Source organism: Ovis aries, chromosome 7 (assembly GCF_016772045.2).
Source record: "Ovis aries strain OAR_USU_Benz2616 breed Rambouillet chromosome 7, ARS-UI_Ramb_v3.0, whole genome shotgun sequence".
NCBI lineage: Eukaryota > Metazoa > Chordata > Mammalia > Artiodactyla > Bovidae > Ovis > Ovis aries.
This window is the reverse complement of record NC_056060.1, coordinates 2,040,752-2,184,930: the sequence shown is the minus strand read 5'-3', so window position 1 is coordinate 2,184,930 and position 144,179 is coordinate 2,040,752. Positions and strand designations below refer to the sequence as shown.

The window sequence follows — 144,179 nt, the reverse complement described above, 5'->3', positions numbered from 1 at the left end:
ACTTTTGTATTCCAGTCCCCTATAATGAAAAGGACATCTTTTTTGGGTGTCAGTTCTATAAGGTCTTGTAGGTCTTCAAAGAACCGTTCTACTTCAGCTTCTTCAGCGTGACTGGTTGGGGCATAGACTTGGATTATTGTGATATTGACTGGTTTGTCCTCTGAGAGCCTGGTGCATGCCCCCAATTCCGCTATAGAGTTCCAGGGCCCGCAAGGGCTCCATTCCTGCGTCACCACCGCGTCCTCCTTGGAGCTAGGCCTGCCGGTCCCGTCCATGTCATGCTTTTAATCACTTGATCATTCCCAGGGCCTCTTTTTAGCCCCTTATCTGTTATTTTTTTGTTCACTTTTTGCTATTTCAAAAAAGTTAGATAAATAGAATCATATGGTATGTAAGTTTGGGGGACTGGCTTTTTTTCACTCAGCCTAATTCTCTGGAGATTCATCCAGGTTGTTACGCTTATCAATAATTCATTTCTTTTTATTCCAAGAGTACTATTCCATGATACGGGTATACGCAGTTTGTTTAGCCAGCCCTTTGAAAGGCATCTGGGTTGTTTTCACTTTGGGGGAATTATGAATCAAGCTGCCGTAAACATTCAGGCTTAGGTGTTTACATGAACAGAACTTTGCATTTCTGAAGAGATGTGCAATTGCTGGGTCATACGTCAGTTGCATGTTCAATTTTTTAGGAAACTGCGAAACTGTTTTCCACAGGGACTGAACCTTTTCACCCTCCAGCAGTGTAAGAGTGATGCGGTATTTCCTCACCCCCATCAGCATTTGGTGTTGGCACTACTCTTATTTTAGTTATTCTGATAGGTGTATAGTGGTATCCCATTGTGGTTTTCATTTGCATTTCTCTAGTGGCTAATGATGTTGAATAATCTTCAGATCTTATTTTCTATCTGCGTATTCTCTATGTTGAAATTCTTTTCATGCCTTTTACCATTTTCTATTTGGATAGCTTGATTTTTTTACTATTGTATTTTTAAACACTGAGATATAAGTAATATATCATAAAACTCATCCTTTTAAGATGTACAATTTAGTAGTTTTAAGTATATTCAGAAGAGTGTATAACCATGACACTTTATGTAATTCCAGGACATGGTAATCACCCATGTTTATTAGCAATCACTTTCCATTCTCTCCTTCCTCACCCCTGGCAACTTCTAATCTACTTTCTATTTCTCTGCATTTGACTATGTGGGATATTTAATATAAATAAAATCATATAATATATAACTTTACGTGACTGATTTGGGCATAAGGTGCTCAAGGTTCATCCATATTGTCGATGTATCAGTGTTCCATTGCTTTTTTATTGCTGTACAATATTAAACTGTATGGATATATCATATTTTGCTTGGCTAGTCATCAACTTATGGACGTTGAAGTCATTTCTACTTTTTGGTGAATGTGAATAATGCTGCCATGTACATTTGTTTTGTGAACACATATTTTCAATTCTTTGGCTATACACCTAGGTGTAGGTGGATGAGTACCATGCAGGTTCTATATTTAACACTGTGTTACATTCCCGATAGCCATTTATGAGCAAGTAGGAAATACGAAGATTAAGGAAGAGGCTCTGCCATCGCAGACAAGCTATTTCACTGTGGGCAACTAATCATCCCCGAGCCGAGCTACCAATTCTGACCTCGCATCGCATCATTGCCGAGGAGCCGCATGTGAAGTGATATAAGTGACGGTCACTCAAGTGTCCTACACAGACAGTGAGCAAGCGGCTATTTTTCACACTCTTCCCAGGAGCTGCTACCACACTTTTTAAATGTCCCTTGGAGCTAGTCCTCCTCCACAAGAACGCACATCAAATGCTCTCTCATTATCACATCTGACAAAGCAGATCCTAGCTGTTAATGACAAATTAGAGCATACCAGTTACCCTTCTCTCTAAGAGAGCGGTGCCCCTCAGCTCTGCAGGGAACACTTGTTTTTCCGCAAGCTAGCTTTGGGATTTGGAGGAGTGAGCTGGGGAGGCGGATTCTGCAGAGGCCTGAGGAAGTACCCTTGCTTGCTCCCCTCTCCCAGATATCCAGAATCTTAGGCACAAGCAGACCAGGGAGAGGAGGGCGCAGGAGGAGGCCTAGGGCCTCTGAGAAAAGACGTGATTGTCTCCTGTCTTCTCCTGGCCCTGAGAGAGGCACTAGGGAGGAGCCTAAGGAGACTTGGGAGCAGGGGACTTGGGGCCCTGCAGCAGCCACCCGGGCAGCAGCGGGGCCCCCGGTGCCTCAGCTGAGCCACGCCACAGGCCACCCTGAGGGACAGCGTGCACACAGGGTGCTCCTCACGGAAGCCTCCGCCCTTGAACCTTCCCACACCGCGGCTACCATTTTTCAAAAGGGGCTGGGTCAGCCACAAACAAAGGTTCTTGTATGAGGGCAATAGGGGTGGTGAAAGCTCCAGAAAACAGATCCCAAGGAAAATGCCTAAAGGAATAGAGGTAGTTCTGCCTGGAAGAGCAAAAGGCAGAGGAACAGGACGCGAAAGGCTGTTGCATGGAAGGAAAGAGCCCACTTAGTCTCTGTAGCACTGAGAACTCAGCTAGGACCAAAGGGTGGGTGGAAAGTAAAAGTGGTGGGCTCAAAAAGGTTCCAACTAGTTATTAAAGCTGCCCAACTTGAAGGACTCACAAATTAATGCATTCTTAAAATGCTTTATTCCATGAGGCTTTCGCATAGCCACATGGGTCTCTCAGCAAAATAGCTGACTGTCTATTAATGGCACTGTGTACTGTGAGAGGGAATAGACTGATTGCGTATTGCCTCTACGTAGCTATGCTCAGAGGTAAGCCTAAGGGACACACTCACGATAAAAGAAAAGAAGACCCTATTTGCTACTCTAATGTTCTATGGGCTTTTCTCCAGGGCTGCTGGGGTCCCAAGGACTCGAGGGTTGGAAGCCTGCTGTACAATCCCATTTCTCACCGACCTAGGTCCTCCTTTCCTGTGACCACTGATGCGGCTGGACAGAGTCATACCGAAGTGTTTAAAAGACTCTAGAAGGAAAGGATTATCACTAAAGAGTTTTGACCTTGAAAATCAGATGAATGAAGTAAAGGCTCTAAGAATAATTACCGACTTAATGAATTTGCAGCCCAGGAAGACCGATCCCTGAGACCTTCCTCCTGTTTTCCTGTGCAGTCAGGGGCTCGGGGAACCAGTTAGTCTCGGTCTTTCTTTCCTTTCCCCATCCAGATTCAGTCCTGTTGTGTTCCCTGGGAGCCTTGTTCCCTGAAACGCACTAAGTTTATGGCCAGCAAATGTCGAAGCTTCTCCGTGCAGAATAATGGGAGAATTCAGGCATTGCGGCTGGGGGAGAAGTACTTCTGGCCAAAAGTGAGTTCCTCAAAGCCCAGGATAGAGGTGGTTATCTAGTTCAGAGATGTTAAAATATTTTTGTTCTAAAAAAAGAGAGACTCGGGATTTCCCTGGTGGCCTACTTGTTAGGAACTGGTGCTTTCGCTGGGGAGGCCTGAGTTCAATCCCTGGTCAGGGAACCATCCCACATGCTGTGCAGGGTGGCCAAAATGCAAAAAAATTAAAATAAAAAATTTGGAAAAGAGTCTCTTAATAGAGTATTTCCATCATGCAATTTCTAAGTTAACAGTAAAGTTTTTCATCCTAAGTTTAAACACTTTCAAAGGTTATAATTTGAAACATTTCTAACATAAAAGTTGAATTTCTTTCATGAATGTATGCAATCAAGTCTAAACACCATGGCAACTGATAATCCATAATTTCATTTTTTAAAACAATGTTTTAACTTGCAGAAATTTGATGTTTTTTTCATGAACTTAAATTTTTATTTCAGTTCCAAGTGTTGTAATTAATAAGATTTTTATAAGACTTTATTGATCACCCTATCACATTTATCTGCAGTAAAAAATGTATCTAAATTTAAAAACTTTTATGTTCTGTGATCATAAAACTGTAAGCATGAAAACAAGCTGGTTGTATGATAGCAATTCACTACTAAAACTATATTAATATATTTATTATTAAACACAAAAGTTTAAATTAGTATGAAAATACACCCTAATAAGATGATGAATTTTTTCAATTAGTTCAAGCATCTGTAGATGAATATTACTTAATGCTAAAATGAGACACAGGTTCTCATCAGTTCTATTTCTTTTGTATGTTTTTAAGCTGTAAACTGTAGGAACTGAAAATGTTTTATGATAGTAATGTAATTTAACTCTTTGAACTCCTTCCATGTTATATGCCAAAATTCATATGATGATCTACTATCAAAACATATTTTTAATCTTCTTTCACCTGACAACTTGATTAGGTCCTTCTGCATTTTTTTAATAAGCAACGAATTGGAAAGCTCCCTGACTTGCAAAGGGATTTGTTCTCATCATTAATATCTAATTCACTTTCTCAATTTCTGGGAAGGAAGATCTTTGCTAAGATTTATCAAATGATTGTTAATTATGTTGTAATACTTTCACCTAAACCCACCTTTTAAAATCCCATGTCTTTAGAAATGAAAGGAATAATAGATATTAATTTCATTACACTTTTGCCAAAACAATGTGTGTTGATAAAATATTTTTTGTCATATTTCTTGCCTTAACCATATTATCATTACCTTAGAGTCACAGATTTGGCCCATTAACAGAACTTGTCCATCACAAACATCATTGGCAGAGCCAGTCTTCACTGTCAAGCCTATTAGTCAAATCAGATACACTCTCTGTAGAAAAAAACTTTGAATTCATTTTTCAATTCAGATAGTTATTTTGAGGATTATTATAAAAAATGAATGAGAATTAAAGTCTATATTGTGAAACTGACCACTGAAACCAATCATAATTAAAATGATATGGACCTAATATAATTAATTATTCCATGTTTAAATAAATTATAAAAACAAAATTATCCATACACTTTCTTCAATCAAGTAAGAATGATGAAAGGCATGACATGTCTCTAGTAAAACTGAATGAGGCTATTGAATGCTGCTGCCTGACTTTGGAGGATAAATAAGAACTTGTGAAAAAATGGGAAGTGCCACAAATAATAGAAAGGTTTAGGCTTCTAATCAGTCTAGCAGCACACTAATATTTTTGATGATGTTATGAAAAACATATTAAACATTTTACAAGATAGGATATGATGAGAATTGACTTGACTATAATTGAAACAAATTATATATATATATATGTATATATATGTAGTTGAAACAAGTATTTTATGCTATGATTTGATACCACAGGTTTTGACAGTTTTATTAACTAATGCACATCAAGGCTGAAAGAGATCATATGAAAATTTTTTAATCCTTGAATTTTACTCATTTTATCTTGTAAAAATTGAGTATTTTCAAAAGGCATCCTGATTACATTTAAAATAATCAGCAGTGCAAACTTATACTGCTGTAGCTGTTATAGGCTACTTTCTTCCCAGGTAAGAAATATCCTAGGGATGAGTATGGAGACCAGTGGGGGGAAAGCGCTTAAAATCACATGAACAAGCCATTTGGGGTATTCAGTGTTTCCTACTGATTTTTTCTTTGCTTCCCTCTCTTAGGACTCTCCCTTAAGGGCGAGGCATTTTTTGACAAGAGTCAGGAGAAGAAAGCATTAAATAAAAATTGTCATTATTTCCATCACTGCATTTTACCAGGTATCTGAATTCAGAAGGTAAAGCGTCTGCCTGCAGTGCGGGAGACCCGGGGTTCAATCCCTGGGTTGGGAAGATCCCCTGGAGAAGGAAATGGCAACCCACTCCAGTACTCTTGCCTGGAAAATTCCATGGACTGAGAGGCTCCTCAGAGCCTGGTAGGCTACAGTCCATGGGGTCGCAAAGAGTCGGACATGACTGAGCAACTTCACTTCACTTCTTCACTTCACTGAATTCTGAAATCCCATGAATCCAAACACCTCATTTCTGTTTTCTAATCTATCACTTTGAATGTGGATAAGAAGGGAAAGCCCAAAGCACAATGGATTTATGATTAATCATTAAAGGAACCTTCCTCTTTGCCACATCTGCGGTTTTTGCGTCATATTAAGGACAATGTATTGTATTAAGAACTGGGATGTGTGAGACCTATATCTTTTTAAAAATAATGTGGAGAGGACTATTATAAACAGGCTCATTCTCAGCAGAACAATCTTAGGAAAGAGTCCAGTATGCATAGAGGATCTAGAAATGAGTTTCCTTAAAACTATCTATGAGCACAGACTCCTGGGAAAGACTTCACATGCCCTGAGGTACACATACCCTGGTTTGAAGACCATGCATTTTTCAAACCTACATGTAGTCTAACCTGACCCAGGCCACGGTGTTTTAGCCTGGGACTCTCAGTCACTGGGGGAGGGTAACTCAAAAGTTGAGAAGAGGGCCTGGAGATGAGGAGGGAGCTGCAGGAGCCCTGTCTGGGGACCAGTAACGAGAAGCCTCTGTTTTCAGTCTGGTCTTCACAACCATCAAACAAAGATCTTAGAAGGTCCTCTGACCATTTGCGGGTGCAAATCAGCATCTATGAAATTAGAAGACTCCTGTTGCAAACTCACATGCCAACAAAATGAGACAGGGGAGGTAAATGAACAAAGCAGACAGGGTACGAGAACCCAGCAGAGTGAGGACTGGATGTGCGAGGGGTCATGCCTCATCAGAGATGGAGGCTGCTGCTCAGCTCTCATTTTTCAAGGGAAGCCCCAAACCTGAATTTTCATGTGAAATCTTCCAATTTGTAAATGGTGGAAATTAAATCAACAATTTTATAAAACACATTTTGCAGGCAAAACAAGTCTGCCAGTTATATCTAGTCCGTGGTTTTTGGTTAGCAAGCTCTGCCCAAAGTCCACAAGGTAATATTTTTACCTCTAGAGAGAGGACTAAGCAGTCTTTAATCAGAGTTTGGGTCTCCTGCTCTGACTCTGGCTAGTGCTCCAGTTTCTTAGCTATACTTCAGCAGTTTATTCAGTTCGGTTCAGACACTCAGTCGTGTCCAACTCTTTGGGCCCCATGGACGGCAGCATGCCAGGCTTCCCTGTCCATCACCAACTCCTGGAGCTTACTGAAATTCATGTCCATCGAGTCGGTGATGCCATCCAACCATCTCATCTTCTGTCGTCCCCTAATTCTCCTGCCTTCAATCTTTCCCAGCATCGGGGTCTCTTTCAATGAGTCGCATCAGGTGGCCAAAGTATTGAGTTTCAGTTTCAGCATCAGTCCTTCCAATGAATATTCAGGACTGATTTCTTTTAGGATGGACTGGTTGGATCTCCTTGCAGTCCAAGGGGCTCTCAAGAGACTTCTCTTAACACCACAGTTCAAAAACATCAATTATTCGGTGCTAGCTTTCTTTATAGTCCAACTCTCACATCCATACATGACTACTGGAAAAACCATAGCTTTATTAATCCTGAGCTGATTTTCACAACATGGATCCTGCAAATTTACGTTGAAATGCATGGTCAATTATCTAGTGTTTCAAGCTTCATAGGGAACTAGGGAGTTGTCATCATCAAACCCAAGCCATTGAGTTGGATGGAACTTTAAACATCATTTATTCTAGCATCCCTGTTTTGATAGCTTTCAATAGCAGTTTCTAAATATTCCTTTCAAAGTCAATAGCACTTGGGTTAAGAAACAGTATCATAGTTCCTGGATGCTCTCCTCTTCTGCCTTCAGTCTCTGGAGCTCCAAGGATTGCAAAACTTCTTCAATCAAAGAAATAACTATGAGTCTACTGTCAGCCGTGCTCACTTTCAGCCCCCGGCCTACAATTACCCTGAGGCTTTAACTTCAGATGGTGCGCTGGTTTTCAAATGTGTCCACAAATTTTTGGATACTCCTCCCTTCAGGAGCTAGAGCTTAATTCCCTCTCCGTGACTGTGAGCTATACTTAGTGACTCGCTTCTAATGAATAGAGTATGATGGTGACTTCTGAGAACAGGTCACAGGCATATGGCTTGCTCCCAGCTCTCTCTTAAATTACTCACTGTGGGGAAAGCCAGAGGTCATGAGCACACTTGAGTGGCCCTGTGGAGAAGCCCATGAGTGGGAGAACGGCATTCTCCTGCCAACACCCATGTGAGTGAGCCACACTGGGAGCTGACTCTCCAGCCCTGGTTAAGCCTTCAGATAATTGCAGCCTGCTGACCTCTTGACTGCAAACCCAGAAGAAATGCTGTGCCATAGCCACTAGCTCAGCTACTCCTGACCCCTGACCAATGAAATCCAGGAGACAATAAACTTCTGTTGTTCCAAGGTATCAAGTGCGGTTGTTAAGTTAGGTGGCAAAAGAATAAGATAGAGGGGCATAAAGCAACCCAGATGACCACCCCCTGGCCTGGCCTCATCATGTTTTCTGTTCTGAGTTTAACAAGAGCAAGAAGGCAAGACGTAACCCCTCACAGCTGTGATACACATACAAGTGATGGGAGCCTCCTGAGTGAGGAAAATGGTAACTGTAAAATGAAAGGTAACTGTATTTGAAGAACACTTCTCTTACATTGGGTTTCACCAGAACAGGGGCTAAGGAGGAAGTAGTAACCTCGGGTGGGATTACCAAAACAGTGTAGCCCCATTTAAAAATTTTCTTCCAAGTTGAGCAAATTCCGATTCTCTGGTAGGCAGTTGAAATTTTTTCTAGTAGGCAATTCTGCCCTAAAGCTCCTTTCTCTTAATAAGATTAAACGTTAAGATAAAATAAGAATCTTAACCAAAATCTGAGATATGCATTAATTTCAAAAGTAACTCCCCAATTTAAAATCCCTCCTGACACAAACAGAGGTGTCAAGAACCAAGATTCCCCAGACAGCATCTGATCCCCTTTCTCCAAAGCCTGAACTCCCAGCTTGGGGCAATGCTACCGCTGGCTCCTCTCCTCATCCCAGTGAGCTCTGGCTCTCTAGTAGATCTAGTAGATCTCTAAGATCTACTCCTTAGCCCCTGTTCTGGTGAAACCCAAATAGCTAAACCCTACCAGTCAATTTAACAACTTGTTTTAATACGTAAACCCAAATGAACTTTCACAGATAATAGATGAGGAGGGACCAGCTGGCATTTCTCATACACAGGGAGAGAATAAATTCCCTGAATCGTTGGGTTTCAGCATTCCAGGACACATCCAGAAGGTTCTGGTGATGCTTATCTTATCATTTGCTAGATTACGGGTAGCTGGGTACATGTGAATTCACGACTTAAAATTCTATCTCAAAATTCTACCCACTTACAAGACTTTTCTTATACATTTATACATTTTTGTGTGTATGTGCAAATATTCCATGAAGAAGCAAGGTTGGGTATCTTTTGGTACAGGTAAAAAACACCACAGAGTAAGTCTTTATGGCAAGGGCAAAAAAGAATGTTTTGAGGTGTGAGAGAGTGCACGGAAAGAGAAAAACAAAAGTACAGAAATAAAAGGGTCTTGGTTTAATCCTCCTTTGTATCCATAGGCAGCGCTACAAATACCATCCCAATAAGCCGTTGCCTAGGCCCTCATCTCATAAAACCCTCAGAAGGGAAAATGCATGAAAGGCAGAGCTGATTCTATCTCTTTCGATATCTGCCCTTGGATCTACTTTTGGGTCTCTGAGAGCACACGAATTAACATGAGACAGTGAAAGTATTCCAAAGTAGGCCTTTCCAATGATGAGCCAAGCCAGTTACCATACAGCTTGCATATTTATTGAACAAATACTACTAAAATAGCTAAAATACATTGGGTACTTGTCGTGAGTGCATCAGTAAAGATCACATTGTTACAAAAGCCTGCATATTCAGCAGTACACAACTGCAACTCTACGTAAATGCCACAGATGCAGAATACTGTTTTCTTGCTCTATTTACACAGCGGAAATACCTACTCTAACAAAGGAGGTAGGGGGCAAATGCACAGGAAACTCAGGCCAATGGGGAGCGAGGAGAGAAGGAAGAAGTGCAGCGCATGCGTCAGTCGACGTGTAACAGTCAGAAGCGGAACAGTTCAGAACAAAGCCTGCCCTGTCAAAGGAAGAGCTAAAAGACAGTTATATAAAAATCAAGGTGGGCTTTCAGACTGGCTAACACAACAACATTCCATGAGTTGATGGTATTGTCTGATTGTATTTTTGTTTATCCATTTCATTGGGAGCAAGGACAAAAATGTAAAATCTACACCTTGCTTATCAGGACTGTTGAAAAAGAGTGCTCTGCCTTTAAAAAAAAAATTTTTTTTTTTTGGTAAAGACATTTTCTTCAACCTAATTTTTGGGAAAGGTGTAACTTTCATGTTCCTACTGAAATGCTAATTTTTTTTTCCCCCAGAGGGCATTTATAAAAAGAAAAAAAAAATTTGCCCCTTTCCCCCTGAATATTTTTTCAAACGGAAGAACCAAAAGAGACACCTAAAAACGCCTGTCAAATTATTGCTGTTCGTTCACTAAGTGAGGCAGGCGAGGCTAACGGAAGGAAGGGGTCTGGTAAGGAAATTACAGTTTTGTGATTGCTCCCGCTACAGTGACTGCGCGTCCGGGAGTGCCAGCCCGGGAGACGGGCGCCTCCCGCTCTGCGGCGGCACTCGCTCAACCTACAGCGCTGAAGAAGAAAGCCACACTGAAGACACAGGACAAGTCAATCCAGTCTAGAGAACGACATTCAGGGAGACAGAGTACCAACACCTTCTTAGAACATGAAAATAAAAACTAACTCCATCAGAGCTACCTCGCCAAGGAGCATGTTGAAAGTCCAAAATAGCACCATTCATCAGTGTCTCGGGCCCTGTGGCAGCATCTCGGTCACTTACCACAAGGAAACAATGAGTTTCAAACTACTGCTATACATCAAAAGAGTACATGGATAAAATATAGAGATATACAGACAGTTGATGAACATAAACTACTAGGCTTGTTACATCTAAATGAAAAAAAAAAAAAGGGGGGGGACTCTCAGCCTCTGCAAGAGCAGTCAGGAGCTGTGTGAGTGAAAAGGCAGAAGTGGACCGGTTGTGTGAGAGCGGAGAGAGTTTGAGTTGTGGAAGACGTCGTCGTAGCGAACCAGGCCTGAAGGCCCACCTGTAGGGGTTGTAAACGTGGATTCACAGTGTGAAATTCGGAGCGTTTTCACTTGAGTCAGAATGATTAAAAACTGGTTTGATGATACCTATTTGTCCACTGTACAATCTCTAAAGCAAGGCTCAGAGTCCCATAGTTTCTTCTTATACTTGATGATTTACACAGAAAAAAATCCCATATATGATACCATGACCTCATCAATACCCATACACCATATGTAATACAAATGGAGGTGATTAAAAAGAGTGGAGGTAACTGGTTCCTGGGGAGTGGAGTGCATGGCTGCCAAGTGGAGTCAGGGAGGCAGCCCCGATCTCGCCATCCTTCTTGCGGTTCACCTCCTTCGGGACAGGAAGTCTTCCCTGAAGAGCACACAGACAGACAGACACAGAAAGAATCACACTGAGTCATGCTTTGAAAACCATTTGAACATTTTTGCTTCTTCCTCCCAACTTTTATCCTTGAAGTCCCAACAGTTTGCAGAGTTTACATATTAAACACAGTTCACCTGAATGTAAATATTAGGTCTGTGAGGGCATGAAGTAATTAAACACTAGCTACCTTGGCTGCAGTAGAATCAAGTGCTTTTCTAAGGGCTGAGCCCAGCCATGTGGGAGGCAGCATTCCCCAAAGTCAGGATTCTACAGACAGTCTCTGAGATCAAATATGGCCTGACAGAAGGCTGGGTGAGAAGTGTTCCTAGAGTGTTAATGCTTTGGGGTGTGTTTTTTTTTTTTTTAAGAGTTGAATGGCTGTGGTGGAAAGGGATAATTGTTTTATAATACATAGTAAAAATATTTAAAGCATATCACAACTGCAACAAATATAATTTATGAACATTTTATTCTAGAAGCAAGTGGCCCAGGCCCTACAGGCCTTACAGTGAGGACCAAAAGTGGGCGCTAAAGACAGGCGAGTGTTTGGGAGGGAAATCATGTGGGCGGGGGCTGGGGAGGCGACAAGAGGGAAACCAGGGCCAGAGAGCGGGAGACTCAGCTAGTTGGGACTGACGGCAGCTCTTCTAGTCTATCCTCACAATCCTGATGGGCGAGGATTTGTGTATCTGACTAGGAGAATCCAAATACACTGTGACTGAGGACCCACTGAGCGCCCACAGGGAGGAGATCCCCACCACAATCAAACAGCAGGAGGACAGGACAAGGGGGCCCATCTACCCAAGCGATGACACAAAATAAAGGTCTTATCAAAACCAGATGTTATGCCCCACTCAGGAATGAAAACAGTGAACGTATGGCAAGAGTCTCTTTTAGCCTAACGATTAAGTACAGGAATTTTCTAGAGGAAAAAAAAAAAAAATCCATTATGGTTTTAAAAGATCTGTTGGGATTTTTTGTTGTTGTTGTTTTCTTTTTGTTAAGGCCACATGTTCTAAAAGGATAGTTATAATAAGCCAATTTGACTGGACATAGGTACTTGGGTTAAAGTGATAATCATGCTTTGTAATTTACAAATTACCATATTTGAATCTTTTTAAGAAACTCGACATTCAAAAAACTAAGACCATGGCATTCGGTCCCATCACTTCATGGCAAATAGATGGGGAAACAATGGAAACAGTGACAGAATTTATTTTCTTGGGCTTCAAAATCACTGCAGACGGTAACTGCAGCCTTCAAATTAAAAGACACTTGCTCTTTGGAAGAAAAGCTATGACCAATGTAGACAGCATATTAAAAATCAGAGATATTACTTTGCTGATAAAGGTCCATCTAATCAAAGCTATGGTTTTTCCAGTAGTCATGTATGGATGTGAGAGTTGGACCATAAAGAAAGCTGAGCACCAAAGAATTGATGCCTTTGAACTGTGGTGTTGGAAAAGACTCTTGAGAGTCCCTTGGACTGCAAGGAGATCAAATCAGTCAATCCTAAAGGACATCAGTCCTGAAAATTCATTGGAAGGACTGATTATGAAGCTGAAGCTCCAATACTTTGGCCACCTGATTCAAAGAACTGACCATTGGAAAGACCCCGATGCTGGGAAAGATCGAAGGCAGGAGAAGAAGACGACGACAGAGGGTGAGATGGTTGGACGGTATCACCAACTCAATGAGTTTGAGAAAGCTCCAGGAGTTGGTGATGAACAGGGAAGCCTGGCAAGGTTCAGTCCCTGGGGTTGCAAAGAGTTGGACATGACTGAGCGGCTGAACTGAAGAATTCAGAAATCAGAGACACCCAAACAACTTGAAACCAAATTGTTCAGTTCACTCAGCAACCGCAGAGGGAACTAAATGTAACAGAGAATTCAGCTTTACGAAGTTTTATTTACCGTACAGAGTTCTCATATTAAACATCTGTTTTATATAAACTTTTAAAAAAAAATCTCAGAGTTTTAGAGCATGTAACATTTTCAGAATGTATATAAAATCCACTCTGTATGTACTTTAATGCTCCAGTCTTAGTCTGTGATTTAGAGGTTGTTTTGGTATCATTAAATGCCAAAAGGGCCAAACCAGAAAATTAAAATTTTATTCATCATTTACATGTCCTAAAGGATCCAGAAAAATATCCAAAAGCATTATATCAAGCAATTCCTTTCTTTTGTGAAAATAATTTCAATTTTGAAATTTTGGCATGCAATCCCACTATTTAAAAAAGAAATCCACTGAAACCCGATGTCTTTAAAATAATGTTTGCTTCTCTTCTTGTGTCAGCCAGTCAGCATCACAGTTCTGGATATGACAAACAAGTTTTAGACAGATGAAGAATTCAATGCTAACTGTCATAGGCCTAGAAAAGGAAATCAGAAGTTCCTAACACGCTTCACTTAACATCACGGCTGGCCTTAAAACTGCCTACTTCAGACTTGCTCCCAAGTGGATGCACAGAACATCAGTCGGTCTTCATATGTGTCAGCCCTACTACTCTCATATTTCCATGAAAAAACAAAAATCAAAATGGATGGGAGATGGGTGGGAGCTGGGTGGAATATGGGTAATTTGGAAAGAAGTTCTTCCAGGAAAACAAAATTCGAAGGAGATTCTATTTGAATTTACCATTTTTTAGTATTTATTTTCTCTCTTTCAAGACCCCCAAATATTCAGATGTATCCTGCCTTCATTATTCACATTCTGCATGCCTACTACGGACTGAACATTCTATTAGATTTTAAGGCAACAGAGACAAAAGCAGTCCCTCCAGCCTGTCCTAAAATTAACATGCTATATGGGAGCCACCCAAGTGACTGGGGGACAGCAGAGCAGTGGTGACAAGCCTTGCAGGGAGTTCTGATATGAGACACCCTGGGGAGCTTCTGGGGAGCTAACATTCTGTGCATCCTCCCTTTGGAGGCTGGAATTCACTAGATTTCAGTCCCTACCTCCTATTCATTCATAAAAAGAAAGAGAGAGAGAAAGAAAGAAAAAAAGATATCTTTGTACCCATTGAAGGAATTTCAAGCTTCTGCAACAAGAGAAGGAGGTATTTCAAAGAGGAGACAGGAAGATGTCTTATTTCTACAGGTTAGACCTTGGGAGAATTTTATGCAAAAATTGTCCTATTTTCCTCCATCATCCTTCATATAATAGTCCCTACAGGACTGAGGAACTTGAATAAACCAAAAGGCTGGAGAAGGAGATACAGATACGTGTCCAGGGGCCCCCCCTAGACTGTGCTCCTGGGTGGCTCTCCCTGCTGATGACTGTTAGTACATGAGTCCCCCCAGTTACTCAATAATGTGTTTTGGGCCAAGTAAGCCAGGGTTGTTTTTCTTATGATTATGCAAAGATGTACTTTTCCAGAAGGCAACAGCTAGAAAAAGGACAAATATATTATGCTTAAAATACTATTCATATATTTAGAGAGGAAAGAACTCAAAATAACAGAAGACCTGGATTCCAGGTTCCACCAGCCCCCTGGAGCATACCTCAATGCAGACAAGGCCCAGGACTCAGATGCCCTTTCAAGAGGAAAGGGAGGGATGCTGACCTCACTGAAGAATTTGGCCAGTCTTGCTTGTCTGGTTGATGCTACCAGTATTAAAGACAAGAACTCTGGACTCCTGAATGGGGCAAAAACTAATGAAAAAGCCATACTCCCCCTCTTCCCTTCCACGATCACATCTTACCCTCAGCTACTCAGGGAAATTATGCCCTGAAGTGGTCCAGCAAAGAATGTCTAGACTACTGCAGCCCTGGTGGTGCAGTGGTGGGGTGTGAGTGTGTTTTAAATAAAGCTCCTGTAGTTTTGCTCACTTCCACTCCAACTCTACAAGATCAGAAAAAGTCTAGCCCAGGCAGGGACCAAATCATTTAGTTCACATACTTTCTTGCCAATGATTTCGACTTTGACCTTCAGAAATTCTCTGAAAGATTAAAAGTGATTTAGGACTGTTTTCTTTCAATGCAAACTGCCAGTCAACATAATCTTTTTAACTAATGTCTGCCTGTCAGTAAAAGGTAGGGAACTGCTGAAACCATTAAGGGCAAGTAAGATAGTTTGGGCTTCCCTGGTGGCTCAGACGGTAAAGCATCTGCCTGCAATACAGGAGACCTGGGTTCGATCCCTGGGTCAGGAAGATCCCCTGGAGAAGGAAATGGCAACCCACTCCAGTATTCTTGCCTGGAAAATTCCATGGACTGGTAAGCTACAGTCCATGGGGTCTCAAAGAGTTGGACACGACTGAGTGACTTGACTTCAAGATAGTTTACCAAAGTTGAAATGACAGTAATAGTTGGGGAGTCCTTTCCATTGGTCAATTATACTTAACAAATTTTTAAATGGAAATTGTATTTTCACTGGTTTCTGTTTTTTTTAATTGCAGAATCAACAGGTCAGTGGTAAAAAATAGAGTCCTCCTTGCTTAAGGTCAAATTGAAATTTACCCTCACAAGCAAAGTTCAAAGGTATCTACAGTAAAAATTGGTAAATGTTTTTGTTGTTGTTTTGAAATGCTGCTGAAATCTAAAATGTAAATTTTACAAATTTTCTTACGGCAGAGAACTGTCACACTGTAAATGTCTGAGCAATGAAAGCACGTTTATAGAAAATACTTTGGGGTCTAAAACTTAGAAGAAAAAATATAGCAGCTTTTTAATATTCTTTCTGTTTTGTTTCATGGGTAATTTTATCAGATAGTCAGTTATTATTACCAAAAAAAATTATCATCATCTATACTTTTAAGAGACCTTTTAGTTAGATATATTCATATTTGGATTTATCTACATCGGAATGGAACAAACAAATTAAAAAACCTGTAAAATGTATATTTGACAAATTGGTTCCACTGTTCTTAAATGAAAATTTGCTTTGGACTTCAGGCATCAAGAAAGAAAGCTAATATGAACTGTAAGAATCACAGGATATCAGGATATTTTCTTTTTTGTACTACATGTTATTTCCAAGATGATAATAGGTTATGGATTATGGTATCAGGTTAATGGATTATTATAGTAGACAGTAACGAGTATTAAAATGAGGAATAGCTGTTTTTGTTTGTTTCTATATTAATAAAAAAAAAAAAAAACACCATAACAAAATGTCAGCTGGAGATCTTACCTTAGGAAGCCTTCCCTCCATTTCCTTGTCTGGAAATGGTTCTTGACAGACCCAGACAGAAAGCTCTGGGTAATAAACCTAGAGAGACATAAAAGCATACACATTCAGATTAAAAAGAGGAGCCACTCTGAAACCTCTTGGGATCAGCTTAATGAGCTCAATTGTCCTCAGTGGTCACTTATTTCCCAGTTGCAACTTAGAAAGCTGGGGAAGCCCATTCTCTCTTTCAGTCAATGTGCATATTCCACACTCCGAGGAGAATTTTAGCTCAGTGTCTTCCAAGACTAAGTTCAAGAGAGCAGAGATATCAATCGGTGTTATCTTTAGCACGCAAAGTGGTAGCATCACGGCCTGACTGGCTAAGCAAACGAAGGCACTGGGAGGCCCGATTTTCAAAGCAACCTGTGATTAGCATACTTGCAGAACTCCATGTTTATGAGATAAATGTGTCATGTACTCGCGCAACACTGTTAAGGGTTATCGTGATTCATTTATTAGAAGGCTCAATGATGCATAAAGCATAGGGACGAGAGGAAGCTGCAGCCTGCCTCCTCCCCAGAGCCACAGGTCTGCCCAGCTGCTTGAAAGTAGCAAGGGTCTGACACGGACAGGGCGAGGGATGGCGGCGGCGTCATGCATGATTCAGAGACTAGCTGATAAACGGGGAGTGGTGCAGGGGTGGATGAGATGGAGCGATTGAGTCCAACTGAGTAACTCTTTCCTCAATACTAAAAAGGGTTATTATCATAAGAAGGCTGCTGGCCAGCTGTTCTCTATCTCTGGTAAAGACAGGAGGAGGGAGATAAGGAAGCACTTTTACAAGTACAGATTTAGGTCAGCTGTATGGAAGAACTTGGCATAAGAACTGTTAAATTACTGAAAGAATTTAGAGAGGAAAACTGTGAAATCTTCCTTAAGAAATTTAGAAACTGAATCCAATCACCATCTGTCAGGGCTAATTTACATTTGATACAGCCCTTCTTTAAGGGAGGGGAGAAAATTAGATGAGATCCCCTGCAGATCTGGTTCTATAAATGCAGTAAATAAGCTTTACATTTAATAAATGACATTCAGAATCTCAATTCATTAATCAGTTATCAAATACTTATGTATCTTTTTTTGGTTTGTTTTTGAAAGCACTAGATGTGGTAGCCTAATCACTGGGTTCACTGCAACGGTATCAATGGCCCAATGTCAGTCCATCTGGTCTGAGGCATGAAATGTGGATGGCTGTGCGGGTTCTGTGGGACAGTCTAACAGAAACTATCTTTGCTCAACTCCAGTAGCATTTATGGCACATGCCACTGAACAAAGGAATTTTGTGTACATTACCTAATTTATCCTGATTTTATAAGTTGTGAATAGGTCTTATCATTACAGAGAAAAGGAAATTGCAACTCAGAACGGTCACACAGTGTACAGGATAAGGCTCAAACTCAAGCCAGATTCCCAGTTCTAAAGCGGGATTTCAGTTATTGGCACCTTAACTGCTACTGCTGCTGCTAAGTCGCTTCAGTCGTGTCTGACTCTGTGCGACCCCAGAGACGGCAGCCCACCAGGTCCCCCATCCCTGGGATTCTCCAGGCAAGAACACTAGAGTGGGTTGCCATTTCCTTCTCCAGTGCATGACAGTGAAGAGTGAAAGTGAAGTCGCTCAGTCGTGTCCGACTCTTAGCGACCCCATGGACTGCAGCCTACCAGGCTCCTCCATCCATGGCATTTTCCAGGCAAGAGTACTGGAGTGGGTTGCCATTGCCTTCTCCAAAAGATGCCCTCAAATTATTCCAGAATGCAAACTGCCTACAACCTTTCAAAATTACACCAGCCCACAGCCACCATACACATTTAGGTCTTAAATATTGGAAAGCTCATCCTGCAAGAAATGGGCTTGTTTGCTGACTTTGGATTGGGCCTGCTTTCTGGGCCATGTGGTTCCCCCAGTCTCAAACTCCTTCCTCTTGCTCAGCTTTCCCCTCCTCTGCTCAGCTCCTTCTAGTAAAATTCCACCATCTGCCTCATTTGGGACAAACAGCCACTGCGACATTCTCTTTAACCAGGAATGGGTGAAGAAAACAAAACTGCAATCTTAGATACACTCGCTTTGCTTTGAGGCTTAAAAGAAAGTCACAGTATACAAAATCCCACTCTGGGAAATTTTAGATCTCAGATTGGGATCCACTGTAAGTTCACTTAATATAAACAGATACAAGATGATGACATCTCTATATTACTGCTTTTAAAGGCATGCTTTAAGTATAATTAAAAACATGACAGGTATTAGCAAGAAAAAATATTTCACTGTAAACCAAAAATAGTGATAGAAATACATATATAAGCTTAGTAGGTATATGGATGCAATGAAAAGCAAAATCAATTAAATGTTATATATGTGTTCTTCTGCTTTTTTCTGATATACTATTTTAACAAAATGACACTACATTAGCATTTAACTTCTAGGTCCAAAAAATCAATACTAAAGCAACCCAGGCTGGATTTGTAGGGGAAAATAGCTTGCCTCTCAGAAAGTCTTATACTTAGTCCCAATACTTATAATTTTTTCTAAGAACTTTCTTTTTTAAAAGCAAAACAGCCAAAGATATTTGCCAATGAACTTAGGAACATGAGTATCTGTTAGCAACTCATGAGGAAGCAAACTTCCTTCCATACCTCAAATTTGCTCTTGTGCAACACATCAATTTAGTTATAAGGTGACCAAAGGCATTTCTAATTAGGCTTTTTTTTTTTTTTTTTTTTTAGTGTGTGAATCATAAAGTAATCATTGTCGGTGTTAGGAAAGACAAATGTAATTTTGGCTTTGTGATAAATTCATATAGTCTTCTTCAGAGTCAGAATTTAACCCCAAAATGGCAGAGACAGAAGAATCTCATTGACATTATTAACACCTGCCTGGCTGGTCTCCTAAGAACTCAGCAAATCTGGACACAGAAACCTTAAAGGGAATAAACTTTTATTTTTTGTTTGGGGAAAGGATGGTAGATCATTGGAATCCATGCTACCTACATTACAGCTTCATTCTTTCCTATATATGTGGTGTTTTGAAGACTCTAATCTGAATGACTTTTTTGAACATTCTTTGGCATTTCCTTTCTTTGGGATTGCAGTGAAAACTGACTTTTTCCAGTCCTGTGGCCACTGCTGAGTTTTCCAAATTTGCTGGCATATTGAGTGCAGCACTTCACAGCAATATCTTTTAGGATTTGAAATAGCTCAACTGGTATTCCATCACCTCAACGAGCTTTGTTCATAGTGATGCTTCCTAAGGCTCACTTGACTTCACATTCCAGGATGTCTGGCTCTAGGTGAGTGATCACACCATCGTGATTATCTGGGTTGACAAGATCTTTTTTGTATAGTTCTTCTGTATTCTTGCCACCTCTTCGTAATATCTTCTGCTTCTGTCAGCTCCATACCATTTGTGTTCATTACTGAGCCCACCTTTGCGTGAAAGAGATACTTGGTATTTCTAATTTTCTTGAAGAGATCTCTAGTCTTTCCCATTCTGTTGTTTCCCTCTAATTATTTGCGTTGATTGCTGAGGAAGGCTTTCTTATCTCTTCTTGCTATTCTATGGACTTCTGCATTCAAATACATATATCTTTCCTTTTCTCCTTTGCTCTTCGCTTCTCTTCTTTTCACAGCTATTTATAAGTTCTCCTCAGACAGTCATTTTGCTTTTTTGCAATTCTTTTTCACGGGGATGGTCTTGATCCCTGTCTCCTGTACAATGTCACAACCCTCTGTCCATAGTTCATCAGGCACTCTATCAAATCTAGTCCCTTAAGTCTACTTCCCACTTCCACTGTATAATCATAAGGGATTTGATTTAGGTCATACCTGAATGGTTTAGTGGTTTTCCCTACTTTTTTCAACTTAAGTCTGAATTTGGCAATAAGCAGTTCATGATCTGAGCCACAGTCAGCTCCTGGTCTTATTTTTGCTGACTGTATAGAGCTCCATCTTTGGCTGCAAAGAATATAATCAATCTGATTTCGGTGTTGACCATCTGGTGATGTCCATGTGTAGACTCTTCTCTTGTTTTGTTGGAAGACGGTGTTTGCTATGACCAGTGCATTCTCTTGGCAGAACTCATATTAGCCTTTGCCCTGCTTCATTCTGTACTCCAAGGGCAAATTTGCCTGTTACTCTAGGTGTTTCTAGACCCTATAATGAAAAGGACATCTATTGGGGGTGTTAGTTCTAGAAGTTCTTGTAGGTCTTCATAGAACTGTTCAATTTCAGCTTCTTCAGCATTAATGGTCAGGGCATAGACTTGGATTACTATGATATTCAATGGTTTGCCTTGGAAACAAACAGAGATCATTCCGTCGTTTTTGAGACTGCATCCAAGTACTGCATTTTGAATTCTTTTGTTGACTATGATGGCTACTCCATTTCTTCTAAAGGATTCCTGCCCACAGTAGTAGATATAATGGTCATCTGAGTTAAATTCACCCATTCCAGTCCATTTTAGTTCGCTGATTCCTAGAATGTTGACATTCACTCTTGCCATCTCCTGTTTGACCACTTCCAATTTGCCTTGATTCATGGACCTAACATTCAGGTTCCTATGCAATATTGCTCTTACAGCATCAGACCTTGCTTCTATCACCAAAATTCCAATTATTCCAATAATTCCAATATTCTATCACCAATATCATTTCAATCCCAAACAAAGGAAATGCCAAAGACTGCTCAAACTACCACACAATTGCACTCATCTCACATGCTAGTAAAGTAATGCTCAAAATTCTCCAAGCCAGGCTTCAGAAATATGTCAACTGTGAACTTCCAGATGTTCAAGCTGGATTTAGAAATGGCAGAGGAACCAGAGATCAAATTGCCAACATCTGCTGGATCATCAAAAAGCAAGAGAGTTCCAGAAAAACATCTATTTATGCTTTATTGACTATGCCAAAGCCGTTGATCACAATAAACTGTGGAAAATTCTGAAAGAGATGGGAATACCAGACCACCTGACCTGCCTCTTGAGAAACCTATATGTAGGTCAGGAAGCAACAGTTAGAACTGGACATGGAACAACAGACTGGTTCCAAATAGGAAAAGGAGTACGTCAAGGCTGTATATTGTCACCCTGCTTATTTAACTTATATGCAGAGTACATCATGAGAAACGCTGGGCTGAATGAAGCACAAGCTGGAATCATTGCTGGGAGAAATATCAATAACCTCAGATATGCAGATGATAGCACCCTTATGGCTGAAAGTGAAGAAGAACTAAAGAGCCTCTTGATGAAAGTGAAAGAAGAGAGTGAAAAAATTGGCTTAAAGCTCAACATTCAGAAAACGAAGATCATGGCATCTGGTCCCATCACTTCAGTGGAAATAGATGGGGAAACAGTGGAAACATTGTCAGACTTTATTTTTCGGGGCTCCAAAATCACTGCAGATGGTGACTGCAGCCATGAAATTAAAAGACATGTACTTTTTGGAAGAAAAGTTATGACCAACCTAGATAGCATATTAAAAAGCAGAGACATTATTTTGCCGACAAAGGACGTCTAGTCAAGGCTATGGTTTTTCCAGTAGTCAGGTATGGATGTGAGAGTTGGACTATAAAGAAAGCTGAGCACTGAAGAATTGATGCTTTTGAACTGTGGTGTTGGAGAAGACTCTTGAGAGTCCCCTGGACTGCAAGGAGATCCAACCAGTCCATTCTAAAGGAGATCAGTTCTGGGTGTTCACTGGAAGGACTCATGCTGAAGCTGAAACTCCAATACTTTGGCCACCTGATGAGAAGAGCCGACTCTTTTGAAAAGACCCTGATGCTGGGAAAGATTGAGGGCAGGAGGAGAAGGGGACGACAGAGGATGAGATGGTTCATTGGCATCACTGACTCAATGGACATTTGGGTAAACTCTGGGAGTTGGTGATGGCCAGGGAGGCCTGGGGTGCTGCAGGCCATGGGGTTGCAAAGAGTTGGACATGACTGAGTGACTGAACTGAACTGAGCCGAATATGAATGACTTAGAAAAAATATCAATGATAGACATCATCTTTACTATCAAATAACTCAGAATACCTCTGTCCATGCAGGCATTCATCAGGAGTTTTTGAAATACTTGCTGTGTGCTAGACAGTTAGACTCTGGATACCACCAAAAGAGAGACAGGGTTCCTGTCACCTAGGGGCTCACATCAAGGGTCAGGGGAGGGAGACAGTGGGGTGCTGGATCCTCTAAAAGACCATTTAAACATGGTAGGGGCTGAATTGTGTTCCCCCTAATGCCTGTATGTGAGCTCCTGGCCCCTAATACTTCAAACTGGATCTAGAGATAGGGTATATAAAGAGGCAATTAAGTTAAAATAAGTTCATATGGGTGGACCCTAATCCATGCGACTGGTGTATTTATAAGAGGAGGAAATTAGGACACACACGCACACACGGAAGACACTTGAGGAACTGGGAGATAGATGGCCATCTACAAACCAAGGGGAGAGGCCTCAGGAGAAGCCACACTGACTGCAGACCTCAAGACTCCAGAACTGTGGAAAGTAAACTTCTGTTGTTTAAGTCATCTAGTCTGTGGTACTCTGTTTTGACAGCTCTAGGAAATGAGTCAGTTCAGTTCAGTTGCTCAGTGGTGTCCGACTCTTTGTGACCCCATGGACTGCAGCATGCCAAGCTTCCCTGTCCATCACCAATTCCCAGAGATTGCTCAAACTCAAGTCCATCAAGTCAGTGATGCCATCCAACCATCTCATCCTCTGCCGTCCCCTTCTCCTTCTGCCTTCAATCTTTCCCAGCAGAAAGACTGACTCTCTTCCAGTGAGTCAGTTCTTTGCATTAGGTGGCCAAAGTATTGGAGCTTTAGCTTCAGCATCAGTCCTTCCAATAAATATTCAGGACTGATTTCCTTTAGGATTGACTGGCTTGATCTCCTTGTACATGACTTTCAAAAGTCTTCTTCAGCACCACAGTTCAAAAGCATCAATTCTTCAGCGCTCAGCTTTCTTTATGGTCCAACTCTCACATCCATACTTGACTACTGGACAAACCATAGCTTTGACTAGAAATAAATAGTGTGCTTTAGATGCAATTTTTTTTTTAAGTATAGGTTATATCAAATGTAATAGTTCTCAGAATAACTATCAATAGATTTAAAAAACAAAACGAACATTTAGGAAGACATCCAGTAGTGCTGTCAACAGAGGAAATGAGGGTGGCAGTGAGCAGATCTACAAGGGTATATAAAGGCTTCCAGATGCAAGCCAAGGAAGATAGAAGGTTGAGGGGCTTTCAAGTGCTGATAACAAGTAGGTCAGAAAAAAGGATAAGCTGATCTATCTTTTTGGAGGTCACCTGTTCTTGCTGGACGCCAAAGCTGCTCATTCTTCTTGGTATATGTCAAATGATGCTCTGTAAGTGGACACATGGCTTAAATTGTTTCCCATATATTCACTTTTCTGGATTGAAGTTTGTGTTCTTCATAAACACCTATTAAGCCAACTTCCTTTTTTAAGCTTCACCAAATTTTCTCTTGGTGGTGGTGGTGTGAGCATCTCAGAAATGCAAGCACATGGGAATATCTTTATTTCTTAATAAACCAAAGTTTCGGGCTTCCCTGGTGGCTCAGTGGTAAAGAATCCGCCTGCCAATTCAGGAGATGTGGGTTCAATCCCTGGGTCAGGAAGATCCCCTGGAGAAGGAAATGGAAACCCACTCCAGCATTCTTGTCTCAGAAATCCCATGGACAGAGGAGCTTGGTGAGCTACAGTCCATGGGGTAGAAAAGAGTTAGACACGACTTAGCAACTAAAGAATAACAACACAGTCCATATACAGAATCAACCTAATTGACATGCTTCCTATCACTTCTACTATACTGCATGAAAATTTTGAATTATATCTATTTATTACCTGTTTCTAAATCCATATTTCCCTCTACTCACTTACCATCTTTATCAGTATTTCTTTGGGGAGACTGTTAGATGAGAACAATCTTCAAAGGCAGGATCATGGCTTTGTCTGGAGCCTAAATGCACCACACACATGTATGGTGCTTACTTTAGTGAACACACCTTCTCAGAAAACTGTGATGAAGATGCCGCACGGCTTGGTTGTTAACAACCATAATTATAACATTATTTTCTACCCTTTGTGGGGTTCTATGTGCTTAAACAATGGCCCTTTTATGATTTATCAAAGATAGGTGCCCACCCCCTGCAATTAGAAGAGTAAACCAGAGCAGCAGATGTACAACCTGCATAATTAATTCTTTGAGCAGCAAGGGAGTATATTTTATAATCTCTCTGCCAATTACTCTGTGTGTGAGTGTGAGTGTGTGTGTGTGTGTGCATGCGTGCGTGTGTACATCTTTTATTCTGCCTAATTGGCTGGGAGGTTATGAAACCCAGTACTGTAAGAGAATTTATGTGCACACACATGGACTTCATTTCTGCAAATACCCTTTGAAGTGGCCCTATTAAGAATCTCCCTCAAAAGCTGGTCTGCTCCCAGGTGTGACTGGTCATGTGAGAGGGCAGAATGTAAACTGAAACCATAAATGAGTTACAAGGATCATTTTCTCTGAACAGTATTACATCAAGGATTAGATGGTGCCAAAAGATGATGCGCTGAGCTGTCTCTCTAGAGACCAAGTCTTAGAGCTCTGCCTAACCCTGTGAATGCTGCTTGGAGATGGCGTGCACAGCAGGGGAAAGGCACTGCAACTAGAGGCCAAAAAGGAAAACGGTGGGTCATTCACACACTGGACATCATCTCTGCACATTCTAGAAAGTAAAATACATGTGATAGTTGGTCCCTCAGTTGGCAAACATTCTGGTTCGAGAACTAAGTGAGAAGTGCAGGGATCTAATTTAAGTGTGCGTGTGTGCATCACACACAGGCTGGCTGTGGTACCCAATGGATAATCGCAGAGAAAGCATTACGAACACTTGACTATTGCACTCAACCACAAATGCCCTCCTGCTAGAAAGGAAGGGATGACCTTTTAGGACACTGCTGCACTACAATACCTGCTGACACTCTTGGTTTTTCCATGGCCTGATAAGTTCTTAACCTGTAGAAATGGGGGTCGGGGAGACAACTGTGGTTCACAGCACACAAGCTGATTAAGCCCATCGAATTAACTTTGCTTTGGGTGCAGATGTTTACTATGAGCTCAGAAACTGTCCACATTTTACTCATATTATGCAGCAGATTATGTTACTGCCCGTGATGACATGTCAGGCAGGCAAAGGATTCATTTCTTTCCTTTGTGAGCTGGGGTGTTTGAAACAAGCGGTGTTCAGAGTTTAACAGTAGAATCCTCTAGATTCACTCTGCCTGTTGTGAAGCCATCTTGAGAGGCCGCTGATGAATATGTGGGAGCCTGACAGCTGTGGAATTTCATTTCTAGATTTCAACGAGGCAGAGAAAGGAAAAGGAAGTCTCCTCGCTGGCAACAAAATGAAAGTGTTTACAAGTGAAATTAATCATCAGCACAAAGAGCTTTCGCAGTCACTCTGTACCACAATATAATGTTCTGCCTGTTTGGCTGCTGAGTTTTTTAAAATTTGATTTCTAAGAATAAAAACAAAGACTTAAAGAGGAGCAAGGAATCAAGTCAGAAGCAAGCCACAGAAGGTTAACATTACCCAACTTTGCTTTGTCACCGCTCTTTGAAACTGTTCATGATGTGAGTTTGGGGCTTTGGATGGTGTGTGCTTCAAGGCAGGGTGCAGCAGCAGCTGGTGAACCCAGCACGCTGAACTGGAGGTCAGTTGCAAACATTTTGTGCTGTGCAAACTCCTCTCATCCCAGCCTCATTCCTTTCCAATAGGAAAATGCTTAGCACAAAGCAATCCACCTAAAGGCTCCATAAATCCAAAAAAGGGAGTTACTGATCGAGGAATTCTCAGATTTCTGCCAAGGCACCCTCCCCTGTGCTGGAGGTCAGCCTGGTATGCTAAGCAGAGCCAAACTGTGGACTGGACTCAAGGAATTAAGTTCAACACTTCAAATCTAGACTTTTAATGGGCAATTTTTCTTTTCAGTGATGAAGACAAAACAAAGTACAAACAGCTGATAACAGCCCAAAGTAAACCAGGAGAAAAAGCACAAGAAGAAAGCTTGGAAACAAATCTCATACAGGATATCTAAGAAGAGATTTTCTGAACAAAGGAAAAAAATAAAGCAGCTTTTTAAAACTCTGGTTTGAGATTAAGCAGTTTGTGAGTGAACAATAAGAAAGTACAGGCCACAAAAATAAGACATTTGCTCTTTTCAGCGGGATAAAAAATACTGGCCTTTGTTAACTAGCAAGGAAAAAAAAAAAAGAAAGAAAGAAAAGGCCCCTCAGGCATTTAAGCACAGCATAAGCTTTTCCTTGCCCCATGACCTCAACAAATATGTTAATAAAATCTTTTACCTCCCTGGAGTGGAACCAGAGTAAATATTTACTTAACACATCTGAGTTCTAAGTCTGGACCACCTTATTCCCTTATATAAATTGGTTTTCATTTGCAACCAAGAAATTAGAAACACCACATTTTGCAATGTTTCTCCTGCTTTTATGGTAGGAGAAGGAAGGAAGGATGAAAGGGAAGGAAGGGAGGGAGGAGAGGAAGAAAGCAAGAAGGAGGCAGAAAGAAAGAGAGCAAAAGACGGAAAGACAGGATGAACACTGTAAGGAAGAAAAGAAAACCGTATTGGGCCTGAGTGCACCAAACTGCACTTGAGAATTTTTGAACGGTATTCTCTGCTACAAATGAGTCATGCTGTTGATACCCTTTCCAATACTAGACATCTGGAATTAGCAGGACCTTTTCCAAGCACATTCCAAGGTTAATAAGAAACATCTAGACTTGCTTTTATTAGCCAGTTTGAGTAATTTTAGGTATACTGAATTTCACCTTCGTATAACTATAAGAAGTCTGATTTCTACTCACCAAGAATGGTAATTTTTCTTTCTTCTTGTTCTAAAGTTACTGTGCTATTCACTAAAATCTATGAAAGTTTTCACCAACAAGGTGAAAGAAAAAGTCCTCGAAACTCAAGGGTTTTTTTTTCCCTAAAGCCCTAAATTAAAAGCTAGTGAAATAAATATTTATCTGGACATATGGATTTGGGGTTTTTCTTGATCTGGGTGAATAATGAGATAGCCAGTTGCTTTTGATGAGCTTATGAACAATTTCAAAGCATTCCTATCGCTGACATATGCAAGACTGACTTTTCCAGAAAGTTTGCATTTTCTCCCAAAGCGCTCATTCCAAAAGAATTTATTCACTCTTTCCACCAATGCACCGTCTTCTGCTGGCAGCTGCAGACTGCTCAGCATTTAGCAAAAGTCATTTCACAGTTCAGTGCTTGTCAGGTACTGTCTTGGTCATTTGAAGACTAGATAACTCTCAACAGCAAACAGATCACCAAATTCGGAGGGCAAGTGGTTTCTATTATGGAGAGGATGTAATTAAACTTGGTTTAAATCAGACGCTAGTTGATTACCTGTTAAGAAGTTTGGCTTTAAAGAGGGGAACACAGCCAGACCTGTATCTGCACGTCCTAAGTGCTGGGGCACTGTGCAGCTTCTGGGGAACTGCCCTGTATGGAAACTGGCAAAAAACTGAAAGCACAGAGGAGCAGAAGGTCAGGATGGATGTGCCCCTGCACAGCACCTGGACTCTCAGCCCACTGAGTGCGGTCTGACTCAGAAGGCGGCTTCTCCCTGACAAAGGCCAGTCCGGCAGGGCCACAGGAAGCAGAGACGACCAAAGGCAGTGGCCGTCGACCCAAATGGACGCGGTGTCTCAGGACCGGGAGTCATCAGTAAATACCTGGAGAGTCATGAAGATGACTGCAAAAGGAATGCCAAATTAGGAGGCTAAATTCTCTGGGAAAGGGATCACTTATATTCTAATTAGCATGAAAAAGACAGCATTGGAAACTCAGAACTTCATTCTAAATCCTGACTGCACTCTGAGACAAGAGAAGACACTGATATTGACATCTTTGGGGCTTTTCCCTTCGGTTCTTCTTCCATGGTAAACCAATCAGCAAAACTATACTTCCCCAAAGGAAGGGAACTGTGAGCAAGACATGAGAGTTGTTGGAACCCACACTGGCAGAGTATCTAACTTTGGAGAGCCACAGTTTTCTGTGGGAAATGCACACTGGAGTTCATTATAATTTCTTTTTTTAAATTTTAGGCACGTTTTCTAGGCACACCCTTCAATCCTCAGAGTGCCGCTGAAAGGATGAAATGCATCAGCACATGTAAGGCATGGCAACAGGGTCAGCACAGATGGACTAAGTGGGCCTCGGTCAGCTGTCACACCATCAGCCTCACCGTCCCGCAGAGGAGGACGCTCCGCAGCCAGAGAGCTTGCCCAAGGTCACAGAGCCGAGAAATGGAGAAGACGGGATGCACACCCAGCCTCTCTTCTCCGAGAACACGGTCTGTCCGCAGCAGTCTTGTCTGCTATTTCCCCGGAGCCAGCTGCAGTGGCGCCATGAGGCCCTGAGAGCGGGGCCTGCTCTCAGTCCCTCAGTAGGTGCTGAGCGTCTCTACGCGGTGCCCTTTTGACGGAATTTAGTTGGGTTGCTGACACCTACTATCAAGAGAAGTTTTCTCAAAAATATTTGTTTCTCTGCTAGCTGTATTTTCGTGTGTGTGTGTGTGTGATTGAGAAATAGCTGCCCTTCAAAAATAACAGAGTGAAGTAAGCCAGAAAGAAAAACACCAATAAGGTATACTAACGCATAAATATGGAATTTAGAAAGATGGTAACGATGACCCTATATGCGAGACAGCAAGAGACACAGATGTATAGAACAGTCTTTTGGACTCTGTGGGAGAGGGCGAGGGTGGGATGATTTGGGAGAATGGCATTGAAACATGTATAATATCAGATGTGAAACAGATCACCAGTCCATGCATGAGGCAGGGTGCTCACGGCTGGTGCACTGGGATGACCCTGAGGGATGGGGTGCAGAGGGAGGTGGGAGGGGGGTTCAGGATGGGGACACATGTACACCCATGGCTGATTCATGTGAATATGTGGCAAAACCACCACAAGAGTGTAAAGTAATTAGCCTCCAATTAAAATAAGTTAATTTTAAAAAATAACTTGCCTAAGACACTCAGCACTGTTGGAAGGCACACAGGGCATGCTCACCAGTGTCCATTTGTTGCTACAGTCACTGGGGAAAGACAGCTTTCAGAGCAGCAACTCTCACTTGGCTACCTTAAGACTGTGGATCTAATTAAACCCAAGCAACACTGATCACCATAGTTTTGTCTTTTTTCAATTTTCCCTGGAAGGAAATGTTCACCACAATACAAATATCTAGCAAACACTGCAGCTAATTATAAAGGGTATTTGCTGAGAAGCCAAACTGTTTTAATATGACCCCTAAATAAACCCTCAAACAACTTCTCTGATGACCTGGCAATGGACAATCTAATTCAGAATATCTTTCTTTCAACAAATACCATTAGAAATCATGTTCACTGTAACTCTGCTTTTCAAAAATTCAATTTCAAAACAAACCGTTTAATCAAAGGAGAATTAAACTCTTGATCAATAATACGCAGCTATGTAAACCATACACAACATATAAGTATAAAGTGATCCTAGTTGAAGAGGAAGCAAATAAATACTTATTAGAATAGAGAGGCATGTATAAACTATTAAGAATGGTAATTCAGAAAGAAAAATCTAACCTGATTCTAGTTGGGAACTTTTAATTAACAAAGTCTAAGAAATGCAATCAGTTCTAATGACAAAAATGGAAACACAGAGATGAGGGAACAAGCCAGCCATCAGTTATTACTATCATGAAGGTAACAAATAGCACATAACAAGAAAAGTGGTTTGTGATCCTCAAACCACATGTAGAATACCGTATTCATTCAGTCAAAGACATGACGAACCTCTGGTTTTGTCTAAACAACACAAGAACATTGATCAACTGGGGAAAAATTCACATTATCAGATGAATTGTTTCTATGATGCCAAAAACCACATTTAATTGAATTTTTGATTGAATTGATTGTGACAGTGTAGACAGTTAATCCTGCATAATAAAATTAAAGTTTAAAAAGCAGTCCTCATGAAAAAAAAAAGAAAAAGGAACAGGCTTAATAAAGATGAAATGAAAAGATGTAGAGATTTGATTCCCAGACCTTGATAACAAGATCAGAATAATTTAAGATTCTATTATCAAGATGTGCACAAAACATACAAGGGCCAGAGGCATTCCATGATGTATAATTAGAACCAAGTCTCCACAGGGCACTGTGAAATGGAACTTCAGTTATACAGCTTTTTTATAGGGTCCAGAGCATTCAGGCTTTGGAAACAATCAAATCTAGGTAATAAAGGATCAAAATTACAAAGATGAGAAGGGCTCCAAGATGTGGGCAGAATTTTTGCTGTATTAACTAAATTGGTTGAGTATACATATTAATTATCCAATCAATAAATCAAAAAATATTTACTAAATACTGATTTTCTATGAAATATTGAATATTTAGTAAGTAGCTTTCAACTCCAGAGAATGAACATCTTAGGAAAGACAATTCCCCATTAGTTTGGACTGCAAGTGCTAAAACAGCAAAGAAAACACATTAAAAAAAAAAAAAAAAGGTTTCTTTAGAGCTAAGCCACCAAATCTTGGGATATCTATTCAGGAAAGGTGAGAGTTAATTAACGACTTCACCTTTTCAAATTCTAATTCTCATAACCATGCTACCTCAGAAAGTCCATGAGATTGCATGTTTCAAATAGTAGGTCCATTCTCTGCCCAGTATTCCTTCTTTCAGTCAGTGTTAACTGAGTCCCCACAACACAGCAGGCACTAGGCTAAATGCTCAAACATGCCAAACCCACATGGCACCACGGTACACAGAAGCTCAGCAACTGCCTGGCAAATGTGCACGACGGCAGACTTTCCCAGCATGGTCTCAATAAGCCTTTTGGTAACTTTCACTATGATGACTTAACGAAGGGCAAGAAATAGTCCTTCTTGGGAAAGTCCTTAATAACAATCCCTTACTTGGGTCATGTTTTTAAGTATCTTAGTCAGTAAGTTTAATTCATCTAACCACAGAATCCAGTTTTTCCTTGACAGTTTCGAATGTTGGCTGCCAAACACACAGTATCTTCTCCTAATTTCTACTGTATCTGACACTGACTTCATTCAATAAAAGAGACCACAAAATGCCTGGATCCATTTTAACCATAACAACTTTTGTAAATTCCCCCTGTTCGGTCAGTGGACTGCAGTACTTTTCCCAGCTGGAATTGTATCAAACACAATTCAGACAGGAAAGCTGCTACCTGCCCTAGTAATCAAAGGACAGCGGTGTGTGATGGTGATCTGAGTAAGGGCTGGAGGGGAGAAGGGACAAGAGCTAGAACTGGGCAACCACACCAAAACTTTGTACACATTATCAATCTCCCTCTTATTTTAATTACGTATTGGTAGAGGTCCCTGGCTCATATTTTCACTGGCAACAACTATTCAGCTATTCTTCCTTTCTTTCCAATCAATGTCTCTGATTCCCAATTTCAGCATAAAAGGGGCAAACAGACCTTCCTTTCATTGACCGCATTCTCTTAAGTATCTTTCCCTTCTCCTTTTCAAACAGGCATGATGCTTGTATTTTAGTCTATGAGAGTTAGGATGAATACTGAACAAGCATAGTTAAAATCAAGGGTTTAAAAATACCTCCAGCTACATAAATCTAGGGCTTCCCTGGTGGCTCAGACAGTAAACAATCTGCCTGCAATGCAGGAGACCTGGGTTTGATTCCTGGGTTGGGAAGATCTCCCAGAGAAGGGCATGGCAACCCACTTCACTATTCTCACCTGGAGAATTCCATGGACAAGGAAGCCTGGCAGACTACAGTCCATGGGGTGGCAAAGAGCTGGACATGACTGAGCGACTTCTTAGGCACAATGCTTAGATCGGAAACCATTCCGAGGTAACAACAGGCCATTGTTTTACTTGTAAAGAATTCATTACCTTGTGAAACCAGAGCAGATGATGCTCTACCATCATGACTGACTGAGTCAGATTGCTGAGAGGCAAACTGTGGACCGCTGGCAATACAACATCGATGACCTGAAGCACAGTGACATCCCCCAGCCAGAATTCCGGATGGACATGTGACTCCACCCTAAAGCTGAGAGTCCTCTTCCAGCAGACCACATCAAACTAAATTTCTGGACACTCTGAGGGCCTCTTCTGTCTAAACAGTGCAGAAGGCAGCGCAGAACTGAGGAGCTGGTTTTGTACCATGTTTATATTTCACTTAACTCTCCCCTCTTACCTCCCTAACACTGAGGCTTCTTTGTTCAGTGAGATGGTTTTCAGCAACAAATTCATCGCCTGTGTGTAGTGATTTAATTTCCTGGATCCTACATTTTATAATCAGAACTGTCACGCCCCTGCAAAGTGTTGGGGCTACTACGAGTTGTAAATCTCAAGGTGAGCCACCTGGTTCTGCCCAGAAGTAATAGATCTCCATGTATTCCTGAGCTCCCACTAGTTCATTTATTTCACAGACATTTATTGGTTACTAAGGATGTGCCAGTTCCCACAGGTATTGGAGCTGTGGTTAGACTGGCTCATGGAGGTGTAATCTATTTCAAGGTCCATGAAGGTTAGGGGTTCCTTTCACTTTGTAGGAAAAGAATACCAGTCAATTTCACTACTGTTCCAGAGTTCCCTCTCAACTGTTCCCAAACTGAATTCATCATCCTGATACAGGAAAAGGGGAAAAAGAGGCATTACAGCTTCAACTGCACCATAAGAAGAGGTCTGATGTTCACTTACTAGTGGTCAGTGTTTGTGCTTCAAGTTTACAGTCTTGGAGGGTAGAAAGGCATGCAGAAAGAAGCCAGGCACAAGTAGAATGTTGTGTGTGTGTTTAGTGTACAAGGGAGCAGATCATTCCTGCTAGATGTCCTGGGGAGAGTTTCATGGAGGTGTTGTTATTTAAATTCAGTCTGGAAGAAGAGCTTTATTTGTCCGGAGGAGCATTCTTTCTAGGACTGAGTAAGCAAAGGCACAGAGGGGAGGGCCTCCTGGGGCATGTTCAGAATAACAAGTAGCCTGGTCCTTCTAAGAAAATAAATGCTATAGTAGCTAGAAATAAAACACGAGTTCACATAGTTCTGGAATGGCTCCTCAGCCACAGATATTCAGTTTATGAAGGTTTAAAACACCGAAGTTGAAAAAAATATTTAAAAGTATGATGTGGGAGTAGGCACAAGGAATTTAAGGAAACAGCGCTTATGTATGTCACTTACTGTCTAGGGGATGAGTCCAACCGCACCTGAAGGGTCCAGAAGAACTGGTAAAATCATTCATATTGAAAATCTTGCAGCTGATGCCTTCTGAGTCTGTCCTGTCTCCAGAAGAGATTCCAGAAAAATCCGTCTTGGTCTTGGCTTTCCCCAACTTCTGGGTATCATGTTATGAGATTCCCTTATGATGGTCACTAGACTATTGTCTAAATTAGTATCGGTCCGTAGGCCTCAAATTGTAAACAATTTTATTATGATGATGTAAGCGTCGGCTTGAATTCTGAATACGTACGTCTGGCTAATCAGGAAGAAGTAGAGAGAACCAGCTGGGTTTGTGTGGTTGCGACTGATTAGCACATGGCTAGCCGCAAAAGAAGGGAAGAATGGGGTCTGCTCTCACAGCTGGCACAGAAGCAGCACCCTCTCTGGCCAAGTGGACACTAAGGAACCCTCTGGCATTTACCAGGGGAAGTGCAGCCACTTGCTCCCAAGAAAGAGGCTAAGTGTGCTCCCTTCCCTATTCCTTCCAACTATCCTTCTCACCACTCTACCACAGCCCAAGGACAGCGAGAGGCAGCAGTAAATAAGCTGTCTGTGAATGAACATGTGTGCTTTTTTCCTTGGGCACAATCAAAATGCAAAGAGCCTGAGACAGGCTGGAACCTGAGTGGGAGCCTGGGGCCATCTCCAAGATGCCTGCGCGGTGGCTGCCCCTAGCTCAGCACGTGGAGTTCTTGACCTCTAGGTCTAGTGTGTGAGGTCTGTCTTTGAGAGAACAGAGGCCTGAAATAGGGAGGAGGACATTCACTAATGCAGTAAACATGTATTATGCTCACTCCTGTAAGCATACCTTTCTAATAAATGTATTTCTTTTATCAGAAATATGCTTTTCTCTCATCTAAATCTACCCATTCTTCATTCACCCAATAGTTACTAAGCATAGATCCTAAGCCCTGAAAACGTCAAGAAGGCACAGTACCTGCTCTCAAGGACCTTCTAGGTTTCAAATTCTGTGCCGACTCCAATCAGTTGTTAATGTAACAAGACAGTGAAGATTTGGAAATATCATATTCAGGATGAATAATAATAATGTGTGTTAAGCCACTGATTCGCAATGTCTGACCCAAGTGGAGGAGGAGGCAGCGATAGCACACAAACCATGTATCTGTCATCTCTGGGTATAGGTGAATTTCTACCTCCTTAAAAGAAAGCATTCACCTCCAATCCCCAGTCTCCAGCGATACCACTCCTCTGCATCTTACAATTTGGCACTAGATTATATCACAATTAACTAAGTCCATCATGCATATTAGTCTCCCTGACACAAGTAAAATATAAATCTACATTCCATAATGCAACAAACTTAGCACAAAGAAAATACTAAAAAAAAAAAAAAATGCTTGTTCAGTTGACATAGGAATAGATGTACAATCCTACTGCTAACTCTTCTCAGGTTCTTCAGCGCTTCTATACATGGCGACTTTGTTTTCTTGGGATCATTTACATGATAGCACAGAATGAGATCATACTGGAAATAAGTAAAGGCTTTAAAGTTCCAGTACTAGGAGCAAAGTTTCTCCTGGATCCCAGAGGGGATTTTTAGGACTCTAGGAAAAAGTTGCTGTCAGTTTTGAGTACCACAGCTGGATCAAACCTAGAGGGCTAGAATCACAGCAGGTTGTTCAGAGGATGGCTTTAAATGTTGGTAAAGGTGAGCAACTGCAAGACACTCTTTTTTGACAAGTGGTTTTATGGCTTAATCATAATTTTTTTCTTCTGCTAATAAATAATGGAAGATAATTTGCTGTGGAAGCTAACATTACATTCACTTCAACTTCCTAGCTCTTTAGAAGAATAGAAGGATCAAAATTACTTCTAGTCCAGCAAAACTAAACAAGATTAAGTCATTAAGGATGGATTTTTTAAAAGTTCAGCTTAACAGATATTAGCATGTATGGACCACATATTTACTGAGCTTCTAACATATATTTAATATTTCATTAAACACTGCATATGAAATTTTTAAACTTTCTGGAAGTCTATAATCTAGCTGGTCAGTGAAATGAATGTGATCCAACTAACAAATAATGCAGGAGAGTATAATCTAGTGTTACACCAGGTTAATACCATGTCATTGCTACTAATAACTGAATTGATATTTAGAATTTAGTTGAGAGCCATGCAATGTTTAAATCCCAAACCATTAGAGCTGCTAATACTGTCATGCACTAACAGATCAATTTCAGGATCACTGCTGTTTTTTAAACCACTGAGATGAGAGATTCTTGAAGCTGTCCATAGGTGCAAAACATGTCCTGAAATACTCATTTCAGATAGATTTAGATCCAAGAAATAGGATTTTTAGGAACCATAATTTCTACAGATGTGGACTGAGACTTACGGTTAATTTTCCAGTATAAAGCAAAGGAGTGGTTTAAAGCCAGAATTTTTAAAATCTATCTTTATCACCTAAGATGATACAGTCCAGCTACATCCATTACATTTTCCTTTGGTATATTCAAATTGGATTCACTGGTAAGATTTCCTTATTGCTAGTCTTTTTCCCATATAACAAAGGAATTATTCAGAGAATTCAGGCAAATCCCTTCCACTCCTGCCTCACTCCAGCAACATTTTGAATAAACCAAGATGAATCAGACAAAATCAAGTTATTTCGTGTTAAGCGTAATTATGCAGATAATTATCTCAACCCTCCACTTCACTTGGGTTGTGAGGATAAGGTCCTAAAAGACTTACCAGCCAGAAACAGCACTTGAAAACATACGCTCAGAGCAGGGAAGCCACAGTGCCTCTCCAAGGCTCCCAGTCAATCTAGAGTAAGTGGGCACAATGTACGAAACTCATCATCTGGAGCTTATTCATTTGGATTAGTAAAGTGTTCATATTTCAGAAGGATAGTTTCCTAAAGTACTCATCTTAGACTGTGTGTGTGCTCAGTCATGGCTGACTCTTGGCGACCCCATGGACTCTAGACAGCCAGGTTCCTCTGTCCATGGAATTTTCCAGGCAAGAATACTGGAGTGGGTTGCCATTTCCTACTTCACGGGATCTTCCTGACCCAAGGATTGAACCCGTGTCTCCTGCATCTCCTGCACTGGCAGGCAGATTCTTTACCACTGCACCACCCGGGAAAACCATTCATCTTAGGGTTTAAAATAAAGAGAATTCTCTCAGTGTATTTATGAAGATCTGGTTTACATGTCAGTTTTAAGAACTGCATCAGTTTCAAATAGCACAAATAAAAAAATAGAATGATATTTTAAATGCCTGTTTATTCCAAGATTTCTGCTCAAATACCTTCTTCTGCCTGACCTATCTATTTAGCTCAAGAGGAAGAGGGCCTGGGGCTAAACCCAGATAGACCATCCCTACCGTCCTAATTCCCCAAACAATTCTCAATTCTCCCCTCACAATGCACTAGAAGCGCTGGTAAAAGAGAAGACAGTACCATCTACAGTTACTCTCCTAGGTACTTTTCAGCATCCCCACAGTCAAAAAATCACTGAGTAACTTGTAAATTTACATTCCAAAACCCAACGGCACAGCTACCAACAGTACCTCATCCCTTTGCAATCTTTCTCTTTTTCTTTAAACAAGAAAACCTTATGTTACTGAAGAGATTATTGAAAGAGTCTCCTTGTAAGTTCATGAATGCCCCTTCACAGACTGTACAGAAAGCAAAGCTCTAAGAACAGCACAATGGAGTCAACTCATCATTTTGAAAAGCTCAGCATCAGACTTAGAGAGAATCTAAAATTGTTCCAATTCCTAGGTCTCTGTTAAAACATAATAAGCCCAAGCTTGTGCCACTGTGAATCCATGGCACATTCATACTAGGAGGCAAGTTTAGAGCACAAAGGGTAGTCACGTTGAAAATCAGGACTTAACTTTGACACTGAATTCAATTTATTTTTTCAAACTATTCAGTAAGACCATCTGCTTATTTTTGAAATATTTTCTTCTCAGTGATGTATCCAAAGCAAGTACCTTTAAAATAAAACGACTAAGCAAATCCCAAGGACCGATATTAAATATAATCTTAGAAATTAAATTTAACAAAAAGCCAAATATAAATTAAAGAAATGCTGAGGATTTCTGTAGACTCACAATATCTTGTTAATTGCAAAGACATGTCGGGGATGGAGTGCTAGAAAAAGTTATGCTTACTAGAAAATCAAAAATGCTGGGGGATGTTATTAAAAAGAACACTCTAGAAAATGAAGATAAGGCAAACCACACTCAAAATTAAAACCTGTAACAGTACTCCTAAAATGCACAACCCCAGATGCACTGTATCCTATGTAAATAATGCCCCCGGGAATTGTGCCCAAAGGGTCCCCTATATGGAATACAATGTGATTAGCGCCTCATAGATTAACAACGCAGTTGTATTTTTTTGTAATGCAAAAAGTTATCACTGTGAAACACCATTTTAGGGTATGTCAAATGTCTAAATATTGAACCATTCTGTTTTGGATCCTAGAGCCTACTAGTTAATTTCTTACTCTGGAATGAGTTGATTATAAATTTGTATTTGGAATAAGCCCTTTACTAAACAGGTCAAAAACACTGAAATTAGACCCTTTTTAGTGTTTTAAAATATGGAAATCCAGGTTTCTATATAAATGGAAAGATATGTTTTACAGCAAACATATAAAAGTTTATATATGTTCTAGAGGTGACCAGGTGTTAAGTTCACTGCTTCCCCAGCGCTAGTTTCTATCATATAAGAGGTTAAGTCTTTAAGTAAGCCAGTTACACAGGTCAGCAAAGTAATTCTTGTTTTAATCAAGTAGAGAAAATAACTTCATTTTTCCAAAAAGGAGAAAAGGAGGTATAAAACACCTCTAATTTCAGTTTAAAAAAAAAGACAATCAAAAAAAATTTTTTTTTAATGAAAAGACTTTGAAGAGCTCAGAACTCCTGGAATAAGAAAATTGCTAGAAAGTTACTTGGAATCACCCACAGACAATAACTGTCGGTGGTTTCATTTCAGGCAATGGGCTTGTGCCAAAAGGGACTGACATCTTGATGAAAGGATCACCAAAAAGTCGTGAGAATTTTTCCATGACTAAAATTCCTTCCAAGAGCAACAAACTGATTTCTCATTCTGTCACCATAAATAGACGACAACTGTAAGAAATTGACAACATGTAACAATAATTCGAATTTGCTCTTCTGCATTCGAACTGTTCCAACTTTCAGTCTTGGCTTTGGCAACATGCTTTCCTTCCACAAAGCTTACTCCGCTCACTACTATGGAAACATGATATTTATTCTTTGAGCTTGAGCTATAGGACTAATTTTGGCAGAATCAGTGGTCAGATTGATGTTCAACCAAACTGGTCACCTGACATTACAACACACGTGAATCTTCACACCCTCTTTATTCCAGGGGAAGGTTCTGGGATAAAGAGCTACAGGACCAGGTGTCCTGGCCAATCACAGCAAAAGATAACAAAATAAAAACACTTTGCAGTAGGTTATTTTATTACCATCCTAGAACCCTATGACAATAGCTAGTTAGGAATTTAATATCGATTTAGAAACCATTTGCACAAAACCTACTGATTACTTTTGTTTATCCCTTTTGCCTTCTACCTTAATTTGGTCATTATCAACCTATGCCCAAGCAAAATCTATTTTATTTGATGCTTTGACACCCACCTGTTGAAATGATAAGTGAGGCACACATACAAAATAAACAGCTTACCTATTAACAGAAGGCAAACAAAATTCATGTAACTGCTTCTGACTCACTTTTCTCCTTGGAAGCTCATACTTGGATTGCTCTCAAAGAAAACATCAAGTATATCGGATTCAATTTTGATTCATTAAATTCCTCCCTCTTTTAAAAGAAAAAACAAAAACTAAATTTGGAAACCGCACACTCTAAGCAGCAAAGAGGTGTTTTAAAGAGCTTAAACGTCTGCAGTAGGACATGCTGTACTTAACAAGTTTCATGACATCTCTGTTCTTTTTTTCAGTTCAACTTCATTTCCATAGAGGAAATGTTTCAAAAAAGATTAATACATGTATTCAACTGTTTTTAATGTGTATTTCATCTATTTCTTTAACCCATCATCGAACACTAAGCTGCCTCCTCTGTTGGTCATAATGCTTGTCAGAAATAGTTACGCCTTCATTTAGAGGATAACACGCTTATCTTCTAAAACTGAGCAGATGTCCCTCATAAATGAAGTTATAAATCAATGACAACAATAAAACAGTAATTATATTCGGGAGACAATAGAGTGTATTAACATAGAAGTCCATGGTCTACATATATACCGCTTTAGCATATACTATAGCTGTTGGATTAGCTGGACACAGACTCCTACTTTTGGGATAAGTTCTGGCTCTCTCTACGAGAAGACCCGTGGCTTTGTTTGAGCCCCATTGCTTGCCACCTCTTCCACGCATGTCACAATTTATCACTCTTCTTAAAGAACAGAACAGTTTCTGTTGTTCAAGTTAAAAAATTTTCACTTCTGAAAGGAATTTCAGTTTTCTATTCAAAATGATTGAAAATCAAAAGATCTTATTCCTAATTCATCACATCCAATAAATTGCTGTACTGCAGAAGCTCGCCAGGCTGGATAGGAACCTCTGAAAGGTCATATAGGGTAGAAACAATGAAGGGCTCAGAGGAGATGAAGGTGGGTGGTTGGTATTTTTATGGAATAAAGACTGGTAAGAAGTAATTGAGAGTCTCCTCTGATGACCAATTCTTACCATTTTGAGAATCCTTAACAGTCTTGGCCTTGCACCCTCCCTCTCTTCGGTCGAAGGAGACCAACCAACCTGCAAAATATGTTTAAATACAGTAGACAAATTGCCTTACCATAGGTCAGCAAATGAGAAATGCTTGTTTAGAGGTTACAGACAAATAATCATTTTCTGTGGTTAAGCTCAGTTACATGCAAATTATTGTAACCACTGGAGCTTCTGAAAGAGCTTTTCAAACGGTCTGCAGGCTTAAACAGGGGACAAAGGAATCCCTGGTACCTGGCTTTGCAGAGTCCTGGGCTATTCTTAGTGTTGGGTTCATCTTTAAATTGCAGGAGTTTAAAAGGCTTAATAACTTAAAAGTAGAACCAAGTGATAAAAATAGATTGTTTTCTGGCCGCTCTTTGTTCCCAGACATACTACTGGCAGTATATTTGCAATCAAGACAGCAGAATACGAATCAGCCTTCCACCGTGTAGTGTAATGCCTCAGAGTGGATATTTTTGGAAATGGCACTGCATTACATAACCTTCCGTGTTTAAAAAAAAAAAAAAACTACACTAAGGGGGAAAAGTCAGGAATATACACCATTATGCCCTTCTCCCTAAACCAAATAAACATTAATATACGTGCTGCGGTGATTTTCCTCCCAACCGTTGTGTCACAATACAGTTCTTTTGTTAACATAAGTTATGACAAAAATTAAGATGAATGGAGAAACAAAGTTCTCTAACAGGGTATTATGAGCTCTTCGAGTTTTCCTATAATGGTATTACAGACACACAGAAATGCAAATCAGATCATTATCATCATCAAGCAAAAAGCAGTCACTTATTTTTAAGCCATCCCTCCCCCAAAGTTCAGCTGCTTCCTAAGAAAATGCAGGGGGAAAGTGTTGCAAGATCGAATGCCTGAAAAGACCCTTGGAGGCGCAGCAGCTTTGAAAGAGTAATAAAGACTAAGGATGAGGAACACAAATCCACTTTATAAAAGGGGAGGGGGGTGTGCATGCACCAAAGTGCATTTAATGCAAAGAAACAAAACAGTTCCTAACAATGCTTTATTAGCAAGAAGAACAGAAATTAATCACACCAACAAGCGAAAAACCCCACCCCTTCCCAACAGATTTCTCCCTCTTAACTTGTGCATTAGGGGAAAAAAAAAAAAAAAACCACCCAAGTCAAATTCCAGCCTTAATGCAGCGGGACCAAAATGCCAGAATTTCTCTAAGTACAGGCTTCCGTTCTTTAAAATTTAGAGGGAAGAAGCATGAACTCTGCAGGGTTGGAGTTCAGCAAAGAGCAACGGCAAGAAATCGACACAAAAGAGAAAGCAGCGCTCCCGGCCGGGGATGGGAATGGCATATACTTACAGACAAAAGCCCCGTTCCCTGTTCACTCTCTCCTCTCTACACCTGAAACACAAATGTGGATGAAAAAGGGTATCATGCTAGAAAGACAGCTGGGGAAGGGGGGTGGGGGGGGGGGGGGGGGGGAGGGAAAAGGGGTGGAGGAAAAGGAGGGAGGAGGGGGAAGGGAAACAAAACCCAAACCGGCTTCACTTCCAAGAAGTGCAGCCTTGGAAAAAGGAGGGGGAAGGTCTCCCTGCCTCGCGCTCTCTCTCCAAGAGTGTGTGTCTCTTTCTCTAAGAGTCAGTTTCTCTCTCTCTCTCTCGGCTGCTAGTGTGCTAGTGAACAATGAGCTAATTCTGATGGGCTGGCGCCACGCCAGCACCCCAGCCTCGCTGCCACTGTGCGGCCGCGGCGGAGCCAGACTGCTTACTCGGCAGGAATCGGCGACTCGGGGCCCGGTCGGCGAGCGGCCAACGCGCGCGCGCCCCGGCCCCCCGCACCCGGGAGCCCCGAGCGCCGCGCCGCCCCCCTGCGCCCGCCGGGCCCGGGGACAAAGGGGCCCGCGGCTCCGCGCCGCCCGGCCCCGCCCCCGGAGCGCGGCGCGCACACACCCGGCCCGGCCTCTCCCCCTTGGCGGGCTTCTCCGCCTCGACGTGCGGTTGCTTTTCAGACAAATAAGGAGGCGGAGGAGGCGGTTTGGGGGCGCGCCAGGCGTGAAGGCGGCCAGGGCGCTGCACAGCCCGGCGGCTGGCCAGGGCCCCGGGGAGAGGCGGCGCGGCCCGTACTGTAATAATAAACCTGCAGCAGAGGGCATCTGAGGGGAAGAGGACGGCGACCGGCGGCAGCCGCCTTCCCTTTTATGTGCCTGTCCGGAGCAGAGCAGAAAATGGAGCCCGCGGCGGCGCGGAGCCGCACCGACACACAAAGAGCCGGCCTTGCCCGCGTTTGCGCACGGCCCGGGTCGGCCCCGCCGGGTACGCGCGCCCCGCTCCCGGCAGCGAAGGAGCCCGCAGCCCGAGCACCCCCGTGGCCCTGTGGCTGCGCGCTCTCGCGCACACACACAGGCGCACACACACACAGGCACACACACACACACACACACACACACACACGCGTGCGTGCACAGACAGCAAGAGGCTGAGATCTGGTATGATCAGCACAAGACCCTCCCCCAAGATTTAGTAAGTTCCCAGCACAAGACACCCTCCCAGAAGATTTAGTAGGTTCTCACTCTCAGCCCCACGGAAATCGTACTTTTGAAAACTAGAGATTGCATTTTAAAAGAGGTTCTTTGCATTTCTGATTTTTTAAAAACCTCATCTTTCTTACTTAAAATATGACTGTCTTTTTTTACAGTAGTTTAAAAGCTCAAAATTTTGCTACAAATTCGAACAAACTGATTTAGACCAAACAGGATATAATTTTATGGTAATTGTCAGATGTTAGAGGGCAGGGCTATTTCCTAATTAAATTGCTTTGCCAAGAGAAAAGATATGAAGGATCATAACGTCTTTTAAATTTGCCATCAACATTTTACTTCTGATCACTGAAAGCAATGTTTTCCATTATAACAATCAAAAGAAAGGGCGGAAGGACTTACAAAAACTAAGTTCTTAAACATTTCACTACAAAAGTAGCAGCAAATACTGATTAGACTGCTAGTGGGTGTAATGTTTAAGGGGCCCACTTGGAGCCTTCCCTGAATCAATCTAAAACATCACAGATATTTTCCTAAGGACAACAAGAAAGCTTACCTTGGAAACATAACTAGGAACAAAGGGAAAAAACATGTCTCAGTGAATGTCCCTAATGCCTCCAGGGCCAGTGTTCACCTGCCCGGAAAATGATGGATGGCAGGTCTGGGGAGAAAATGGGGCAGTGGGATAGGGCAGAAGCCTGGGGGCTGCCTCTGTAGGTCTGAAAGGGCACCCCAACACTGAGATCTTAGGTAACCTCAGAGTCAGATTTGAAACCCAAGAGGGCACTGCCACATGGACCAAAAATCTATCCCAGGACAATATGTTCAAAAGTTATTTCTACAAGAAAGCATTTCTACAAACACACCCACACACACATTGACTGTTTTTTTAATTTTTTTAATTGGAGGCTAATTACTCTACACTATTGTGGTGGTTTTGCCGTACATTGACATGAATCAGCCATGGGTGTACACGTGTTCCCCATCCTGAACCCCCCTCCCACCTCCCTCCCCATCCCATCCCTCAGGGTCATCCCAGTGCACCAGCCCTGAGCGCCCTGCCTCATGCACCAAACCTGGACTGGCAATCTGTTTCACATATGATAATATACATGTTTCAGTGCTATTCTCTCAAATCATTCCCCCCCCACCTTCTCCCACAGAACCCAAAAGTCTGTTCTTTACATCTGTGTCTCTTGCTGTCTTGCATATAGGATCACTGTTACCATCTTTCTAAATTCCATATATATGCGTTAGTATACTGTATTGGTGTTTTTCTTTCTGACTTACTTCACTCGGTATAATAGGCTCCAGTTTCATCCACCTCATTAGAGCTGATTCAAATGCATTCTTTTTGATAGCTGAGTAATATTCCATTGTGTATATGTACCACAGCTTTCTTATCCATTCATCTGCTGATGGACATCTAGGTTGCTTCCATGTCCTGGCTATTATAAACAGTGCTGCGATGAACATTGGGGTACACGTGTCTCTTTCAATTCTGGTTTCCTTGGACACACATTGACTTTAGTGTTTATGCAAAACTTACCTAAGATGACGTTCTTTCAAAACACAGGGAAATTTGGAAATTCTAATATGCTAATTTTTCTTCATGTCTAATCACAGACACCTAGGTGACACGGATTTTTTAGGAAATAAAAACAATGGGTCAGAATCATATTCTACTTGCTGGGTTCCAAAAAACCATTGCAAACCAACTATAGGAAACATTCTTGAGTCCTCTGAGTGTAGGAGACTACAGTAACCACTAGGGACATGCATAGGGGCACCCACCATGTCACCTCACCCAAGAAATGTAGCAACAGCCGTCTCACTTGCTCCTGGCTATCGTGCTCTGCACCGCTCCCGTCTATCCTGTGGGTGACATGGTAGATCTGCTCTCCTGAAATACTTTTTAATCCCTGCTCCATTATAGCACAGAGACCATACATTCTTGCTCTTCTATTAAAGTTTGCCACAATGTGACCGCAATCTAACATTCTAGTTTTACCACCCATTTCTTTCCCAGTCATGGTTTATCAGTCCTTTGCTTCTGTATGGTTCATTACTTAGGGCATATATTCATCCCGCCACCACTAACAGTTAGGAAACAAATTCATACAAACACTGACACACCAAAATGCCTCAACTTCAGGGATATTTTGATATCTGGAGCCAGATGACTCTTCGATGAGGCCAAGGGAACCTATGAGGAGGAGATACGGGGCCATACAGTTCACTGGGAAGAGAGCATGAACTAAGACAATTGATCTATCCGTTCAGTCCAGTTCAGCTCCTCAGCAGTGACCGACTCTGCAGCCCCATAGACTGCAGCACGCCAGGCTTCCCTGTCCATTCATCAACTCCCGGAACTTACTGAAACTCATGTCCGTTCAGTCAGTGATGCCATCCAACCATCTCATCTTCTGTCACCCTCTTCTCCTCCCGCCTTCAATCTTTCCCAGGATCAGAGTCTTTTCCAATGAGTCACTCCTTCCTAATAGGTGGTCAAATATTGGAGTTTCAGCTTCAGCATCAGTCCTTTCAATGAATATTCAGGACTGATTTCCTTTAGGATGGACTGGTTGGATCTCCTTGCTGTCCAAGGGACTCTCAAGAGTCTTCTCCAACACCACAGTTCAAAAGAATCAATACTTCAGTGCTCAGCTTTCTTTATAGTCAAACTCTCACACCCATACATGACTACTGGAAAAACCATAGCTTTGACTAGGCTGACTAGGCAAAGTAATATCTCTGCTTTTTAATATGCTGTCTAGGTTGGGCATAGCTTTTCTTCCAAGGAGCAAGTGACTTTTAATTTCACAGCTGCAGTCACCATCTGCAGTGATTTTGGCGCCCCCCAAAATAAAATCTGTCACTGTTTCCATTATTTCCGTATCTATTTCCCATGAAGTGATTGGACCAGATGCCATGATCTTAGTTTTCTGAATGTTGAGATTTAAGCCAACTTTTTCACTCTCCTCTTTCACTTTCATCAAGAGGCTCTTGAATTCTTTGCTTTCTGCCATAAGGATGGTGTCATCTGTGTATCTGAGGTTATTGATATTTCTCCCAGCAATATTGATTCCAGCTTGTGCTTCATCCAGCCCAGCATTTTGCATGATATACTCTGCATATCAGAGAAGGCAATGGCACCCCACTCCAGTACTCTTGCCTGAAAAATCCCATGGATGGAGGAGCCAGGTAGACTGCAGTCCATGGGGTCGCTAAGAGTCAGACATGACACTCTACATATAAGTTAAATAAGCAGGGTGACAACATACAAGCTTGACGTACTCCTTTTCCTATTTGGAACCAGTCTGTTGTTCCAGCTCTGGTTCTAACTGTTGCTTCTTTACCTGCATACAGATTTCTCAGGAGGCAGGTCAAGTGGTCCAGTATTGCAATCTCTTCAAGAATTTTACACAGTTTATTGTGATTCACACAGTCAAAGGCTTTGGCATAGTCAGTAAAGCAGAAGTAGATGCTTTTCTGGAACTCTCTTGCCTTTTCGATGATCCAGCAGATGTTGGCACTTTGATCTCTGGTTCTTATGCCTTTTCTAAATCTAGCTTGAAGATCTGGAAGTTCACAGGTCACATACTGTTGAAGCCTGGCTTGGATAATTTTGAGAATTACTATGCTAGCATGTGAGATGAGTGCGTTGTGCAGTAGTTTGAACATTCTTGGCATTGCCTTTCTTTGGGATTGGAATGAAAACTGTTTTTCCAAATTTGCTGGCATATTGAGTGCAGCACTTTCACAGCACCGTCTTTTAGGATTTCAAATAGCTCAACGGGATTTCCATCACCTCCACTGGCTCTGCTCATAGTGATGCTTCCTAAGGCCCACTTGACTTCACATTCCAGGAGGTCTGGCTCTAGGTGAGTGATGACACGATCATGGTTATCTGGGTCATGAAGACCTTTTTTCTGTAGTTTTTCTGTATATTCTTGCCACCTCTTCTTAATATCTTCTGCTTCTGTTAGGTCCATAACATTTCTGTCCTTTATTGTACTCATCTTTGCATGAAATGTTCCCTTGGTATCTCTAATTTTCTTAAAGAGATCTCTAGTCTTTCCCGTTCTATTGTTTTCCTCTATTTCTTTGCATTGATCGCTGAGGAAGGCTTTCTTATCTCTCCTTGCTATTCTTTGGAACTCTGCATTCAGATGCTTATATCTTTCCTTTTCTCCTTTGCCTTTAGTTTCTCTTCTTTTCTCAGCTGTTTGTAAGGCCTCCCCAGACACCGTTTTGCCTTTTTTCATTTCTTTTTCTTGGGGGTGGTCTTGATCCCTGCCTGCTGCACAAATCACGAATCTCTGTCCATAGTTCTTCAGGCTCTCTGGCTATCAGATCTTATCCCTTGAATCTATCTGTCACTTCCACTGTATAATCATAAGGGATTTGATTTAGGTCATAACTTAATGGTCTAGCGGTTTTCCTTACTTTCCTCGATTTAAGTCTGAATTTGGCAATAAGAAGCTCATGGTCTGAGCCACAGTCAGCTCCCAGTCTTGTTTTGGCTGACTGTATAGAGCTTCTCCATCTTTGGCTGCAAAGAATATAATCAATCTGATTTCGGTATTGACCATCTGATGATGTCCATGTGTAGAGTCTTCTTTTGTGTTGTTGGAAGAGGGTGTTTGCTAAGACCAGTGCGTTCTCTTGGAAAAATTCTGTTAACCTTTGGCTTGCTTTGTTTTGTACTCCAAGGCCAAATTTGCCTGTTACTCCAGGTTTCTGTTGACTTCCTTCTTTTGCATTCCAGTCCGCTGTAATGTACAGGACATCATTTTTGGATGTTAGTTCTAGAAGTTCTTGTAGGTCTTCATAGAACTGTTCAACTTCAGCTTCTTCAGTATTACTGGTTGGGGCATAGACTTGGATCACCATCATATTGAATGGTTTGCCTTGGAAAAGAACAGAGATCATTCTGTCGTTTTTGAGATTGCATCCAAGTACTGCATTTCAGACTCTATTGTTGATCATGATGGCTACTCCATTTCTTCTAAGGGATCTTGCCCACAGTAGTAGATATAATGGTCATCTGAGTTAAATTCACCCATTCCAGTCCATTTTAGCTCACTGATTCCTAAAATGTCAATATTCACTCTTGCCACCTCCTGTATGACCACTTCCAATTTGCCTTGATTCATGGACCTAACATTCCGGGTTCCTGTTCAATATTGCTCTATGCAATATTTGATCAATGACTGTTGACAATCACTGGCAGAAGAATCCTGCATAAGAACCTGACTGCTATATTGTATTTCTAATATGTATGCAAAAGAAGAGCCCATCGGAGGACTTGGTCAGAGGAGAAGATGTACTTTATATATAGGCTTTCCTTCAATCTCTCTTAGATATATGGTTCTTGAATGTATCTTCATGTATTCAAATGTGTATTCCTGCAGGAAAACTATTTTTAAGCCTGCCATTGCTTTATGTAATAAGTTAGGTGAGTTTGAATTCTAAGTGAAAAGCTGTGTATAAAAGTGGTTACAGCCAAGCATATATGACCCTGGATAAATTGTTTAACCCTTTAGTCTGAGTTTCTTCATCTCTAAGTTCTGTTCAGTTCAGTCGCTCAGTCATGTCCGACTCTTTGCGACCCCATGAATCGCAGCACACCAGGCCTCCCTGTCCATCACCAACTCCTGGAGTTCACTCAGACTCACATCCATCGAGTCAGTGATGCCATCCAGCCATCTCATCCTCTGTCGTCCCCTTCTCCTCCTGCCCCCAAACCCTCCCAGCATCAGAGTCTTTTCTAATGAGTCAACTCTTCGCATGAGATGGCCAAAATACTGGAGTTTCAGCTTCAGTATCATTCCCTTCAAAGAAATCCCAGGGCTGATCTCCTTCAGAATGGACTGGTTGGATCTCCTTGCAGTCCGATGGACTCTCAAGAGTCTTCTCCAACACCACAGTTCAAAAGCATCAATTCTTTGGTGCTCAGCCTTCTTCACAGTCCAACTCTCACATCCATACATGACCACAGGAAAAACCATGGCCTTGACTAGACGGACCTTAGTCGGCAAAGTAATGTCTCTGCTTTTGAATATGCTATCTAGGTTGGTCATAACTGTTCTTCCAAGGAGTAAGCGTCTTTTAATTTCATGGCTGCAGTCACCATCTGCAGTGATTTTGGAGCCCAAGAAGATAAAGTCTGACACTGTTTCCACTGTTTCCCCATCTATTTCCTATGAAGTGGTGGGACCAGATGCCATGATCTTCGTTTTCTGAATGTTGAGCTTTAAGTTGAGGTTTACATTCTAAACCCAGTGTGCTGTATCGAGTAGAACTGCATACCATGTTTAGCATTTAGTTAGCATTACATACACAGTAGCTTTATAGACTATAATAGAAGTATTATAGGTAACCTTATAAAATAAAACCTACATGACATATGGTGATTTGTCCCACCTCTCCTTCTGGCCTGTCTCTAGTTCCTCTCTGCTCAACCCAAATGATGCCCCCCAGTGAGTACTGCATGAGTCCAGTGAGTACTGCATGACTCTTTAGTCTTTTCACTTGTGGTTCCTGCTGCCACAGTGCCTCTTCCCTCTTTTTTAGTGTGTTAACTCTTGCTCATTTTTCACAAATTTGGGTTGTGTATCTCCTCCTTTAGGAAATCTTCTTTGAAGCCCTGGTTTAATTTAGAAAGGAACCTTCATGCTCAATGTGCACCCTATGCAAAACCCTATTAATCCTTCTTATACTGCTCTGTAACTTTTACTTTATTTTTCTGTCTTCACCACTAGGCTGCAAATTCCATGAAGGGACAGACTAAAGACAATTTTGATTACCTGCCTCACACCCATTGTCTCTTTCCTCTCCCACATTGTTAATGAAATCCTGATTTTGTCCTGGTCCCCATTCTTCTCCCATACAGCCCATGATTCCAGGGAGTCCAGTCGCTCAGAGTCCAGGGAAGGTGACCCTAAGGAGTAGATACTAATTATTTTAGCCAATCAGTGTATTGAATTGCCTGGATATAATAATGCTCACCCAGATGTGAGCATGTGACCATCAGACTGAAGGGAAAGAATTAGATTGCATGTTAGAACTAACAAATTTGAATTCCATGCTTAAAGTAATATAGAACCATTGAAGAAATTTAATCTAAAATTGACATGACCAGGTTTTGTCTCTTAGTTCAATTCAGTTCAGAAGTGTCCAACTCTTTGTGGCCCCATGGACTGCAGCACACCAGGCTTCCCTGTCTATCACCAACACCCAGAGCCCATCAAGCCAGCGATGCCGTCCAACCATCTCACCCTCTGTCATCCCCTTCTCCTCCTGTCTTCAATCTTTTCCAGCACCAAGGTCTTTTCCAATAAGTCAGTTCTTGCATATGGTGGCCAAAGTATTGGAGCTTCAGCTTCAGCATCTGATTTCCTTTAGGATCGGATCTCCTTAAAGTCCAAGGGACTCTCAAGAGTCTTTTCCAACACCACAATTCAAAAGCATCTGTTTTTCAGTGCTCAGCTTTCTTTATGGGCCAACTCTCACATCCATAGCTTTGACTATATAGACCTTTGTTGGTTTAAAGTATTACAGCAGTTTGGAGGATAAATTTTAGTAGGGAGAAAGGGCAGAATTGAGGAAATAAGATAAATTAGGGGATTTAGTATTCCAGGTGACTATTTATAAATATCCCCAATTAAGAGACCATGGGAAAGGATATGAGGGCAGAAGTCAAATTACATTCCAGGGCAGAATCGCACAACTCATGAGGGGTTTAACAGAGTAATGAGGATTAGCTGGAGAAAAGAATGCAAGATGATTCCAGGTTTCTAGCTCTATGACTGCTTAGATGACAATGGTTCCTCCTGAAATAGGAAATGCAGGAAGAGTGGATCTGGGAAGAGAAGGAAGTGAAATGAGCTCATCTCTGTACCTGTTGAGCGTAGAACTCATACATTCAATATCCCAACAGTAAGCTTTGAATAATTTTCCTATCATGACCTCCCTTTTCCTCATGCAGTCTTCCTATGATGTGCTATGTCCTATGATGGTGTAACCTCCAAAATTCAGGTATTGAAGTCCTGACCCCTCGTATCTCATAATGTGACTATATTTGGTGGCAGGGTCTTTAAAGAGATGATGAAGGTGAAATGGGGCTTCCCTGGTTGCTCAGTGGTATAGAATCTGCCTGCCAACCCATGAGACGCAGGAGACATGGCTTCAACCCCTGGGTTGGGAAGACACGAAATGGCAACCCACTCCAGTATTCTTGCCTGGGAAATCTCGTGGACAGAGGAGCCTGGTGGACTACAGTCCATGGGGTTGCAAAAAGTCAGTCATGACTTAATGCCTGAGCATGTATGATAAAATGCCTCGCGAGAGTAGGCCCTAATCCAGTGTGACTTGCGTCCTTATAAGAAGGAAATTAAGACCCTGTGAACCAGTGAACTAGCTCAGTAGTGTCCAGCTCTTTGTGACCCCATGGACTGTGGCCTATCAGGCTCTTCCATCCATGGAATTTCCCAGGCAAGAGTACTGGAGTGGGTTGCCATTTCCTTCTCCAGGGGATCTTCCCGACCCAGGGATCGAACCCAGGTTTCCCGCCTTGCAGGGGGACGCTTTACTGTCTGAGCCACCAGGGAAGCCCTCAGACCCAGCTGCACACGCAAAATAAAGTCCATGTACAGATGCTGGGAGAAGACTCTCCATCTGTGAGTCAAGGAGATCGTCTTGAAAGAAACCAACTCTGCTGACACCTTGATCGCCAGATTTGTGAGAAAGTAACCTGCTGTTGTTTAAGCCACTCTGTCTGTGGTATTTTGTTATTGCAGCCCTTACAGACTAATACACCCGCATGATACCGAGCAACCAAGAGAGTAAAGGATTTGTAAGGTTTCTATTTGTTATCAGTTTCAGGATATTGTAAAATATCAGTAGAAAATCCAAGAAGAAGCGTAGGCCTAATGAATAACATGTCTACTAAGGGCAAGGCTTTGTCCAAACCCAGAGAGTTACACTAAATATGTATCTGAAAGTTGCAGCTGTGAGGCTCATCTGAAATCACGGGCTTGTGGTTCTTGGAACAGCATTCCCAAACACATAAGGGAACCAACTCACAATCAACACTGTCCACTGGCAAGTTTCCAGCTGTATTTACACAGCTGCTGAAGGCAGCACAGATGAGGATCCTGCGCTCCACCACTGACAAACCCACACTGAAAGCAAGTTCAGAAAAGCGCCTTCATATCTGAGAATCCAGTAAGTCTCAGGAAGGAACACAAGAGAAGAGCTGAGCCATCGATGCTGGGGACATTGGCAATGAAAGGAAGAAAAATAGATTTACATTTAGGGAAATGTGAAATCTGAATGTAAAAGTAGATATGGGAAAACTTCTAATTTACATCACTCTATCAAACATAATGATGAACATAGCATTTGAGAGATAAAAGGCAAATGCAAGAGATGAATAACTTTTGAAGATCATGGTTTTCTCAATGTTGTATGTTGTCCAACATCTGGAAATAATTGAAAATCCCTGGAAAAGCTGTTATCCCTCCTGTAGGTGAAGAACAAGCTGGCTGTTGTAGAAACAAGAGAGATAAATGGAAGGCATGTCTCAAAGGAAGATTTATTCAGATTATCCTGCTATGCAAAACAGACCCATATAAAATGTATTTTAAAATTAGCCTTCTGCTTGCCTTAAAACTTATCTGAATGGTGGTGTAAAACCTTAAAAATAATATGAGTGGTAAATGCTGTTCCAAAACAAGTATAGGGAATTTATTTTAAAGATCCCAGTGTACATGTGTGTGTGTTAGCTAATTCACCTTAACAAAGAAGAATGTTGTTTTTTTATTTTTCCATGGGAAATTGTGAATTTTAACATTGATTAGAGTAATCAATGGATACTCTCTCTAACACTGGGAAAACGCAGAAAAGTGCTCTAAAAAGCTGACAGAACATATACTATCATATGAAGGTAGCACTCATCTTATTTAAGACATGGAGTAACAAGAAAATGTCTCCAGACTTAAATATCCCTTGCTATTGTACCATGGTTAAAACAAAATTCTATACATACTAAATCTAGTTTTGAAATTAAGTGCCTTGATAGCTAAACCAAGTTCTGTCATTTCATGGTGGGATGGTCACCCTCAGACTTCAGGATTCAACAGCACCTGAGATACCCAGGGCTGTAGTTTGGGGCACCTTCCTCGCCTCATCACCTTCTCACCTGACCACGCATGGAGAGTGGAGATGGAAGGACGAGGCTGACCAAAGAGAGACACAGCCGACTGGAAGCCCGAAGACTTTTTGTCTTTAGTATGAGGTTCTTCTTTTTAAAAAATTGGAGTGATTTCCTTCCTCTCCTTGTGGAGATACTCAAGAGGGTAAACTCCTGCCACAACTTTCAGACATCAGATGTTGCGGTGCCCTGGAATACCTGGGGATACACATGCAAAGTAGGATGGAAGTGTTTGAACTTAAAAATAACACTTTCACATATTTTGTTGTTCTTTATTATCTCGTGAAAATCTTCCAAAATATATCTTATAAGGTTCAAGAAACAGATTGTATTGTTCCTATTTAACATGAGAAAGAAGGCAAAGATATTGGAAGAAGTCACTTAGTAGCACTGGACTATCTAAATCATGACTAGACTGCATTACTTTTCACCGAAAAGCCTCCATTACTCAGAGACTAGCACTTGGAAGCAAGCATTCCCCAGGGGAAGGAAGTCAGCTTACAGAGACTTTGTGTCAGCTCTGGAACATCAGTGTCCTCACTTCACAGATGAAAAACTGAGGTGGAGAGAAAGTCAGCCAACTCCTTAACGTACTGTAAAGAGTAGAGCTGGGATTTGAACTCAAGAAGTCTGACTCTAGAGTTCTGTCTCTTAATCATCATGCTCTTGTACTTTCTCTGCTGGGCGCAGAGGCCTAGAAATTTCCAGACTCAACGGACACTGGTTAGTCCTTCACTTATTGACTCTCCTTAATTTCTTAGCCCTACTTTCTGGCTTCTTTGATCTTTACACCAACTCATCTTCTTTCTTCTACCCTGTAAATTCTGGCAATTTACAGAAACGAGATGGTTCCACAGGCAGGATAACTTGTAAAAAAGACACTTAAACTGGCCCTAAAACAGTCTGAGATTCTCTGAAATGATTAACTTATTATTTTGCAAATGGTTTTAAATGACATCATGTGCCAGTTACTCCACCAAACACTGGTAATAACATATTGTCAGAAAACAGAACTGAAAAACTAAGGTTCTCTTCCCCAGCTCTCCACCCATACCACACACATATATTCATTTACATACCTATTGTTGTAAAAGTACACAGATTTCATAAGCTCAGGTTCATCTTGGTTTTGGTACCGTGTATTTTTGTTCTTTCATTCTAAATTAAACACCTTGTTAGAGTTGAAAAACATGTTCTAATCATTTTTAAAAAGTGTAAAGTTTTATTTTTGTTGATTCTGGAAGGCATCATAATAAAACAGTGAGAATTTGACTATGTGATTGGGAAATCCCGTGAGACTCTCCTGAGACTTCTGTGAATGTGCATATTAGGAAGCTGAAATATAAAGAGTCCAAGAAAAACTGTGAGGTCTTCATTTGCATCCTTGCCTCATTTTGCACCAAATGATCAGAGCCTTAAAGCATCCAGCTGTAATCCCTTAACCATGCCCTGAAGGGCTGAAAGGGTTAAACACTCAGTAGAGAGAATTCTTAGGTTTTGACAATCAAGATCACAAGTGCAGAGGGTTGTGCAAGGTGGTTCTCCATCGTGTAACTTCAGTTGCCTCCTACACACGGAATCCCCCTAGACGGACATCTGAAAGCCTCTCTGCCTGGGTCTCCCCCTCTTCCCTTGTCTAGGAGGCACTCTTAACTCTTGGCCTCTCCTGCTCCTCCTCCTTTGTCCCCCTTGGAGTTCTGGTGCTCCCTCCTCACAACCTCAAGTTCAGATGATCAGTCTACTGACTTCTCCTCCAAGGCATCCTTCCCAGTGGGAGAGAAGAGCTGAAGGTCCAGGAAACGGGTGGGGAAGGGCTTTTTGCCTCAAAGAGTTGGACAAGGGAAGAAAATTTCTTTCTGTCACAAATCATACAAATGGTAATTCTTCATTGATTGCTAAGTTCAGAAACTTCTTTGTTCCTTCTGTCAACAAATTTACTTTTTAAAGTTTTGTCGTTTAAAATGTCCTGAATTCTTTTTGTCAAATTTTCATGAGTTTCAATAAACTTCAAACTTCTCCCCTACCCCAGGGATTCCAGGACATACATGAACAAAGTCTAAACTGATGATATATAAATGGAATCCATGCAGTCAGGAATTTTGATGCTTCAACTTGAGTTAGGCTTAAAATATATGAATATAAAATAAATGAGAACATATGATTAAACTTTAGTTAGGCTAAAAATATATGAATATATTTTTATAAGACAAGTTAATGAGATAAACAAAAGTTAAGCTTTTAAAACTCTAGTTTTATATTTCAAAGATTGGCTTCACCGTATTTTCAGTAATTTTCACAAAATGTGCTGCTAATTATAGAAAAATTATTAAAGCAGTCCCTGAAAGGTTTATGCTTAGGAGTAGTTCTGTCCTGAGTAGCTTTACAAGGTAAAAAGTAGCAGAAACCTCTGTCTCCAAGACAGATCTTTGCTCCTTTGTCTAAGTGTCCATGGCACATCCCTACCTGAATGACTTATAGGCATCATAAACTCACCTTATCCAAAACTGAAGTTATTGTCTTGGAAGTATGGGACCATCTTCTGTTCTGTTTATGCAAATGGTCACACTTCCAGAAATCCGTCTTCTAAACAGTCCCCAATTTGGGTGTTAATCCCATATTTTAAATATGATCTTTCAAGCCTCAAGCATTACCCTCTGTGTGAAGTTTGCCTGATGGCCCCAGTTACTCCTCATGGCACCCTTCATTTGATTCAATAAATATTTATTGAGTATCTGCTCAATATGAGCAAGGTAAAGGGCTAAGCACGGGAGATAGAGCCGTGAACAGGATAGACCAGGAACTGTCTTATGGAATTTAATTCTACAATTACAATTACATATTCAAAATATAAATAAAAAATTAGTAAGCAAGGCATTTTTAAAGAATTAAAAAATGATGTGGTAAAGATTGACTGGGGACAAAGTTGACACTTGAGCTAAGACCTGAATAATGAAATAGAGCCAGCAATTGAAAGACATGGAGAATACACATTCCTATGGGGGATGGGGAGGGCAGTGCGAAGGTACTGAGGCATAGATCAGTGGGTGTGTTCAAGGAGAGGAAAAGTGTGATTGAGATAACTAGAGGGTAGTGCGGTAGAGGAAAGAGTAATAAAGATGAGACCAGAAAGGCAGGATTTTTCTAATTTAGTAAATGGCACCCCACTCCAGTACTTTTGCCTGGAAAATCCCATGGATGGAGGAGCCTGGTGGGCTGCAGTCCATGCGGTTGCTAAGAGTCAGACATGACTGAGCGACTTCACTTTCACTTTTCACTTTCATGCACTGGAGAAGGAAATGGCAATCCACTCCAGTGCTCTTGCCTGGAGAGTCCCAGGGACGGGGGAGCCTGGTGGGCTGGTGTCTCTGGGGTCGCACAGAGTCGGACACGACTGGAGTGACTTGGCAGCAGCAGCAGCAGCAGCAAGTTGTATTGTAAGACCACCATGTCTGCTTGTCTTATCACCAGACTGGGGATTATTACTTTTGATTTTTGAATCCCTGATGTCTGGCATAAAGCCATTAAAAAGTAGGTAAAATATCTGCTTAATGTATAAATACAAAATAGCACACGTTTTCTTCAAAAATAGAGTTTTAAGTGGTCAACTGGTACAACAAAATGAAGTTTTACTAAATGTTTAATAAATTATCAATATTCAACTTCAAATATGCACAGGACCTGTGGAGAGTTACAAAAGCAAACTAGTTTCTTTCTTTAGGCTGTAAAGGCAGCTCTTAGCTTTATAATTCATTTGAGGTGTTAAAATTACTATTCTTACTCCTTAACCATATCAAGCTCAAGTTTGATATAGTGCCGAAGTTGAAATAAAGTTGATATTAATTTGCCTAGACTTCAGGAAGGAAAAATAATGAATTATTCCCAATTATCCCCTCTCCCTGGGCAAGCAACAGAAAAAAGTCCTACTGTGTGACTTGAATGAGTACTTTCAAAGTATTCTCCAAAACTCATGCCTGGCAACTTTTTCTTCTGCCAAGAAAGAAATATTTAATATAGAAAAATCTGTTTTTACCTAAAGAACAAAAGTATTTAAATTTATTTTTCTTATCCAAGTTAATGTTAAAAAATGTGTTTCCTATAGCTATTAGCGAGCTTCTCTTGTGGCTCACATGGTAAAGAATCCACCTGCAATGCGGAAGACCTGGGTTTGATCCCTGGGTTGGGAAGATCCCCTGGAGAAGGGAACGGCTACCCACTCCAGTATTTTGGCCTGGAGAATTCCATGGACAGAGGAGCCTGGAAGGCTGCAGTCCATGGGGTCGCAAAGAGTCAGACATGACTGAGCGTTAGAAGGTATAGCTATTAGGAGAGTAGGACTAATTCATTTAGAAATCATGAAATGATGCAGAATCTGCTTAAATAGTAGGTAAAGACAGATAAATGATTGAATGAAAGAAGCGGCTATTAAGCTCTATGTTTTGAGAGGTACTGTGTTAGGTACATTCTCCTGCATAATTCCCCTTAAACTTCACAAAACTCTTTGAGTCAGGCATTTTTAACTCATTTTAACAGATCTAGGATTACTGAGTAAATAATTTGCTGGGATCACACATAGTTACTACATGACAGACACAGCATTTGAAAGCAGGACTGTCTGACTAGAGGCTTCACACTCTTTTATGTGTATATGTAATACATACATATTTAAAGCAATTGGACATGTCAGAGGCAGGATTTTACTGTGCCATCAATATTTAATATTTCCCTATCCTTCTTTATGAATCAAAATTATGTCAAAATATCTAAAAACGTTCTTCATGACCAGTTTTAGCTAAAAAATTAAAGCAAAAGAATCATGATTACAGAATGATTTAAAAATAAATTATCAGCTGTTAAAATTGTTTAATTTATAGGTTGTTATAAATGCCACTATAAAATACCGTAATTAGAATAAGTTTTAGAGGCCTGGCAGCTCAGTTAGTAAAAAATCCACCGGCAATGCAGGAGACCCTGGTTCAATTCCTGGGTTGGGAAGATCCCCTGGAGAAGGGACAGGCTGCCCACTCCAGTATTCTGGCCTGGAGAATTCCATGGGGTCACAAAGAGTCAGAAGAGACTGAGCGACTTTCACTTCGCTTCCCTTCAGGAATTCCATGACCTATAACACAAGGGATTTGGACTGGAAACTACTCCAAATCCCTTCCAGTTCCAACACTCTAAGGTCCTTGGGCTTTAAAGCTTAAAATGTAACTATTATATGAAAATCTATAAGTGGAGTCTTCTGTTTAAATGAAATACTTTCTTTGCCTTCTGTGATGATTTGTAAAATTATTATCTCAATCACACTATTTGGTCATTTCCTCATTTCTGCATTTCTGATATGCAATCAGAGATGACAGGATGGAGGGTTTTTTATTTTTTAATTTTTCAGTAGTTTGAAATACTATTCCTTTGTCATTTTTGTCAGTGCTTATTTCACTGAATTTTAGAAATGATTCTGAGATGTCTATCATTAATATGCAAAGCTTTATTTAGAAGGGCAATCTCTCCCTAAGAAATATTCTTAGTTCTGAAAGTCTGGAAGTTCAGCGGCCATAAGCAAATCATCATTCGGTTTGGGAGCACTTCTTTATGTACTTGGTGAGCATACTTAGTCTGGTCCCACAGAGAGAGCTGCAAAACCAAGTCATCTCATCCCGTTTCTCACTAAAGACTGACATGGATGCCCCTGGCTCTTCACGGAAATTATAATCACACCCTCTGAACAGGGGCTTGCTATGATTCCCAAGAAGAACCTAACTGGAATAACTTCTGACTCAGAACTTGAAAGATGTTACTTTCCTAAAATGTCCCTTTTCATGAATCTTTCTTGTTACATGTTATTAATCATTGAGGTAGGACACAGACGATGTTGAGTTTCATTACATGGCAGTCTTGGATTAGGTAATGTTACCTTGTCACTAATGGTTCCTGCTGCTTATTTTCTCTTCAATAGCAGAGTGATGATATTCAGATGATCTATTTTAGGTTCCATGTTTATCTGTATTCAACTGAAGTCAACATGGTGTTGCTAATTCCAGAATTTTACCACACAGAAGCACATTTTCTTTCAGCTACCATTTATGTTTATACATCATCCGTATGTCTCTGGTTATGGGACCCAACAGACAGTAGTGTGTGCAAGGTACAGTGCAAATAACTTTCATTTGATTCTCGGAGCCTTTATTTTTTAAAAAAATAAGAAACTATTATATGCCCAACACTGTACTGTATTCTTGGGTTAAAGATGAATCCTTTGCTCAAGGAAGGTGCAGCCTAGGGGAAGACTGTTGTAAACATACATAAAAACTCTAGCAAATATCTAATTCTCTAAAATAAATATAAATAGTATTTTAAAGTAACTAAAGGACCACAAGGAGATCAAACCAGTCAATTGTAAAGGAAACCAGTCCTGAATATTCATTGGAAGGACTGATGCTGAAGCTGGAGCTGCAATACCTTGGCCACCTGATGCGAAGAACTGACTCATTAGAAAAGTCCCTGTTAGTGGGAAAGATTGAAGACAGAAGGAGAAGGGGATGACAGAGGATGAGATGGTTGGATGGCATCACTGATTCAATAGACATGAGTCTGAGTAAGCTCCGGGAGTTGGTGATGGACAAGGAAGCCTGGCATGCTGCAGTCCACGGGGTTGCAAAGAGTCGGACACGAGTGAGCAACTGAACTGAACTGAACTGAACTGAAATTAGTCTTTGACCATTGCCAAAAAACAAAAGCAATAATGATATAGTGCTTTTACTTTATACCAACCAAGAAGTGGGAGCTAAAGTATTAGTCAAAATCACTTTGCTCAAGAAATTTGGAGATGCTTATTTATTCCACTGAGAATATTTAACCACAAGGATTTATCTTTAGTGAAATTTGCTGGGGAACGGTGAGAATTTATCTTTCCCAGTTGCCTCTGTGTAGCTTGTGATCAAATTCTCATCCAAAGATATCTCTGCTCTCTGCCAAGAAGACCCCATAACCAAAGATAAGGTAACAATGATCTAAAGTTTTTCCTCTATCACAGTATTTCTTTGTTCCAAAATACAGTGCTTTCTATCGAGTGCCTAATATTCTTCTCTGAGTCCAAATTTGGCTTGTGTCATCGCAGAGTTCTACCTGTTCTGTCCCCAGAGCCCCACATAGCACAAACAACCCTAAGTGTTTGCTTAGATCAAGAAACACAAAGCCACCCTCCTGGACCAGGCAGGCCCTCCATCCCTGGTTGCAGGAGAAAGATAATGAGAAGCCCCTTGTGCTTTTTTCTACTCTGATATTCTGGCAGTTTATAAACCAGCTGGCAAATTCTGGATTCAGTATATATTCTGAGAATTTAGACTAACGCCTCAAGATGAAGAATTCTGAAAAGATCATTCAACTAGTCAATATTTACTCTCTTGCATTATGAACCCAGCATTGTGCTAGATGCTGTGAATAGAGAATAAAGAGAAGGAAAGAGAGAAATAAAGGGGAGGAGGGAGAGAGGAGGAAAAAGCACAATATGTAAGGTAAGCATATTAATGGTTCCTCAAAGACGTCTGTGTCCTCTCCCTACAACCTCTGAATATGTGACCTTACAGGGCAAAAGGGATTTTGCAGGCATAATTAAAGTTACAGACCTAAAAAGGGAAGATGATTTTATATTATCCAGTTGTGTCCACCTAATCACATAGGCCTTTAAAAGCAGAGAAACTCTTTTAGCTGCAACAAGGTATCACAGAAGGGGAAATTCAGAGAGATTCAAACTATGAGAAGGAGTCAGTCCCTGCTGTGGGTCTGAAGATGGGGGGCAGCAATTAAACAGGAAAGCAGCTAGCCTGAAGGAACTTCGAGGAGCTCCTCACTGATAGCCAGAGAGGAAACAGCAACCTCTGCATTCTCAAGGAACTGAATTCTGCCAGCCACCTGAATGAGCTTGGAAACTGATTCACCTCCAAAGGCTCCAGAAAAATCATATTCCTGCTGGCACCCTGATTTCTGTCTTACAATATTTAAAGCAGAGGAATCAGCCAAGCTATGGTGACCTGGACTTTTAACCTGCAGAACTACAGGATTTTTTAAAAATGGGTATTGTTTTAACGGCTAAATGTGTGGCAATTTGTTATGGCAGCAATAGGAAACTGATACAAATAATAAATGGTACTTGGCCGCAAAGAATCTAATGGAGAAGAAAGTGAGTGCACTGTAAGGTTGTGATGCTTCGATTTTAATGGAAGAGGTCAGTGGGGGTGAGAAATCATCCTGAGGAATGAGACCAATCGTTTTGAAGCATCTCACTGATACAACTATTTAGAATAATGCCTCATTTTGAGGGCATTTTATGAGATACTCTAAATTGACCAAGGATTTGGGAGCAGTGAGCTGTGACCATCAATCTCTCTTACTTTGGGCTGCTCTAAAGGAAGCATAAGGCATCTGATTACCACATATAAATAGTTTTCAAAGCTGAACAAGTAACCCTAACACAGAATCTTTCTAGATTGCAACTTGTCTTAAAATTGTTAAGATAGCAGCCATGTTCATGTTCTGTGTGTCTGCTAATTGCTTTTTTTGTATACAGGCTTCCTTTCAGTTTTCTGGAGTGTGCATTAGGGAATGTTTATTTTTAATAATCCATAGAACGCATTGAGAGCATAAATGAGAAAAAACTTTTTATTCACCAATAATATCAAGACCCATCTTGTGGGAGGTGAAAGAAAGGGTAGGCTGAAGCTTTGTAATATGCTTTAGAAACTGATATAAAGGATATTTCAAAATGCTCTTTCAGTTATTAACAGCAATGGCAGACAAGCAACAATCTGAGGGGAAATATTGGTAATGCATATCACAGAGAAAAGACTAATTTCTTTAATGTATGAAAAGAGTTGCCCTAAGTCAATACAAGACCAGCAACTCAAAAGAATACTTAGTATATTTTAAAAGAAGTCACAGAAAAGGAAATACTATGCTTTTTAAACTTATAAAAGTACACTCAATATCACTTATCATAAGGAACACTAAAATGAAAGCCACAAATAATTTATAATTTATACCCATTGGACAGAGAAGTTCAAAACAGTTAATGATATACTATATCTGTGAGTATGAGGTGAGACAATGTCCAATATTGCCAGCTGACTAGTTGAAACACTTTAGGGACAATCAGTTCATATTTATGAACATTAAAAATGCATATATCCTTGGATCCAGTATATATTCTTCTTACAATTTTTCCTATAGATAAATTTGTATACGTGAAAATGATTTATGTAAAAGGACAATATCTGAAACATGCTGTGATAGCAAATGTTTGGAAACAACTTATATTTCTACTAAGAGTGGGGGTAGTTTAAAGAAATCATGGAAAAATCATATAATACTATTCATCTGTTAAAAAGAATAAACAAAGTTGGAACAACCATTTAGGAAAACTGTTGGGTAATGCTTACTAATGCTAGACACAGGCCTATCTTATGACCCAGTCTGTTCCCAGGTGTTTCCCCCATAACCATCAAAAGACACTTGTAAATCTGTTCCTAAGCAGCTTTATTCAAAATAGCTGCAAATGGAAACTATCCAAATGTCCATCAACAGGTGAATCCATTAACATAATGAAATAACACTCAGCAATGAAAGCAATAACTGATATGCTCAACAACATGGAAAATCTCCCTGATATGGCGAGGGCAAGAAGGAGAATATAGATATGGTCTTGTTTATATAAAGTTTCAGAACAGGCAGGATGAACTGTAGCGACAGAACTGCGGGTTGACTCTGAGGGTGTGAAACTGACATAAATGCTCTTTGTCATCATCTGAATGGTGGTCACGTGGGTGTACACAAATACAAGACTCTTCATGCTGTATACTGAAGACAGGCGCACTGTATACAGTTTCTAACTTATGTTCTAACTCAGTAAAAAATAAAGAAAAAAGTACAAGAGGAAGCGTATGGAAACGGATGAGAATGGGCAGGAGGAAGACAGCGGCTCTATGTGTATCCATGTATATAATCTGCAAACCAGATTGTTCAATCAAAGCATTTCTCAGCTAGAGTTCCTTATCTGAAACACAGCACACAGAAAATTGTTTGTAATTATTTCTTCAATTCTCCCTAGGATGGTACATAATACCCTTCCTGATGCCTAAGGAGAAAAGTTAATTTACTACACACAACCGATGCCTTAGAGAGGTTAATTCTCTCCAGAAAATTTGGCTGAGAATATTTATGTATGCTATATTGTGTGTTTAAGTGTATATTTTACACAAGAAACTAACTGATTATCTCTGAGGGGGAGGTGGGCAGCCCACTTTTAGTTTTATGACCTGTTGTACAATTTGAATTGTATACTATATCATGTAAACACACACATTTCTCTTTAAAGGAGAGAGTAGAAATGTAAGAGAGGGGGGGACACTCAGGAGTAAATGCAACCATGCTTCACCATAGTTGCATGTTAACCAAGATATGTATGCTAGTGGTACTTAGCAACAAAAAATGTTTTAGGCTCAGCTTTTAAGTTCAAATGCTGATCGTATTGCTCTGAGTAATCTGAAAAAAGAAAAAGAAAACATACTGAGGGAAAGCTGTGTGATTTTAAGACTGCCCAAGTTCCAAAACTGTCAGGGGCGTAGTTAGAGTATGGCAAGACTCCAGAAATATCTGCCAGCTGGTTGGGTCACCTTGTTCCATCTAGTCCAACTGATGCCTGATTCGCTGTGTAATGTCTGACATGAAATACTTTGATGACTGAGACAAATTAAGGGAGGTACAAAAATATGATTGCTTTGCTGGGAATTTTAAAGGGTCAGTTCACTTCACTTCAGTCGCTCATTCGTGTCCGACTCTTTGCAAATGGACTGAAGACGCAAGGCTTCCCTGTCCATCACCAACTCCTGGGCCTTACTCAAACTCGTGTCCATAGAGTCGGTGATGCCAGCCGACCATCTCATTCCTTCTCCTCCCATCTTCAGTCCTTCCCAGCATCAGGGTCTTTTCCAATGAGTCAGTTCTCAACATTAGGTGGCTAAAGTAGAGGAGTTTCAGCTTCAACATCAGTCCTTCCAATGAACACTCAGGACTGATCTCCTTTAGGATTGACTGGTTGCATCTCCTTGCAGTCCATGGGACTCTCAAGAGTCTTCTCCATCACCACAGTTCAAAAGCATCAATTCTTCAGTGCTCAGCTTTCTTTATAGTCCAACTCTCACATCCATACATGACTACTGGAAAAACCATAGCTTTGACTAGACAGACCTTTGTTGGGAAAGTAATATCTCTGCTTTTTAATATGTTGCCTAGGTTGGTCATAACTTCCCTTCCAAGGAGCAAACATCTTTTAATTTAATGGCTGCAATCATCATCTGCAGTGATTTTGGAGCCCAAGAAAATAGTCGGTCACTGTTTCCATTGTTTCCCCATCTATTAGCCATGAAGGGATGGGACCCGATGCCATGCTCTTAGTTTTCTGAATGTTGAGTTTTAAGCCAACTTTTTCACTCTCCTCTTTAATTTTCATCAAGAGACTCTAGTTCTTCTTCACTTTCTGTCATAAGGGTGGTGTTATCTGCATATCTGAGGTTACTGATATTTCTCTTGGCAATCTTGATTCCAGCTTGGGCTTCTTCCAGCCAGCATTTCTCATGATGTGCTCTGCATAGAAGTTAAATAAGCAGGATGACAATATACAGCCTTGACGTACTCCTTTCCCTAATTGGAACCAGTCTGTTGTTCCATGTCCAGTTCTAACTGTTGCTTCTTTACCTGCATACAGATTTCTCAGGAGGCAGGTCAAGTGGTCTGGTATTCCCATCTCTTTCAGAATTTTCCACAGTTTATTGTGATCCACACAGTCAAAGGCTTTGGCATAGTCAGTAAAGCAGAAGTAGATGCTTTTCTGGAACTCTCTTGCTTTTTCGATGATCCAACAGATGTTGGCACTTCGATCTCTGGTTCCTCTGCCTTTTTAAAATCCAGCGTGAACATCTGGAAGTTCATGGTTCACATACTGTTGAAGCCTGCCTTGGAGAATTTTGAGATTTACTATGCTAGTGTGAGATGAGTGCAGTTGCGCAGTAGTATGAACATTCGTTGGCGTTGCCTTTCTTTGGGATTGGAATGAAAACAGACCTTTTCCAGTCCTGTGGCCACTGCTGAGTTTTCCAAATTTGCTGGCATATTGAGGGCAGCACTTTCACAGCATTGTCTTTTAGGATTTGAAATAGTTCAACGGGATCTCTGTCACCTCCACTAGCTTTGTTCATAGTGATGCTTCCTAAGGCCCACTTGACTTCACATTCCAGGATGTCTGGCTCTAGGTGAGTGATAACAGCATTGTGGTTGCCTGGGTCATGAAGATCTTCTTTGTATAGTTCTTCTGTGTATTCTTACCACCTCTTCTTAATATCTTCTGCTTCTGTTAGGTCCCTACTATTTCTGTCCTTTATTGAGCCCATCTTTGCATGAAATGTTTCCTTGGTATCTCTAATTTTCTTGAAGACATCTCTAGACTTTTCCATTCTATTGTTTTCCATTTTCTTTGTATTGATCGCTGAGAAAGGCTTTCTTATCTCTCCTTGCTATTCTTTGGAACTCTGTGTTCAGATGGGTATATCTTTCCTTTTCTCCTTTGCCTTTAGTTTCTCTTCTTTTCTCAGCTATTTGTAAGGTCTCCTCAGACATCATTTTGCCTTTTTGCATTTTTTCTTGGGGATGGTCTTGATCCCTGCCTCCTGCCCAATGTCACGAACCTCTGTCCATAGTTCTTGAGTCACTCTATCAGATCTTATCCCTTGAATCTATCTGTCACTTCCACTGTATAATCATAAGGGATTTGATTTAGGTCATAACTGAATGGTCTAGCGGTTTTCCCTACTTTCTTCAATTTAAGTCTGAATTTGGCAATAAGGAGTTCATGGTCTGAGCCACAGTCAGCTCCCGGTCTTGTTTTTGCCGGCTGTGTAGAGCTTCTCCATCTTCGGCTGCAAAGATTATAATCAATCTGATTTCAGTGTTGACCATCTGGTGATGTCCATGTGTAGTCTTCTCTTGTGTTCTTAGAAGAGGGTGTTTGCTATGACCAGTGTGTTCTCTTGGCAAAACTCTGTTAACCTTTGCCCTACTTCATTCTGTACTCCAAGGCCAAATTTGCCTGTTACTTAAGGTATCTCTTGACTTCCTACTTTTGTATTCCAGTCCCCTATAACGAAAAGAACATCTTTTTTGGATGTTAGTTCTGGAAGGTCTTGTAGGTCTTCCTAGAACCATTCAACTTCAGCTTCTTCAGCATTACTGGTTGGGGCACAGACTTGGATTACTGTGATATTCAGTGGTTTGCCTTGGAAAGAAACAGAGATCATTCTGTCTAGAGACTACATCCAAGTACTGCATTTCAGATTCTTTTGTTGACTATGACGGCTACTCCATTTCCTCTAAGGAGTTCTTGCCCACAGTAGTAGATATAATGGTTATCTGAGTTAAGTTCACCCATTCCAGTCCATTTTAGTTCTCTGATTCCTAAAATATCAATGTTCACTCTTGCCATCTCCTATTTGACCACTTCCAATTTGCCTTGATTCATGGACCTAACATTCCAGGTTCCTATGCAATATTGCTCTTTGCACATCGGACTTTACTTCCATCACCAGTCACACCCACAACTGGGTGTTGTTTTTGCTTTGGCTCCATCTCTTCATTCTTTCTGGAATTAATTCTCCACTGATCTTCAGTAGCATATTGGGCACCTACTGTCCTGGGGAGTTCATCTTTCAGTGTCCTATCTTTTTGCCTTTTCACACTGTTCATGGGATTCTCAAGGCAAAAATACTGAAGTGGTTTTCCATCCCTTTTCCAGTGGATCACGTTTTGTCAGAACCTTCCACCATAATTTTAAAGGTTAGACAGCAAAACATTAAAACAGCTTCTCTGTTTTGCCCATGAATAAAGCAAGGTAAAGAAAGCCAAAGAAACTGAAGCTTGATGGCAGAAACTATTGGATTAAGCAAAGACCAACTTAGCATGTGTGCAAACACACACACATACAAGCACCAGAAACCAGAGTGGTCTGGGTGAGCAGAGGCAAGGGGCTTGCTAGTCTCTAGCCAGCCTATTGGGCAGTCTGTATGCCAAGAAAATTGCACCAGAATTTCCAGATAGAGTTGCAGTAAGTATTATGAAATTTACTGATCACATCGATGCATGTGCCAAGTGCTTCATGTGTACTATATTGTTAAACCCTCAAGTATCCCATTGAAGTGAATAATACTGTTATCCTCGGGTTACACATGAGGAAACAGGCTCAGTGAGCTAAGTAGCCTGCTTAGCAGTTAGTGAGTGTACCACCCACTTCCTTTCCTCTGAACCATGTCCTGTTTGTACATTACATGGTCCATTGTCAGTCAGTGGGAAAAATGCCATACATAAAGAATTACACATGCAGCTTCATAAAGAGTGCAAATCCTTATTTAATTGTGACTTAGCTTTCCCTCAGAACCATTATGTTTCTTAATTTACTAATGCATTTGACCTCATTTCTTCAAATGGGCACACATTTCTCAGAAATGCTTTACAAATTTTTTTTCTTTGTTTGCTTGTTTGTTTTTTTTTGCTGTGACGCTCACCCTAAGGAAGTGATAGAGATTTCTTGAGAAAACTGTCGAGTAGCATATTCTTTAGCATCCTGCAAAGCCCTCCTATGGGGTCCCTTCAAATAAAGTCCAGTATCTAAGGGTTAATTCATGCAAAATATCTTCAGAGCTACTCCAGTAGGTACTTCAGCTACCAGTGTTTGAGAAATTTCTTTGATTACCTGGGATAAATTCACAAGGACATTTCATTCAGTATTAAAGTGTGTCTTACCCTTTTAAATATCCTAGAATGCCAAAGGGAACATCGATCACACTTTCTTGAAACTCCTTGATTTATAATTCTTCACTATATAACATATATATGCCCAGAAGACAGTAAGTGAATTCACGAAAATGAAAATATCATTCTATTTTCTTTCTCATGTTTTATGTAGAATAATCTGTTCACTTGATCATAAAGTGGTTGAAGCACTAAGGTAAGTTTATGGTTTCATTTTGGCAACATCTCAGCCAACCCATGGGCAAGAACAAGAGTCAGATATAACCAAGGCCTAGAAGCAGGAACTAGACGGTTCTGGGGAACCAGATTTCTTCCTGTAGTTCTGGAAGCCAAATGGTTTGCATCCATATGGTATCTCTCAGCATCTGCTTTGTGCTCTGCTGCTGTTGAGAGGTTTGCTCTGCCTGGCTCAGGCCATTTTAGCTACTATCTTTTAGTCCTATCCTGTTGTCCTGGAAAAACCATCTAGTTAGATGAGTTTGAGCCAGTTATCCACTGTAATCCCTTACATTGTAGGCAAGTGTGTGGAATCACATGGTACACTCCCTCTCAGCAGGGCTGTGGAGATGGAAAGGAGAGGGTCTGGGGCAGATTTGCTAAGAAGAGGGTTATGGAAGTGGTGAGGACGTAACTGTGGAGAAAACAGTTGGAATTTGTATTATAGCTGCCATATGGGAAGCAATATTCTTCCAGAATCTGGCTAGTAAGAAATTATTCAGAGAGCATCTCCATCATATTTAGATATTGCCTTTCCTGAGTCAATCAATTTCTAAAAGCTCTTTAGATGAAGGGATAGACTTTGGAAAGGGAATCCAAACAGACCCAGCATTGTGCTCTAGCAGAGAGGACAAAAGTGAATATACCTAGTTGGTTTTGTTATAAACAGGGACTGGAGACTCTCTCTTGACTGAATGGTGATTTTTGCCTCAGAAGCTCTGTTCTGGGGCATATTCATAAAGTCTGAGGCTGAAGCTTTTCCTGAATGTTTTGGAAATTAGAGATGGAAAACTTAAGTGGATAGTGCTGGCTGCAATTCAATGCAAGCTAGTGCAACACAGAGGGGGAAAATGTTGTTTAAAACCACAAATGAATGTGGCAACTTCTGCCTTTCCATGGAGAAGCTAGGCGTGGAAGTAGGGAGTAATTCATATATATAAAGGACTAAATCTCTTTCACTTTTCCTTTTGCAGAAAGAGGTGGAGGAGGCAAGGGTGAGGCTTAGAATTAGATGCCCTGTGTGGTTTTAGCAGAATACATTAGTGGGTCTTCGTACACACAGAGAGAGTCTATGTACTGAGTACAGAGTCGAGAGATTCAACAGAGCTAACGTGAATTAATTTTTATAAGAAAATGGAAGACATTTAAAGTTTTTACTCCTGAGAGAGAAGGGGTAGATAAGAAAACAGAGGAAACCGTGGAGGGGAGCCCTGGAACATAGGAAAGAGTCCAGAGGGCTCTTCATATTAGGGGTTTCCAATATGCTAAGTTGTTTGGCTGCATTGTAAATTTCATCCACTGTTGCAAGCCTCAGTCAAGTCGGCTACATGGAAAATATTTTAATGAGCGTTTTTGTTTGTGAATATTTATTTGATAGGATAGCTTGGTTGGTAAAGAAACTGTCTGCAATGCAGGAGACCCCAGTTTGATTCCTGGCTTGGGAAGCTCCCCTGGAGAAGGGATAGGCTACCCACTCCAGTATTCTTTGGCTTCCCTTGTGGTTCAGCTGGTAAAGAATCCGCTTGTAATGCAAGACACCTGGGTTTGATCCCAGGATTGGGAAGATCCCCTGGAGAAGGGAAAGGCTACCCCTCCAGTATTCTGGCCTAGAGAATTCCATGAACTGCATAGTCCATGGAGTCACGAAGAGTTGGATATGAATAAGCAAATTTCACATTATTTTGCAAAGAAGTCCCCACCAGTGTATACTTCTTCCCTCATTCTCTTTTTACAATGTGACATTGATGCATATCCATCAAGAAATGGAGTCTATGCTCCTCCTCCTTGAGCCTGATGGATGGCTCATAAGTGCCTCACCCAGTAGAACGTGACAGAAGGAATGCTACTTGAATTCTGAAGCTAGGTCCAGAATGGCAATATGGCTTCCATCTGGCTCTTGCTTTCTCTCAGGAGGCCTCCCATGGAACCATATCATCGTTTTGTGAGAAAGTTCATGCATCATGGAAAGGTCATGTGTGTGCGTATTCTGAGCAACGGTCTCAACTAAGTAACAAGCAAGCATCAACCCCTAAAAATGTGGGCACACGAGCCTGATGATTCCTGTTATTAATTTTCCCATTTTCAAGGGCAGAGTCCAGACACTGGGTAGCAGAGGCAAGCCATTGCCACCATGTCCTAACTGACTCAAAGAAACTATCAGTTCAGTCGCTCAGTCGTGTCTGACTCTTTGCAACCCCATGAATCGCAGCATACCAGGCTCCCTGTCCATCACCAACTCTCAGAATTCACCCAAACTCATGTCCATCGAGTCAATGATGCCATCCAGCCATCTCATCCTCTGTCGTCCCCTTCTCTTCCTGCCTCCAATCCCTCCCAGCATCAGGGTCTTTTCCAATGAGTCAACTCTTCACATGAGGTGGCCAAAGTATTGAAGTTTCAGCCTCAGCATTATTCCTTCCAATGAACACCCAGGGCTGGTCTCCTTTAGGATGGACTGGTTGGATCTCCTTGCAGTCTGAGGGACTCTCAAGAGTCTTCTCCAACACCACAGTTCAAAAGCATCAATTCTTCAGCGCTCAGCTTTCTTCACAGTCCAACTCTCACATCCATACATGACCACTGGAAAAACCATAGCCTTGACTAGACAGACCTTTGTTGGCAGAGTAATGTCTCTGCTTTTGAATATGCTATCTAGGTTGGTCATAACTTTCCTTCCAAGGAGTAAGCGTCTTTTGATTTCATGGCTGCAATCACCATCTGCCATGATTCTGGAGCCCAAAAAAATAAAGTCTGACACTGTTTCCACTGTTTCCCCATCTATTTCCCATGAAGTGATAGGACCAGATGCCATGATCTTAGTTTTCTGAATGTTGAGCTTTAAGCCAACTTTTTCACTCTCCTCTTTCACTTTCATCAAGAGGCTTTTTAGTTCTTCTTCACTTTCTGCCAAAAGGGTGGTGTCATCTGCATATCTGAGGTTATTGATGTTTCTCCTGGCAATCTTGATTCCAGCTTGTGCTTCTTCCAGCCCAGCATTTCTCATGTTTTCTGCATATAAGTTAAATAAGCAGGGTGACAAAATACAGCCTTGACGTACTCCAAACTTTGGGAAATAGTTAATGATTATTATTATTTTAAGCCATTAATTTTGGGGGAATTTGCTATGCTGCAATAGATAAATAAAACAGCCTCACTTCCAGGGTCTCCAGAAAAAAAATTAAAGAACTTTTTAATGGAATTTGTACTAATTCCTCTTAAGCTTAAAGAATTGGGTCATATCTGTTTTCATGGCACTTGTTAGAACCCAAGTACTATTCTTTGAACTTTAAGAGTTCTGTAGCCTGAAAGACTAAGGCTACCAGTGCAAGGAAGGATGAGAGGTGCTCTGGTCTGAATGTTTGAGTGCCCACAAAATCCATAAGTTGAAATCCTAACCCTTCAAGATGATGATATTAGGAGCTGAGGCTTTGGGGAGGTGCTTAAGTCATGAAGGTGCAGTCCTCCAGAATGGAATTCACATCTTATAAGCAAGGCTTCAGAGACCCCTGGCCCCTTCCACTGTCTGACAGTGACAAGTCTGCTTTCCAGAAGAGGGTCTTCACACAATCATGCTGGCAGCCTGCCCTCACATTTCAGAACTGCGAGGGATACATTCCTGCTGTTTATAAGTCCATGGTATTTTGTTATCACAGCCAGAGAAGATCAAGACAGGGGAGGTGTTGCTTTATATTTTAGGCATAAAAAGGTGAATCTCAAGAATAGCCAAGGAGAAGACAAGTGACTTCATACACTAAGGAACTGATTCCATATTATTAAATTCTGCACTCTTATTTCCAGGGCTATCCCTCAATTTCCATAAGGAGAGGACAGAAAATTCTAGAGGATATGGAATTGTCAGCTTATGAATGTGACTAGTGAGTTTTAAAATTGAACTCATTCAAAATGTCCTAACCTATAGTGATTTATTAGCTACCAGGCTCGAAGGGCATTAATTCACCTCTGCCTGTGCTGGAGAATGGCAATCCTTACAGATGTGATCATATTCTCTGCCAATCTTGGAACATATTCATAACTTGGAGAATGTGTTTCAAATTAGATTCTCTTACATTTTGCATGATTAATTTCATGTATACTTAACTATATGAAACTTTTGACTCTTCTGTAAAAGAGAGCTGAAAATAAATTTTCTGGGCATCTGAGAGTTCTTCTAAATTATCTCTAAAAATAATACTTTGATGAGTAAAGCAGAGAAAACCCACAAATTTCCTGTCATATACACAATAAATGGAAAATTCAAGTACGTGGGTGTAGGAAAACAAAGGACCATATTTTTTTAATAGATACATTTTTTCAGGCTTTGTATGAACTTGTGTTAGAAAGGCCTAATTATTCTGCAATATTAGCAGGAGACAACTCCCAAACTATAGGTGACACTTTCAGTAGAGTTACCAACTATGTAATTGGTTACAATATCTCCATTTTAAATCTATGCTGACTGCTCCCATGAGAGATGGAGTAGGGAAGATACACTAACTTTGGGTTCCTATGTAAATTCTTATCTTATTGCTTTGTAATTTGAAATTTTAATTTTCTTAAAAGGTAGAAAAATCTTTCTAATCTCAGTTCAGTTCAGTTTAGTCGCTCAGTCGTGTCCAACTCTTTGTGACCCCATGAATCGCAGCACGCCAGGCCTCCCTGTCTGTCACCAACTCCCGCAGTTCACTCAGACTCATGTCCATCAAGTCAGTGATGCCATCCAGCCATCTCATCCTCTGTTGTCCCCTTCTCCTCCTGCCCCCAATCCCTCCCAGCATCAGAGGCTTTTCCAATGAGTCAACTCTTCGCATGAAGTGGCCAAAGTACTGGAGTTTCAGCTTCAGCATCATTCCTTCCAATGAATATTCAGGACTTATTTTCTTTAGGATGGACTGGTTGGATCTCCTTGTAGTCCAAGGGACTCTCAAGAGTCTTCTCCAACACCACAGTTCAAAAGCATCAATTCTTCGGCACTCAGCCTTCTTCACAGTCCACCTCTCAGATCCATACATGGCTACTGGAAAAACCATCGCCTTGACTAGACGGACCTTAGTTGGCAAAGTAATATCTCTGCTTTTGAATACGCTATCTAGGTTGGTCATAACTTTTCTTCCAAGGAGGAAGCGTCTTTTAATTTCATGGCTGCAGTCACCATCTGCAGTGATTTTGGAGCCCAAAATAATGAAGTCTGACACTGTTTCCACTGTTTCCCCATCTATTATTACCTCATATATATTCTATATGTTGGGAAAACTATACGATAGGAGATTATCTGACCCAAATATTCAATGCAATTGGTCATTATTATCCTAACCCTGTCAGCTAGGTGGATGCAAAATAAAAGATTTTAGTGAAGATGTCTACTGAGGCCATTTAAGGCCAGATATTTGGCTATATGTAGGCTTTACTAGCTTTGGTCTGTTATGATGCAGCATTTCTCATCTATATCCAGAAGAAGAATGATGTCCTGCATCGCTAATGGTCTTTGAAAAAAAGGGTTTGCATGGCCAAATAAGTTGAGGAAATTTTAGTTTAAACATTTTTTTTTTTAAATGTTCTTTCTTGCAGAACTTCTTGGCCTTTGATATGTTAATGTGTAGTTGACTCTTCAAGAACAATAGAATGTGAAGCATTTCCAAACCTTATTCAGTTGCAAATTATCTATAAAGACCACAGGGCTCGGTTTAAGAACTATCAGGGCAAAGGATACTCAATGATGCTGCTGCTGCTAAGTCCCTTCAGTCGTGTCCGACTCTGTGCGAGCCCACAGATGGCAGCCCACCAGGCTCCCCCATCCCTGGGATTCTCCAGGCAAGAACATTGGGGTGGGTTGCCATTTCCTTCTCCAACTCAATGATGGGAATTAAACAAAAAGTTACACTTTTCAAGGTGCGGGAATGACCACTAATTCCACTTCTTTTTATAAAGAAATACAATGATACTACCTGAGAACAAAATTACTTTCCACAAACTCAGGCGGGGTGTGTCTGGAAAGAGGGAAACTGTCCCAGCCGAAGGAAGCCTTTTATTCTCAAGACTCCCTTGGTGCTATCATCAAGTGTGGAGCTGTGGAGTCACTGAGTAGCTCGCCTAGACAGAACATCAGATATATATATGAAACTGAAGGCCAGAAGCTGAATCTTATCTTCCTGGAGAGAAATAAGAGCAAGTGTTCCTAGCAATAATCCTGTTTCATTTCTTCCTTTAATACAGATTCTTTAGACCACAGAATGTCCATCATGATTTTCTTCATTAACAAGAAGCATGATTTTGTTAAAGATGAGATGTTGCACTCAGATATAACTCATTTCTATCTTAAAGTGACTAATCATTACTCCAAGCTTTGGAAGCTATTGTTGGTAAAAAAATAGGTGCATGGTGACTCCAGAATTTATACATAAAAAGTGGCTTGAAGTGGTGAGTTGGTGGAAGGAAGAAGGAGGACTTGAGGCTGTGCCTGTCCTGCACATTCTATTAGATGGGGGGAAATGTGGATTATCAACAGCAATGAGTGGGAATGGAGAGGGTGAGAGGCAACAAGGGGCAGGACTGAGATCTAAGCACTCTCACGTCTTCCTGAGCCCCCTTTGCTCTTACATGTAAGCTTTACATGTAGACTACAAGACGGAGACGGTAAGGCAGGGGAAAGGAGATACAGAGGGAAGATGATGGCAAGAGCTAGAAAAACAAATGGAGGTTTCCACTTTTCCATCAAGGTGTTCAGAAACTGGAAAGAGCTTTAAAGGCCGCTTGTCCAATTTCCTCTATAAGAGCCTCTATCTTTCACTGACGGTTCTTCGGTTTCTGGTCGTTTGCTTCCAGTGACAGGGTGCTTACACAGTTCTCAAAGAAGCTTATTTAATTTGCAAACAACTCTAATTACTAGAGGGTCCGTTCTCACATTTGTTAAAATATCTGTCCTCAGTGTTGGTTCTAGTTCTAGAACATTCTGAACAAGAACATTTCCTTCCTGGCCTACTAAACTATATAGAAAAAGTCTTCAACAGGACTCTTCTAAATGTTTACAGACAGTTAGCATGAACTCACTGCTTCTTTTTCTGCTGTAAATATCACTAACCCTGTCACATGTTCCTCAGATATGATAATTTGAGACACTCCCCCATTCTTGTTACTCGCCCCCAGATATGTGTCTGGTATCCTCTTAAAATTTGGTATGAGGCATATGCAATCAACATACAACATGTAATTAATGCTGTTGTCCCTGAAGATAGCACTTTTGGGGAATTAGGATCTTTGGAGATTTTGTAATGTTAATCTCCTTACAGGGAAAAAAATGATTAGACATTTTTATATTGGAGTGGACCACATGGAACCGGTGGCAGCCAGTGGACCTGCTGCCTCAGAACTCACCTCCAGCTCATAGTCTGAACCCTGCTGGACAGCCCCTCACTGTGCTTCTGCCCTAGTCCCAATCTGTAGTGTTCTCTGCTCAAGGTTCTACATCCACTCCTCATCTGACAATGGTACTCCCCAGCAATCCCAGTGCAAGAACATTCTGAAGCTACTTGCACATCAACACAAATACCCAATAGTTTGTGTGTGTTATGTATGTTTATGTGTATCTGTGAGAGACAGAGAAAAAGAGAACTATTTTTTATTATTAACATGAAACAATTTGCTTTAGACCCAGGTATAAAGAAACTACTTGTTTCTCTGAACCAATATATTTTTTTTAATGGATTGACAATAAGAAATTCACATTTACCTGATATCTTAGAGTCCATTTTGCAGTCCAGGTTTTATGACTATATAAGCTTTCATGGCCTGCATGAATGCTGACTTACTTAGCTACCACCCTGACAGTCTCTCTTAGATGGTTTTAGCAAAGTAGATAACAACTTAGATTCTACTCTAATAGGGCCCTTGTGAGAAAAGAGCAAAGCAAGTTTTCTTCTCTCCAAGGTACTTTGCTTATATGAATAATATGTACATAACTTGAAAAGGAAAGTGGTTAGATGTCACAAAACCAGTAGAAAAAAATATTTTGGTAACTTTTCAGCATCTGAAAATAAGAGAAAGGAAAAAGAAAAGAGCAAGAAGGGAGAGGAGAAAGCAAGAAGAAATTATTTGAATAAAACGAACAAAGAAAATTCATTTCTGCTGGTGATGCAACTGGAACTTATTTTCATGTGTGTCATTTGTAATACAGTTGGCAGCTGGCTAAATTGGCACATATTAAAGCCCCATTAGGATTTGAAAATTCTTCTGTGATGATGTTTCTTATTATTTGTTGGTTCTTTCTGATTTTTAGTTTTCCTAGCTCTTTGCAGTTAAACATCACTGTACAAAGGATACAAATGGGCCTTTGCAAGGGAAAGGGAATGTATCAGTTCAGTTCAGTTCAGTTGCTCAGTCGTGTCTGACTCTGTGACCCCATGAATCGCAGCACGCCAGGCCTCCCTGTCCATCACCAACTCCCGCAGTTCACTCAGACTCATGTCCATCAAGTCAGTGATGCCATCCAGCCATCTCATCCTCAGTCATCCCCTTCTCCTCCTGCCCCCAATCCCTCCCAGCATCAGAGTCTTTTCCAATGAGTCAACTCTTCGCATGAGGTGGCCAGAGTACTGGAGTTTCAGTTTTAGCATCATTCCTTCCAAAGAAATCCCAGGGTTGATCTCCTTCAGAATGGACTGGTTGGATCTCCTTGCAGTCCAAGGGACTCTCAAGAGTCTTCTCCAACACCACAGTTCAAAAGCATCAATTCTTCGGTGCTCAGCCTTCTTCACAGTCCACCTCTCAGATCCATACATGACTACTGGAAAAACCATAGCCTTGACTAGACAGACCTTAGTCAGCAAAGTAATGTCTCTGCTATTGAATATGCTATCTAGGTTGGTCATAACTTTTCTTCCAAGGAGGAAGCGTCTTTTAATTTCATGGCTGCAGTCACCATCTGCAGTGATTTTGGAGCCCAAGAAGATAAAGTCTGACACTGTTTCCACTGTTTCCCCATCTATTTCCCATGAAGTGATGGTACTGCTTAAAGGCATATCAAATAACAAGGATCCCCATAAGCCACTCAGTTAAGTGCATGCAAGAATTCAAATGAAATATGGGCATTTCCCAACAGAATTACCTTTTTTTCATTTTGAAATGTGTTAGGTGTTAGCAGCCCTCCTCACTCTCTTGCATAATGCTATACACCCAATATTATCAAGGAAAGTTGATAAGTGAATACTTATCATAATAAATTTCTGAATTCAGTGATATCTATAGCATCCATCTTTAACAGAAAACAGATTAGTAAGTGTTTCATTCAAAATTCAATATAAAAATTTGATATAAAGAATTGCCTTGCCTTAAAACAGTTATAAGGTATACATATCTTTGGGCCAAGTAATATTATAATGACATATAAAGAGATATTGATATTCCACCATATTATGTCTCTATTTTGCAGTGAAAGAGAAAACCCTGCTCTCTTTTAATCTTCCCACTTTGTATGAATAGACGGGAAAGCACAGATGGATCATTATTAAATGAATAAACACAGATAAATAAAATGAGTATGTCAGCAGTCAGGGAGTGGACTGGCCACCTCATGGCTATATTCTATTCAAGACTGCTGATTCCTGTAGGAAACATCAAGGTGATTTTGCTGATGCTGCTTCACAAAGAAGCCCTGCACAGCGGAATGCAGGGGAAACTTGGCTTTCATTTGGTAAATTCAAGCTGTGTGGACAATCAGTCTGAATTATTCTGAACCATTTCTCTTGACATCAAAGTTTTTCCACAGTTGCTTGAATCATCCTTTTGATTTGGCTTCACCTGTCCTTTACAGTCTAGGATTTAAAAAAATGTTTTTCTAAACTGAATAGGAGGTTAAGTTTCTGTTACTATTATTGTTAATATTCAAGTCAAAGAATTTATATTTAACCTTGAAATCCAGTAATATATATTTTTGTTTAAAAAATGACTCATCTGTTAAACTATACTAAGACCTCTGAGAGTAGATTGCTTTGGTAAAATGTAGCTAATTCTCCCAGGAGTAGCTAATTAAATGGCTTAAAAATACATAAATGACAGCTACAACGGATGCTTTAAAATCAACTGAAAACAGAATGCTTGCAAATACTTATTAAAAGTCAAGTATAACTAAGCAGTTATCTAAGAGGAATGTGCTTTCATTATTCTCATTTGGAGACAGAACTGAGGTAGAGCCGTGGTTTTGAACAGAGAAGTCTGAACGACAACCACAATTGTCACAAACTTAAAACTGTACACATGTATTATCGTAAGAGTTCTGAAAGTCAAAAGTCCAAACTGACTTTTGCTGAGCTAAAAACCAAGATATCAGCAGGCCTGCATTCCTTCTGGAGGTTCTCAGGGAGAATCTTGTGTCCTTGCCTTTTCCAGCTTCCAGAAGTCAACTGCATTTCTTGGCTAAGGGCCCATCTTCAAAGCCACTGTACAGCATCGTCAAATCCCTCTCTCCCTTTCTTTTTCTCTCTCGTCCTTGCTCCCCACCGCTTTCTCTTTTCCGCTCACATCTGGCTTCTGTTCTCACACCTCCTTCTCCTATCCTTCCACCTCCCTCTTCCATTGTTTTTAAGGACCCTTGTGATTACATTGGGCCACTGGAAAACCCAGGTTAGTCTCCGTAACTTAAAATCTTTCCTGTAATCAGATGTGTGAAGTGCCTTCATCACACAAGTTCTGGGGGTGCGATGTAGACATCTCTGAGGGACACTCGTTCTGTCCACCACAACCACTGTATTCACTGGCATCCCAGAGTCCCTGAGTCAAGAAAGCTGAGCCAAGACAAGATCCAGGGCTTAACATAATAATTATTTTTTTGTCATATTGTGAGACAGTGCATATAAGGACAGTCACAGCAAAGGAAAATATTTTGAAAAAAGTGTCTACTCAACCAACTGTGGCATCACAGTCTGGCCCAGGAAATATTTGGGGAATTAATGAATCACTACTGATAGATGACTCGTTTGACTAAATCAGTCAAATACTCAGAATATAATGACTACATATTAACTGCCTAATACTTTGATGTGACCTGGAAGTACAACAAAGGGGTTTCTGGCATTTCCCCCCTCTCTCAAGAAGCTTAAAATCCCATTGCAGAAATCAAGACTACGGTGAGGTACCATCTCACACCAGTCCCTGGTCATCATCAAAAGTTTACAGATAAATGGTGGATATGGAGAAAAGAGAACCTTCCTACACTGTTGGGGAGAAGGTAAACTATGCAGCCACTATGGTAAACAGTATGGAGGTTCCTCAAAAAACTAAAAATTAGTTGCCATATGACCCAGAAATCCCACTCCTGGGCATATATTCAGACAAAGCTACAATTCACAAAGATACACGCATCCCTGTGTTCATAGCAGCACTATTCACAATAGACAAAACATGGAAACAACCTAAATGTCCACCAACAAAAGAATGGATAAAGAAGATATTTTATATGCATGTAAAACGGAACACTACTCAACCATAAAAATGAATGAAATTATGCCATTTTCAGCAATATGGATGGAAAGAAATGATCAGACTAAGTGAAGTAAGTCAGAAAGAGAAAGGAAAATACCATATGATATCACTTGCATGTGGAGCCTAAAGCATGGCACAAGTGAACCCCGCCATCAAACAGAAACAGACTCACGGATGCGGAGAGCAGACTGCTGGTTGCCACGGGGAGAGGGAACGGGAGAGGGGAGGCCTGAGAGTTTGGGTTCAGCAGGTGCCCACTGTTACATACAGAATGGAGAAACAGCAAGGTCCTACAGTGGAGCACAAGGAACAATATTCAGCATTCTATGATAAACCATAATGGAAAAGAATATTAATAAAGAATGTATATATATGTGTTCTATAACATTGTAAATCACCTATATTTCAATTTTAAAAAACCACATTCCACAGACAACTTTACTTTGTATGATACCTTTCAAAACACTACCAAACTGATAAATAAGAACTAAATTGCATTTAGGGGGTTGCTGTTCCTGCTGTAAAACTGGACAATAATTTTAAAAACTGAAGAATCAGTGGGATCCATACTGCTAGGAAAAAACAGAAGAGTCTAAGGAATGACAGTGTTTACCAAGGAGACAAGAAAACACAGTAGTGTCTGCAAAAATAAATAAAAGAAAGTAGACACTCACTAATGGTATTAATAAATACACATGGACTGTGGGACAGATTAGGAAAGAAAACTGAGATTCAAAAATTCACCCCTTCAACAAACAATTATTTTTTGAGCATTTATTATGAGCCAGGCACTAGGCAGATGCCAGAGAAAAAATACTGAAATGCTCATCATCTGAAGCTAACACAACGCTGAAAATGGATTAATATTTCAATTAAAAAAAATGGTTAAAAAAGCTCAGAGCTTGTATTTATACTGTGACATTTTATTTTCTTGTAATTGCAATTTTTAATTACAGCTTAAAATTAGGTGGAGCAATACTGATCCAATTGTTATCCTATGAAAAGTGTTAGTGCTTTTAGGATCAAGCTTATATATAAACTAGAATTTAGAAAAGAAAAGACAACTTGAGAAGGAGTCCAGACTTTACAAGCACCGTGTTCTGGATGGGCTGTCTTCCCTTGAATTTATGAAGTTTGTCACTTAAATATACGCACTTTCAGATACTAAATATAAAGCTGATAATTGTACTGGCGCTCTTAGAGTCTCTGCAGTGAAACTGGGGAGGCCAGTAGCAGGGCTGCTGGTTGCAGTGTTTCCGATGTCAAATGAGTCCAAAACTGTGCCATCTTTATGTTCAAATGAAATGAGACTGCTAAATAAGATAATTGGAATGCTAGAGCTGGGAGCAGCCTGAGTGATTCAGAATAGCCTTCCAAATGCAAAGGCCCTGATGAGGAGAGGACTTTCATCCTCTTTAGAAAAAGTGATTTGTTTTAGGAAAAAAAAGAGCATAATAGCAAGAGGCAGGTTTTATACAATTCAAGAGAACACATTTATGGGAGACGGGAAGTAATAGGTAAAAGGAGCACTAAGAAAAGTGTATAAAGTTCAGAAAGTAAAAACTGAAAAGAAAAGCTACCAAGGCTGCCAGGAACAGAGAAAGCATTCATTTCGTCACTGCTCTACCATGCTATTATTTGGAATGTTATATTAAGCACAGATTACTGGGAACTAATTAAATAATAAGTTTTCCCCCTAAATTTAGGGACCTAACTTAGATATTTTGACCTGAAGAATATAATGATATGGTTATTTGAAAAGATTATTTCTCTTGGTACTATTAGATTTTGAAAGACAGGTAAACTCCTATTTACGTAAGACCATAGAGAAATGGGAAATGAAGTTATTTAAGCTCCCAATTTTCTAAAACTGAAATTCAGAAATCTTTGGAAATGGATTTTAAATGTTTACACCTTGGTCAGTAGAGAATACCATAGCTGTTTTAACATTTCCCGGGCGGTTTGGCATTATCTAATGTTAAGTCCCACGTGAGATTGACAGATGCTGACGATCTCTCACTCTGAGATGATCGACTCTGCCATACAATTATTTTAAAATTCTTCTCTTTTGCTTTCTCCCTCTGCTCTAGTCTTACTCTTTTTAGTGCCTAAGTTTCCTACATGCTTCCACTCGGCTACTGTATTAATACTGTATATGCAAATAGTTACATGAAATTCTGAGATGAGGTCCATATCTCCATTGAAGAATTAAAAAACAATAATACTTGGGCCTGATACCACTTATTTCTGATATGTTGGTGCAAAGTTATAGCCACATTTCTGGTTCCATAAACTGTGAACCAGGAAAAGTGTTATTTTCTTGGGAAATGATTTGCAAATAAAACGTTTCCAAGACCAAGCAAAAAGTATACTTCTCTAAAGGTAGATATAATGAAATTCAGTGAAAGAATTTTGTCATTTTCTTAGAACCTGTTGGACTTTTATATGTAATAGAACAAAATTTAAAAAGTAGTAAGCATGCAGAGAAACCACTGGGATTTTCATTTTTTAAAGCATTCTATTAGAGTGGAAGTCCAGTGGTTTAGACAATATTTGCTGTAAGTCGTGACTGTTGATCAGGAATTCATACTAAAATCACCAATAGAGCAGGTTTCCTGGACATACAATCTCTGCAGACACAGGCCCCCATGCTTAGAAAGGCCCACACTTGGCTTCATCCTCTGCTGTTGCCATCTTGAAGCTCTTCATCATTATACCTTTAGACCTGGGATTATAAGTGAAGTCCTATGGAACAATGGCACATGTGCCTGTGTATCTCCTGTCATCTGTTGCTTCCTCACTTGCCTATAGTGTTTGCAATGCTCCTCGAGCACAGAATTTGGGTGGAGTTCATGGGAGTTCACTGAGACTGTGAATATTATTGGGGAGGTATATTTTTAAAAATCTTTTCCCAACCCATAAAACCTTTCCTCAAAGGGAGAAGAGGGAAAAAAACCTTTTTTATTCAGTAAGAATTCAACCAAAATGTGATGCGAATCACAGAAGACAGAGAGAAACCTCACCCTTTTTCGTAGCCAAGTGAGAGACAATTCTTCCCTGGTAGCTCAGTCCCTACAGAATCCACCTGCAATGCAACAGACCCTGCTTCGATTCCTGGGTCAGGAAGATCCCCTGGAGAAGGAATAGGCTATCCACTCCAGTATTCTTGGGCTTCCCTGGTGGCTCAGATGGTAAAGAATCTGCCTGCAATGCAGGAGACCTGGGTTCAATCTCTGGGTCGGGAAGATCCCCTAGAGGAGGACATGGCAACCCAGTCCAGTATTCACCTGGAGAATCCCCATGGACAGAGGAGCCTGGTGGGCTACGGTCCACAGGATTGCAAAGGGTGGGACAGAACTGAGCAGACTAAGAACAGCAAAAGAGAAAATTACAAGATAAACAAAAGCTAGTCCTCAAGTAATAGGAGTTGTCAGCACTATTTGTCATATATAGCTCATCTTAAACTCACCTGAAAATTGGGGTGAACTTGACATTAAATACTTGGTTTCATCCAAAGAAAAAATAAATTTTTCATATCTTTACCACAGGAGGTAGTTTTGGAGAGGAAGCTGAAGTTGGGCAGCCTATCCTCCCATAGAAACTGGGAGCTAGGGGACTATTTCTTGAAGATTACATTTCAAATGAATATGTTCAAGTCTTTGAGAAAGACAGTCCTTGAGTTATAGCGCTGGCAAAAGGATTACTTAGCTTCTAAAATATTTATATACATTTCAAAGGGACAAAAGAAAGAACTTGCAATGGCAAGTTTTCTAAAGTAAATGCTTTCAGAAAAGAGAGGGGAGAAGTCTCTTCCTGCATTTTCAACAGGGAGAACTAAGCTTCTTAGTTTTTATTTGTTTTTGCTCTTACAACATGACTGAGTGTGTTTGTATGTGTGTGTGTATCAAGGGAGAGGGGTTCTGAGAGCCCCAAGAGACTATACTTTCTGTTCAAGCCAAAAATTGCAGAAAGTAAGTAATGGAGATCACGGAATCATATAATTTCCTTTCTTACTTGTGTTACTTTCCGGTGTTCGCCAAACACTCAGGCATAAAGCAATGACATAACAGGAAAGAGAGTTAAAGCCATTCGTGAGTCCATTTCCTTTCTGTCTATCTTTGCTTACTGAGAAGAAAGTGGAAGGTTCCAGTGTTGATAGAATGTCTACATAACAAAACCTGAAAGAATCTCTGAGCTAGTCTGTGAAGTTCTCCACTCTTCTGGTAAGAAAAAGTACATATGATGTATATGCTATGGAGTTGAGTTAAGTTAGACACCCTTATATTTGTATTTAAAACTGGCATTGGTACGATATAGACAATAAAATTCATTCGAATGATTTCAAATTTTATAATTTAAAAAATAACAACCTTAAGTAGCAGGTAAAAACTATCATGGTAACTAAAGAGAGAAAGAGACATGGGAAAAAAGGAAAAAGTTTTATAGTATTTTACTACTTTTAAGGGCATTTCTCCCTGCCTTTTTTTTTTTTTTTTAGAAAGCAAACTCTTTTTATTTGAATTGTTTTTTTAATATAAATCTATTTATTCTAATTGGAGGCTAATTACAATATTGTATTGGTTTTGCCATACAGCAACATGAATCCCTGCTTTTTGAAAAAGGGACTCTACATTTTTCTCTGTGGGGAATCCTGCAAATTATGCAGCTATCCCTGATCACTGATGGAGTTTTAAAAAACAAATTTCTCAGATCTATGAAGTCACAATCTAGAGACAGAGACCACCAGCATCTACATTTAAAATTTTTTTTAATGTAAAGAAGAGGATTCTGATGAGTACCTCTGGCTAAGAAGCACTATTATAGGTTGTTAGGAGAAGACAGTGCTGCCTAGAGTGGTCAGTTCAGTTCAGTTCAGTCGCTCAGTCGTGTCCGACTCTTTGCAACCCCATGAATCGCAGCACGCCAGGCCTCCCTGTCCATCACCAACTCCTGGAGTTCACTCAGACTCACGTCCATCGAGTCAGTGATGCCATCCAGCCATCTCATCCTCGGTCGGCCCCTTCTCCTGCCTCCAATCTCTCCCAGCATCAGAGTCTTTTCCAATGAGTCAACTCTTCGCATGAGGTGGCCAAAGTACTGGAGTTTCAGTTTTAGCATCATTCCTTCCAAAGAAATCCCACGGCTGATCTCCTTCAGAATGGACTGGTTGGGACTCCTTGCAGTCCAAGGGACTCTCAAGAGTCTTCTCCAACACCATAGTTCAAAAGCATCAATTCTTCGGCGCTCAGCCTTCTTCACAGTCCAACTCTCACATCCATACATGACCACAGGAAAAACCATAGCCTTGACTAGACGGACCTTAGTCGGCAAAGTAATGTCTCTGCTTTTGAATATGCTATCTAGGTGGGTCATAACTTTTCTTCAAAGGAGTAAGCATCTTTTAATTTCATGGCTGCAGTCACCATCTGCAGTGATTCTGGAGCCCAAAAAAATAAAGTCTGACACTGTTTCCACTGTTTCCCATCTATTTCCCATGAAGTGATGGGACCAGATGCCATGATCTTTGTTTTCTGAATGTTGAGCTTTAAGCCAACTTTTTCACTCTCCTATTTTCACTTTCATCAAGAGGCGTTTTAGTTCCTCTTCACTTTCTGCCATAAGGGTGGTGTCATCTGCATATCTGAGGTTATTGATATTTCTCCCCGCAATCTTGATTCCAGCTTGTGTTTCTTCCAGTCCAGCGTTTTTCATGATGTACTCTGCATAGAAGTTAAATAAGCAGGGTGACAATATACAGCCTTGACGTACTCCTTTTCCTTATTTGGAACCAGTCTGTTGTTCCATGTCCTAGAGTGGTCAGGAAAGGTTTAATGAAAAAGAATGGCATAGAGCCTTAAAGGAAAACTAAAATTTGGCTGAGCATGAGTTTAAGTGGGATGGTATGAAGACAAAGAATCTAATGAATAAAAACATTAATATGTGTCAACATTAAATGTGTCAAATACAGTGGTGGAAGGGACGGTAAGGAGACGATTTGTTTTGGACAAAAGAAACAGGTGAGTCATTACGTAGTCGAAGAGTTTTAGTGTGAGGTCTAGTGTTGAAACATTAGAGAGAGCAGAACATGTCTAAGAAATGGAGCCGGTGCCTCATGTAGGAGAGGATGTTGAAATGAGAAGTGAGGAGCAGGAAAGACACAGTAAGCATGATATCGCAGAGCTCCAGGTGAGAGATGACAGGGGACAACATCAGCAAGTACTTTAAAAAATAAAATTTAACAAATATAAAAAATAATACACCAATGGTGTGAAAAATATCAGCTAAGGTGCAGCCAACTACTTGAACACTAGCCAAAGCAAACTGGCATGTCTTCAGCATGTGTTAGAGGACAAAAATTATTTTGAAACAAATTTTTAATTAGAGTCAATTTTATATCTAAAATATATAAAGTGTATATGAAAAAATAATTTCAAATCTTTTTTCTCTGAAAATGCAAAACATCCTGCAGAATATTTAGTGGACTGCAAGGGACTGTGGGCTCCTTAGATGGCCATTTGAGCAAAACTGGACCAGCCTGCACAACGGCCCTAAGAATGAAGTTGAAATCACAGAAGCAAGAAATACTATGATGGAAGATTAACAGGATTTGTTGACTGATTACAAATGACTATGAAACAGTGGAATCAAAAACTGGGAGAATGATGTGTCAAAGAAAAAAGTTAAAAGATTTCAGAAGTAAATCAGGTTTTAGGGAAGGTGAATTTAATATAACTGTGGAGCAAGTCCACGGAAATTATTAAGTGCCATTCTTACCAGTCATATAGTCAGAGGTCAGAAGAAGAAATTGTGACTTTGGTAAAGTCCAATAGTAGGGGTTTTATTTAATCTGGATAGGAAATGAAGTTATAGAAATAGGTGAACCCTCCAAAGGAAAAGCCTTAAACAGAGGATCTTAGCAAAAACTGACAGAGGTGGTTACCAAAGGCAGAGAAGACTAATTCAGAGAGGTATTAGGAAATCCAGATTGATATAGAGCCATAGCAACCAAGTGAATATTTTGTCTAAAATACACATTCACTAGACAGCTAATTGCTGTGTCTAAACGCTGTACACGTCTTTACAGTGATCTTCTTTCCTGATGCTTTTATCTGCTTCCTTTTAATGACATACTCATTTTGATAATATTCTAATGTTTGGGGTTCTCCCTTTATAGGAGAGATGTGGTTTATCTTTCATTGCTCAGAGCATTTATGTCGATGCTCTTATGATGAGAAAGACAAGGTCGCATTTTAAATGCTTATTAATATTTAGTATTGTCACAAAGCAAGAATATTCAGCATTATTAATAGCCCTATCACCTAAAAATCCCTTGGAAATATTATCAGTTATATTTCTTGATACAATTTCTTCAATGTCATTTTATGTTATGTCCCTCGTAGATATTAATGTTAACATTTGGAAGGGGAAGATTAAAAAAATAATACATAGACACAAAAGATAAAACGTTAACAAGTTTTAACGTTAACGATAATCTTAACAAGTCTTTCTCAGTGACACACAAACACACTTGATAAAATAAAAGATCCCTTGTTCTTGAATAAGATGAATAAAGATTATACAAATATGACTTCTCCATAGATGATAAATATAATGCAACCCCAGTGAAATTAGTAATCCCTCCCCTTCCACCCCGGAACTAACAAGTTGGTTCCAAACTTGCTATGAAACCCCTTCTGAAGTGATCAGGAAAGGCTTAGTGAAGAAGAATTTGAGATGAAATGAGATAAGAAAAATAAGACAAATGAAGGAGGAACTACGTCACTAGATATTCAAACTGAAATCTCTAGAATTCAAACAATGGGGCACTGGCACGTGAATCCTCGGTTAGAGCCACAGAACAAGACAAAAAATCTAGAAAAAGATGTCTTGCGGAAATTTAGTATATGTTGAAGGTTGTTTCTTAACGCATTAAGGGAATATAGAATTTAATAAATGATTTGGAACACCTGGATAGTCTGTTGGAAAAAGATATCTTAACTCACATATACAAGAATAAACTGCAAATAGACCAGTGATCTAAATGTTAAAAATAAAATAAAACTATAAAAACACTAGAAGAAAACACCAGTAAATTCCTTCAAGGCCAGAATGTAAGGAAACATTTCTAACTATGACTCAAAATCCAGGTGTAATAAAAGATACGATTAACAATTTGAAGAACATTGTTGTTGCTGTTTAGTGGCTGACACTTTTGCTACCCCATGGACCGTAATCTTCCAGGCTCCTCTGTCCTTGGAGTTTTCTAGGCAAGAATACTGGAGTGGGTTGCCATCTCCTTCTCCAGTGGATCTTCCTGACCCGGGGATCGATCCCACACCTCCTGCATTGGCAAGTGCGTTCTTTACTGCTGAGCCACTGCGGAAGCCTCTTGAGCTACATTAAACAACAGTAAAATAATGAAATCTGTTGTGTATTGGAAGAAATCTGTTACATATATGAAATCTGTTGTTCATAGGAAACAGTTGAAGTTATAGAGGATGGGATAAGATTTCACTGGTTACATGACCTAATATAGTTTTTAATTTTGAGCCATATTAATGTTTTATTTAATAACGAAGTTAAATAACAAAGGATAAGAGGATTCAGACTCCAATTCAAACAGAAATAAATGAACTCAGCTATATGAAATAAATAACATAACCATACAGAAGGGAATAAAAAAGAATCAAGTAACTTTTTAAATGTGAGCTCCCTGACTGACACATTCAGAAGGACACAGTATCCCTTATATAGCACTCCTGATGATAAATGCGACTTAAAAAAAACCCAAAAAACTGTAAAGTTCCTTATTGGGAAAGTTGATGAAATTAAAATATGAACTGTGCACAGATAAATATTAAATTTCATGTGATAACTGTACTGTGTTTATGTAAGACTTTTTTTATATACACTTAAGTGAGGCCTCTCAGGTGGCATTACTGGTAAAGAATCCACCTGCCAGTGCAGGAGACTTATGAGATATGGGTTCAACCCCTGGGTAGGGAAGATCCCCTGGAGGAGGGCAACCCACTCCAGTATACTTGCCTGGAGAATCTCATGGACAGAGGAGTCTGGTGAGCTACAGTCCACAGGGTCATGAAGAGTCAGACACAACTGAAGCAACTTAGCACGCATACACACATACACAAGTATTTGGAGATAAAGTATCACAGTACAGTACGGTACAGTTCAGTTGCTCAGTTGTGTCCGACTCTTTGCGACCCCATGAATCGCAGCACGCCAGGCCTCCCTGTCCATCACCATCTCCTGGAGTTCACTCAAACTCATGTACATAGAGTCAGTGATGCCATCCAGCCATCTCATCCTCTGTCGTCCCCTTCTCCTCCTGCCCCCAATCCCTCCCAGCATCAGAGTCTTTTCCAATGAGTCAACTCTTCGCATGAGGTGGCCAAAGTACTGGAGTTTCAACCTCAGCATCAGTCCTTCCAATGAACACCTAGGACTGATCTCCTTTAGGATGGACTGGTTGGATCTCCTTGCAGTCCGATGGACTCTCAAGAGTCTTCTCCAACACCATAGTTCAAAAGCATCAATTCTTCGGTGCTCAGCCTTCTTCACAGTCCCACTCTCACATCCAAACATGACCACAGGAAAAACCATAGCCTTGACTAGACGGACCTTAGTCAGCAAAGTAATGTTTCTGCTTTTGAATATGCTATCTAGCTTGGTCATAACTTTTCTTCCAAAGAGTAAGCGTCTTTTAATTTCATGGCTGCAGTCACCATCTGCAGTGATTTTGGAGCCCCCCAAAAATAAAGTCTGACACTGTTTCCACTGTTTCCCATTTATTTCCCATGAAGTGATGGGACTGGATGCCATGATCTTCGTTTTCTGAATGTTGAGCTTTAAGCCAACTTTTTCACTCTCCTCTTTCACTTTCATCAAGAGGCTTTTTAGCTCCTCTTCACTTTCTGCCATAAGGGTGGTGTCATCTGCATATCTGAGGTTATTGATACTTCTCCCAGCAATCTTGATTCCAGCTTGTGTTTCTTCCAGTCCAGTGTTTCTCATGATGTACTCTGCATAGAAGTTAAATAAGCAGGGTGACAATATGCAGCCTTGTCGTACTCTTTTCCTTATTTGGAACCAGTCTGTTGTTCCATGTCCAGTTTTAACTGTTGCTTCCTGACCTGCATATAGGTTTCTCAAGAGGCAGGTCAGGTGGTCTGTATTCCCATCTCTTGAGGAATTTTCCACAGTTTATTGTGATCCACACAGTCAAAGGCTTTGACATAGTCAATAAAGTAGAAATAGATGTTTTTCTGGAACTCTCTTGCTTTTTCGATGATCCAGCGAATGTTGGCAATTTGATCTCTGGTTCCTCTGCCTTTTCTAAAACCAGCTGGAACATCTGGAAGTTCATTGTTCACATATTGCTGAAGTCTACCTTAAAGAATATTGAGCATTAGTTTACTAGCATGTGAGACGAGTGCAATTGTGTGGTAGTTTGAGCATTCTTTGGCATTGCCTTTCTTTGGGATTGGAATGAAAACTGACCTTTTCCAGTCCTGTGGCCACTGCTGAGTTTTCCAAATTTGCTGGCATATTGAGTGCAGCACTTTCACAGCATCATCTTTCAGGATTTGAAATAGCTCAACTGGAATTCCACCCAGGATGTCTGGCTCTAGGTGAATGACGACACCATCATGATTATCTTGGTCTTGAAGATCTTTTTTGTACAGTTCTTCTGTGTATTCCTCCCACCTCTTTTTAATATATTCTGCTTCTGTTTGGTCCATGCCATTTCTGTCCTTTATCGAGCCCATCTTTGCATGAAATGTTCCCTCGGTATCTCTAATTTTCTTGAAGAGATCTCTAGTCTTTCCCATTCTGTTGTTTTCCTCTATTTCTTGGCGTTGATCACTGAGGAAGGCTTTCTTATCTCTCCGTGCTATTCTTTGGAACTCTCCATTCAGATGCTTATATCTTTCCTTTTCTCCTTGACTTTTCACTTTTCTTTCCACAGCTTCTTGTAAGGCCTCCCCAGATAGCCATTTTGCTTTTCTGCATTTCTTTTCCATGGGGATGGTCTTGATCTGTCTCCTGTACAATGTCATGAACCTCCATCCATAGTTCATCAGGCACTCTATCTATCAGATCTAGTCCCTTAAATCTATTTCTCACTTCCAATGTATAATCATAAGGGATTTGATTTAGGTCATACCTGAATGGTCTAGAAGTTTTCCCTACTTTCTTCAATTTGAGTCTGAATTTGGCAATAAGGAGTTCATGATATGAGCCACAGTCAGCTCCCGGTCTTGTTTTTGCTGACTGTATAGAGCTTCTCCATCTTCGGCTGCAAAGAGTATAATCAATCAGATTTCAGTGTTGACCATCTGGTGATGTCCATGTGTAGGGTCTGCTCTTGTGTTGTTGGAAGAAGGTGGTTGCTATGACCAGTGAGTTCTCTCGGCAAAACTCTATTAGCCTTTGCCCTGCTTCATTCTGTATTCCAAGGACAAATTTTCCTGTTACCCCACATATTTCTTGGCTTCCTACTTTTGCATTCCAGTCCCCTATAATGGAAAGGACATCTTTTGGCATGTTAGTTCTAAAAGGTCTTGTAGATCTTCATAGAACCGTTCAGCGTCAGCTTCTTCAGCATTACTGGATGGAGCGTAGACTTGGATTACTGTGATATTGAATTGTTTGCCTTGGAGTTGAACAGAGATCATTTTCTCATTTTTGAGACTGCACCCAAGTACTGCATTTAGGAGAAACACTGAACTGGAAGAAACACAAGCTGGAATCAAGATTGCTGGGAGAAATATCAATAACCTCAGATATGCAGATGACACCACCCTTATGGCAGAAAGTGAAGAGGAACTAAAAAGCCTCTTGATGAAAGTGAAAGAGGAGAGTGAAAAAGTTGGCTTAAAGCTCAACATTCAGAAAATGAAGATCATGGCATCCAGTCCCATTACTTCATGGGAAATAGATGGGGAAATAGTGGAAACAGTGTCAGACTTTATTTTTTTGGGCTCCAGAATCACTGCAGATGGTGACTGCAGCCATGGAATTAAAAGACGTTTACTCTTTGGAAAGAAAGTTATGACCAAGCTAGATAGCATATTCAAAAGCAGAGACATTACTTTGCCGACTAAGGTCCATCTAGTCAAGGCTATGGTTTTTCCTGTGGTCATGTTTGGATGTGAGAGTGGGACTGTGAAGAAGGCTGAGCACTGAAGAATTGATGCTTTTGAACTGTGGTGTTGGAGAAGACTCTTGAGAGTCCCTTGGACTGCAAGGAGATCCAACCAGTCCATTCTGAAGGAGATCAACCCTGGAATTTCTTTGGAAGGAATGATGCTGAAGCTGACACTCCAGTACTTTGGCCACCTCATGCGAAGAGTTGACTCATTGGAAAAGACTCTGATGCTGGGAGGGATTGGGGGCAGTAGGAGAAAGGGACGACAGAGGATGAGATGGCTGGATGACATCATGGACTCAATGGACGTGAGTTTGAGTGAACTCCGGGAGATGGTGATGAACAGGGAGGCCTGGTGTGCTGCGATTCATGGGGTCGCAGAGAGTTGGACACGACTGAGCGACTGAACTGAACTGAACTGAACTGAACTGCATTTAGGACTCTTCTGTTGACCATTATGGCTACTCCATTTCTTCTGAGGGATTCCCGCCCACAGTAGTAGATATAATGGTCATCTGAGTTAAATTCACCCATTCCAGTCCACTTTAGTTCACTGATTCCTACAATGTCGATGTTCACCCTTGCCATCTCCTGTTTTACCACTTCCATTTGCCTTAATTCATGGACCTGACATTCCGGGTTCCTGTGCAATATTGCTCTTTACAGCATCTGACCTTTCTTCTATCACCAGTCACATCCACAACTGGGTATTGCTTTTGCTTTGGCTCCATCCCTTCATTCTTTCTGGAGTTATTTCTCCACTGATCTCCTGTAGCATATTGGGCACCTACCAACCTGGGGATTCCTCTTTCAGTATCCTATCATTTTGCCTTTTCGTACTGTTCATGGGGTTCTCAAGGCAAGAATACTGAAGTTGGTGGTATCACAAGGCTTGTAATTAGCTCTCAAATGCTTTAACAAATAAATGAATTAATGACTGAATGAATAAATAAATGTGTGTCTATTATAGAGAGAGCAGAAAAAAAGACATTAAGAAAATAAGACAAAATGTTAATAATTGGTAAGCCTAAGAGAAAACTATGAATATTATTATCTTATTATTGCCTCTCATCTGAAAGTTTGAAACTTCAAAATAAAAAGCTGTGGTAGAGAGAACATACATATACCCATATGTTAGGGGCAGGAATAGCTGCCTGTATCTAGTCCTGTCCCACCACCTGCACCTCTGGGTCAAAGAGCATATAGGCTCAGCTTTCACTGTGGATGGGTAGTACTACCTCTGATGATAAAACCTTAACAACAAAACAGTTTGATTTTGTGCCATCCCAGAATATCTCCGTACAGGAAGAAAGAGGAGATTCATGTGGTTTTAAAAATGTGTGCTACCCTTCATCAAGGATGACAGACCCACTGCAGAGAAGAAATAGGCTTTCAATGCTTCTCCATGGATAACAGATCTACAATTGTGTGTTCATATTCTGTCATAGTAAATCAGTGCCTTGACAAGGACATAGAGACGAATAAAGAAGAGAAAAGTAATTTCTCACCCAGTGTTATTGGTGGAGGATGAATTACTCAGTTTGTTACAATCTCCAGCCCTGGAGATCAACTTAACCTTGAATTCTTGATCCAACATGGGAAGAATAATAAGCAGCTAATTCAGGCCTTCTAACCCTGACTACTTCGATTCCAGTGCCAATCAGAAAGTTTGCTCCATTTATTTATTTGTTTATTTTGAGGGAGGAACCAATTTTTCTCTATTATGAGTTTGAATGGCTCCCTCTGATTCTATCCCCAGAAGTGGACCAAATGGTGGACTGAGTCACAAGCCTGATCTAAACGTGTATAGATGAACGAGGTAGGAAGACATGTTTTGGTAGCAGGTTTCTGGTGTTGGAATAGGACCCCCAGGACCATGCTTCCTGAAGTAGAGCCCTGAGACCTGCCTTGGGCCTGCTTGGACCTCCACGGAAAGCCAGACTTGATGTGGCTTTTGGCTGGAGGAGAGGGAACAGACTGTGCTGGGGAATTTGCAACTTGGAAAGTCTATTTTAAAAAAAAATGTGGGCTGGCAAATTTTGATGTCTTTACAAGGCTGCTTGTAAGATAATTAAATCTCATTTATCTTAAAAAAAAATTTCATGTATCTGATTATAGACTTCAGCTTAAAAATAACTCCTAAATAAAGTCTTACATCTCTCACAGTTGACTCAATGTTAAACAACTGGAAAGTCTGAGATTCTTCATACCAGGCTCAACTTCAGTGCAAACTCTCTTATAAGATGGAAAAAAATCTCTAACTTTGTTACAGCCCATCAGGTTATTCAATCTTTGGAGAATAACAATCCTAACCTTTCTTTCAGATGACTCTTAAGGATCACTAATAAACACGAAGGAATCTTGCCTAAAAGTTACCAAATATTATGTAAATCATATTGATTAAAACAAATCAACCAATTTCACCATATTATAAAAGTTTATACTTCATAAAAATACATTTCATTTAAAAAAATCTATGGTTTTTTAACTAAGTGTTACTTTAAAGGTAGCAAGTTTTAAAGACAATTATAGGAAAAGCAATAGAAGTTGAAACTAATTTTATTAGAATTGAAATAACTGAGTGAGAGTCTCATGTTTATGTTTAGAAGTTCTGAAGAAACCTAAAGAATTAAAAAAAAAAAAACTTTCAAGGACTTTATAAACTTTTGCAAAATGCCTTACATTTTATAAGTTTATAAAAATTTCCATAGACAATGACTCAGCAGTTCCACGAGTGAAGTTAATCCACCAAGATGTTTCTTAAAAGAGGAAAAGGCTCATCATGATAACAAAACAAAGCTTTTTACTCTCAATTATTCAACTAAATAAAGCATAAATGCAGTTTCCCCTTTGGAGAAGGTTAGAGGTGCCTTTTTCCCCTGATTCACAACCTCTCAATAGTCTTGTATTCTTTCTCGCCTCTAGACACATATACATGATCTTCTTTTTGTCTGGAGCAAAAATCTTCTTTCTTCACCTGGCTAACCTTTAGTTATCTGTAAGAATGCCACCAAAATTTTACTTGTGTGACACCCAAGACTATGTTAGTTTCACCTCCAATGGGCTTGCATCTCAGGTCCTTGTGCTATTCAGAATATTTTCCACACTTACAATAACTGCTCCTCTGCCCTCCCTACTCTGTTGCAATTCTCTCCAGGGAGGGAGGCATGTCTATTTTGCTCAGGGTTATATGCCCAGCTTTCGCAGAATTGCTGAACATTTGATGTTTAAAACAAAACCAAAAACTTTCTTCTCAATTATATCAGGTAGTCAGGCACAACTGTTTTGATTAGCAGTTATGCTTTGGCCTAGATCTGAATACCCCACCCCTTTTTCTCCACAATCCTTTATTTGGATACTTTCTATCTAGCTCATAGGTCTCACTTTTTGATAATATTCCCTTTCAGGAAGCCTTCTTTGAACTTCTTCAGGGTTTGATACCGCTTTTACATGCTGTCCTCGAAATCTACACTGTTCCTATGATAGCTTTTACTGATCAGATTATAATAATGGTTTCATTTTTCTGAGTCTCTGCCAGAATGTGAGCCGCATGATGGCAGGACCATGCTGCCTTTTAAACCTTTCTATTTTCAGCATGTGACATTGCTGGAAGATAGTGAGCACTGAACTATTCATTGAGGAAGAAGTATTGTATTATAATACTTTTAATTACAAGCAGCCTCCTTCTTTCAGGTTCTCACTCTCCACTTCATCCTTTGTATCACTGTCAGGCTGGCCTTTCTTAAACTCTGCCTTCCTCATCTTGCTACTACAAACCTTTTAATGTCACTTAATTTACTACATAATAGAGATTCAGCTTCTATGTCTAGTCTTTTTAATACAATGTCTTCCTACTATTCTTAGGTCCTCCAGTTCTAATTGTATCTTCCGCTTGAGTTAGGCCAATCATCACAGTCTAGATCTCTACGACTCTGGACAAACCTATGTGCATTTGTGATTCTGTGATTACACTAAAAAGACCTACCACATCCATAGTTCCCTTCTATAGAGTTTTTGCTATAGCCTCTCCATCCACCTAAAGTCTTCTTTGTTAAAGTCATGTTGCATAATGTTAGCATATATAATATATGTTAATATATATAAATTTTGTCACCTTGCTGACTGTGCCTGATGTGCATGTATGCATACATATGTTCATTTTGGACGGGTTGGTAAAATAACAATCAACTTCGAAATATGCTAGAATCTATGAAGCAACCAGGGATGCCAGTTATGACTAGTGTGGACAGCAGGGATCTAGCAACCAATCAAATCAGTCTCTTAAGGAAATCTGAATGAAATATTGGTGACCCAGATACATTTTCAGCAAGAGATATAAACAGACCCAGATGGGAGAGAGAGAGGAGAGGCAGAGAGAAAGTTAGAGAGGGACCAGCAGATACATAGGTGATCACAGACACGACTGAAGCGACTTAGCAGCAGCAGCAGGTGAAAAGCAGTAAGACATGTGTGCAGAGTCCATGAGGCAACAGAAGCTGTTTAGTAAGAAACAGAAACCTATACAGAATAGAATGTGAGGTAGTTAGTAGCAGTTGCAGATCAGGAATTAATAACCCTCTGCTGATGTGGTGCAATGATATACCCAGGTCAAAACTGCTGTGCTGGCCTGTAACTCACCCTTCTTTCCCTGACCCATAAGCCAGATTTCACAAAATCAAACGTACAACTCATTTCATTTCTATAATGCCTGATATGTGGTCGGCATCTGAAACTTCCTTATTTCCAAACGCACTGTTATAATAATCATGCCTTTTGATTTAAGATACCCTGGGTGAATCTCTGTTAGCATCACTCTGAAAAACTTCACACAGATTCATTTTAAGTTTATAAAACAGTGAAATTCAATTTTACTTGAGGGAATTCATAAAATAGAAATAACTTTCAACACACAGGCCACAGTGCAGCCTCTGTGTCACGCAGTTTCTGGTGCTGAAATTTCATAAGCCGTTCCGTCACTGCAAAGAATGGACGAGCATCTTGCTTTGCTAAAAATGGTTTCCCTCTTAACAAGTTTCATACACACTGAGTTTTTTATATTCTTTTGTACAAAATTGTTACTGAATTGTGTGAGCACTATAATTATGTTTCAACACTGACAGGTAAGATTGAATGTTGGCTGAAGTAATTTTTTCAACTGCATTACAAGTACTGCATACTTATTGAAAATTACTTGGCTTATCTGGTCAATACTCTGTAAATTAATTGAGGGAATTGATTCTTGGTGTTCACTGGGAAAAGAAAATCCAAGCAGCCTTACAAGAAATAATTGTAGAAGAGAAAACCACACATTGTGGAGAAAAAATAGTACAATGATGTGGAATGAACACTGGACCCAAGCTCCTTAATCTTTGCTTCTTCCATTCTCGCCTAAACTTCAGATTCCTCTAGACATTTGTTTCCTCTCTGATCAGTCTGCATCCAAGTTATCGCACTTCAATCCCTCTCTTGCCATCAGCCCTAATCTCTATGTTCCCCTGCCCTTTGCCTATTATTCTGCAAGACCTGATCTCAGATTACTTGTGAAATAGCCTCTTATATTACTGGAATTTTGAGTACCACTGAGAAAATAAAACAGTTATGAATATAGGTGCCACTAGACATGAATTGTCTTCAACCTCAGCTTGGAAGACATTTTTATGTGCTTGGTCAGCTGTCATTCCTGATCCGATAGCAAAGAAGTCCAGAATAGATTGCTCTTTTTGAGTTCCTGAAATAGGCCCCACCTATTTCAACAAGGGCTTTGCAATCCCTTTTATATGTACAGACCCAAAATAGAAACTATTAGGTGTACAATTCCTCAAATTCTATTGAATATACTTCCCGCAAGTTACCCATATCTGGACGTGTCTTTGGCCTTCCATCCAGTCTCAGAGGCTGGAGAATATCAAAGCACAACCTCATCAACTCCTGAAGAAAGGGCTTAAAGAGTTTTAAGAGTTTTCTGGAGGAGGGCAAACATTCTCCTCGTACATTTATTCTTCTCTTGACATCAGAGAAGCCTTTTTTCAGAGATGCAAGTGCTAAACTGAAGCTCAGACCTGACTGCAGCTTTCAAGGGTTTTGTTTTCTACACAGTGATGAATAACTAAAATAAGAGGCAGTGATCTGATCCTTTTTCAGTCTTACCCTCATTGATGCCTGGTCCTGGAGAAACAATGATCACTTTACAAAAGATAAATATAACTTTAAAAAATTAGAGGCTAATTTTTTTAATTAGATAAAATTGGGTTCAACTTGTTTCATCTCAATTTGGCCCCTGAAATGGTTTTTATTTTGTAAAGTCCTACTCTAATTCTTAAGAGAGTAATATATTGTGGCTTAGATATTCTGACTATTATTTCGACCTAAGCAAAAGTCATAAAATATTATCTTTGAAAATACAAATATTTCAAAATATAAGTATGTATTAATTTCTTCATTTAACATGGCTTTTAAAAAGGGAGCATGAAGAAAAACTGCTTTGGTATTACTTTTAACACAAAACAAAATCTAATTCTATATTATAATCAACATATTATTGACCAGTTTAAGCCAAGGATTTAAAAGTAATAGGTTTTTGAAATTTTATCTTTATCTTTAGTTCCCTTCTAATAAATCATACCTATGCCAAGCAAGCACATATGCCCCTTAACATTCTCCAGGGCCTCATCCTCACATTGTATAACTCAAACTAGCATTTCTATGTGGTTCAGTCACTAAGTTATCCCCTACTTTTCGCAATCCCGTGGACTGCAGCACGCCAGGCTTCCTTGTTCGTCACTGTCTCCTGGAGTTTGCTCAAATTCAAGTCCATTGAGTCAGTTATGTTTTCAATCATCTCATCCTCTGTCACCACCTTCTCCTTTTGCCCTCAATCTTTCCCAGCATCAGAGTCTTTCCCAATGAGTCAGCTCTTCCCGTCAGGTGGCCAAAGTATTGGAGCTTCAGCTTCAGCATCAGTCCTTCCAGTGAATATTCAGAGTTGATTTCCTTCAGGATTGACTGGTTTGATAGGGTTGGTCAAAAAGTTGGCTTGGGTTTTTCTGTAAGATGTTAAGGGAAAACCCTAAGGAACTTTTGGCCAACTCAATATATAGCTTAAGTGGTAGTTCTAGTATAGTTACTATCTATACCATATGCTGTAAGTACCGTATTTGTATAATATTAATAATGACGTAGCTTACCTAGGACTCTGTGTGTGTGTCACAATTTCTTAGAGCTGAGTGTGACTTAATCTCATTTTGTAGGTGTAACACTAAAGATCCAAGCAATTCAGTAACTTGGTAGTAGTCAATAGTACATTTTTGAGTCAAATTTTATCTAGGCCAGCCTAACGCAAAATGCTAGCTTTTAATTACTATATTGTAATTCATTTTATAGGTACTTTACCTTTTGTGTTCACATGTAGTATCTTATTTGACTTTGAGAGTCAACATATGAAATAGATATTACGCTTTACCATCTGAGCCACCAGGGAAGTCCCTGAGATAGATATTATCACTTTCATTTTACAGACTAAGATTCTGAGGCCCATAAAAGTTATTTAGGTGGTAAGTGGCAGGGCTGGCCCCTTGAGGGCAAGTCTATCTACAGACTTCTCTCAGATAATCTTGAAACACATGGCATATACATTAGAGGTACAGAGAAGTCTCTCTGTTGTTCCTTTTTCAACAAACAAGCTTAATAACACTTAAAATATCTTTTGCAGATTAGAAATCCTCACAGTTTTGTTTGAGACTAAATTGTAATGTTTAGTGATAATGGTTAAAAAAATAGAACTGACCATTTACATTCTAATTTGTCATTTCCATTTGATTTTCTGGATAAACCTATAGATTTTCATTCCTTTATTTTAACCTCCAATTTTAGAACATGTCCACAGCCTTAAAAACAATTTATGCAAAAAATGAATATTGTCCAAAGTATACTTTACAGATGATCACATTGCATGATATGTAGATCATACTCTTTTTAGTAATTGACCTCTTTGAAAGGAAATGGTTGTTATGGTTACCACTGAGCAAAAGTGAGAGAAAGAAGAGAGTGGGAGTGAGTGCAATCACTTTGAGACAAAGTGCTGCAGAGTTTTGTTTTGAGTAATCACGTTAATAATTTCCTGACTGGCTTATCTTATTATCCTCTCAGGAAACAAAGGACTAATATACATAAGCACAATAAATGCTTTTTCTTAGTTCTTTTAGTATCTGATATTTTTCAGATTCCACAGGTGTGGAATCTGCCATTGCAGTTCTTTTGTGTTCATACCCTTAAATAATTTTAATTAATAGTTATAGGACCAAACTGTGCAAGTGTTGGAGAAAAGAAGGTCTTAAAACTTACAGCCAGTTTTTCTTTGTTTCAGAGGTATTTGTCTGGTTAGGATTCCACTAAAAACTGGTAGTCATGTGCAAATCAAAAAGCATGAATTTCAGTTATACAAATATAATGTCCCAAGATTAATTGATATGTTAACTTGAGACACTGAACTCCTGCAGATGTGATCAGTAAAAGAAACTTATTCAAAGAGAGTTAAGTTTTTGACTTTATCTATTTATTTATACAAATTTTCAAATGTTCGATCAAGACACAAAGAACAGGCAAGTGTTTAAAAAAGATTTCTTATTTATTCTCATACCAGGATACATTATGAGATATAATAAAGTAAAAATAATTATATACCATTCCAAGTGCTTAATTTTTTAAAAAAAGCAAAAACAAAAAAATAACTGTTTTACCTCCCTATTGCTTGTAATGACTTGTTTTTTGATTGATTTCTGTCAATCTTTTGAAAAACAGTAGGATTAAAATTGGGCTTCCCTGGTGGCTCAGTTGGTAAAGAATCTGTCTGCAATGCAGGAGACCTGGGTTTGATCCTGGGTTGGGAAGATCCCTTGGAGAAGGAAATGGCAGCCCACTCCAGTATTTTTGCCTGGGAAATCCCATGGACAGAGGAGCCTAGCTGGCTACAATCCATGGGGTCACAATAGAGTCTGACACGGCCTAGCATCTGAACAATAACAACAACAGGATTAAAGTACTCTCTCAGTGTAGAATTTTACATTGTCTGCCATTTACTGACTTGTGCAATAAATGAGTATTTATTGAGCAACTACTATCTACCAGGAACAGTGCCGGCTACTTTGGAGGACTTTAGGGGGTTACTAACTACAAACAACTCCATCATCCTCTGCTGGGAGAGACTGAGATTTAAAGAAACAGCCAGGCTTGGAAAGAAAGTACTTGTAAAAGTTTGGAAGGGCAGATTAGTGTGGGGGTTAGTGGGAGAAAATACACTGTCCTAGGGGCATTGGGACGCTGGTAAGTAGTTGGTAGGAACTGGAGATTATTGGATTTGGGAGGTTTAAAGACAGTACAGGGAGTATGGAAAATATTGGAAGAAATTAAAAGAATGGGGTGAATTAGTGATTGTTGCTGTTCAGATACTTTGTTGTGTCTGACTCTTGGCGACCCCATGGACTGCAGCAAATCAGACTCCTTTGTTCTTGAGATTCTCCAGGCAAGATACTAGAGTGGGTTACCAAACTCTGGGGAATTAGTGATAGAAAAAAAAAAAAAACTAATTAAATAAAATAATTAGTTAATGTGTGCATATTAAATTGTTTCATTCATGTCTGACTCTTTATGACCCTATGGACTGTAGCCTGTCAGACTCCTCTGTCCATGGGAATCTCCAGGCAAGAATCCTGGAGTGGGTTGCCATTTCCTCTTCTGGGGGATCTTGCTGATCCAGAGATCAAACCCACGTCTCCTGCATTGACAGGTGGATCTTTACCAACTATGCCACCTAGGAAGCCTGGGTTATGCAATAATATTAAGAAAAAACTGGAAATTGACAAGTCTGAAACTCATCCTTGAGCCAACTTCATATTTGATTGGATTGAGATGATTATCCTTTAACTTCTCTCCAGGAGAAAGAAAATGAATCTCCCTTAAGAAAAACTATCTACAGCCTATGTAATTTTAACAATAACTTTGATTGTCAGTTCAGTTCAGTTCCTCAGTCATGTTCGACTCTTTGCGACCCCATGGACTGCAGCACGCCAGGCTTCCACCAACTCCCAGAGCTTACTGAAACTCATGTCCATTGAGTCAGTGATGCCATCCAACCATCTCATCCTCTGTTGTCCCCTTCTCCTCCCACCTTCAATCTTTCCCAGCATCAGGGTCTTTTCCAATGAGTCACTTCTTCACATCAGGTCGCCAAAGATTTGGAGTTTCAGCTTCAGCATCAGTCCTTCCAATGAACATTCAGGACTGATTTCCTTTAGAATGAACTGGCTTGATTTCCTTGAAGTTCAAGGGACTCTAAAGAGTCTTTTCCAACACCACAGTTCAAAAGCATCAATTCTTCGGTGCTCAGCTTTCTTTATAGTCCAACTCTCACATCCATACATGACTACTTGAAAAACCACAGCTTTGACTAGATGGACCTTTGTTGGCAAAGTAATGTCTCTGCTTTTTAATATGCTGTCTAGGTTGCTCATAGCTTTTCTTCCAGGAACAAGCATCTTTTAATTTCATGGCTGCAGCCACCATCTGCAGTGATTTTGGAGCCTCCCAAAATAAAGTCTCTCACTGTTTCCATTGCTTCATCATCTGTTTGCCATGAAGTGATGGGACCGGATGCCATGATCTTAGTTTTTTGAATGTTGAGTTTTAAGCCAACTTTTTCACTCTCTTTCACTTTCATCAAGAGGCTCTTTAGTTCTTATTTGCTTTCTGCCACTCAAGGAGAATTACCAGGCATACAATGATTATTGTACAAAGATTTGTTTAAACTTCTATAAATATGTTGAGAAAAATAAATAAAGATAAATTTTTCAACAGAGAAAGTGTCTATAAAATAGCAAATGGAAATTCTAAAACTGAAAAACACAATCAAGGAAATAAAGAATTCAAAGCAGGTAAAGAATTCAAAGAAGGTTAAGACAGAACAGAAGAAATGATTAGTATATAAAAGCTGGATCAGTAAAAAAAAGATTCAAACTGTAGCACAGAGTGAAAGAAACAGAAAATACACATCAATCCACAGATCTAAGAAGATTTATAAAGCCTAAACAAGATAAGATCCAAGTAAACCACATTTAGTCACATCAGAGTGAAACTGCTTAAAATCAGAGACAAAGAAAAGAATCTTAAAAGCAGTTAGAGGGGAAAAGACCCATTGTCTTCAGAGGGACAATATAAAACAAACTGGCTATTTACAATAGCCACATTAAAACAGTCTATTGCCCACAAACAAATAACTGGATTTTTTAAAATGTGATATGGATATATAAAATGGAATACTCAGTCATAAAAATAAGGAAATCTGCAATTTGGGACAGATTGAATGGACCTAATTGCATTGCATTAAGTGAAATAAGACAGAGAAAGACGAATATTGCATGATCTTACTTATCATTAATTAAAAAGCACCGAACACACACAAAAAAGGAATAACAAACAACTCGTAGAAAAAGAGATGAAATTTGTGGTTGCCAGAGACAGGAGATGAGGGGTGGGCCAATAGGATAAAGATGGTCAAAAGGCATAAACATCTAGTTATAAATAAGCACAGGGGATATTATGTAAAACACATGACTATAGTTAGCATTGCTGTGCTGTGCCTAGTCGCTCAGTCGTGTCCGACTCTGCGACCCCGTGGACTGTAGCCCACCAGGCTCCTCTCTCCATGGGATTCTCCAGGCAAGAGTACTGGACTGGGTTGCCATGCCCTCCTCCAGGGGATCTTCCTGTATGGTATATGTGAACATTGTTACAGAGTAAATTTTAATATTAATAGCTCTCCTGACAAGGAAAAAGATATTTTTTCTTTTTCGTAACTATATGAGGAGATAGATAGTAACTAAAATCAATGTGGTAATCATTTCACAATATATGTAAGTCAACTCATGCTTATAGACAGTGTTTTTATAGAGAACAGCACTATTCACTGACAGCACTGTAACTCATGGCTAAACAAAGCTTGTCCAGTACATGTGTTTTCTCTGTGAGGCACACTGCAGGCTTCTTGCCCTTAGGAACATCGGACAGCACTTCAATACTAAATTTAGGGGACATTTTAAACAGCAAAATCATCACCAAAAAAAGGAAAAGGGCACAAAAAGGCAAATGCAAAACAAAGGCACTAAATAGACCAGAAAAAGACCACCTGTTGATAGGATGAGACCGAAAACAAGAAGGCAGAACTCGCTTTGGCCAATCTTAGCTGCGAATGTGCACATCCAGTCCCTCAAATGTTTCACTGCTCTGCTACTCTATACATGACTGCAAAAGCTTCCCGAGTACAGGCTTGGGGGTTACAAATGAGTCTCAGCAAATGAGGGTCGACTGTGTACATGTATAGCACAATCGCACAATTCTAGCGGTGTCCGGTGAGTTCTCGCTGGCCCTTGAAAATCCAGGCGAGAGGGTGTAAATCTTGCCCGGGACTGTATCCATATCCACAGCAGGTCTCCAAGGTGAACAGTTACCAAACTGTGTATGAAAATGATAAATACCAATTTCTTTTACCTCTGGTAAAGGAGGGTATGGAAAGGGATAAGGGAAGGCTATAGCTCAATTTGCTTTTTTTTTTTAGAGAGAGAAAATTGGTACCCATATCACTGATCATAGATATACCAGTTTTAGTATTTCCACTTAAAATATTTTATATTTGATAATAATAAATTGTGTAAGTGTGATCTGCCTTTCTCCATTGTTTAAGACTAACAAAAACTTCAATTACATATTAATGTTATTAGATAAGATATGAAAAATATTTTGATAAAAGATGTCAAGGATTAAAGTGGATTATTGAGAAAAGATAAGGAAAATCATCAGGTAAAGATGATATCTGAAAACAGCAAAACTCTAAATCTGTAACAACATCTTAGAAACAGAGGTAGGAATGAATTTGACTGGAAGTTTCCAAACGTGCCTGTGCTGCAAAATTTACTGGATTACATTCAAAAACACAGACAAATCTTTGGGTTCCAGTCTTTCAGATTCTAATTCAGTAGGACTGGAATAAAAGTTTTTGCAAAGCTCACTAGATAATTCAGATACATAGGACTGAGAATCAACAGACAAGATGTTGGCCTTAGACACAGGGCTTCAGCCCCATAGGACTTCAGAAGTCATTATGCACAGTCCACTTTCGGTACCTCCTGGGGTTGTGCGAAGCTGCAGTCCTGTCAGGCTCACGTGCTTTCTCTGTGACACTATTTCTATACTTCTGATTGGGGCTCTGAGGAATTATGAAGTCTAATGACTGATCAGGAGTGTGAAATATGAAACACAGCTCCTGATACACCCATTTTAGTTCTATTTTTTTATACCCTTTCTTTTTAAAAAAAAAAAAACAATGCTTTTCTTTGGTGTTAAATGAGTTGCCTAAGTCATGGGGATGTGTACATGAAAAAAGAAACTTACAAATGTGGTCTAAAATAGATTTAATGTAATCTGAGTTAAAGTTACCAATGTAATCATACTTAGGGACACATTTATATTTATTAATCTACACCCAACTATGTAAAACAAATTAAAGTACAAATATTTAGGAGCAAAAACATCAAAGAAATTTCGTTAGAAAACCAAATACCAACAGTTACTCTATTGAAATGTCTGCTTCTGGTATTTCTTAACTGAGCTTTTTTTTTTTTTTTTAACATATAGAAACAGGAAGCAAGCAGGGCAAGAGATATAACTAGTTTCATGTTCCTTTCTCTCCTCATCTAATTTGTTCAGCATCACAGCCTGACTCGTACTGGAAGTTACTTCGATCTATCTTGCCTTTGCTACTTGCCCGGCTATGGTTTGGGACTCAGAAAAGTCTGTTTACAGGAGGAAAAAATGCTTATATATACATATTGGTTTTTTGTGTTTTTTTTTTTTTTTTTTTGACAGAGCAGAATGATCCCAAGTAGCTGCAAAATTATGTAGAGTGTGTTGCTTTCTAAACAGCACCAACAACCTTTCTAATATGAAAACATATTAGAAATATGAAATACTTTCTGTATATACATATATTTTAATGCACTTTTTATTATTTTAAGCCACAATTAATTGCAAATAGGTTAATCAAATTCTGTATTAGCAAGAGTTGCCTATATATCAACGTATACCTATAGAAGCATAGGCTAATTTCAGTTAGGGTATGTACTAGCTTGTTTCAGGCCAACTCTCCCACTGAAAATTTCCCCAGAGAATCTGGGGGAAAAAAATGTTAATCAACTCTCTGGCAGCATCAGAGAGCTACGAAAGCAGTGAAGATTAGGAATCTACGACCCTGGAGGGAGGGGCAGTATGGAATAGTGAGGTTAAAATTTAGCGTTACTTTTCGCTGAAGGTATTTGTAAATTTACAGTACTTCTGAGAAACTGAGAAGCTAGAGGCAAGGGGCAGAGACTGGGAGAATATCTGAGACTGAAGCTGAAAAGAGCCTTGAGTGAGTCAAGTTGTTCAGTCGTGTCCGACTCTTTGTGACCCCATTAACTGTAGCCTAACCAGGTTCCTCCATCCATGGGATTTTCCAAGTAAGAATACAGGAGTGGGTTGCCATTTCCTTCTCCAGGAGATCTTCTGGACCCAGGGACTGAACCCAGGTCTCCTGCATTTGTAGGCAGACGCTTTACCGTCTAAGCTACCAGGGAAGATTCCAAAAGAGCCTTGGGGAGACAAAAACCCTGGTAAATACCCCCAGACTATCAGTTGGGACCCCTAGAAAGGCTACATCCTAGAAGGTAGGCTGATGAGAAATTGAACAGTCCTTACAGAGACTGAAACTCAGCTCCAGATCTGTTTCCTATCAGATTGGGTGGAGGTGATCTGTCTTTACTCTGCCTGCCAAAATCTAAAGAAAATACTCTTGGTAGGACCCTAAAATCATCCACAGCTTGAAACTGAAATTTACTCTACATAGACACTGTCCACCATGAAATAATGATGATAATTTTTAAAAATGCCTAGCATACCAGGCAACAAGATCAAATAGTCAAAATCAATAGAAAAAAAATTGTAGTTACAAGGATTTTAAGATACTTGCCATTAGTGTGTACAAAACATAGATGACAAGATGAAGAATATCAACAGAGAACTGGAATCTTAAAAAAAAAAGAATAAAGTAAAATTATAAAACTGAAAACCGTGGATGTTCATATATATCTATCTACTGTGCAATCCAGTAGCTGATGAAGCTCCCTGACAACTGCAATTCACTAAATTCACACCAATGGTAGAGAGTGAAGAGGAGCTAAAGAGCCTCTTAATGAGGGTGAAAGAGAAAAATGAAAAAACTGGCTTGAAACTCAACATTCAAAACCCATGATCATGGCAACCAGTGCCATCACTCCATGACAAATAGAAGGGGAAAAACTGCGAGTAGTGACAGATTTTATTTTGTTGACTCCAAAATCACTAGAGATGGTGACTGCAGCCATGAAATTAAAAGATGGTTGCTCTTTGGAAGGAAAGCTGTGACAAACCTAGAGAGTGTATTAAAAAGCAGAGACATCACTTTGCCAGCTAAGGAAAGTGAAGTCGCTCAGTCATGTCCGACTCTTTGTGACCCCATGGACTGTAGCCTACCAGGCTCCTCCATCCATGGGATTTTCCAGGCAAGAATACTGGAGTGGGGTGCCATTTCATTCTGCATTGCCAACTAAGGTCCATATAGTCAAAGCTATGGTTTTTCCAGCAGTCATGCATGGATGTGACATTTGGATAATAAAGAAGGCTGAGAGCCAAAGAATTGATGCTTTCAAATTATGGTGTTGGAGAAGACTCTTGAGAGTCCCTTGGACTGCAAGGAGATCCAACCAGTCCATCCTAAAGGAAATCAATCCTGAATATTCATTGGAAGGACTGATGCTGAAGCTGAAGCTCCAGTACTTTGGCCACCTGAACCAAAGAACTGATTCATTGGAAAAGGCCCTGATGCTGGTAAAGATTGAAGGCGGGAGGAGAAGGGGGTGATAGAGGATGAGATGGTTGAGTAGCATCACCAACTCAATGAACGTGAATTTGAGCAAACTCTGGGAGATAGCGGAGGACAGATGAGCCTGGAGTGCTGCAGTCCATGGGGCTGTAGAGAGTTGGACATGACTTAGTGACTGAACAACAACAAATTCTGACTCAATTAAAACTGTCATGTGTATTTATCTTTTATTTTTCTCTAATACACTTATTCCCTAAGAAAGAAGAATATCTAACTGTTACATTGAATATCTGAATGTTACAAATAGCTCAATAAAAGCATTACATATACTATATAGTTCCAAATGTGTTACTTTATTTGATTCATAATCAGATGTAAAGTTATTCATTAATTAGGACTATTTATAATTTCATTATTAATGAAAAATATGTATTTATTTGAACTGATCCTTCTTTGTAAGAGTATAGTATAATTTGTCACAGATACTTTTGGGGTTTCAAGAAATTACTTAATTCTTATTGTTTTACATTTCCTAGGAGGAGTCTGGAGTAACTCAATATGTTCTCTGACTTAAAAAATCTCAAGTTCTTACTTAATCTAATAAAATCCTTATTTTATGAAGTCATATGACAAATAAGAGTCTAATCAATTAGTTTCTTAACAGATGTTTCCTAGTTACAAGTGCATTTTTAAGTATTCTATGAGTTTAATTTTAGGATGGCATGTAACTGTACACATAAATAAACACATCCATATAGATAAACAATTTCTTTTAAAATTACTTAACAGATTAATGAAATGAACACTTATTTTCCAGAAATTCTGAGAAGCCAGAGGAGGGAGTGATAATTAGGGAAAAAGGGAAACGAAATATTAATATTTAAGCATGAAATTAAAAGACGCTTACTCCTTGGAAGAAAAGTTATGACTAACCTAGACAGCATATTGAAAAGCAGAGACATTACTTTGCCAACAAAGGTCCATCTAGTCAAGGCTATGGTTTATCCAGTGGTCACGTATGGATGCGAGAGTTGGACTGTGAAGAAAGCTGAGCGCTGAAGAATTGATGCTTTTGAACTGGTGTTGGAGAAGACTCTTGAGAGTCCCTTGGAGTGCAAGGAGATCTAACCAGTCCATTCTAAAGGAAATCAGTCCTGGATGTTCTTTGGAAGGAATGATGCTAAAGCTGAAACTCCAGTACTTTGACCACCTCATGCGAAGAGCTGACTCATTGGAAAAGACTCTGATGCTGGGAGGGATTGGGGACAGGAGGAGAAGGGGACGACAGAGGATGAGATGTCTGGATGGCATCACCGACTCAATGGACTTGAGTCTGAGTGAACTCCGGGAGTTGGTGATGGACAGGGAGGCCTAGTGTGCTGCAATTCATGGGGTTGCAAAGAGTCGGACACGACTGAGCGACTGAACTGAACTGAAGTGAACTGAAGCTTTGTAAAGTAGGTATTACTCTTTCCATTATACAGTGATATTCAGAGAAATTAGGTAATATGATCATGGCCGTAGACCTAGTAAATGACAACAATGGAATGAAACACAGTCTATTTGATTTCAAAGCCTGTATTCTTTCAAGTACATTATGCTTTCTATCTTTAGAAATAGATGAGTGGGCAGATTTATGTTAAAACTGGTGAGGATATAATCCTGTTAGGAATTTAATAGGATTTTTATGTGAAGGTTATTATATTTCAAATTTGAGTGTGACCAAGGAAATTCATCAGATTTGGATCTCATATTTTAAATTCCATGTATAATTTTTGTATCTACCATTGATATTCTTCTCCAGGGAAGTTTTAGCACACAATGTTAAGTTATGTGGCCTTGGGTGGGTAGGTGCACAGGACATAGGATTAGTTAAAATAATTAATTCCTCAAAGTAGAAAAAGATTAAGATATAGAGCACTATATAAAGAACTATGAATAGTTCAATAAATGCATTATAATTTTTTACATCTATGTTGTACTTAAGTTAATTAATAACCAGAGAAGGAACATAAGATCCTTCACTAACTGTTTCCTATCTGGTCAGAATTGAGAACAATGATGCTGTATTAGAGGATATGTATATTACATAGTTATCACGCAGACTCTAATTTCTTTAGCTTTAAACTGTTTTAGCATTCTGTTACGATACATATTTATGAATAGTAATGTTAGATCATTTGACATTTAATGAGAAAAAAAAGGCCCAAGTTTCTCTATATTTTCAGAAGAGATCCATCTAGCAGTGTTCATACTGCAGCAAGATGCTCATTTGTTTCTCCCTAGTCCTTAGTTGCAAGTGGGTTGATGGATATTTGGGTTGGGAGATTAAAGGAGGGCCACGGTTTCAAACTTCAATCCCATTATTTTCCATATCTCCCTATGTGTGTGTGCTAAGTCACTCTGCCATCCTATGGACTATAGCCCCCCAGGTTCCTCTGTCCATCGGAATTCTCCAGGCAAGAATATTGAAATGGGTTGCCATGCCCTCCTCCAGGGGATCTTTCTGACCCAGGGATTGAACCCATGTCTCTTACATCTCCTGCAATGGCAGATGACTTCTTTACCACTGGTGCCACCTGGGAGGGCCCATATCTCCCTATACTTTCTTCCATTTTAACTCCACAGTTGCAATTATATGTTTCTCATTCTATCTGTGTTTAGTATATATCTCCCTTTCTAGAATATACCAAAGAACAGGAAATATGTCTTTAGTACACCAAAGACAAGCAGAATTCTTGTTTACAAACAATACAAGACACTAATTTGTCAAAATAGAAGGGGATTTTTGGTAGCTTTCGTATCTCCATGTGGTCTAGAGAACCAGACTTGGATACTACCAAGCCAGGCACAGCGAAGGCAGGAAAAACTTTCAACTCATACCATGAAAGAAAAGTGAAAGTGAAAGTTGTTCAGTCGTGTCTGACTCTGAGACCCCATGGACTATTCAGTCCATGGAACTCTCCAGGCCAGAATACTGGAGTGGGTAGCTGTTCCTTTCTCCAGGGGATCTTCCCAACCCAGGGATCGAACCCAGGTCTCCCACATTGCAGGTGGATTCTTTACCAGCTGAGTCATCAGGGAAGCCCAAGAATACTGGAGTGTGTAGCCTGTCCCTTCTCCAGAGGATCTTCCCGACCCAGGAATCAAACCGGGGTCTCTTGCATTGCAGGCAGATTCTTTACCAGCTGAGCTACTGCCCCAAATTTAGTACTGAGCATGTTAAGATATGAACACAACTCCTACCATAGCTATTTCAAAAGAACCAGCTTCCAACTCCACTGTGCATGTCAGAAGATCTATTCTCTCTCTAAGACTAAAGCCTTGGGTTTCTCATTTTAGTATTCAAATGTTATTCAGAGCCATCTGACTGGTAGCACTTAGGTCACACATCTGTATAGCAAGGGAGAATGCAAGTATAATTTTTATCTTTCAAGCCTCTCTAGTGGAAGAAGACAAGTTGGAAGAAGGTTAAAATGGGTACTGAATGACTTCAGGTACAAAATATGTAACAACACTCAGTGAGTACTTGTTAGATTTCCTTCTTCATAACCAGGATTTCTTTTCTTATTTGAAGATGTATTCTTGTGGACCAGAGTAAAAGTAGAAAACAAATGTTTTCCTGAAAACCAGTTCTAACTGCTTATTCGTAGCAGGCTTCCCCATCCTCAGTGGGAAAATGTGGTTGGTTGGTGTTGACTTTCTTATATACTGAAGGACTGTTTTGCTCTAACTGTGTCAGTCTTTCCTTGTGGAAAAATGGGCACCACTGTACAATATTGATCAGTGTAGGGGTGTGCACTTTTGGTCTGTATGCTACGTGTGCCTGCAGTTTAGTGTCAGGGAACTGTGCAGGTCAGTATGTCACGTAAGAAAGATTATTGTTGTTCAGTCGCTAAGTTACAGATGACTCTTTTGCTACCCCATGGACTGTAGCCCACCACGCTCCCCTGTCCATGGGATTTTCCAGGCAAGAATACTGGAGTGGGTTGCCATTTCCTCCTCCAGGGGATCTTCCCAATCTAGTGACCCCACCTGCATCTCCTGCACTGGCAGGTGGCTCTCTTTACTGCTGAGCCAGCTAGGGAAGCCATGCAAAGGATTGTTAAGGGATGCCATTTTTTTCTTAATTACACTTTGATAATATTTAGCATGAAGGGTCTCTAGCAGAATCAAAGAATGTTTTTCACAAACTAGTCATCCAATGACTAAGATACTGAGAAACTAGGCTATTCCTCCAAGGTCACCAAGATCTTCCATTTTCTGTGCTTTTCTGGAAAATGGTCAAGTCAAATTGTTCTTCAGGAAGAATAAATGCTGTGCATCCTCTGGAGATTCAGTACCTTACCAAGTGCACAAGAAGAATGTTTTCCAAATGTTCCTTCAGACAACATTTCAAATAGTGCTTCCATGAATATCTTTTGTATTTATGGATACTTCGACACAATATCTCTATTCCTTTTGGATATTTGTTTTTTAGGCAAGGAATGAAGAGAAAGGTTGTGTGGAGTGTTGGAGGTGCTGCTTTGGGGAACAAGTAAAGAGTATAGCAGAAAAAAATCTATGTAGTATATGTATGACATGTATCTCTTTAAAAAAAAAACTCATAAACATTCATTCTCTAAAACAATGTTCACCTACTGTCCCTTGGATGACTTCAGCTTAATTTCACACTTAATAACCTTAAAGATTAGAGTGTTTAATTACAGCAGTTACTGCTGATTGCTTTGGAAATGAAAACTGAATATCTAATATAAAGTCATTAATATTGTATCTGATGGATTGATGTTATTATTTATTATAATCCAAAACTTGGGTCCTTTTTAACAGGATAAAATGAAATATTTCTTGCTTCAAGGAAATAATCATGTGCACCATAAAGATATAAATGGATTCAACAAATATTGAATGAGTGCCCACTATATGCCAAAGACTGCAGCAGGCAGCAGGGCTACCAAAATCAATAAGACAAGTTCCCTCAAAAAGGTCACGGTCTGGTGGCAACACCGACAGAGCCTCTGCCCTACCACGGCATCATAACCCATGCGCATGTGATACCACAGCAGCGCAGCCTGCCGGCCAGAGAACCATCTAGAGGGGAGACTGAGCTGAGCCTAGTAGTTTTCCAGGCAGAGAAAGGCAAGGTCATTCCAGGCAAGACAGTAAAGGCAAACTGGCATAAAAGAGCCCAGTGTATTCAGGGGAAAACAGATAATTCCATGTGGCTAGAACACTGGGTACATGTTAGGGAGACGTAAGAGATGAGGCTGCAGAGCAGACAGTCCAGCTTGCGAAGTACGTTATATGCCCTGCAAAGAGTTCAGACTTCATTATTTTGCAGTGGAAGCCCAAAGGGTTTTCAAACAGTGCACCGATGCAATAAGGTTTGGGTTTCATAAATGGAACTCTGGCAGCCACCTGGAAGAGGTATTGGCAGGGGGAGAGTCTGAACTCAGGGAAACTAGCTAGTGTTTTATTTCAGAAGACCAGTAAGAGATGATTATCTTGAACCTGTTCCTCCAAGAGAACCTGACCCCCACTGGCCCATAAAGACAATGTTCCTGAGACTTCTTCCCAATCTGTACCGAAATATATCAAGTTCCCAATGGGATTTCAATCTTTGAGTCCCGATTCTGTCCCTTCATATACACTCTTTCTCTTCTAAGTTCAGTTCTCTCATTAAATTTCTTACCTAACAACGGATGAGCTCAAAAAGTAAATATTACTACCTATTTGTGTCTGACCCTATGACAGTCCAGACCTTACCTGAACTCAGCCCCTAGGCTGACGGCTAGCATCCCATTCATCCTGTTAGTCCTCTGTGTTAGAGGACAGAGGACCTAGACATAGAACAGCTACTGAATTTGTCCAACCCATTCATGGTCCTTTAAACTCAGCTACCTCACCCACATATTCTGCCATAGACAAACTCCTGTAAGAAACTATAGATGTGTTATTGACCATGATATGAGCGCTTACTGCTCTATATTGGGTTTACAATGCTGACGAAGGTAACTCACTAGAGGATGAGAAACTTACCCAAAGCAATCTAGATACACACTTATGATTGGCCCTACCTCCCTGAAAAATTCTCCTAGAACATACATTAAAAGCAGGTGAAAATTTAAGAGCTTTTATTACAATGAAGAATCAGGAAATGCCCCAAATTAAGGAGGAATCCTTTAAAATAAAAAAGCATCACTCAAAGAACAAAGCCCAATCAGGCAATAGGAGCAAATATGTCTGAGCTAGAAAGCAATGTGATTGCCACAGCTGAGTCAGAAGGCACCCCAAACTGACCTGATGGTATCTGTCATGATGATCTCATCTTTCAACCCAGAGAATTAAGTGAGCCCAAAACACTGGAAGTTCATCTGATGGAACCATGGTCCACTGCCAAGGCACTCTAACCAGAAAGTGACTGCAAAGATGTGTTTCCTGGAACAGAGCCATCTTCTCCCTCCCTGCCCCTTGATCCCTCCCTTCTCTCCAGGCTAAAGGACTTTAAAAGAAAGTATGATTAGAGGTGAAGCAAGGTCTTCTTGTCTCCAGTGGCTAGATAGACCCATTTGAGTATGCTGAGAAATTTCAGGGAGGAGAGAGACTCAAACTTTTATGACTTTGTTGGATATAGATGTCCAGTTCACCGTTCTACTAGTTCCATGAGGGGCAGGGACTTCAGAATTCTAGTACTAAGTAGTGGCAGGGCCCACAGTGGGACAGAGAAGCTAACGTGACTTTATGGGTGGAGCATTTGGACCAATTCAATGTACTGTTGTTGCTGATTCTCCAAATGACACTATTAAGAGAACTAATATGTTATATGCTTGTACATTTTGTCCCATAAGTGCCAGAAGGAATTCTGATTGGTAAAAGCTGCATGTAGAGAAGTGTTAAAAAAAAAAAAAAAAACCCTGTAAATTGCTTTCTAATCATCTCTCTGCTACTGTTGCTGCTAAGTCACTTCAGTCGTGTCTGACTCTGTGCAATCCCGTAGACAGCAGCCCATCAGGCTCCCCCGTCCCTGGGATTCTCCAGGCAAGAACACTGGAGTGGGTTGCCATTTCCTCCTCCAATGCATGAAAGTGAAAAGTGAAAGTGAAGTTGCTAGGTTGCATCCAACTCTTAGCGACCCCATGGACTGCAGCCTACCAAGCTCCTCTGCCCATGGGATTTTCCAGGCAAGAGTACCAGAGTGGGGTGCCATTGCCTTCTCTCTAGCCCATCCCAAATAGGGCTTTACAACCTTAATGGCCTCTTGGAGCTATATGCTTCTGGCCAATGATTTGGCCCACTGGAGCCTCTGGCAGAAGATGCCTTCCTCTGGAAGTTTCCACCAGGGGCACTCCTATGCTTCTGGACCCATCACTTCTCTGAGAAAGTTACTGGGCACATCCCTTTTGAAAAGCAGCTCTTAGTTTGCTCCTGGGCTCCTGTTGACACTGAACACCTGACCCATGGAACCCTTGTAACTCTTTAGGCTGATAATTCCATTATATAGTGCCATCAACTCAGACACAACAATTAATAGGGTGTGAATGGCACATCACAACAGGCCTCACTTGTCAAATGAAAATGAAATGCTCAAGATACAGCTAACCTAGCCCAAGGAGTATCTTGGCTTGACATGAAGAAATGACAGCCATCCTCCTGCGGGAAACTTTATTTATTACACTACCATTCAATATCACAGTAATCCAAGTCTATGCCCTGACAAGTAATGTTGAAGTTGAATGGTTATATGAAGACCTACAAGACCTTCTATAACTAACACCCAAAAAAGATGCCCTTTCAATTATAGGGGACTGGAATACAGAAGCAGGAAGTGCAAAAGAAATACCTGGAGTAACAGGCAAATTTGACCTTGGAGTACAGAATGAAGCAGGGCAAAGGCGAATAAAGCTTTGCCAAGAGAACTCACTGGTCAGAGCAAACACCCTCTTCCAACAACACAAGAGAAGATTCAACACATGGAGATCACCAGATGGTCAATACCAAAATCAGATTGATTATATTCTTTGCAGCCAACGACAGAGAAGCTCTATACAGTCAGCAAAAACAAGACCAGGAGCCGACTCTGGCTCAGACCATGAACTCCTGATTGCCAAATCCAGACTTAAATTGAAGAAAGTAGGGAAAACCACTAGCCCATTCAGGTATGACCTAAATCAAATCCCTTATGATTATACAGTGGAAGTGACAAATAGATTCAAGGGATTAGATCTGATAGACAGAGGGCCTGAAGAACTGTGGATGGAGGTTCGTGACATGTACAGGAGGCAGGGATCAAGACCAAGGAAAAGAAATGCAAACAGGCAAAATGGCTGTCTGAGGAGACCTAACAAATAGCTGTGAAAAGAAGAGAAGCGAAGGCAAAGGAGAAAAGGAAAGATATACCCATCTGAATGCAGAATTCCAAAGAATAGCAAGGAGAGATAGGAAAGCTTTCCTCAGAGATCAATACAAAGAAATAAACAATAGAATGGGAAAGTCTGAAGATCTCTTCAAGAAAATGAGAGATACCAAGGGAACATTTCATGCAAAGATGCACACAAAAGGACAGAAATGGTATGGACCTAACAGAAGCAGAAGATATTGAGAAGACAAGAATACACATAACTATACAAAAAAGATCATGAACCAGATCATCATGATGGTGTGATCACTCACCTAAAGCCAGACATCCTGGAATGTGAAGTCAAGTGGGCCTTAGGAAGTATCACTACAAACAAAGCTAGTGGAGGTGATGGAATTCCCATTGAGTTATTTCAAATCCTAAAAGATGATGCTGTGAAAGTGCTTCCTTCATATGCCAGCAAATTTGGAAAATTCAGCAGTGGCCACAGGACAGGAAAAGGTCAGTTTTTACTCCAATCCCTAAGAAAGGCAATGCCAAAGAATTCTCAAACTAGCACACAATTGCATTTATCTCACACGCTGGCATAGTAATGTTCAAAATTCTCCAAGCCAGGCTTCAACAGTATGTGCACCTTGAACTTCCAGACATTAAAGCTGGATTTAGAAAAGGCAGAGGAACCAGAAATCAAATTGCCAACATCCATTGGATCATTGAAAAAGCAAGAGAGTTCCAGAAAAACATCCATTTCTGCTTTATTGACTATGCCAAAGCTTTTGACCGTGTTAACCACAAAAAACTCTGGGAAATTCTGAGAGAGATAGAAATACCAGACCACCTGGCCTGCCTCTTGAGAAATCTGTATGTAGGTCAGGAAGGAACAGTTAGAACTGGACATGGAACAACAGACTGGTTCCCAGTACAGAAAGGAGTATGTCAAGGCTGTATATTGTCACCCTGCTTATTTAACTTATATGCAGAGTACATCATGAGAAACACTGGGCTGGATGAAGCACAAGCTGGAATCAAGATTGCCAGGGGAAATATCAATAACCTCAGATACACAGATGACACCATCCTTATGGCAGAAAGCAAAGAAGAACTAAAGAGCCTCTTGATGAAAGTGAAAGAGGAGAGTGAAAAAGTTGGCTTAAAACTCAACATTCAGAAAATAAAGATCATGGCACCTGGTCCCATCACTTAATGGCAAATAGTGGAGAAAATATGGAAACAGTGATAGACTTTATTTTCTTGGGCTCCAAAATCACTGCAGATGGTGACTATGGCCATGAAATTAAGACATTTGCTCCTTTGTAGAAAAGTTATGACCAACATAGACAGCATATTAACAAGCAGAGACATTACTTTGCCAACAAAGGTCCGCCTAATCAAAGTTATGGTTTTTCCAGCAGTCATGTATGGATGTGAGAGTTGGACTATAAAGAAAGCTGAATGCTTTGAAAATTTGATGCTTTTGAACTGTGGTGTTGGAGAAGACCCTTGAGAGTCCCTTGGACTTCAAGGAGATCCAGCCAGACCACCCTAAAGGAAGTCAGTCCTGAATATTCATTGGAAAGACTGATGTTGAAGCTGAAACTCCAGTACTTTGGCCACCTGATGCGAAGAAGTGACTCATTAGAAAATATCCCAATGCTGGGAAAGAGTGAAGGCAGGAGGAGAAGGGGGCAACAGAGGATGAGATGGTTGGATGGCATCACTGACTCAATGGACATGCATTTCAGTAAACCCCAGGAGTTGGTGATGGATAAGGGGGCCTGGCGTGCTGCAGTCCATGGGGTCGCAAAGAGTCGGACACGACTAAGTGACTGAACTGAATTGACGTTGCTTAAGACAAAGCCACTAGTTCAATGAGATCAACAATGCACAGAGGTTTCCCTAAATGACTGGCTCACCCATGGCTCAGTCCAGTTGAAACCTAATGGTGTCCAAGTGCTCCTGTGGTACTTCAATCTCAACGCCATCAATGTGGAATCAAAAGTGTGCATGGATGCTCTCCTCAATGGTCAGGATTAAAGCTGGTCTTTTCCAATACTCCCTTTGATGAACCTTCTTCCATTTTTGTTGACTCTTGGGTTGCTACTAATGGCCTAGCGTTTTTGGAAAGCCCCTCTTTGGGGCTGTGAATAGCAAAAATAAATTACAGCTGCTGATTCAACCATTTGGGTCACTCATGCAGACACCCACAGTAAGGGCTTGTTCTTCAATGAGACAACTGTAATCAAGCTGCACCACGCACTTTGATACTATTCCCATCTAAATCCATGTTTTACCAGATATGGAAACATGTCCACCATCATAGATTGGGCAAAAGCAAAAACACTTTTTCTAATTCCAAGGCTACTGCTGCATGCCAGATTTGTGATTCCTGCCGAAAGCTGACCTGTCTGTCTCAAGGTGAAGGAGGCCACACTGCATGCATGTGTCTCCATCTGCTCCTGAAAGACTGAGTTGGATTTTTTATTCTTTCTTGGGGCTATCGGTAGTTCCTCTCTTCCACTGAAATGCTCACAAAATCCCATGTTACTGTTTCAGCCCCACCAGTTGGTCTTGGTCATACCATTCTGGTGCTTAAAACTAACTTGTGTCATGTTTTCTGCTTTTTAGAGTTTGAAAATATATGAGTTTCACTGCAAAAACCACTCTATAGTGAGCTGGTTGGCAGTGTATTCAACGGACTTTTCACTCTCCCTACCATCCATAGACTTGTTGCACTGTGGAGTGTTGACCTTCTCAAAGAACAAAGCCCAAAGATTTCTGACTACCTGTCTCACCTCCTGGCCTACAAATTTTTTAACAAGGAGGTTTGTTCACTGAATGTGGCTACCCCCCAGAAAGGAATCATCTTCTCTCAGACATGTTCTGAGTAATAATCAGGAAGTATGTACATCTGTTTTGAAAACTGGAGGTTCCACACTGACATTTCTGGACATGATACTTCTCTCTTTTCCCTAATGGCAACCTCAGGCCAACCTGACTGGTGCAGCTTCTTGGTGGCAGCTGGATTAATAGGAACCTAGAGGATCCAAACCTAATTCTGGTGCTACCATCTTGTTCTCTTGTGGGTTTTACATCGTCCAATGATGGCCTAAGGATAACGGTCACTTGGTTGGGTACAGTGCTTGCCAAGTGACCCATACAGGCCAAAGTGGTAGACATAAACAACCTCTGTATGGCTTTTAAAGGCCCCAGCTTCTGCACTTTCCATGCAAAGTATCTGCCAGCCTCTCTGGATCTCTTTACTCCTAGCCCCATAGTTGACATTCAGTCTTTCCATAGACTGGATGAATGCCATCTAGATGGTATCATGGACAAATAGGTAAAGTTGAACACACTCAGGCAGTTCCTCCAAAAACAAGGATTAGACTCAATTCCTATAGTGAAGCTGGAGCTGTGGGCTGGCTGTGAGGGCACATGGGCTATGAGGCTCTGGCAGCCCGTGCCCCTGACTGAAGTCTGCCCCATCTGCTCCAAGGATGGTAAACAACAGCGGCTTGCCCGGGACTGTATTTCTTTGTGAAAGGCAGGCACTAACTTGCCACCCTCCTTAAAACACAGTGCTTTGCACCCTAGAGATGGTCGTAGGAGACCTAAAAGTGTGGAAAGAAATGCCACTTCTAGATCATGAAGTCCTCAGACAGCCGCAATGACCTCTCCAAAATAAGGCTACTTCAGGGAAAACTCTCAGAGGGAGAACTGCCTTGTAATCTAAGGGCACCCTCAAGACAGTTTTCCCTACGAAAGGAATCCTTCAACTAAAAAAGACAATACACGTTTTCCCCCTGACTTTAGTTGAACTGATTGATGACTCACTTTGGTGCTGGAAGGCATTTAGGTTAGTCTCAATCCACAGGCCAGAGTTAGTCTGGAGGACAGAATCTTCCTAGACTTCCTTCCTCCATGCAGGCCAAGATGGAATCTGTCCAATCACTAATACATCTTACTGCACCTGGATTAATGCCTCAGGCCAAGCAATTCAAGGAGAAACCACTTGACACTTTCTACAGTAGACACGGATGGTTTATGGGATTTATTTAGCTAAGTGGGCCTGAGCCCTAGGTGCACAATTAAAGTAAGCACAGCAGATGGCCTCATCCTGTTGCTTGAAGTTTTGGTGAGAGTATCCTTAATTAAATGCTGTGTAAGACTAATTCACAGATTCAGTCCCAGCTTCTCTCAGCCAGATTAAGCAGAGTGGCCCCAGCTTCTGCTGGCATACTCCTGGAAAAAAATCACCAGAAGCCAAGACTGTAAAGAAATGAGTAGGCAGATATTAGTACAAGGGGATATCCTGTGGGTCCATCTTGGTTTTGCATGTTTTATAAATAGAGAGTCTGACAATCTTTGTTTCAGATGAGTTTTCCAGGGATAGTTTTTGTTTGTACAGCAGGCAGCCTCTGGAGATAGAGACGGTATCTCCCTTTACAGCAAAAGGCAGCCAGCCTTACTCCATATTATGGAAGACTCAGACCCCCTGGCCTCCAGGCTCTGCTGTCACCCACCCACTGTGAGCGCTGACGTCACCAGCCTTCTCCATGTTGCCCTGCAGGACTTGGGGTTCAGGAAACCAGTGCAAGGGCAAATGCGCTCCGACTATTGCTCTCGCCAGGACTGATTAACTCATGATTCTAACCCAGGAGTTTTGTGTCTCCATCAGCAGCCATGAAGCTGACTTGAAAGGTTGTAAGGATGGCGGAACTTCAGACCCTTCCCAGCTCTTAAGAGCTATCTAATGGTAATCTGGCAACTTCATTATGAAATACTGTGCTTCATTATCACATATTAATTCTGTCATTGATTTCATGATCCTTCCAAAGTAGAACCATGCATTTTGTAGTTGAAGAACCAAATGTGAAACAATTATTTCAAACTAAAATATTTTTAGTATCAGGAAAGATCAACACTTAGGCCATAGATCCATAGAAGGAAATGACAAATGCAGTAATGTTTGGAATCATACGTATGTTGTTAAATTTCCTTACAGTATCATAATACATTCCAGCTGCTGTGGGCATCTCTTTTCCTCTTCATGTACTTTTTCTATTTATGCATATAATTAGCATAATGAAGTGGAAAAGGTATTGGGTGGGATATCAGGAAACCTGAGATCAAATAACAGTTTTGCCAGTTACCGGTTGCAAGACCCTGGACAGGTTTCCTCCCACTACTCTGGACCTTGGACTCTTCATCTTCAAAATGTGAATTAGGGTGGGCAAAATGAATGGGTTTTGTTAGATTATTTTTTAGGTTTTTTCCCCTAGTACTTATTCTCAATGAATGGTAGAAAGGACTTATAGCCAAGATGGATAATTATGAGGTTTTTTTTTCTTTTTCTTTTCCGATTTGCTTTAGCAGAAAGTTCAGACACTGGAATAAAGATTTCCACAACCGTCTACTTGTCCTAGCCCTTGTGAGCAAGATTTGTTGTAACCCTCCTTGAATTAGGGTTTACATTCCAAGGAGGTAACTCCTGTGAAATGAAAGAGAGGAACATTCCTTGCACAGAAGGTCTTTTCATTTGCTGTCCTCACCACACACAGACATCTTTCCCTTGGCCGCCTATTACACAAACAAGAAAGTTAGTTGATTTCCTACTCAATACATGACACAACCTTGCCAAGGTCAGGGTGCCCTTGCCAGAACTGGCTACAGGAAGAACACACGTTGGCTTGAACTACCATCGGATTTTTCCTGGGCACAGTGGAGCAGCTAGAGACAAGGAGATGGTCAGTCTCGTTGGTTTATTCATTAATCAGTATATCAATTAAAACCCTTAGGACCTACTACAGCCAACCACTGGGAATACACATGTTATTAATAAGACCATGTAACTGCCCACAAGGATCCCACAGTCACTTGCGGGAGGCAGATAAATCAACAGATAATTATAACACATCTGAAACTGGTGAAATTATAGAAGGGAGTTGAACCTGGTGAAGTTATGACCATCTCTTCTGTGGGAGCCGTAGAGGACTCCTCAGAGGAGAGAATGCTTGAGCTGAGACTTGGAGGCAAAGAATGAGAAGGTATTCAAGCAAAAGAGCATATGAAAAGCAAAAAAGACAGGTGAACTAAGATAGAGGGTCAGATATTTCAGTATGACAGGAACGTAGCTTTAGGGCTGCAAGTTACAGGAGATGAAGATAGAGAGGCAGGTAGGAGCATTTTAGGGTAAGAGAGGGACAAGGCTTTAAAAGATCTGAAACACTAGAGCCTGTTTATGTGCTGAGTGGAAGGAGCTAACAGGAAGGGTAAAGAGAGAACAAGGGAGATCACTGCTGAATCAAGATCCTAGGGAAATTAGGAGATGTATTCTAGACATAAGATGAGTAGAAAGGTTTGTCTGAGGTTGAAAACGGATCTCTTTCTCCTCTTAGAAAGGAAAAAGAGAAAATAGGTGCAGACGAAAGTAGGTTTGAAAGAGAAGTATGGAAAGCCAAGAATTTAGGCATCTGAGCCCTAGGAGCTAGAGAAAATGGAAGGTTCCTGCAGTCTGGGTGGTCAGCAATTTACATGCTTATTCACTCAGCCTTCCTGAGTGAATATCTGATGAGCACAGAAATACAACGATGAACTAGACACTGATTCTCCTTCCAAAGAATATACAATCCAGTTCAGATTTTAAAGGCACAAAAGCCTTGGTAGGAAGAAAATTCTTAGTATATGTTCATAGAATGAATAATGAATAAAATAATAAGTTCAACAAGAAAGGTAGAAATGAAGTATAATTAGAATAGAAGGAGAAAGGACTATTTTCTAGGCTTGTGTGGGCCCAAAGAATGGGTGGATCTGAATATACAGAGCCTGGGAGGGAGTAGGAAAGGTCAATCTATGCAAAAAGAACACATGAGCAAAATTCTGGAGGTGAGAAAGGGTAGGCGCTAAGGCAGGGAATAGCAAATCTTTCCAAAATGATGTGCAGCAAAGCAATATTTGGAAACAATAACACAAGTCTTTCTTTCTTCGTGTTTCTTTTGGCCTCCTACACCAAAATTAGTGGTATTTATTGTCTTGGGTAGGAGACAAAACACTTCAAGAGAAGCCAGCATTAAAGTAGAAATATGTGGTAAAGAACAGGAAGACAGGCCCAGAGGGAGCCCAGAGGGAGGGGAAGAGAGCATCCTAAATGTTCTTCCAATCCAGATGCAGGTGGCAGCAGTTGTGAATGGATGATTAGACCTAGAAATTCTTAGCAGCTCGGACAGAGAGCACTGCAGAGACCTGGGGCCCAAGGAACAGAGAGAACACACACATCTTAGGTGTGGATGCTGCTGAAAAAGGATCCTGTGCTATTCTCAAAGGCTGGCATCCTACGCATGAATATGACGCCTCCTTTTAGGTTCTAGGATAACAGAAAACGCTCGTGTTTCCCAACCCTGACATCTATACTATCTTTGGGGAAAAGGTAAGGATTGCAAAAAACAAAAGAGATCTAAATTTGATTGAATTTTAATCCAACTAAGCCTAAGAAAAATCCAGAAGGGACTGAATTTAATTGGATGGGAAAGTGTTTACTAACATCAGTGGAAGTTCAGCTTGCTGATAGGGAAATAAAACTTCATTTTTTCAACCCCAAATTTATGACTGTAAAATTCAGATAAAATTACAAGTAAATAAAGTTATGACTCTAAGCACAAGATCTTAGTTTCTAAACACATTTCCTGATACAAGGCTTTTTTAAAGAAATGATTGATTCAAATATGAGCAGGAAGGCACATGGTGAGTCTGGTCTGGGATATATTGCTTTCCCAGGATCAATGAGATTGTGTCAGAGGACACTGGAACCAAACTGAAGGGCCACCCATAGTTTAAGTATAAAAACTCAAGCGTCGAAGAGAATAATGATTGAAGTTGACTGAAAGATATTCTGTATGTAAAGAAAACCCACAAGTTTATAATGATATTGAAAAAGGAGAAACCAAGAAAAAAGTAATTTATCATCATTTACGGCATTCACTGAATCAATTCTTTACACTGAAAACTGGCAATTGACGGAGAGAGGTAAGAATGAAAGGAAAGAGACAAGAATCTTTTCAGTAAGTATTTATAGCAAATGATCTGAGTTAAACAGGAACCCTCGACTTGATGGACGAATGGTAATTACTCACGTACAAGAAATGACAAAATTGAACATGAGCTATTTTTGAAACCTCTGATGAAATTATTTATTTAAGCAAGGATTATCAATGGCTATTGAAATCATTAGGTAAATTGGCAATTAGAAACAGAATGTCCTTATGGCAGCAAAGTGACCCCATGTGGATTTCCTTCTGGTCACAAGGAGATAAACCTAATTTTACCGTGGGAGACTCAGCGTTCATCACCTTAATCCTGCGACCAAGCTCTAAATCACTAATAGTACATGCAAAGATAATAACTTTCTACTTCATGTGAAGTTCCATGACAATGCAGTCTTACGGGGATAGTTTAGACTTAATCTGGAGAAGGAAATGGCAATCCACTTCAGCACTCTTGCCTGGAAAATCCCATGGACGGAGGAGCCTGATAGGCTATAGTCCATGGGGTCGCAAAGAGTCGGACACAACTGAGTGACTTCACTTTCACTTTCAGAATTAATCTAACTGAGCGACTGAACTGAACTGAACTGAACTGAATCAAATCTTTAGCGTCTAATTTCTAGGCTACAGAAAATACAGAGGCTAGAGTAGCACTGCCCTCCCCACATATTTATGTTGCCACATATATTATTTAAAATTGTCTAGTCATCTACTTTAAAAAGTAAAATGAATCAATAAAATTAATTGTAGTGGTTAATACATTTTTAATCCAGCATACCTCAAATACTATCATTTCATATAAGCAATAATAAAAACAATGATAGCCAAATAAAAAAATATTAATGAGATCATTTATACTCTTTATTTGTACTATGTCTTCTAAATTTGGTATGGATTGCACTCTAGAGTTCAGACTAACTATATTTCAAGTGCTTATTAGGAGCTGGTGGTCACCATGTAGGACACCACAGGACTAGAAGAAAAAGCTAAACAACACTGAAATTCAGTTCTAGGTGTCAACTTGGCTAGGCTACAGCAGACAGATTTCAGCTAACCACTGATCTAGGCATCACTATGGATGTATTTTATAGATGTGGTTAATGCCTACAATCACTTGACTTTAAGGAAAAGAGATTATCCATGGGATAATGTGGATGGGTCTCATTTAATCAGTTGAAAGGCCTTAAAAGCAAAACTGAGGTTTCCTTGAGGGAGAAGCTCCTGCCTGAGACTATCTAACCTGCCAGCTTGCTCTTCAGATTTCAGACTTGCCAGCCTACATAATACCATAAAACAATTCCTTGTTTCATTCAATTCATATGCTTCATACACGGTTTTCACATGCACACACACATATATATGAAATATACGTATATAGGCTATTTTTATATATAATCTATGTCTATATATTATAAACCAGATCTAAAAGGTATATTGGAGACAACTGGATATTTTTGAACATGGACTTCTTGAATAATTAAGGAGCTATTGTCAGTTTTACAGGTGAGATAATATAAACTTATCTATGGGGGAAAAACATCAATATTGTCTAGAGATGCCTTTTGAAGTAATAAAGGATTAGACGTCATGATGATGATGGATTATACTCTATTGACTAAATCTTCATGAAGTCATAATGCTTAGTAAAATGAAGAAAATAAATCCAGCCTTTATCCCCATTGACATAAACTACATTATCTTTCAGTCAGTTCAGTTCCGTTGCTCAGTCGAGTTCAACTCTTTGCAACCCCATGGACTGAAGCACGCCAGGCCTCCCTGTCCATCACCAGCTCCTGAAGCTTGCTCAGACTCATGTCCATGGAGTCAGTGAAGCCATCCAACCAACTCGTTCTCTGTTGTCCCCTTCATTAGCTTTAGCATAACAAATAATAAATAAAGTTTTAGCCTAATATTTAACAGAGCTTCACAGCATGATAAATTGTTCTTTAAAAATTAAATGAGAGGGAACCTAAGGGTGCGATGCAGTTTGCTTTCACTAGCTGAGGGACCAGAAGGTATCCTCCTTCCAGAGCATGAAGACCAATGACCAGAGTCACAGGAAGTGATGTGGATGATTCAAAATGTGTTTCCCACTCGGCTCCTATCTCCCCGTGACACTCCAGGACACTATGCCTCAGAATGATGACTTTTTACAATCAGCTATAAAACCAATATTTTGGCTTTTGTGTGGGTTTCTTAAAAGCACAGATGTTACTGGCCAAGTAACAGTGTGTTCTTACCAAAACTCTCCCGCACAACTAAAATGACAAGATATTTTTCCTTCCTTTCTGTCATTAAATTGTAATGAAATGTTGATAGTCTTTGCTGTTATGGTTACTGTTATTACCATGGTGATAATCTATACATTCCAAAAGAAGAAAAAACCATATCAGCCCAGTGTATAGCATTATTTTATAAAAGTCCTCTGTCAGAAGTGGAGGGTAAGTTTACTTTTCAACATAAAATCTAAATAAATACTTGTGTACCTACTATGTACTTAGTTGAGTGTAGGATAGAATACTTTCTAATTTGCGCATAAAATAAACTACTCAGTAGTTTGCAAGGCATTCTGCAAAGCTCTTCCACATATGTGATCCTATCAGAACCTCACGGAGACCCAAGTTTGATCCCTGAGTTGGGAAGATCCCACTCCAGTATTCTTGACTGGAGATTCCCACGGACAGAGGAGCCTGGTAGGATACAGTCCATGGGGTCGTGAAGAGCTGGACACGACTGAGTGACTAACACAAAACACACACATACACACAACTCATAGGACTGTACAGAGTTTGTAGGTTAGGTGTCGCTAACTTCATTTTGCAAAGTGGGAACGTGGTAGGCACAATTGGGTGCCTGCCTGACATCCATTCATTCCATCATCCCAACCTCATTGCTAACAAAATCCTCAGTGTGTCCAAGAGAAAACTTGCCCTGCTTCAGTCCAGGCATTCATTCTTGCTGGTCCTGCTGTAGGAGTATGTGCTACAGTTCAGACTCATGTCTCACGAAGTAGAAATCAGCTAGGGCGTCTGGGACATCCTTTTGGCTGTACGTGTGTTGGTTTTTGCTTAAAGGAACTGAACTACGGCTGAATCTCTCCTCCACTCTCCCTTCCTGCTTTGTATGTGATTGTGAGGACTGGAACTGCCACAGCCATTTTGTGACCAGGAATGAAAAGAAAAAAAAAAAATACTGGTTCAACAGCCTATTTTTGGATTTTATTATGTGAGACTATAAACCCTTATTTAAGAGACTAATGAAGATAACTTTTCTATTACCCATAGCTAAATGCATTCCCAACTGAAGTTGAGATAGGTTTAAACAATATTCCCAAGATAACACAAACCATTAGGAACGTGCTGTTGTTGGTGGTTAAGTCTTGTCTGACTCTTTGTGACCGCCACGGACTGCAGCACGCCAGGCTTTCCTGCCCTTCACTATCTCCCGGAGTTTGCTCAAACTCATGTTCATTGAGCCAGTGATGCTATTTTTCTCATCCTCTGCTTCCCTCTTCTCCTTTTGTCTTCAGTCTTTCACAGCATCAAGATCTTTTCCAAATTTGTGTTGTTTTAAGTCACTAAATTTGTGGAAATTTGTTAAAGCAGCTGGAGGAAACAGCACAAAGGGCTTCTTGCTGTTATTATTAAGGAGAGAGCTTGACCTCTATTAGACCACAGTCTATTCTAAGTTACATTAATTTGAGAAAAATAAAACTTCAATTTTTAAAATAAAATATTTTGAGTTCACTTTCCATTCATTCAAGTTTACTTCTCCCACTGGTTTTTTCTCAATCAGTGATATTTCAGTGTTCTTCTAGGTGATTCTCTGGCTGTAGAGTTCAATGAGATGATATCAAACTCTTCTGGGTTTGCTGCATGTATATGACATTTCTTTTATTAGCTAACCATGGCATATTTTATAGTTATTTGTATATAATTTAAGAGGCCTTGTTTAGAAACCAAAACATGTTTATTCACATTCATGGTTCATTCATACATGTATTAAACTAATGTTTTATTAAGCATCCACCAAGTCATAAAGTCAAGCAAAAAGACTTGGACCAAACACTAATAAAAGCAATGCTTGACCCCAGAGGCTTCTGTCGTAAGAGAACCATGGCCTCTTCATTTTCATGAGACTATATATTTTCAAGATTGCTGGGAGTAACATGAATAACCTCAGATATGCAGATGACACCACCCTAATGGCAGAAAGCAAAGAGGAACTAAAGCTTCTTGATGAAGGTGAAACAGGAGAGTGAGAAAGCTGACTTAAAACTCAACATTCAAAAACTAAGATCATGGCATCTGGTCCCATCACTTCATGCAAATAGATGGGGGAAAAATGTCAACAGTGAGAGACCTTTATTTTCTTGGGCTCCAAAGTTACTGCAGATGGTGACTGCTGCCATGAAATTAAAGAGGCTTGCTCCTTGAAAGAAAAGCTATGACCACCCTCAGTTCAGTTCAGTCGCTCAGTCGTGTCCGACTCTTTGTGACCCCATGAATCACAGCTCGCCAGGCCTCCCTGTCCATCACCAACTCCCGGAGTTCACTCAAACCCATGTCCATCAAGTCGGTGATGCCATCCAGCCATCTCATCCTCTGTCGTCCCCTTTTCCTCCTGCCCCCAATCCTTCCCAGCATCAGGGTCTTTTCCAGTGAGTCAACTCTTTGCATGAGATGGCCAAAGTACTGACTGGAGTTTCAGCTTTAACATCATTCCTTCCAAAGAAATCCCAGGGTTGATCTCCTTCAGAATGGACTGGTTGGATCTCCTGGCAGTCCAAGGGACTCTCAAGAGTCTTCTCCAACACCACAGTTCAAAAGCATCAGTTCTTCGGCGCTCAGACTTCTTCACTGTCCAACTCTCACATCCATACATGACCACTGGAAAAACCACAGCCTTGACTAGATGGAACTTTGTTGGCAAAGTAATATCTCTGCTTTTTAATATGCTGTCTAGGTTGGTCATAACTTTCTGTCCAAGCAGTAAGCATCTTTTAATTTCATGGCTGCAGTCACCATCTGCAGTGATTTTGGAGCCCCCCAAAATAAAGTCTGACACTCTAGACAGCACATTAAAAAGCAGAGACCTGGGAGCGAGGCACCTGAGCAAGACGGTGGCTGGAGGGCTGCGCACCCTGGGCAGCGGCTTCCTGGGCAGGCCAGTCCCTGCCACCTCCTGCCCCAGCTCTGGAAACTGACATCTCCCAATAACAGACCTCGAAAGGATGGCTGGCTAAAATCCTTGTTTGTCCAGAAAGTTAACCCAAAGAAAGATGCTCACTCTAACCTCCTAGCCAAAAAGGAAACCAGCAGTCTGTACAAATTACAGGTTCACAATGTGACATCGGAACGCCTAGAAGCATACAACAAAATTTGTCAAGAGTTGTTGCCAAAGCTTCATGAAGATAAACATTACCCTTCTGCTTTGGTGGGGACTTGGAACACGTGGTATGCTGAGCAGGATCTAGCTGTTCACCTTAGGAGGTATGAAGGAGGCTATCCAGCCCTCACTGAGGTGATGAATAAACTCAGAAAATCAGGAATTTTGGAATTCCGTAAGGCAAGAAGCAACAGGCTTCTCTTGAGAATCAGCTGCGGGTGGCATTCAGTTTCTGGAATGAGTCCATCCCACAGTCCGGACTGAACATATATGAACTCAGATCCTGCCAGCTCCAACCAGGAACTATGTTTCAATGGGGCAATCACTGGGCTTGCAATCACTGGGCTTGTGCTCTTCGCTTCAGACAGGATGGCAATGAAGCAGTTGGAGGCTTCTTCTCCCAAACTGGGCAGCTCTATATGGTGCACCATCTTTGGGCTTACAAGGATCTTCAGACCAGGGAAGATATACGGAATGCAGCATGGCATAAACATGATTGGGAAGAACTAGTATATTATACAGTCCCGCTTATTCAGAAAATGGAATCCAGAATTATGATCCCACAGAAGACCTTGCCCCTCCAGTGAAGCGACGGAATGGAGATGCGCCTACAGAAGTTTATGTGACAAGTGCTTGTCATCAATCAATTTGAACTGTGTGAGAGAGAAACACTGAAGTGTAAACTGCTGTATATAGCTTGTAAGAGACCTCTTTTCTTTAAAATTTACATAATCACAAGACAGGAAACTATTACAGTTTGGCAGATTGTGCGCTGTAGTCCTCTGGAACATCCCTAGGTTTATTGAATGTGCTGTATAATATTAACTATGATCCACCTCTCCCCACACCCCCAGGAAAAGAGAGCCCAGCTGAAAATTGGAGTCATCTCCAAGTAAGAATCTAACCATGGAGGGAAAAAGTTAGCCATTTCTTTATAAAGAGCAACTTTGTTTTATAATTACAAATTTTTTAGACAAATTTCTTGTATCACAAAGAAATATAAATTTTATCATGTTTCTGTAGCATTTTTTTCTGAATTTCAGACTAGGAGCAAATTATACATGTATTCAATACCTGGAAATGTTTTCACTCTCATTTTTAATGTCAGCATAGTAAACTGTGTCATTATCGAGGGGGAAGTGGTTGATCAGTAATTCAGTCTTCATTTTGTGTATTGTGATGTCTTTATACAGGAGGAAAAGCTGGCTTGAACCTGCGTATCATATGTGACTTTGAAATGAACACCTTGAACAGCACTAATTTTTATTTGTAATATTTTTCTACAACAAAACGAGTAGCACCAGGAAAAGAGGTTTTATTTTGTAAACAGTCATCTGTGACCTGCGTTTTAGTAAGCTCACAGCAGATTTGTTTGAACATCATGAGTAGGGGGAAGGGAGTGTGCCTGTTGAGATTTAAATTGGCATAAAACTGCATACTTTGTCTAGCTCTGATTTTATTTTTTAATAGTGCCAATTTTGTGACTGCAATCATGTGAAAGTCCTGTTGAAATGAAAAATTATATCTGACCCCCAGATCAAATAATTTATGTTAAAATGTAAATAAATCTCCTATCAAATGTCAAAAAAAAAAAAAAAAAAGCAGAGACATGATTTTGCTGACGAAAGTCCATATAGTCAATACTATGATTTTTCCAGTGGTCATGTACAGATGTGAGAGTTGGACCATAAAGAAAGCTGAGCACCAAAGTATTGATGCTTTCAAACTGTGATGCTGGAGAATACTCTTGAGAGTCCCTTGGACAGCAAGGAGATCAAACCAGTTAATCCTAAAGAAAATCAATTCTGAATATTCATTGGGAGGATGGATGCTGAAGCTGAAGCTCCAATACTTTGGCTACCTGATGCGAACTGACTCACTGGAGAAGACCCTGATACTAGCGAAGATTGAAGGCATGAGGAGAAGGGGGTGAGATGGTTGGATGGTATCATTGACTCAATGGACATGAGTTTGGGCAAACTCTGGGAGACAGTGAAGGACATGGAAGCCTGGCATGCTGCAGTCCATGGGGTCACAAAGAGTTGGGCATGACTGGGCAAATGAACAACAAACAGCAGCAACATATATTTTCAAAAAAGAAGACATGGGAAACACATTTTCTTTTCCATGTTATTTACTTATTTTTTTAAAAAAAACAATGCTTTTTACACATACAAATTAATGTGCTATAATTGTGTTCTCCATGCAATAATGATGGAATTTATAAACTCTGCACTCTCACAGTGCTCTGCAAAACAGTATGGTCCAGCAAGGGCCTCAGGCTTAGGCTTATGATGCACGCAGTCTGGTTCCATTCTGTCAGCACATCTGACTCTTTGTATGTCCTTGTTTGGAGACAAGGTCAACTTTCTAAGTTTGCTGCCCTTTGTGAATATAAAGCCTGGGCCAAATGTCCCTGCCTAACCTCAGTTATTGACTATCAAATTAAAATAAATTGCTCACAGAGTTACCAGTCACATAGTTAACTATACACAAATAGAATTCAAAGTTTCTATTCATACCCGTGAACTTAGTTAAAACTACTGGTTGCATCAATTTCCAGGGTACATATACATGTGTTCTTTCCAGGTCCTCCATTCCAAAATATTCCCAGAGGACACTTGCTATTTGATTTTCCAGCACTGCCAGAGATTTAAGACCAAGTCTCAGGAGAGCTCTGACCAAGGAATGCCCAGCCCAGAGATTCGGCAGGGCTCAAGAGACTGGATCCACAGGGCTGAGTCTTTCTCAGATTCCTCCCTTGTCAATAGATGTCTGGTTTATGGCTTTGGGTGTCTTTGAGCTGAAATACTGTTGACAAGAAGAAAAGTGTAATTAAAAGACATTTTTGATTTTTAGTTTGTCATAAATTTGAAAGTTAGTAAGCTCCTTCTTTCATATAAAGTATTTTTAGACACAGTTGGCAAACCATATGGATGTATTTCTAGTTCTTTATTTCTAGTAAGGTTTTATTAAAAAAGAAAAACACAGACTAACTAGAGCTTTCAAATTAGTGCATACTTCAATGCTAGCCATTTAGACACTCATAGGATACCTTCAACACTCTCATCTGCCCACATGGAAAGAACATTTTTTTTCTTTCCCTGTAGCACCTTGGAGCCACACCTGCCTGTTTAAAATCAGGCACACAGCAGAGGAAGTGCTGATGAATTTGGTACTGTCTAGACAAGTACACTAATGTGCAGTGTTGGGCTGGTGGTTGTCATGGTAATAAGCAAATAAGCTCTTACAGCTCTGCTAAATAGTGGGTTGTGGATGCTTCCTTTACAATAGGCAATTTTCCCTCCCTTGAAAGGGGCATTGCCAAAAACAATCTGACTAGCTCTAAGACATGGAATCATGACATTCAGCAGTGTTTCAGGTTGTAAGATAAATGCCACAGTCTAATGTTTCTTGTAAAAGTAGTTCATTTTCTTTGCCATTTGTCAGCATATTAATAAGTTCCTCATTATGTTGCAGAGCCTGAGCCAAAGAAACAACAGAAAATGGACAGGAAATCTAAAGTGTTTTCACCGCTTTGATAAATAATAGCTTTTTAGTTTTTCTCTCATTAGAATTATTCCTTCCTTTCACGCAACCAATACTGTTCAGTCTCTTACTCTGTACTAGTCACTGTGCTAACCTCCAGGCACTCTGATCTGCACAGTGGCTTCTTTTTCTTCCAGGAGCTGAGAGTTTAGCAGGTAACACAGAGAAGCCAAGCATTGCAAGGCGGATTTGGATACATGACTCACATGACACTCTGGGTACAGGACAAGAATACATGGCACGTATATACTTCAGAGAAACCGGTATGCAGGTCAGGAAGCAACAGTTAGAACTGGACGTGGACCAATGGGCAGGTTACAAATTGGGAAAGGAGTACATCAAAGCTGCATATTGTCACCCTGCTTATTTAACTTATATGCAGAGTACTTCATGCAAAATGCTGGGCTGGATGAAGCACAAGCTGGAATCAAGATTGTCGGAAGAAATATCAATAACCTCAGATATGCAGATGACACCACCATTATGGCAGAAAGTGAAGAACTAAAGAGCCTCTTGATGAAAGTGAAAGAGGAGGATGAAAAAGTTGGCTTAAAACTCAACATTCAAGAAACTAAGATCATGGTATAGGGTCCCATCACTTCATGGCAAACAGATGGGGAAACAATGGAAACAGTGACAGACTTTATTTTCTTGGGCTCCAAAATCACTGCAGATGGTGACTGCAGCCATGAAATTAAAAGACGTTTACTCCTTGGGAGAAAAGCAATGACAAACCTAGATAGCTTATTAACAAGCAGAGACATTACTTTGCCAACAAAGGTACGTCTAGTCAAAGCTATGGTTTTTCAAGTGGTCATGTATGGATGTGAGAGTTGGACTATAAAGAAAGCTGAGCACCAAAGAATTGATGCTTTTGAACTGTGGTGTTGGAGAAGACTCTTGAGAGTCCCTTGGACTGCAAGGAGGTCCAACCAGTCCATCCTAAAGGAGATCAGTCCTGAATATTCATTGGAAAGACTGATGTTGAAGCTGAAGCTCCAATAATTTGGCCACCTGATGCAAAGAACTGACCCACTGGAAAAGACCCTGATGTTGGTAAAAATTGAAGGCAGGAGGAACAGGGGATGACAGAGGATGAGATGGTTGAATGGCATCATGGACTCAACAGACATGAGTCTGAGCAAGCTCTGGGAGATAGTGAAGGACAGGGAAGCCTGGCGTGCTGCAGGCCATGGGGTCGCAAAGAGTTGGACACGACTGAGTGAGAGAAGAACAACCACCGTAATGGCTAACTCTGTCCTGGAGACCTAAGAAGGGGTCCTGGTGGGGGCAGCGTCTAGGCTATAAAGAAGATCACAAGAATCCAGGCAGAACTGGGGCAAGTATACTAAGAAGAGGGAACAGGAGAGGGAGGGAGAGGAGCTGCCAGTCAGCATGAGAAGCAGGGTGAGGGAACGAGTGGAAGCTGGTCCTCAGTCACATCGACTCCTTGGAACCCTGGGGACTGGAGCCCACTCAGCTCCTCTGTGCATGCGGTTCTTCGGCCAAGAGTACTGGGACGGGTTGCCATCTCCTTGTCCAGTGGCTCTTCTTGACTCAGGAATTGAACCTGGGTCTCCTGAATTGAAGGCTAACTCTTTACCATCTCAGCCACCAGGGAGCCCCTGAGGGAACAACGTAGGGTGTAATGGACTCTATGGGGAAGAGAACAGAGGTGAGTCTTCAAAGGCAGGTAGGACTGGAATGACAACAGCTACACTTAGAGGTTACGCTTCATCCTAAAAGTGCTGAGGAGTCAAGGCAGCATTTAAGCAGAGGAATGAGACACTTTGGAAAACTAATTTTAATTGCTGTGTGGACAATGGTTTGGAAGACAGTAAGACTGGAGGCAGGAAGAAAAGTTAAATAGGCCTTTTAAATAGCCAACCGCTTGTCAAAAAGGGTCTTTTCTGAATTATTATTATCCTTTCCATTCGAGATGGAGATGGCTAATGTTTCCCCCACATCCATGCTCCCTCATTACAAAGTGTGAAGCTGAGAGTCAGGTGAGCACGTGGCTGCCCAGACAAAGATTTACATTTCCCAGATTCCCTGTAACCAAGGACAGTCATGGCAAATTGAAATGTGCAACTTCCAAGGTTGGCCTTTCCCATTCCTCTTTTCCTTCTTTCTGCAAACTTGAATACAGAGGTGATGCCAACAACTGGAGGAACTGACTTAAACCATGAGAACAAAGCCCAGTTTAGACTGCTATAACCATGGAGCATCAACTGGGAAGCTGATAAACAGCAGAAATTGATTTCTCACAGTTCTGGAATCTGAAGTGAGGCCGCCATCAGTCAGGTTCTGGTAAGAGCCCTCTTGCGGGTTGCAGACTGCCACCTCCTGTGGTATCCTGACATGGTAGAAGGGCAGGAGAGCTCTCTGGAGTACTTCTACAAGAGCATTAACCCGTAGTTTCCTGGTTCACCTCTCCAACTCCCCATCTCCTAATAACCTCACACTGGCAGTTGGGATTTTACATATAATTTTGAGGGATACACACATTCAATCCACTGCACCCAGTGTTAAGGAGGCAGAGCAATAAAGCAGAAGAATCCTGGGACTCTGATGATTGTGGAATTATCATCCCAACCCTGAACCTTTTAATGCGGCCGTTTTGCATTTTCAGTTATAGAATCTCAGCCAGTATTCTAACTCATAGAGTGTCTTTAAGTCATTTGACAGTGTCGGGAGCTAGTCATTTTCCCCATACCCCTCTGCCATCTCACCTTCATGATAACTTCTCGGCCCACTTATCCGTCTGGCCATCTATCGGCTCTGCTGTCCTTCCACTTCTCCAGCTGCTCCCTGTGGTGGCTCTCCTGGCTTCTCTTTGTCTTTCTGCATCATCATGGGTGTGATGTCAGCTCTGTTCTGCACTTGTCTGTTGACAGAGTCTGTATTCAACTCAGAAGGTTTCCCATTTTATATTTGAGCCTGATCTTTGTCTAGACCCATATTTTTAGATGCCTGTAGCATATTTCCATTTATGTCTTGGGTTATCACTTCCCAATCAACATGTCCCGAATTGAGCTTGTCATCCTCTTTCCCTCACCCACAAGATTCTGTTTCCCAGAACCGTCTTTTTGTTCCCAGGCAGTATCAGTTTCTTCTCCTCTTTCAGCCCTCGAATCTTTTGATTGAACTGAACTGCTCCCCTCATCCGTCATCCTTCATGTCTAACCTATACCTAAGCTTCATTACTCTAGTTTGTCTCAAATAGCTTTAATATTTGCCCTTCCCATCACTGCTGCCACTATTCATTTCAGCCTTTTCATCTGGGCCCCCCAATATCCATTCTCGTCCTTTAATACTCCTGTCTGTAGTAAGCAGCCCAGTGAACAGTTTCCTAAATCACTTAACTGTATCCCTTTTCTCCTTAAGAACAAAAGTGATTAGGCTTTATTACATTACTTGCAAACCCATCTCCTGAGAAAGTGTGACACGGTGGAGAGAACCAGGGCCTTAGAGTCTGAGAACGGGTATGAACCACTAACCTATTGATCACTGAGTGTGTTATTTTAAGATTCCTTTACTGCTCAAAGCTGAAATAGTCACACGTACAACAGAGATAGTAAGAATTCATTTCTGATGACTGTTGTGAGACTCGAGTGAGATGAGTCATCCTTACTATAGCTGGCAGCATGTGGAAGGTGTCAGTGAAATGTCTGCCTGCTGGGCAGCTGCAGTCTAGTGTTACTCTACCCCGCCCAGTTCAGCTCTACGTCTCTCTGCCCTGGTCAGGTCAGGCTGGACTCAATCAGTTCTATCTCTGTGCCTCTGCCCAAACTGTTCCACCTGTAAGATACATATTTTCCTTCTTTTTTTATTCAACAAATGATTATTGAGAGCATTCTAGGTACCAGGTATTGGTTCAGCCACTTACTTAAATCCTATTCGTCTCTTATGATGTATCAAGCTCCATGAAACCCCTGTACATACTCTAATGTCAACAAAATGTTCTTCTCCAAACTCGCTATTGTCCTAACATGAGAAAACCTGGTTGCTCTCTAGTTATTTGTTGGTATTTTTTCATATAGTCCATGAGTTAGTTGAGAGCAGGAAAACTTGTTAATTATACTTCTTCTCATTTCCAGCTTGGTATACCCTCCCTTAATAGCCAATTGACAAATACTGTTGCCTAAAAAAGTAACTTTAACTCCAATATTTATCATTTAATAAGGGAACTTCTTTGATTACTTCAGCTCTGGCTTAGGAAAAGTTTAACTCAAGGGAAACGAAAATCATAGCCATACTAACAGGTAATAATACAACAAGCCATTGCTGGCTGCTTACATAAATACTGCTGGAGACTAGAACCATCAGCCTTCCTCCCCACACTGAATATTCATAATAGAGACTTAACATCCTGCAAAACACGAACCATTTTCTAAGTATCCCTTCTATGGAGAGGCCAAATAATCTGCTAATGAGCTTCAGTCAGGGGACAGGCGTTCTAGACCGCCTTCAGGGATGGGCTGTAGACAGTCACACTTTTCTCCAAAAGGTGGTGGAAGGGGAGGGAGGGGGAAAAGTGAGGCCATGTAATGTACATTTTCTATTTTCATATGTGCATTCTGCTCTTCTGTATCTCTTGTCATTAGCCCAAAGCCCCAAAGGCACTGTATCCTAATGCTGCACCCCTGCTCTCCAGATTCTTCTGTCAGGCTTTCTTCTCAACATTCTGACGGGGGTGTGGAGAGAACACTACATGGCCTCAAAGCCTTAGTGCTTCTCAGACTCACAGTCATCCTGACTTGTCCTCATTTTCCCTGAGAATGTGACTATATTTCAGTTCCTATGAAGAGATACTTATAAAGTGTCTATTACAAGCAAAGCATGCTCTTGAGGGTTTATTTAAAGCCAGGAGTCCTGGGTTCTGGTTCCATCTGGCCGCTCCCTTTGGGGCTTTGAGAAAGCCGTTTCTGTTTTTTGTTGGGGGAGGAGGTGGACGTTTATTATTAAATTAGGAGATTCATTGGAAGGACTGATGCTGAAGCTGAAACTCCAATAATTTGGCCACCTAATGTGAAGAACTGACTCATTGGAAAAGACCCTGATGGTAGGAAAGATTGAAGGCAGGAGGGGAAGGGGACAACAGAGGATGAGATGGTTGGATGGTATCGCCGACGTGATGGACATGAGTTTGAGTAAACTCCGGGAGTTGGTGATGGACAGGGAGGCCTGGTGTGCTGCAGTCCATGGGGTCTCAAAGAGTCAGACATGACTGAGCAACTGAACTGAACTAGGAGATTCTTTTGAACACTATGTTGTATGATAAAATACAATTTCATTGTTTGGAGCATACAGGTAGGACATTAAGACGCTATAACCAGGCAGTAACAAATGAATTGTGGAATCAGATCACCAAGATTCGAATACTAGCCCCACCTCTCTAGTAACTGTATGCCCCTGAGCTAATCAGGAAAGCTCTCTGTCCTAGATTCCTTATTAAATGGCCATGACAGGAGCGCCTTTCTCAAAGGTCTGAGGACTGAGAGTCCGCATCAAACAATTCACAGCAAAGGCCATGAAGGAGCTGCTTGCGTGACGGAGGCAGTCTGCATCTTGAATGCGGCGGTGCTTATACTCCTGTACACATTTGTTAAAACTCATAGACCTGTATGCCTAAAAAGGGTCCATTTACCTTAAAAAAAAAAAACCCTAATCTTAAAAATACAGGTCTACTGTATGATTCTAACGGCATATTCTGGAAAAGGCAGAACTATTAGCCATAGTAAATAGGTCAGTGGTTGCAGGGCTTTGGTGGTGGGGAGCAGGCCGGTGGAGCACAGGGGATTGTTAGAGCGGTGAAACTGTTCTGAATCTGTAAGGGCTGCACATCATTACACAGTTTTCAAAACCCACAGAATATACAACACAAAGAGTGGGCCCTAATATAAACTATGGACTTCAGTTAATAATATATCGATTTGACTCATCAACTGTAACAAACGTACCACGTGAATGAAAAATGTTAATAATAGGGGAATGTGGGAAATCTCTGTACTTTCCACTGAAACTTTCGTAAATCTAAATCTGCCCTAAAAAATACATTTTATTAAAAAAACAAAGAAACAAGCACTTAGAAAAAATACTCCATAGTTACTATTATTACTATCCCTTCCTTTGAAAACAACAACCAAGGTTTATTCCTTAAAAGCAGGCATACATACCCATGCCTGGGTTGCATCTTAGGGGGAGAAGAATGCATGAACAAGTAACCAAGTGTGGTCCCTCCCAACTCAGACTTCTTAAATACTGCTCTGTTTAAAAGGGGAAAATAATCTCACAAACGTCTCCTCTCAGATCATTTGTCTGAGGCCTGAACTGCCTGTGGAAGCTGCTCTTTTCTCCCGAGCTGCTCCCCTTCTCTGTGATTCAGCCACAGATGCTCTTTCTTATTTCATGATCGTATCTGCTATTGTACCAAGGCACTGAAGACATGGAACAGCCAATTAAATATCATCACATGTTCAGTGCCCTTGGGAAAGCCGTACAGGAAACAGACTGTTTACATCTCACACCTCTGGGGAGGCTGCACAAGCTGAAAGCAATGTAGGATTTTTCCTTCTCTTTATTCTCAGAGAAGAATTAAAAACAAAAATCCAAGCCACACAATCACCCAAAACAAACAAAAAAAAATGTAGTTTCAAATATAGAAACACTCGCCTTCATGATGAATATGCATGTGGGAGAATTGTCACAAAGTCTGTGAACAATCTGGCCAAAGCCTGCTTCATTTGGGAGCTCAACAGTGCTTCTGCTCAGGACTTTTAGAGCACATACAGGGGCTCCTGAGCATGGGGCAGCCTCTGGGAGGCTCTGTGGGGCAGCATCTTGCAGGGCCACTTGCCCAGGGAGCGCTAGAGGTTGGGCTCTGAGTGAGGGGTGTAAGCCCACCCTGTGTGTCCCATGCTCATGATGATAAGGCCTCTCTGGGGGACCACAGTCAAGCGACATAATCTTCCAGAGCTCCACTGTCTTCATTGGTGAGACTGAAAAATCTCTAGGATCCCTTCCAGCCCCACCATCTTGTGACTCTTAGGGTTTTTTCCCAGAACTGAAGTTCAGTTCAGTTCAGTTCAGTTGCTCAGTCATGTTCTACTCTTTGTGACCCCATGAACTGCAGTACGCCAGGTCTCCTTGTCCATCAACAACTCCCGGAGTTTACTCAAATTCATGTCCATTAAGTTGGTGATGCCATCCAACCATCTCATCCTCTGTTGTCCCCTTCTCTTCCTGCCTTCAATCTTTCCCAGCATCAGGGACTTTTCCAATGAGTCAGTTCTTCGCATCAGGTGGCCAGAGTATTGGAGTTTCAGCTTCAGCATCCGTCCTTCCAATGAATATTCAGGACTAATTTCCTTTAGGATGGACTGGTTGGATCTCCTTGCTGTCCAAGGGACTCTTAAGAGTCTTCTCCAACACCACAGTTCAAAAGCATCAATTCTTCAGTGCTCAGCTTTCTCTATAGTCCAACTCTCATGACCATACATACATTAACAAATTAAGCTATTTCATTTTATGTTTATCCACCTGTCAATTTCTATTTAGTTTTAATTGCATAAGTAAAACATAAAGATATGAAAATGAATAAGAAAACATGAAAAAAGAGAACACTTTACACATAAGGCCAGGCCCCTCTGATTAAAATCTCTTTTACCTTCCCTTCTGCCCCTTCCCAGAAATAACCATCGTTATTATTCGGCTAGTATCTTTCCAGATACTTTCACACCTATATAGATGCAGAGAAAATAGGCAAGATTGTGTTCATTTTTTAACATAAGTGGTACCATACCATTTGCTTCATTCTGCAGCTTGTTTTATCACTCAACAATAGGTCTTAAAGATATCTCCATACTGCACTTCATTCTCTAATATCCCTGTGCCGTTCCACAGTGTAAGAACTATAGCTTATCCATCCATACTTCACTGGTTCATATTTAGGACCTCTGCTTACACAAACAGTGGTATAACCAAAGCCTCATGCTGAATGAGTGAGTGTATTTCCCTAAAGTAGATATAAGTGGAATTGCTGAATTAGTTAATTAGTGTTTATTTTCACAGGTATTGTTCCAGAAACTGTCTAGACCAACAGACACACTGGTAGCAAGTACATTTTCTGAGTCATATGGAATAATGGCTAAAAGCATAGGATCTGGAGACAGAGTGCGTGCATTTCCCCCCACGCCACCACTCAGAGTTCTGGGACTCTGAAATACCAAGATATTTTCTCTGTGCCTCAGTTTCCACATGTTAAAACAGGAATCAAATGCATGGCAAATTGCTCTGAGGATTACCAGACAGTTGCTGGCACAGAATAATAGCTCCATTTTATCTTTAATCATCACTATTTTTACTAAGTTATGTTTTGAGGAGCTTCAAGCTTCTTGACCAGATGGGTCTGCCATCCCACCTCCCAAATCACTCTGTGAGTCAGGATTTTTCCAGACCCAGAGGTTAAGTGCCTGCTGGGCTCATTTAACTCCCACTTCTGAGTCCTTCTCTGAAGTGAAGCCAGCAGAGCCCTGACTGACAGGCTGCCGGTGCCTGTTTGTACAACAGTCTTTGCTAATGTAAACAGCTAAATGCAAACTGTACCATCTAAGAACCCACAGGGGATTTGAGGACATTCTTGGAAGAGGCTGATTGCATTAATCTTTAAGAAGCAAAACACAGGCCACCCTGACCTCACATGCAAGTCCATCCACAGGAATTGCAGAACAGGACAAATCACACGGGGTCTCTCCTCCTCTTTCATGCAGGTAAACTCAGGTTAAAATGAACACCAGAGACAGCTTGGAGTCGAAAAGAACGGTGAAAGAAAATTATCTGCAGCTGTAAGAATGTAAAAGGACAGAAGCTCGGTTTTGTCTGCTCTCCTTCCTCTGTGTTATTGGTGAGGACCTGAGCAAGACACGACTATGAATGAGCTAGCCTTGGTTAACTCGCTGAGCCGCTCTGAACTGTTCCTCCACCTCTGGCTACTTGCATGCTAGTCTACCTGCTATGGAGGGAGAGGGGAAAGATGGAGGGTCTAGGATGTTTCTACTTAAAATGCCATCTGCCCAAATACAGGATTCCCCCAAAGGGCTACTGAATCTAGCTGTGTCATCTCCACTTTCAAGGAAATGTAAATAGTTGCTTCTTCTTTTATCCAAATCTTTACAGAAAAGGATATTGGTGCCCAGAGAATTAAGTTCGCACAGGAATGTCAGAGCTACGGAAGGCCTCACCCTGTTTTGCAGCCCAATGCCCTTTCCATATGCAATAAGCCAATTAAAGAAGCAAACTCACATCCTTATACTGAGACTCCAAAGGCATGAGTTCTTTCTGACAATTGCCTTATGGTGGGTGATTAAGAACAAAAGCTGGGATGTTTTGCCGACCTCAGTTTGAATTCCAGAGCCAAACACTTAACTGGTCTCCATACCAGAAGGAACACAGTCCACCCTTAGCTCAACTACCTGACCCCTGACAGCGTTTATCCCAAATAATCACCATGTAGATTGTCAAGGCATTCAAATTTAACCATTTATGATAGCAAAATACAAAATATTTAATGATTTTTTTCAGAAGCGAAAGAACATTTACACTCAAGCCTTTGTTTTTCAGCTTCCCTCTGACAAAAAGAGATATTGTGGTGTAGTGAAAGGTTGAGCAACTGATTATTCCAACTTTCAACATACAGTTTTGGTTTAATGTGTGTTAGATGGTTTTTTTTTTAAGTTTGACACTAACTTTGGTATTCCTTAATTTTAAGTTCCTTTTGTTTGTGTATGTTTTAATTTAGTCTCTTTGTAAATTTTACCTCAATTTTTTTTCTGTTTATAGAAACATGCTAGTTAAATATTGCTGCCCGATGACAAAACACAGCTGTAGTAGGATATTTCTGCTGAATTCGAAGCGCATGTGCTAGATTTCCAAATGGGCATCACCCTGCGTATTTCCCCGGGAAGCAGGTTGGGAGCACCAAGGATAATTACGGGAGTCTTTAGAAAACACAGACGAGGGCTTGTCACCCACACAATGTGAAACCGAGGGGTCACTTTTGTGGTTGTTCAATCGCCAAGTTGTGCCTGACTCTTTGTGACCCCATGAACTGCGGCATGTCAAGCAACCCTGCTTCACTATCTCCTGGAGTTTGCTCGTATTCATGTCCACTGAGTTAGTGATGCCATCCAACCATCTCATCCTCTGTCCCCCACTTCTGATCTTGCGTTCAATCTTTCATAGCCTCAGGGTCTTTTCTAGTGAGTCAGCTCTTCCCATCAGGTGGCCAAAGTGTTGCAGCTTCAGCTTTAGCATCAGTCCTTCCAATGAATATTCAGAGCTGATTTCCTTGAGAATTGACTGGTTTGATCATCTTACTGTCCAAGGGACTCTCAAGAGTCTTCTCCAGTACCACAATTTGAAAGCATCTGTTATTTGGCCCTTAGCCTTCCTTATAGTCCGACTCTCACATCTGTACATGACTATGGGAAAAATCATAGCTTTTATTATACGGACCTTTTCTGCAAAGTGATGTCTCTGCTTTTTAATATGCTACCTAAGTTTTCCTTCCATGGAGCAAGTGTCTTTTAATTTCATGGCTGCAGTCATCATCTGCAATGATTTTGGAGTCCAAGAAAATAAAATTTGTCACCATTTCCAATTTTTTCCCTTCTATTTGCCATGAAGTGATAGGACCAGATGCCATGATCTTTGTTTTTTCACTGTTGAGTTTCAAGCCAGCTTTTTCACTCTCCTCTTTCACCTTCATCAAGAGGCTGTTTAGTTCCTCTTCACTTTCTGCCATTAGGGTAGTATCATTTGCATACCTGAGGTTGTTGATAT

The 144,179-nt window shown here is 40.5% G+C and overlaps 1 protein-coding gene and 1 pseudogene across 6 annotated transcripts; one reads left to right on the top strand and one right to left on the bottom strand.

Moving 5' to 3' along the window:
- Window positions 1-9,654: 9,654 nt before the first annotated feature.
- Window positions 9,655-42,873, bottom strand: NREP (neuronal regeneration related protein). Of its 6 annotated transcripts, none has more exons than XM_060418725.1 (5): window positions 42,736-42,873; window positions 41,972-42,013; window positions 40,606-40,674; window positions 16,555-16,632; window positions 9,655-11,402 (listed from the first exon to the last, which is right to left on the bottom strand). In XM_060418725.1, the coding sequence occupies exons 3-5, from the start codon at window positions 40,606-40,608 to the stop codon at window positions 11,277-11,279; spliced, it is 207 nt and encodes a 68-aa protein (XP_060274708.1). In that variant the 5' UTR covers window positions 40,609-40,674; window positions 41,972-42,013; window positions 42,736-42,873; the 3' UTR covers window positions 9,655-11,276. The 6 variants fall into 6 exon arrangements, with proteins under 6 accessions (XP_060274708.1, XP_042107893.1, XP_060274707.1 ...); XM_042251959.1 differs by lacking the exon at window positions 42,736-42,873 and adding an exon at window positions 42,381-42,502; XM_060418724.1 differs by lacking the exon at window positions 42,736-42,873 and adding an exon at window positions 42,208-42,233.
- Window positions 42,874-85,995: 43,122 nt separating this feature from the next.
- On the top strand, window positions 85,996-130,415 carry LOC101122282 (protein NipSnap homolog 2-like; annotated as a pseudogene).
- Window positions 130,416-144,179: the final 13,764 nt, after the last annotated feature.

Excerpts from the sequence above, each read along its gene's own strand:
- NREP (XM_060418725.1), bottom strand. Across the intron at positions 11,403-16,554 it reads TGGAGGGAAGGCTTCCTAAG|GGAAGACTTCCTGTCCCGAA; the intron begins GTAAGATCTCCA and ends TGTGCTCTTCAG.